This window comes from Anas platyrhynchos, chromosome 8 (assembly GCF_047663525.1).
Source record: "Anas platyrhynchos isolate ZD024472 breed Pekin duck chromosome 8, IASCAAS_PekinDuck_T2T, whole genome shotgun sequence".
Taxonomy (NCBI): domain Eukaryota; kingdom Metazoa; phylum Chordata; class Aves; order Anseriformes; family Anatidae; genus Anas; species Anas platyrhynchos.
This window is the reverse complement of record NC_092594.1, coordinates 2,472,622-2,616,800: the sequence shown is the minus strand read 5'-3', so window position 1 is coordinate 2,616,800 and position 144,179 is coordinate 2,472,622. Positions and strand designations below refer to the sequence as shown.

General features: G+C 37.9%; 2 protein-coding genes and 1 long non-coding RNA gene across 5 annotated transcripts; 1 reads left to right on the top strand and 2 right to left on the bottom strand.

The window, feature by feature from the left end:
- Positions 1 to 28,476: 28,476 nt before the first annotated feature.
- Positions 28,477 to 58,838, bottom strand: LOC140003088 (uncharacterized). The gene is made up of 22 exons (XM_072041887.1): positions 58,815 to 58,838; positions 56,144 to 56,197; positions 55,166 to 55,219; positions 55,009 to 55,062; positions 51,848 to 51,901; positions 51,240 to 51,347; positions 50,992 to 51,045; positions 50,643 to 50,696; positions 49,357 to 49,410; positions 42,643 to 42,696; positions 42,118 to 42,225; positions 41,979 to 42,032; positions 37,660 to 37,713; positions 36,612 to 36,719; positions 36,005 to 36,058; positions 35,880 to 35,915; positions 35,719 to 35,772; positions 34,732 to 34,981; positions 32,532 to 32,644; positions 31,655 to 31,723; positions 30,757 to 30,990; positions 28,477 to 30,228 (listed from the first exon to the last, which is right to left on the bottom strand). Exons 1-22 carry the CDS (start codon positions 58,836 to 58,838, stop codon positions 30,082 to 30,084), a joined length of 1,845 nt encoding a protein of 614 aa, XP_071897988.1. The 3' UTR covers positions 28,477 to 30,081.
- On the bottom strand, positions 58,463 to 106,787 carry LOC140003097 (noelin-3-like). Of its 3 annotated transcripts, none has more exons than XM_072041902.1 (4): positions 71,032 to 71,380; positions 66,256 to 66,402; positions 63,279 to 63,434; positions 58,629 to 59,420 (listed from the first exon to the last, which is right to left on the bottom strand). In XM_072041902.1, the coding sequence occupies exons 1-4, from the start codon at positions 71,149 to 71,151 to the stop codon at positions 59,172 to 59,174; spliced, it is 672 nt and encodes a 223-aa protein (XP_071898003.1). In that variant the 5' UTR covers positions 71,152 to 71,380; the 3' UTR covers positions 58,629 to 59,171. The 3 variants fall into 3 exon arrangements, with proteins under 3 accessions (XP_071898005.1, XP_071898003.1, XP_071898004.1); XM_072041903.1 differs by lacking the exon at positions 71,032 to 71,380 and adding an exon at positions 106,556 to 106,787 and having other exon boundaries at positions 58,642 to 59,420; XM_072041904.1 differs by lacking the exon at positions 63,279 to 63,434 and having other exon boundaries at positions 58,463 to 59,420; positions 71,032 to 71,496.
- Positions 106,788 to 106,863: 76 nt separating this feature from the next.
- LOC140003098 (uncharacterized) lies at positions 106,864 to 112,310 on the top strand. Its single transcript, XR_011811080.1, has 3 exons — positions 106,864 to 106,996; positions 107,865 to 107,962; positions 111,249 to 112,310. It is a non-coding gene; the product is annotated as an uncharacterized lncRNA (long non-coding RNA).
- Positions 112,311 to 144,179: the final 31,869 nt, after the last annotated feature.

Genomic DNA, 144,179 nt, shown 5'->3' with positions numbered 1-144,179 from the left:
TCAATATCAGCTGGACAGAAGGACAGAGTTTAATTTCATTTATTTTCCCTAATTGTAAAATTAAGCATTACTTTTAAATGGTTTGACTTTGAAGATGGCCCCTGAATTTCAGCCTGCCTGCTCTCTGAGTTAAAATAACTGGATTTCAGCCAAATGAAACCAGGCAATTTTCCAGAGTTTCCTATGTCTCTAGAGTTTTATAGTGGTTGAATTTTGCTCTTGGAGGGAAATGCAGACAGATTTGAGTGAAGTGTAGTGAAATTTGTGAGGATATTCCTATATCTGTCTTTTAATGTCAGCTTCAATGTCTTTATTTTAGCCTTTACACAGAACTTTAGTTTTGCCCTTGAGCCATCATGGACAGGGAACCAAGAAGTCATCTTTCATTATTTTTCTCCAGTGCTTCAAAACCAGTGTGTTCGAAATATACAGAAATATTCACCAATAGTCTTTCTTTTTTTTTTTCCTCCTCCATGTAATAGGTGAGTGAGAAGAACTAGTAGAGATCAACAGTTTTATCACTTTCATCACTTGTGTTCAGAACTTTCCCTGTGTCTTTTCCTCTTTTTATTTTTATTTATTTATTTATTAATGTCTCTGAAGACATTACAATGACTATGTTTTGTGTGTGGTACCCCTCACCCCCACACACTGTTCTAAAAGTATGATGCAAAATTCTTAGATCAAAAATGCATTTTTTCCAACGATACAAATGCAACAGTCACCATTTTTAAGGTAATACCAGGCCGGAAATAAGAGCAAATACATTAAAACAGAGCCAAATATTTCACAACATGCCATTGCTGGTCCCTCTCGTGAAAGTCAGAGATTTAAATCTCCTGTTTCAAGGCAAAAATGCACACAACTGTTTTTTCAATATGAAGCCTATTTTCAAGTGTGACCATGCTACCATTCCTTGGAATTAGAAGGTAGTGTTATTTTCATGATTATTATATTTTTTTGGCTTTTCATTCTATCTGCTCCATAATATAATTAGGACCATATCTAATAGCAGCAAGATGAGTCTGCAAACCCTGTTGTGCCAAATATGCAGAACTGAGCACTGCGTGGGATATGTAATTGCTGAGCACTCTAAAGAGCATTCACTGCTTGACTCCAAACTGGGAGGGGCTGCAAGCAAATTGGAAGACTAGAGTTGAATTCATAATGATCTGGACAAGTAGGAAAACAAATCTGAAAAATACTGAAGGTAATTCAATGAAAACAAGCGCAAAACATCATGCTTTTTAAGATTGGAATAATTGACTGCACAAGTAGAAGATGGGGCATACCTGGCTTGGCAATAGTTTTGTAGAATCATAGAATGGCTTGGGTTGGCAGGGACCTTAAAGACCACCTGGTTCCAACCCCCCTGCCATGGGCAAGGATGCCACCCACTAGACCCGGTTGCCCAAAGCCCCATCCAGTCTGACCTCAAACACTTCCAGGGATGGGGCATCCACAGCTTCTCAGGGCAACTTGTTCCAGTGCTTCCCTCTGTGTGAAGAATTTCCTCCTAGTGTCTAATCTAAATATCCCCTCTTTTAGTTTAAAACTGTTTCCCCTTGTGCTATCATAATCTGCCCATGTAAAAAGTCACTCTCCATCTTTTTCATAAGCTCCCCTTAAGTACTGAAAGGCCATAAAAGTGGCCACAGAAGTATTGAAACTCCCTGGAGCTTTCTCTTCTCCAGGCTGAACAACCCTGTCAATCCATAGGAGAGGTGCTCCAGACCTTTGATCATCTGTCATTCTGTTGTAAAAAGGAAGAAAAAAGCAAACTATAATGGGTATCGTCTAGTAGTTAATATAGTTATATACTCTTTCGTACAATCTTTACAGAAGTTTCAGTGTTATCTTCAGGTGTGGGTACTAGACTGCGATAAAGAAAATAAATTTTTAAAGTTGGAGCAAGGAAAGAAGAAATTAGAGGAAAAGGGTAGATTAAAAAACAAGATCTTGGAGAAAAGATTAAAAACCCTAGGTTGTTTTGTTAAAAAAAAAATACAGCTGCTGTACTGCAGCCAATAGAACTATTTCCTGTCAGCTGCCTCTTGAAAATCATGAGATTGCACTTACACCTGCCCAGCTTGTAATACAAAATATCTATCTGAAGTCTTCTTTGTGGGGACCCAATGTATGTGGCTTAAAATGGCTTCATGTACTTTCCTTCACATCTACAGAGGGCAAAGAACAGGGGAGTTATACCAGGTGAGCAGATGGGTGGGATAAACACATTACCTGAGATAAATTTAGTATTTTTTTTGTTCAGTGGATGCACCTTGTGAAGAGACAGTAAGTTTTCAGACAAAGGTTTCTGCAGAGAATATGTTAATCTCCATATTCATTGTTATGTGTGGGAAAACAGGAAAGGGCTTCAACTACAGCATGAAAAAATGGTTAGACATTCTGAAAAGAATCTCCGTTCCAACCATAAGGATTGTTAAGTATTGAAGCAGATGTTTCTGGGAAGGCTGTATCATCTCCATCATATACATAGGATACTTAAGAGTACACTAGGGAAGAAGGGAATCTGTAAGGAATTGTTTAGGTGTAGCTGGTACATGAGTTTCTTTTTCTTATTTTTTCTTTTTCTTTTTCTTTTTCTTTTTCTTTTTCTTTTTCTTTTTCTTTTTCTTTTTCTTTTTCTTTTTCTTTTTCTTTTTCTCTTTTTCTTTCTCTTTCTCTCTCTCTCTCTCTTTCTCTCTCTCTCTCTCTCTCTTTCTCTCTCTTCTTTTTTTTTTTTTTTTTTTCTGAGCCATCTCTGTTACTAGGATTTCATTTAAAAGGAGCTATAGGATTGGATCCGCCAAAGGAAGTCTGCACTTGGAAAGAGCAACATGTTTCTTGTCTGCATATTCTCATGCACACATTAATTGTTTTAGATCAGTGAAAATGAAAAATGACACAGTAACATTTCTAAAACTTCATGGATATGTTCCAAGCCAGAAAATGGCTATGGGTGTCTGATCGCATGTGAATTCTTTTAAATTAAATGTACTCACAATAAAGCAGGACAGTTGCATACATTGTGATGCAAGCGGTCCCTATTTGTATAGCTCAAAGGTGGCTTTATTAAAAGCCTATAGGACTTTCTGAATTAACAATTTTATTCCTTTTTGCTTTTAAAAGCAACTTTACTCTTAATTACATGTAGAGTAATGCAAAACAAATGCCATAAAAAATTAGCCATTGATTACTATTTTCATATTGATACACTTTTCTACTATACCCTCAAAGGAAAAAAAAATCATGTTTAGTTTCTTATGTATTTTACCAGACTAACTTTAAAAAAGACATTTAGTCAATCAATCACTGGAGTATTCTGGCACACAGACATCTAAGTAACATAATATCAGATAATAAGAAACTGACATTTATCATACTGACTGATTTTTCGAAACATTCAACTATGCCAAAACTAAGTACTATCAATCTTTACCTGATATATAGATCTTCCTGGGAACATATCCTAACACAGTAATTTCAGATGGAATCTACTACTTTCTTTTTCCTACCACTCAAGTGCTTTTATTGCCATGACTACCAACAATTTCTAACTTCCTTCAGGGTTGAATGGGAAAAGACAATATTTTGAAACTGGGCAATGTACTTCCAAACAAACACGAAGGGGAGATTTTTCCATCTTTTTAACAGTGTATACATTCAGTACATAACTTTTAGCAATACTAGTTAATAAAAGAATGACTATCCACTGATTAAAGATATATGAGAATGAGTAATTATTAATGTAAATCTGTAGGTTTATTATGAGAGAGATTTACTCTACCACTGAAACATCTGTGTAGGGAGACTGAAGTAGAAATTAATGGCTCAGTCCTGCTTAAGCTGCTGGTACATGCAACTCAAAAAAGTGGAACATTTGGGCTGGTCTTAAGTCAAGTTGGGCTATAGGCAACTGATTTAGTTCATCAAAACTGTTAGCCCAGTAGCCATTAAGATCTTACAGTTACTCAAGTTCCTATACATGCATCTCTGGGCACGCAGTGAAAGTGGTACTTTGCTGCAACTGGGTGAAAAAAGCACCACTTACCTGTTTCTAAACCCAGGTATGTCTAGGTTTCCTTTTCTTGGGGTTAGCAGGGCTTGCAGGGTCCACAGGAGAAATGCAGAGAGCTTTCGCCTGCAAAAGGCTTGTATATGCCAGACCACCTACAGCAACTTTCCACTGAGTTCCCTCTACAGCTTCACTACAACCTTTACTGGGATCTGGGGTAAGGAAGGTCTCTGGAAACAAACACAATGTCCAAGACAATGGACAAACGGGGATATCTACTATGTTGGAAATATACTTAATTCAATTACCTACTTGAGTCTCAGCGGATATAAGAAAGAATTAGACTGTTCAATCTGTGTCAGGAAAAGTGGAAAGAAGCTGAAAAGGAAAAGAAAAAAGAGAAGAGTGGAATAAGAATGTTTAAGGATTTTTTTTGTTTGTTTTTGAGAAGATTCAAGTTTATTGTCTCCTGGACAAGTATATTAAATCCCTTGATGTTAACTCGAGTGGCTTGTGAAGGGTCAAAATGTGATTTAGAGGTGAACTTTTCCCTTTATTCAGGGTAAAGGGTGAAATTTCTGTGAGCTTGGTTTGATCAAGTCACAGATTAATATTATCAAAGATGTATCTCTGCTTCCTCTGCTTTAATTAAACTTTTGCCTTTCATGTTACAGGTGTATCAACTGTCATTAGAAGGTCATGGAAGAAGTTGGTGACAAGAAGCAATACCTACAGTTATCTGCTCTTGGGACAGAGATTTTCAGGCTAACAGGGAGTCAGCTGTGGACAAATGATTTCTCCAGAGAAATTACAGTGAGGTGCTAGATAGTTTTTGATTGGTTTTGTAGAGCAGGGTTTTGTAGAAGTGGGATAGAGTAATTCTCACTGTTTGATTAGGTTCACCTCTTTGTATTTGAAAATATTGCCTTCTGCCTGAGCATCATCCCATTCTGCTAGCAACTTATGTAGACTAAGTAAGAAGAATAGGGTTTCTGATGCCTTTTCTTTTATTGTGAAAGAATCCTGTTTATGTAGGTTTGGATCTTGTTTTGCAGTCAGCATGCTATAGGGCATACTGAGATTTAACTGCACCCCATAAATAGGACAATAAAATGCATACAAACTAGACAATTTAGGGAAAGATATAGCAAACTTATTTATGCATCCTGGCATGTCATTTCATGTGCTTCATCTCTTTGGAGCCTTCCTAGATTTACTTTTCTTTTAATGTATTACTCATTCTGGAAGTGCTATTTTTTGTGCCTTGCTTGCAGTTAATTTTAAAGGCCTATTTTTAACTTGTATGGATTGGAAAGAGAAACGAATGGGGGAACAAGGATATAAGCTCCTTTTACTCCAAGGTGAGATCTTTGAAATCCCACTAGCCATTTCTAATAAACAGCAAAAAGAAGTAATGGCAGATTTTGTCAGGATCAGCATGCAAAACACTCTTATATTTGCTTGCTGCAGATAAAAAACAGGCTAGTGAATTCAAACCAATGAAGTAATGGAAGGACAGTTGCTAAATGAAGAAATACATGAGAAGTATAACAGACTGCCAAAATGAAGATAAATGTATTTGAAGGCTGAAAGAATAGAGACTAATTTCTAATTTTAAATTAGAAATGCAAATATTCATTTATGTCTAAACTATAGATTACCATTTCCAGTTACTTAGATAAATAACACAATTCATACAGCTATTTAACAGCATCCTAGGGTGAATTGGTGATGAGTGAAGAGTGAGAGGTTCAGCTCAGCTTGCCTACCGTTTTAGAGTTTCTTCAATAAGCTTTACACAACCAGTCTGAAACTGAGAATCAGACTCTTACAGGAAAATGAAGACATCAAAAATCATTAGGCTCAACATGTAGTCTACCAGTCACTAATTGTCAGAAAAGATAGCTCTATATTCATAATGACATTAATTATTCTATAACATGAACAGAAATCTTATTCAAATGAAGATGTAGAAAAATACATTCTATGGCAAGAGATGGATTGAGTAGGAAGCCACAGCCCTGGAAGTGGAGGAATACAGTACTTGAATTGAAAGAGCAATGGCTTGAAAGAAATGTTGAGGGCTGATTCAGAGGCGTATTTTTGCCAAATAAGATAATTTCCAATCCTGTACTTTGGATATTGTCAACTCTATTATTGATTTGTAAGGAAAGAAGATAAAACTGAATAAAAAGTTTTGTTTGATAAAATCTCTCTGAGGAGTATTAAAGTACAATCAAAGTGGTTTTGCTCTAGACCTACCTCTGATTTTAGTTGTTATATACAGCAAATAGACAGAAGGAATAAAACAGCAGTTTTTCAGGAGAAATGTCTGTTTTAATAGACTTTGTATACTTAGCTGTATTTTTACTGTTTTGAACTTAGAAAGGACAGACTTTTGAGGATATTTCTAAAGTTTTAATTTCAATGAATTATTATTATTTTGATGATTTTTTTTTTTTTTTTTTTTGGTAAGAACCAGTTACATTAACTGGATCATAAACTCATTTCTTGGAAGGGGTGATTTTTCAGACTATGCTTTTGGTAGCAAAAAATTGAGCAGTTAAAAACATCCACAGTAACCAGGTAATATATAATACTAAACCAAATGAACAAAATCTAAAAGCTGGTTTATACACTGAAATAATTAGAATAGTTCAGTAAGAGGTAAAGCAGAATAAAATTCCTAACAGTAGCAGTAGTTGCAAATTGCCTATCTAAACTTTAATAGAATAAATCATGGTAACTGAATATTTTCTCAATTAACTTTACCCCCTTTTCCCAAATTGTAAGAGAAGGGGGAAAATGCTTACTGAAAGCCTAGCAAAGTACCATGTGAAATTAAGCAAAAGGTGAGAAAAGAAACTGAGAAATAGTGAATCTGTCTTATAATATGTTCCACAAACCATGATCCTGGGACAGTAAGAGTCTGGGTTTCAGGCCTAATTTTCAGTTTCTGTGGAGGACATGAGAACTCAACATATGGCTTTTCTTTCTCAAAGCCCCATGAAACTTTTAAAATTAGAAGGGAAAATTAGTCATTTTGAAGGACAACGATAAATTAGAGACTGTTCGTCTTTTTTCTAGCTGTAGCTGACAAGCAGTGGTGAGAGTTACAAAAGATCTCTTTGTACAGTCAGTCTTGCTTCCTGGATGCACAAATTCTTTAGACTCCTTAACACTAGGAATACAAGTATGGACTTTTTTGTAGGAACTGGTAGATACAAGTAGATATAAAGGGCAGGGGGATGGTAGATACAGACCAAAATTTTTTAGGGAATTGGAGTCAGCTACACAAAGTTAAAATTCTGCAAAATGTTGGTGATATTTTGGTGAATTTTGGTTACTGTTGTCCAAAATGCCTTTCAGTCTCTCTCTTCTGTCCTTTGACTATTGTACTTGTATTAAACTGTAATATCTCCATCCTTAATAAAAGGTTATTTGTAGAAGTAATATGTGGTTGAATTTTTTTAATGACTTGGGTGCCACCTGGATTAATTACAACATGAAGGAATATTCTGGATCAGAAGGTCTTATACAGAAATCAGAAATCTAATCTGATAGTAACTTGTTTGTTCCTTGGGTTCATAATTTTATGTTTTCTGATTTTAATAGTAACATGCACTAGTACTAGAAATCACTATCACTTATCCCAATGGCAATGGATCGATGGAAAATGTGACCACAATATCATTCAGTATGAAAACCAAACTGTGAGTATTCGATTGTTATGCAAGAAAAGAGAAGAAATGAAATGAGGGAGTAAAAAACTAAAACTTGAAAAGGGAAGAAATGAAATGCTAAAACTTGCAGAAGGAGGCTGGTGTAACGTGTCAGGGAAAGAAGATGCCTTTCTCATCTTTTTTTAGCCTGCTGAGGCTTGTTCATGATCTGGCCTACTAGAATTGAGTGTTATTTGTGCAAGCTAAGTAATAAATCTGTCAGTAGAATTTTTCTTTAATAAAGGTAATTTACCATGTGTTTGAAACATAAACACAGAAGAAAGTATAAGACATAAAAGGATAGAAATCTGAATTAGAGCTTGATCTGAAGTGTATTAGATATACCTGCTGAATTCAGAAAATTAGGGACTAGACCCATATGCTAACCTGAATAGACTCTGAATTCACTTGAACAGAGTTCTGTTGTGAAAGAAGTGACCCCATCAACATGATACATGTATATGCCAGGCTGCAGAGCTTATACATTAGGATGAAATTCAGTGATGTTTTTTCAGAGATGCAGCTCATTACTCACACCCATGGAGTGGCCCTTGGGATAGTTCTGAACACCCCTAGGAGCTTTATAAATTAGTGCACTCTGTCTCTGCCTACAGGCCAGCACCACTGCCCAGATCTCTGTAGAGCTACCTGCTACGGTCTTGTTTTTGAAAAACTGTCCCATTCTGTCTCATCTCAGGCATATTCCTTTACACAGGGCTTGTGAGGGAGTTCTTAGAGAACCACTATCATCTGTCTATCTCATCAGTACTTTATGCCAAACCAATAATTTTAGTTAGTTGAAAATTATGAACAAAAGCCTCATCCCAGGAGAACAGTTTTGATGCCTTCACATATAAGGAGAAAAACTGAATGATACTGGTGTATTCGTACAGCAAAGAATAATTGTTTCTGAATAACTTATCAAATAAGATATAAATACTTAAAATACAGTTGTGTAGCAGATAGTAGAATGGTTCGTGTTGCAAGACTAGAAACCTTGACACTTCGAGTTTAAGCTCTTGAAGAACTTGTATGTGAATGATCTGGTGAGATCATACAAACTGCAAACAGATCTAGGTCTCATATAGCCACAGTTGAATAGTAACATTAACACTGCTGTGGAGTGCTGGTCTCAAAATTCTCTGCACCTCTTGGAAGAGAAAGCAATCATTGTAAGAGACTTTGAGCTGTAGACTCGACTGGGGTCTTGTTAAATATTTATTTCCCAGGCTATCATGATAGATACTATCAATACCTTTTGGAAAGATTTTCTGTTTATTGTGTGATATGAACATCATGGACTTGTCAAATCAGGCTGCAAATAACATGATGGTAACAAATATCCAGTGCCTCCACAACAGATTTCATTTCCCCATTTCCTTTCTATTTACTTTTGAGAAAAAATAATAACAATATATATATATATATATATATATATTATATATATATATATATATATATATATATATTATATATATATATATATTATATATATATATAATAACAATATATATATACAGAGAGAGAGAGAGAGAGAGAGAGAACAGGCAAGTTATTCCTTCACAGGAATTTCAGTTCACAAATTCTGTAATTCCTGCTAACGGCTGTGAGATAGTAGGAGAGAAGAATCAATATTTAAAAGAATATATCATTCAGAACTGCTAAATACTTCCTGTCTGTATATTTTTCCTCCCTGACAAAAATTTGCTTTCTACAGTTTAAAAACATTGTTCTGAAATTTTCTTAGAAAACCTATGGACTCTAGGAGATTGAGAAATGTATGGGAAAAGCAACTATTACAGGCTTCTCTTTGGGGCTCAGACATTCAAATTGATCTTATCAGCAACTATGAAATACTACTTGAGAGTATCTTGAGGTAGCATAGTATTGTGTCTTCATAGTGTTGGAAGAAAATACCCAGATCACAGATTATCTCAATTAGTCCTGAGACATAAACGCTAAGTATGATCATTGAGAGAGAAGTACTGAACATCTGGTATCTTGTCATAATGGTATCATTAGCTATGAAAATTACATGAGGATATTATGAAGTATATAGCACCAAAAATATTGAATGTTTAAAAGACAAACTTTGAAGGAATGGATGGAAGAGACTGATTAGAACAACCTGCTGTTTATTGTGGAATGTTAGAGATGCTTATGAAATAGGGAGAAAAGAAATCACATTTATTTCAATAAAAATAAGGATAAAAATTTTATCTGATGTGGCTAGAAAGAAATATAGGAATAGTTAAAAATGATAAAATTAAGTATGTAAAAGGTGCAGAGTATCTCGTACATAGCAAGGTAGGACAGAACATTAAAAAACTGCAAAGATGGAAAAATAGTAATGTATTACTACTCTATTTTATCATCACAAAGTAGCTTTATCATAAATGTTTTTCTCCTAAAAATAATCTAGCAAGATAATAAAAATATTATAATACTTTTTTGTTTTTTCAAAGAGTGAAGAAACAAGAGAAAAAACAATAAAGATTAGTTCACACTCAATGAACAGATAGTTGTCAAAAATAACTTCCAAATTGGCATGAACATCTATTTATCTCTTTATATCTAGAGTGAAATATTTGGAAATGGTAATACAGAAATTATGGAGGTCCTGCAGTGCTATTGCTGGTAATTGAAATCTGGTAATTTTTATAACCCAACCCTAAGAAATTGCAAAATGTTATATGTAAGGGCACCCTTTGTAATATTCTTTGAGGGGACTTGAAACAAAAATGAGAAATCCATTAGTTTCAATGCAGCTGTGGGTTTTGTTAACTGATCTGGAGGTCATGGGATAAATAAAATGTTACATGTGAAGACAGAGAATTCTTTGGAGCTGAGCTGTAGATAGGAGAACTCAGGTTACATTTTAAAACCTATGTAAATCACTTAAAGACATTGGCACCAAAACAACACAATAATTAAGCAGCAGCCAATGGGAAAACATGAGACAACAATGTTGATTCTCAGTCCCAGAAGTGATTTGGGCCCTTTGGACTGTATTTTCCATAAAACAGGTGAAGTAAATTTTTTTTTTTTTTTTTGAAGAGTCTACTGACTTTCAGCAGAAGTTAGACACTTGAAATACATTTCAATACCATAGGTGAACCATTTAGAAGCAAAAATGGAATTTTAGCAATGTTTTCTTTACGAAGATGGCACTTAATTGCTTCTTTTTCCTTGGAAAGATATCATTCTCTTTGTGAAAGAAACTTATGCTTAAGGATGCTTCAGTGTATGTTTCCTTATAATCAATATATATATTCAGTATATATTTCCTGATAATCTGTATCTCAAAGGCAGATAGGGTATCAGAAAAGTTGTTTCATGGGAAAAATAATGCATAAAATGAGGGAAGGTGCAACATCATAATGAAGCAATTATTTTGTAAATACAATGTGTGTAAATGGGGAAAAGTGATATTGCAATGGTGGAGATGCTGAGCTCATTTTATCTATTTACTGGAAAGAACAAAATAAAAGTACAGTGAGCAAAATATTCATGTTTTCAAACTGGGTAACAGAACAAATAATGAGAAAAATCCTATCATATCTAGAGGGATTAAGATAATTTATCTTCTCTCTTTCCTTTATGCCAATAAATTATTCTGCTGTGTGTCCCGAGTACTAAAGGTGAAGTTTGGCGAGATTTCAAAAATTGATTTCTCTGTACTTCATCATGCTTTCAGATCTCTTTAATGACAACTTCTTAGATCAAAGTCAATTGGACTCTTCTGACTGTCTAAAATAAGATGGTAGCTGAAGTGTTTTACAGAGACATAACCAATGCTTTCAGTGAGTATGTCACTAGTTTGTCCTACTTTTTTACAAATTAAGATTTCTGATTAAAAGAATGACCACATTATTATCATTTCTGAAGTATGTTCTATATATACAAGAAATCAGCCAGTGTATGAAAACCTGTTATCATCAGAAAAAAATAAAATCATTTTTGCTAATTTCCTTTTTTAACACTAGGTACCTACCCTATGTATCAGTATAATTTTCTGATTTTTCAAGAAAGAGGATGAAATTTTTTTAATCTCTGAAGGTGGTGAAGGTGGTATTACATTACAAGGTTGGAAAAAAAAAAAAAAAGTCCTTCAAAAATTGCCCTCTGAAAAACAGCTGCATCACAACTAAAAAACTAAAAAAAAAAAAATAATCTTCCGTAAGGATGCTCACACTCTCAAATATTATTTCACATTACATTGGCTGTGCTAGAAACCTTTTCTTTACCAAAGGCATTTCCATGTTTTCGCTTTCTCATACATATCAGATAAAGATTTAATTACATTGTGATTTATGCTTTTTAGGAGAGTCTTGATTTAGAGGGGAAAAATAAAACCTCAGGCTATCATCGTTGCCAAAACCAGCGACAGTTCATATTCAGAGAAGTGCTGTCATCTGTACAGTCACTGAGTGCTTCTAGTCAGACTTATTTGCCAAAATGTACCTAACTGGCCTGAGATGTTGGGATCCAGGAATCTATTTCAACATTTGCAAACCTATTCAAAATTCTGACTGATTGGTTACAAGTAGGTGAAATTCTGTGTTTCACACCTGCATGTTATTAGAGCTTTCTCCACTGACACAGCAAGGGAAGTTAGGCAGGCTCATAGGCTAACATACTTCAAATGCAATGCAGTTCAAAACAGATCTGTGTGAGATGTAGGAGTTTTAAAGTATCGTTGGCAGTCTGGGCTTCGAATCCTTATTATTTGGCAATTTCTGTTCTATTATGTCGCTAGAGCCAGCCATGTCTGGCTTATTACATGAAAGCTGGCAGCTTTTAATGAGCGCTCCAATCAGAATGGCAGCTGCTACTCAGCAGTTGGGGCTCCAGTATTGTCCAGCTGGGTATATTACACATTTTTACGCTTTTCTATGTAGCATGTTTGCTGGAATGAATTTCCCTTGCTGCATTGCCCTGCCAGAACCCATTCTTATGACAAAATTTCTAGTACCTGGCATTACAGTTTCTCAGGAAATGTAAGCCTTAAAGCAAAATCTGAATATTTGATCATGGGAATACAAGACAGATAACCTACATAAGAGGGAATAAAGTGGTTGAAAGGAAAGGCTAATTCCATTCATGTGTGATCTTTATATAACTTCCCAAAACCAGCAACATGGTGAGAAGAAAATTGCTGAGTTGCTTGCTGAGAGGTAATTGCAATTCTAGATTTTTCATCACTTTTGGAAAAAGCCAAAATTATTTGCTAATAACTAGTACAGAAATAGTGTCTGAAAGGCATCAACATCAACAGATAATGCTGTCTCTTCTGGTACATAGTGAAAGTAAGATGTGGCATTCCAGGTACCTGTGCATTCTAGGGTTCACAGTCAAACTTCAGTTATTTAATTATCTTAAAACTATGAAATCTTCAGCTGGGTTCCCTTCTTTTTATACTACATTTCTTGTAGGTATACTGGAGATCATATGAACTGAGTTACAAAAAAACTGATTTTTTTGTAACTCAGGTGTACATGTGGGTTTTACCTGTCTTCTAGTGTAAGACTGAAAGCATGTTCCTAGGAAATGTTGAGATAATAACTCATCATGTTGTACTAGTGCGCTACTAAACAGCTGATATGTTTCTAAACAGAGGTGGCTACAGTGGTGAGGTAAAATCCATTGCTTTGGTGAAATGATCCCCAAAGTTTGATAATGTTATTGTAGCTTTGCATGATCTTTTGCTTTTCTTTGGGACAAAATGCTATACAGAGTTAAAAGGTTAGTACTATCTATTAACAAGGCACTTGTTTTTTAGCACTGAAATTGTCCCAAAGCAAAGCAGAAGTTAAGAGAGACAGTGAGATGCAGATGAATGAAGACTCTTTCCCCCGTCTCTCTTGTCATGGCTTCCTTTTCTGTTTCTCCTTTTCCTTTGGCGATAACACTTTATTTTCTTGGTCTGGGAATTTGTAAAGGAAAAGGGGAAACACAATGCAGGCTGGAAAAGTAATTAACTACATAAAAATGAACCAAACCCATCATCTCTATCATTGCTTCCGTTTTAGACAGTATTTATTTTAGGTAGAGACAGCATGATATGGAGAAAAAAAGAGCAAATATTAGCATAGTAAAATCAGTTCTAGGGGAAGATTAATAAAATCTCTGTATCTATCTCCAGACCTCACCTCTGTGACAGGATTAATTTAAACATTACAGCTTAGCAGTGCTATTTGCTTGATGACAACAATCACAGATGTCTCCAGGGCTAAATATAGTAGTAGAACTAGTTATTTTCATTTATTTACTGAAATCATAATAAAACTATGTTTTTATTAACTTTTTATTTATTTATTTATTTATTTTTCCTACAGGGAAGCTCACATAAGTTTCTCTAACCAGTTCTTGTATACAGGTGCTTTGGAATTCTTTGAAGGAACTTAACATAACAAAGCATATCTACTGTTGACATTGTTTCGTTTGGTTTGCTTACAGACATGAGACAGATAGCAGCATAAAAGCTAGCACATCTTTAATAATTAACTTGACTGCCCAATTAGGAAATCTCTTTCACAAGACTGCTACTAATACTTTGTATTGTACTATTTTAGAGACTAGAAATCACCCATTAGATTATATAGTTATACAAATTCTGTAATCTACCCAAAGTGCAGCTGGGTACCAGAGCCATAATGCATAGCTGCACACACAAAAGCCTTGAATTAATTCAATGTGTAGCATTTCAGCTCAATATATCCTAATGCAGATTTGAATTTTCAGGGAAATAAAACTTGATTTTCAAAGTAATGCCTGGCTGCTTGACATGTCGATACATTTTTTTTAAAAGTATTCATATTTAGAGTTTAGAGTGTATTTTAATTAACATTGCATCTGTATTCACTGCAGCTTTATTTTTCTCCAGGGTTTGCAATTGTTATTAAAAACAGCAACCACAACAACAAAAACACAAAAACGACAAGGTATTCTGACAAACCCATCTGCAAGAAGTCCTAAGGTGCAGGAGAAAGAACAGTTAGAAAAGCTCAGGTGCACAGTCTGCATTGTTTCTTGGCTTAGATGCATGAAGGACTTTACACATTTATGTAAAAAACACAGCATCATTATTGAACAGCTGTGAGACTATCACTAGAGACACAAATTTCAGCAAGGAATATCCTCCAAGATTACAAACATCCTTAGATTTTGTTCTTAGAAGAGAACAGTCATTCTGGGCACTTTTCTAACTGTGCATCTGAAATAAGGAGCCTAGTATTCCAAATAAAGAGTAGAAATGTACCTTTCCTCCTCTTTTTGAAAACAAAAACAAAAACAGAAACATAATTATTTTGTTTATGAATAATAAAGAAAAAAAATGTTTTTGAATATAAGAGAAATTTCCAAATCATATGGCAAATTCAAGGTTAGAATGGGATGATTAGAATGATGATGCCAGACAGATCATTGAGCTTTACTTTAAATTTTGAAAATATAATCTACTACACAGTAAATAAATTTAAGACCAAATGTACTAAGTAGATCTGGATAATTCATTGTTGAGAATATTCTGAGGTGGTGATATTTTGTAATTGCTTCTAAGGCATGTAATTAACTGTGCCAGTTACAAAATGGTACATTAATCAGTCCCCAGATACGAGGTCTGTGCCACCAGCCAGCAGAGCTACCATATGTTGATGAGATGGGCAGCCAAGCAGTAACTGGAAGACATAAATTAAAAATATGTGGATAAGGAGGAGATATGTGTATAAGGAGAAAGGATTTAAAGGCAACATGGAAGAAATAGGCACAGAAATAACATGAGATAATAGTATTGCTTATGGACACGTTTGTGCACATAGGGAATGGATATGGTCATTGAATTCTGAGTCTGGTTAATACAGATCCTGTTTTCTTGTTTTATAGTGAAATTGCCACAATTCAAGTATTCTTTCTGAGATTCCAGTCAACAAATATGGGAAAATCCCAATGCAAGGAAAGGATTATTGCTACATATGTGGTGCCTTTGATATTAACCAGTTAGACAAGCGGAACCATAAATCTCCAGATTTTAGAAATATGAACCATTACAGCCTGAGCCAATTCTTCTCACACCAAAAATGAGTCTTTTGCTGTAGTTGAAACTGCAGTGGACTCATGATTTATTTATTCATTAAAGAGGTAGAGCATTCTTCTAAGCTGGTTGCACATGTGCCTATGAGGGAAGAAAGCTGAATTTCATGCAAGGGTTCTCTCTACCAAGTCTGCATTAAGGTGTGCTCTCAGGTAGACAGAATTAAGTATCAGTTTCTTGGCCGCTGGCAGTACAACATTGACACAACTATTAGAGAAGAATTTAATAACTATTAAAATTTTACTTGCAGAACAGACGGGCTGTCCAACCAGTTACAAACCCTGTCAGCTTAAAAATTTTAATACAATGTCTTAATATAAAGGGTGCTGTAATGAGAGAAGTAAAAGAAATGTTCTTGTTATAATTTAAAGGATTGAAGTTGAAATTCTAGGGAGGAAAATCCCCAAAGGATAATATCTTTAAAAGAATTGTATTACATCAAATTACCACACAGATTATAAAATTACATTATTATTTTTGAAAAGGAAATTACAGTTGATGCAGGGAGCCTTTTTGAAATACTCAACCTTTGCGCAGAGTTTTGCTGTGATAAAGTAAATATATCCCACTTCTTTTAAGGTGACTTGTAAGGAAAAAAAGGTATGGGTCTCCTTTTTTTCCATTAAGTATGTATAATTCAATGGAAATGCTGAAATTGTAAAGAAGGTTGAGGATTGCATATGTTTTCTTACTTGAATCCACCCCCCCCCCCCCCCCCGTTTTTTTTCCGTTTTTGTTTGTTTGTTTTGTTTTATCCTGTATTTTGGGGGCTGTGCATTATTTACACCTTTTTATCAGCACCCTATAATCTATTTGGTTGGATGATTCTTGCTTAATTTCAGCAGTGCAGTAGGGGGTCACTGAATCACAGACTTGTAAGGAACCTCTGGGAATCATCAAGTCCAGGCCCCTCCTTGAGGTAGGATGGTAGAACTATTACTAGGTTGGTCAGGTTAACCCTGCTTTGTGTTGCTGAGAATACCTCCAGGTGAGCAACCTGTCCCTGTGTGGCATTACCTGCCTAGAAAAAAATTTCCAAGTAACTGTTCTCCAGCTTGTTTTTCTGCTTTCAATCTCATGTTAAGCTTGAGCTTTTGAAGGGGAAAAATTCTTGATGCTTAAATTTCAATTCTGTTGATCTGCTACCAAAAAGCCAACAAAATATTGTTTTGGTTTGGTTTTCTTTCAGTGAATATCACAATATAATCAAGGAAGAAAACATTATTCGTAATAACTCTGTTATTTTATACAGACCTCAAACATTATTTATTTATTTATTTATTTATTTATTTATTTAGGGAATAAATAAAGTGAGGTTTGGGGGTTGGGGAGAGGAAAATGAACAGATTTTCGGGATCCTTTAAACATTGAAAACAAGCTTTTGTTTCCTTATATGCAAGAGACATTCTTGATCAAATCTTTTATTTTATGTTTTCAAGTAATAGATGAGATAATTAAATAGTTGTTAAGAAAAACAAAACAAACAAACAAAAAACTTCCAAATTGGTATGAATATCTGTTTATCACTTTATATTTAGAGTGAAATAGCTGAAAATAGTAATACAGAAGTCCTATAATCTAGTACCAATTAGCTCTTTGGAATCTTTTTACATCTTCAAAGAGCAATGTATAAACTAATCCTAGCTGTATCCCATGGGTACAGTGTTCTTATGGGAACTAATTACTGGTGGCCTAAGGACTCCTGCTTGCAGTATGTGTTCTCTCCCCAAACTTAAGTACTTCAACAAAGGACTGTAGCTACCCGAGTTTTTTCATGACAATGAATGCAAGTGTATTAAGGCATCTGAATGACTTCAGAGACCCTCCCCCCCCCCCCTTACCTGTCTTCACAACAACCTAATCTCAATGATATTTATGGCTTTGTAGTACTCTGGGTTTAAATTAATTTCATATGTTAGAATCCCTACCATCTCAACATGGAGTTTAAGATAATTTCGTTTTACAAATTCTCAATCATTTTATATCCATAAAGACAAATCAAGAGAACCTTCTACTCAAGACTCAAATCTTTTAACACATTAGAACCAAGATGAGCTTCACCAAATGGTGGCAAGTCACTCAGGTGCTTGTTTTGCAGCTGAGTTAAGTCTCTGGCCAGGAGTTTCTGTCACTGGTTTAGTTTTCTTGAAGCTGAGACCCCCATATAATCTGAAATCTCCTGTGAGTTTCCCCCACAGAGAACCTAACGGTCAATCTGTAACTAATGTCAACTCTGAACATTCAACGAAACATGATAAACAGATGATTTCTACATATGAAGCCTGTAAATCCAAATAACTGTTTAAATGATTTAGTGACTGATATTTAAAAAAAAATCAGCTCCCTGTCTAATAACAAATGTGACTTTATTATGAATACTGTAGTGTACCTTTGAGCAATGAAATTATTACTCATGCAAACAGCTTGTAAACTTGCAGTTCTTTCAAAAAGAGAATTTTGAGAACAGGTACATTGGAAACTAGTTGCATGTATTTATTTTTCGTTGTTATCTGAGGGTTCTTATTTATAATAACAAGCAAATTCTATTTGACTGGTGAAACAGAATGAGAAATACAGGTCTGGATAATACATTCATCTAGTTTGTCAGGCTGAAGGCTGATATGAAGGTCAGTCATATGTGTTTTTTCATCTATAAAATTACTATTATTACTATAAAGTCTGTAATCTAATTTGGAAAGAAAAAGGGTTTTCAGATTTCTGGTTATAACTTAAAGGTTTTAAAATAAGTATGTGTTTTTGTTTGTTTGTTTGTTTTAAGTGATAGAAACAATGTTTTATATATTAGTGTCCTTGCACCATTTTTGATCAAAGTCATCAGAGCCAGCTCCATTTTTGCCTTCAGTGTAAATGCTGACAGAATCAGAGCATGCTGTCCTACATGAGCTTGTCCCTGGTTTGGAGAGATTACAAGGGTAGTGGGATAGAAATCTCACTATATCTGGTTGATGCTTTTATTCTCTCCACCGAGAATGGAATAGGCCAAGATAGTCAAGGCATGTAGATTCAATGCCAAAACTGGAATGAGTCATCAATAAAATTAATTGTTCAAGGAATCTAAAATAGCATGTATGTATATAGAAGAAGCAGATTAATTTAGCAGTTAGCAGTGTAGGAGATTAGGTCTGATTTATGTATTTTCATTTTGGGTTCAGAACTGTAAGTATAAATAGTTAACCTGGGAATATATTTCTTCAGAAGGGTGTGTGTAGGGGGGAAGCTCTCCAAAATGGTGTCTAGATTTATTTTATTTTATTTTATTTTATTTTATTTTATTTTATTTTGAGAGCTTCTTTTGGAGAAGGTCTCCAAAATGGTGTCTGGATGTTTTTCTGGATAAAACCAGGTTTTCATGGAAAATAGGTACAGGTTTTCAAGGAAATAGATACAGGTATATCATCCACTGGACAATGTTGCTTACTCACAAAAGCTCAGTTTGTGGTTGTTGTGGCTAGAACTAGTTGGGTGCTAGTTGGGTGCTATTTGTAATTTGATCCAGATGGTGGATTGAGGTATTCTGAGTCTGGGTAACATCAACTGTTATTTCCAGTTCTATGTCTGTGGTTGTCTCCCTGTACAGATATGTGACTACTATGCCAATAAGAAATTAATAATTTCTAGGCTACTAGTTCCTTATGCATTTTGTTGCAGAGTTCACTTTGAGCATTGTATTAACTCCTCTGTGGCTAATGCAGAAGAGAGTAAGGTATACAGAAAGGAAGGAGTGCATATAGGCATCCATCTTCAATGAAGATGTTTCTTGTTATGTGGACATTTTTAATCTTAAATGTATTTCAGTGAAAAATGAAAATGACAAATGTTTCTAAAACATGCCCACATCTGGTCTGATCTCAGCAAGTCCTTCGATTCCTCAAGTCCATCTGCTGCTGCATGGTGACGAAGCACTTTTTAGCTATGCACAGACCGCATGAGTTCTTATATACGTGAGCTGAGAAGCAAATCTGAGATACTGATAAAAGTTGGTTCTTTACTGAAGGGAGGAATATTTAGTCAAATTAGCATATTTCCTTAGGTGTGCATTTTTGAATTTATGAAGTTCAGTTCTGTAAAAAGCAAAACTATCTTCTTCCATTCATACCCTTAGGCCTCAGTAGTTACGTTATCTTCCATTATGAAAGGTTGGAAGCCAAGTATTCATAGTAAAAAATGCTGTAATGCCAAAAGAAGCAATGGATATGTTCACTATAATCAGTATTGGGGACAAATTTAATATATGGACTTTATAATGCTGAAGGGGATTAGGTTAGTCTAGGATCCTGACTCCTCAATGACTGACACGAGCTGCTTCAGAGTATAAAAACAGCGGCTGGTACTTCTGTGAGACAGTATCTTCAAGAAAAGTTTTCCTCTTTGATCACAGTGGCTAGACATTTTAAAGTTGCTTCCAGTGGCCTAGTGTTTAGATGTTTTGTTGCATCTTTCCAAGAACAGAATATCTTGAACATCTATGAGATATTCAGATACAATTCAAATGTGGTCTCAAAAAAGAATCTATGTTTTGTAAATATGGTCAACTTCTACAATAATCACTGAATACCAGTGCCAGTATTAATGAGAAAAACAGAAGGTGTCAAAATGATCTAGAAAGCTTTTAGGCCTACTAGTCTCTTTAGCAAATTAACAGTTTTAAAACAGAACCTTTTCTGATGCTCATGCAGTTAACACAGTATGTTATATGATGCTGGTCTTGTCAGAGAAATATAAGGATTTCATTATAACAGAACCACTTTTACTGAGAATATCTGATATTTTCTGATTGCTTAATAACTCAGATTTCTTCTGATTTTCAATCCTGTAACAAGAATTACAAGTGAAATGACATGTTTCTCATGTGTTATTTTTTTTTTTTCCTCTTTCTTTTGATTACTATGCAGCTGCTTCAGAAATTGTTTGTCTGCAATGGCACATTTGTTTTCCATCTGAGTGTTCCCTTAAATTGCATTTCATCCCTCATTTATATTTCTCATCTACATAATGTTAATGATAATGTTGCACACACTGATGCATTTTCTCTTGTTATCATCCACATGACTCTTTCTGATTTCATTTGACACTATATTAAGGTAGACCACAGTCTTGTTAACAGTAATAAGGACCAGAGATGGTTGAGTGCTGCTCTGAATGAAGACAAATGACCAGAGGGAAATGTAAGGAATATCTACACTGCAAAGCAAAAGGTCTGTCTTAATGGCCTGAAATCAACTTGTGAGGATAAGATGTTTTCACTAACATATCATTGAGATGGATTTGATTGATTCAGCCAATAGCTTGCTAAAGGTACTTGTTTATTGTAGAGAATATATTTAGGCATAACATTTGTCCCTTCAAAACTTTGAAATAAATAAAAAAAACCTACCAGCGCATCCTACGAGAACAGATAGACATAGAAACATAGAACATAGAAAGTGGGCAGTTCAGAGAATTGTTTACAGTGAAACTGGCTGTGAAATCACAATAAGATTTTCTCTAGTCTAATATTTATGTGTTGCATAACTTAAAATGTCATCTGCTAGATAGCACAATACACTTTCCAGTTGCAACAAGCATTTATACAAACACTATATTACACACAAAGAAAAAAAGAATGATAATGATTTTATCATGGTTAATGGAGCTATAGATTTCAGCATGATTGTTCAGCATTTCTGTACAGAGTTTTTTTTTTTAAGTTACTAAGACAGGTGATGATTTGGAAGGAATACTAGTAGCAAATAAATTTAATGCTTGAGAGATGGTTGGAAAAAATACTTTAAATCCAAGGCAGCATTAAAAAAGGTGGGAATTCTCAAATATTTATTTTATACTTCTGCTAAAATACAAAAGCATCACTGACTTTATATTTTCAAATATATTTTCCTTATTATATTATTACTATGTTGTGTGTTTAGCAAGTGATATCACTGTCTACATGGACAATTTCATCCAACATTTTTACACAGAAGACTCGAGAGAGGTGTAGCATTAATGTATCAAGTGTTTTTATTCTGTGCCTCAAGAACTTTCTTAAGAAAGTTGGGCCACATATTTTCCAAGAATTCAATGGCAACACAGGATATCATTGCTGTGACTCATTTTTGACAACTTGTATGTGTTGGCCAAGGATTGATACAACCAAGAAGCAGACTTAAAAAACAAAACAAAGCAAAACAACAACAAAACAGTTTGTTTAGTTTTGTGTTAACAGAAAGAAGATATACTGAAAATCTCTTTGTATATCTTTCAGGATGGGCAAATCACTTTAGGCAACAAAGTCTAGTTGGATGACTTCCTATGGCACACACACATTGACTGTACTTGCTATTAGATTAAATGGATTCTTGTATCATGTATAAGTGCAAATACCAGAAATTTTAAGACCCCACTACTGGAACTTCCTGTCAGTTTGAAAGTGAACAGGGAACTGATTCACATTCAGATGCTGAGAATGTCAGTAATTTAAAACAAATGGTGTTAAAGGTGGAACATCTACTCATGTTCAGCTCAGTCACAACATTACTTTCTAGGATTGCTATGGTAGTGTAGCACGATGAAGTGTATACACACTACTAGAGTTCAGGTTATCTGTGACTAGTGGTTATAAGACCCTATTGGTCCAAAGCAGCTTGTGTGTGCTATGTTATATGCAAAGAGACAACACACTAAAAAGAGAAGTGCAGTAAGGGATTGATAGTACTGAACAAGAAACTCTTGATTGATCTGAAAATAAAGACATTGTATAAAAAGTAGAAGCGCGCTTGAGAAGGAGCAGAGAGGAATGGCATAAATATGTGCAACAGACCCAGGAAATATGAAGTCACAAGTTTAATTGCATCTGGAACTTAAGGACAATGAGAATTTCTTAATAATTCCATTAAAAAGGAAAGAGGAAAAAAGAAAATATAAATCTGATGCTGAACAGAGAATGGGAGGAGTAGCAGATAACAGGGAGTAGACTCATGCATTTTTATGTCATTCCATATAAAAGTGAATTATGAAGTTCAGTTTTTCGTTTTATTTAACAGGGGAAAAGCAGACCAGAAGCAGAAAAGAACCTTTTGTTGTTGTTGCTGTTGATACTTTAGACAGTGGGGTGGGTTTGGCGTGAAGGCTGTAAAACAGAATTCAACAATAAGTGAAGTCCTACTCCTGGAAGAAGACATTCCCTGTGCAATACAGATAGTCTCATTGTCTGTGCGTTAGCAAGGCAGAAAAAGATCAGCACTTAAAATGAGTCATAAACTCAATATTGGCTCGGAATGAGAGGCTGTTTCAAGAAAGAGGTTGTCGTATATAAATCCTATGATATAATTATTCTCTGTTGTTACAGCTGAGATTTCAGCTGTCTAATTCTCTAATTCTAGCACCTCCTTTTTTTTTTTTTTTTTTTTTTTTTTTTTTTTTCTTCAAAAAGAGGTGTGGATTAACTGAAGAGATAACCAGAAAAAAAATAAAGAGAAACGTAACAAGATCAGGAACATTTCCTATAAGGAAATCACTTAAACATTGGTAGATATTCAAACCTCAGAAGAACCCAAAGTAATAGACACAAATGTTTTTGAGTATGGTGCAAGCAAATCTTTAAAAATACTTACATAAATTACATAAATTAAACTATTATGTTAGTTTCCATTGCAAAAATAAATAAATAAATAAATACAGGTCTCAATCCTAGTAGAAATCACCTAAATCTGACATGTTGACAGAAAAACAACCACAGATACAGACAGTACTGAGTGAACACTGCTCAGACTGTGAATAACAGATGAGCATGACAAGCTCAGGGACAACAAGGACTTCACAACAATTGTCACTCTGCTGCACAACATGGACAACAAACTTCATGGAGGCAGTTGGAAATGAGCTCGTGTTCCCACCCCAGCAAGTTTTTCACTGCTGTAGCACACGCTGTGTCTGCACACAGGCTGGCAGCGTGTCAGCTCCTGCCTTAGGATGAGAAGAAAAATCTCTGATTAAATGTAGAGATGCCAGGAAGCAGGCAATTCTCTGTCCATTCTGTCAGCACAGGTCTGCAATTTAATGACATAAATTCCTACCCTGCAAATTTTTGTTAAAAAGGTATTTAGAGAATCTTTGCTTTCCCACTCAACTATCTCCCCATTAACACTCTTTGCTCATGCCCAAATGTGTCCCTTTTGCAATCAGGCAGGACCCATTAAATGTGTGGAAAGAGGGAGAAAAGAAGGGCCCCTGCATGCCAAAATGGATCTGCTCAGGGAGAGGAAAGTCTCTAAAAACAGCATTTCTATGCCCCAAAATTCAGTCCCACCTGCCTCTTCAGAGAGACTTTGGACTTGGCCTGTCTTTATTTCTGACCCTCTCTGAAGTTAATTTCTTCAGGTTCCCCATTCCCATTCCCCTGTTATCCCCTGATTTTGAGGTATCACCTATGCTTTTTTCCATAAAAATGAGAAACATAAGCTTGTATAGATGATTTTTCCTTAAAAAAAAAAATAACAGAACTCACTATTTTATTTTTATTTTATTTTATTTTATTTTATTTTATTTTATTTTATTTTATTTTATTTTATTTTATTTTATTTTATTTTATTTTATTTTATTTTATTTTTCTATAAAATCAATCATAATGCTAGTCAGATCAGAAGCTCTGGAAACCTTCACAAGTTTTCCTGGCAGGTCATAACTCAAAATAATTTATATTAGCAACAATTTATGATGATTATTACAGAATCATAGAATGGTTTGGGTTGGAAGCTGAGGGAATGCTAGAGGTGAACTTAGAAAGGGAAGGAGAGGAAAGCAAGGGACAGACAGGGTCCTGCAGACATTTGTGACACCATGTTTCCCACAGAGGTCTGTGATGGTTGCTACTCCTTTTAGGTGTGGTTGTTATGTATCAGTTTTGCTGCTACCTCCTAACTAGGTGGCAGGTGCACCTTTCTGCTTCATAATGACTGCGAGAAGCAAACCTTGACCGCTGCTGTACACCAGAAATCACATAAGATGCTCCCAGATAGGGCCATGATTTCTCACCCTGTAACCCAGGTTTGAGGAGAGGAGGGAGCCAAGTCCTGCTAACATCATTCATTCTGTTGTACATGGAGAACTATTTTTGCTTGGTTTTGTTGTACCTTTTATATAGACCCTTATTTAACTGTCAATACTGTACTCCTGTCCCCTTGTGACAATATTTGAGAGAAGGAAGCTCTTATGTCAGTAAAAATAATTCTAAACCTTTCTACTTTTCATGCACTTACCTTAGCTGTTTTAATGAATGGTGCCTGCTACAGAAGTCATTCAAGTCAGTGCTAATGATCTGCGTGACTTCACTTGCCTTTCTGTATAAGATTCTGAGTAAAGTAACAAATAGTAAATCAGTATGTTGGTTTCAGAAACAGTAACTATTAGAATGGTGTCTGTGATCCTGAGCTCTGTTGACAATCTCAACGTTTAGTAAATATTTCCCAGTTAAAAACTCAGGTTTGTGGCTCTACTCTATATTTATTTTGCTCTGGGAGGTACAGAGTTTGGAGGCTGGGCCCCTGCAAGCCACGCACACAGCATCAGGGCCTAGTGCTGTTACAGAACTTGCTGTGCTGTGACTTGAGTATCTCTGTGTATGAAGTATTTTAGAGTGAGATGGGAACTGAACAGGAGTCTTTGGTGTTCTTACCTTGTCACTGGGATGGCCTTGGGGCTCTGGACAGCTTTGTTGTTCCAGCCCTGTGGACTTGGAAAGATTCTTTTAATTATCTGTTACCTCCTCACTACAGTGAAAACACAGCAGAAGATCTAGTTTAGAGAACTGAGACTAGAGCAAAAATGTTTTTCTTCTTGCAAAGAATTTTGCTGACCATCACATAAGGCACATAGCGAACACAGAATCAGTAGATGGCTTTGCATGCTGTAAAATAATTCTGACGAGTACTTACATTTTTCATCTTTGATGTATGCAGAGGGAGACATGATAAATGTTCCAGCAGCTATTCTGTTTACTGTATCATTTGAAGAGTGCTTAATTTCCCATTTTCTTGTTATCTGTTGAGGGCTTGTTGACAGTGTTTATGGCAGATATTTTTTGTTTCAGAATCATGGAGGAGGTTGAGTCTCCATGCTGAGTCTTCAGTTGCTCTGAAAATACGAGCTGAGTATGAGAAAAAGTGGTAACATTAGTCACTTGGGTGTATAAGGACTGAGAATCAGAAAATTGGAAGCTACTACCCTTATTAGATTGTAATATCTCATGAAATATATATTAGACGTTGAAAGGCAAAGAAGTGGTCAGCATTATCCACCATAATGCAAATTAACAAAAAGTGATGAAAGGAAATCTGATAACAGGATTGAGGTTTTTACTGGAGAATGAGCTCTGGTCTGAACAGAACAAATGGCATGAATAAATGATGGCATGGCACAACCAGGAGAGGGAAAACATACATTGACTGCTTATTTGCATACTTTATCATAACCAATTGACTGGTCCTTGATTTCTTGGTCATCTGCAATTTATAGAAATTATGTTTTAGTAGTGCATAATGTAATTGAGGCAAATTGGATCAACCAAATTTTAATTTTCATCTGTGGTTTAATCACTGGACTAGTTCGGTTTTGTTATGCTTCAGCAAGATTTAGCTATGATGTCATTGTGATGTTTTTGTTTAAAATAAATAAATAAATAAATCTTAGACCATACCAGGAATCAGTGAAGACAGTTAGATCCCAGTCCTGATGCTGAATCCTTAATCCTGTCTGTCTTACTGAAGTTAGCTGTGTTTTGATGAGGATAATGTCTCTCCACCTTTGGGAAACTGGAAACAAAGTCAGGGTCTGGCAAAAGTCTTGACAGAACCTAGACAAAATATGTCCATGGTAGTATTGTGGGCTTTGGTGGCAAAAGTCTTGACAGAACCTAGACAAAATATGTCCATGGTAGTATTGTGGGCTTTGGCTTCATCCTGTCATTAGAACAGAGCCTTCATTCTCATAGCTGAGAAGAAAAAAAAAGCCCAATTTTGGCTAAAGCAGCACATCTGCATGTCTATATGTTTGCAGCCTTCTTCACTGTAATAATCTTTGATGTCCTTACTGAAAAAAAAAAAAAAAAGGAAAAAGAAAGAGTGTATAGCTTTAGAGCAGCCTACTTCTTTGCAGTATTCTTGGCATTGCTTTTTACCAAATCAACAATGAGACTTTTTGATAATTTATATGCCTAGAAATGGAGCACAAATATTAATGGTTTGGGGTAAATATAGTAGATATGACATTCAATATCCTGTCTTTTTCATTTTCAAGTTATTTTTGGTGTCTCATATCATAGTGGATGTTCATTCACAAGAAAATGTGTGTGTATAATAGAAAATCAGTTGCTATCATGGCATCTCCTACTAGTCATTAGCACATGAAGCTCTATTTTGTAATTAACAAGGTTGTCTCTGGGGGGAGGAGTCTTAAGTAAATAATTGTGCTCGCTTTTTAAGAGAGATTATAGCTTTTTATTTCACAAGATGATTATTGGTCTTAGGCATAATGACTGCCTGTTTAGAGTGAAAAGATTAATTGAATTTTAGGAAGTTTTACAGGAGATGTGCTGATCATGATGAGTTGATATTTTCCTATTCTGGATAAGGAAGAAGAAAGAGAGAGAAAGAGAAGCAGCTTTACGTCTAAATACAGGACAGTTTATACTTCTACAGGCATGGCTTGTCTTTTAGATCTCCATCATGTGTCAATGTTATGCTGGACAGAACATTGCCCCCGTCCGTAATTTTGTTTGTTGGCTTGAGGGTGCTGTGTGTCTACTTGCTGCATTTCCATGCAACATTACAGTGACATACTTGTTTGCAGTGAGGAAAATGTATGCCGTCTCCACTATGGCTTTTCTCTGTTTAAAGAGAGGCTCAAAGCAGCCTAAAGCAATACGTTCCAGTCTGGTCTGCGGTAGCATGAAACCTCAAGATCACAGAACATCCAATTTCTGTTTAGTTAGCTTCTAGAGGTAAAGTCCAGCTGTCATGTATTTCTGTGATTAAACAGGTTTTTCACTTGAAGTGTGAAAAAAATTGATCCTTATTTTCTTATAGGCTTGCTTGAAAACGGAATTTAACTTGTGTAGTCCCAGGTGACATAAGTCATGTCTCTACCTTGGACTCCTCACCAGTTCTGCTTGAGCTAGCTAAAAGAAAGTACAGGAGATGTGTTGCAGTATGTTCTAGGTCATGGTCTAGTTCTTGTCTTCTGTTTCCCATCAATAAATAGGGTCATTGGTCTACCGTGTGGGAGCCTATAGGGATAAGAATAAGATGATGAAGCACTCAGACACTGTAGCTTGCAAGACAGTGTCTGGGTAAAGAAGTTCAGGATTCGGTCTTGCATAAGACTTTTGATAGTACTGCATGGATTTGTAGCTGCAGCGGTCAGCATTAAGTAAATGTGAAGTTAGATAGATCAGCCCCTGCTGTGTACTGCCAATAAATAGCAGGATCAGTATCTCCTCTGGTAACATTTCTTGTCCTAGCACTATTGCTCGGTACCTGGCAGGATATGCAGTAAGATTGTTTTTTTTGAGGCTGGATGGTCTGGAAGCAGAGTGAAGTTACAGTAACGAGAGTGGGTGAGGTCTGGACAATGAAAAGAAAAAGAATGGCCAATCCAGGTAGACAAGACTTGATTTTATTAATAAAATTTGTATTTTCCTCTTTGAGGTGACAGTTACAAACTTTGGTTCAAAAATAAAAGAAAATATGAACAGCAAGAAGTTGACCTTTGAAATCTCACTTTTACATGTATAAACGTGCATGAGAAAGAACCAGTTGGAAATGAGCCAGCAGAAGCTAGTACTATTTAATTTAACAATTTATAAGAAATAGAAACAAACATTTATTTTCAAGTCTTACATATATTATGAAAAATAATTACAAAAGGATTTGTGTTGCAAAGTTAAAATGTAATTTCTACTTACAGCTACCTGAATAAAATATTCAGAGGGAAGGCCAAACCAACTTTTTGGGTGAGATTTAAGAGCTAATGGTAGCAGTTCGGGTCAAAGACAGCTTTGTAGGAAGCAGTCCCCTATGTGTTGCTTAGCAACTATGTAGAATCACATGACCTAGACATATTGCATCCCTGGTCCTCAGTTGAAATAACAGGAAAAAATAATTCATATTAATGGGACAGGCAAATATTGTATAGGACCATTCTGTGGAACTTCTAGTATCCAGTTCAAGAAGCAAACATCCATTATTGCTTACATAAAAATCTAAGTAAACACTGCAAGAAATCCATAAATAACTGTTTTGAATCCAGTTTTAATACTTATGCAGACCAAATAAGCACAATGGAAACAAAATCAGATGAGAAACGTTAAGAAAAAAAAAAAAAAGAAAGCTATATGAATGATTTAATTCATACAGATTTTAACAGAAATTTTTTGTTTATTTTTTTTTCTTACTTGTTTCCCCTACCCAAAAATATAAACTTGTTTATTTTAGGTATATACAGGATTCTTATGAAATTCTGGAATTAGAAAAGAAAAAAACGTCTGAGGTATAGCACCATGGAACACAGCACCTTTGAGAGTGCTTTCATTATTGAAATTCATCATCACGGAGTAATATCAGCAGAAAAGGGATTTGAGTGTGCTGCTCAAGATCTTCCAGTTTTGCCACCTTAAGTTTTTTTGGCGACTTCAAATAACAAAGCTCTTCAACAAAAATATATACAAAGGGATTTTATTATTAATCAAAAATGGAATTGGCTTCACTGGCAATTACATCTTTATTTTTTCAGAATACATACACGGTATTGACAATGTAGTTTTGTAATTATAAAATAAGAGCCAGATGCAATTCAGAGACACATGCAAGTTTTGGAAATGGACAGAGAAATAACAGTATAGTACTGTACATAGAATAATTACAGTTTATTAAACACTTTCATAACACCTCTGTTGTAATCGAAGGAGCACCATGTCTTTTTTTTTTTTTTTTTTTTTTTTTTACAGCACCAAAAGAATTCAAAGGGTGGTGTTGATAAAGTGAGCTCTATGTTGTCTGTCTGTGCCACAGCATTCTTGCAAAGTTAGTTTAAGTCATGTGATTCTGGCCCTACGAGGGCAACAATAACTTTCTAGATGAGACACACATACACAGCAAGACATTTTCTATGCCATCCTTATTCAAAACTTGCATGTGGCAGGAAGTGGGTTGGTAGCACCAAAGTGCAACATTTTTGTTGATTTGATCTTTGTCTTAAGTTTAACCAAGGAAGCAGACAGGACCAACCTCAAATCCAAACTTTTGGTTCTGATCACCAAAGTCATTGATCATCACATCAACTATAGGCACTTGGTCTATTTTGGGTGTGTTGATTTCAATCACGGTCTTTCCATAGCCCTTTCTTGACTGTTAAAAAAAAAAGTAAAAAAAAAAAAAAAAGCAAATGGTTATATATCAGAGGAGTAAACATGCTGTAGCTCTCCACACTGTACCTCTGTAGTGTGGAATTAATAAACGATTACCTTTCATGCATCAGATGATACAAACTGTAAAGTTTATATTTTCATAGGATTTTATTTATAACGTAAATATATTTTCCTCATGGACTGCCCCCTCTTGTTATGCTAGTTTGCTTTTAATATTGTGGTCATACTAGCAAATAGTCTAGTTTCAGCACATTGGTGCTGACAGCCTGTATTCATGCCAGGTTTGTTCCATTTCTGTTGCTTGGCTTACAAAAATAATAATGACTTTTGTTCATATATAAAAATTGAATAAGTGAACTGCAATTAAAAACTACTAAAAGGTAGTCTATTAAAAATAAAGCCTTTAGAAAGCTTTTTGTCAGGGGAAAGCTGTAAAATAAATGAATGTTTGATTTCTATTTTAATCAAAAGGTTGGTTTTGTAAAGAATATTCTGAACGTCTACTTACTGCACAGCCATCATGAAGCGCTTTGATGTACGGATTGTTGTCGTAAGACATCTCTTCATCATTTGATCCTAAGAACCTTAGTGCTTTGTCATAGCTGTCAGAAGATGCATCATGCCAAGCTACGAACTGATGACAATTGTAAGTGAAATTTTGTCTGGCAGAGGCACTCAGTAGTTTAAGGAATGTCGTTTGGACCATATTAATGGAATTGCCTTCAACATCCAAATAGGAAAGCTGGAAAATAGAAGAATTCACATGAACATTTATTTGTTCCCTTTGTTAAAATGCAAAACAAAATTATTTTTGACAGAAGAACCACATAACTGTCCTTAATAAAAAGTAAACCGACACATATCATTTTATGGGGTTTTTAAGTTCAATGAAGCTATGACTCTGTAGTTCATGTCATAGCAATATATTTAGGACGAAGAACTATATATTTTAGCTTTGTTCTAATGGGCAAGACAGAGAACTACCCCTATATAGCGAAAAACAGCAGAATCTCTTTGGGAATCTGTTTTTAGTTAATTATAAAGTTATGTCAGCCTGCAGGCTCATTTTTGCATATTCAGTATATTTCCAGTTATTTAGACTGAAGCACGGGATTTGTGCTGCAGCTGCTTTACTTAGGTTCAGTGGTAATGTGTGGTCTGCCAGAAGCCAGATCACACTGTCAGCTGGGTGGGTGAGTACCGGGATTGTTGTGTGTTTGCTGCACAGTGGCAGGTGCCTGCTGTCCAGTGGCAAGAGGCCATGTAACTGCTACAATATCTAGGGCAAAAGAGCTGGAGCTGAGAAGTATTAAGTTTCTTATTGTTTATATTTGATCCTGCCATTGATTTTGAAGGATTTTTGATACTTGATTTGTGAAAAACTGGATGCTGTAATGGCCACTTACAAGTTTGCCCCGCTTAAATTCACTAAACCAAGATCCTGGATTCTCCTTTGGCCATGATGAAATTCTAACCTGTGTGGTAAAACAGTGGAAATATAGATATTTAGAACATATGTTAACAGATAAGTTTTTAAATTACCTGGGACAAATTTCACATAAGATAGTAAAGAATGGTTCTTTCTGAGTTCTCAGCCTCTGTAAAAACACTAAAATAGGATGTTTTTCTGGTATAGAATGCCTTCAGATTAGTGACTTTAAATGGAATCCAAGGTGATAGCTTATAAAGAGGGAGAATTCTGTTTAAAGGAGACACTGTTGTCATCTGATAAGATTCAGGTAAATTGTTAGTGTAAATTGTTCCTGTGAAGAGTGTCTACAGTAGAGTTTTCACTGGTGTTGATTCTGATAGATCTATCTCATTTGGATAAGCTTTTAGAAAGCCTTCCTCTATACCATATACCACTCAGGGGTAATTTATACCAATGACAGAGGACACTGTTTATATACAGCGTTCTACATATACTTATAAATGAATAGATATAAATGAACTCACAAAAGAAACATAGTAAGAGTTTAACTTTTATGTGACAAACTCTAGATTATGCATTTCAACCTGTCACCCAGCTAGGCTACATTATGTAATGCAGCGGAAGGTTAGCAAACAGGTGCACAAAAGCTCTATTTAAGCAAAAGAGTAGAAATGCTGTTTGTCAACTCAGTGTACCATTTTACTGCTTCATTCAAATTTATGCAAATTTAAATGTAATCAGAAAGACAGTTATATGAAAATGTGACAATGTAATTATCCTGTTTAGTTCAACATTGCAATAGTATAGTAGGATATGTCAACAGCCAACTGAAAACACAGATTGGTACTTACTCCTTCAGATTTCTTATCTGGGTAGATGCAAGTTTCCCCACCTGCTGTGAAATTGCAGTACACTTTGAAGGAGTCTCCAGAACAGCCCTGGTTAGGATCAATCCAGTATTCCCCTAAAACATAAAGAGAAGATTTGCCTTTGATCATAAAAATGGTATTTGGAAGATTGTAGTCAGATTTTACTACCTAATAGCCCTCCAGAGAATATGGTGAAGTTATCTGAATGATGTGAAAGCAACCTGTTCTTTTCAAAGAATCACAGAATGGTTGAAGTTCGAAGGGACCTTTGGAGGTCATCTGATCCAAACCCCTGTTCAAGCAGGCTGCCCAGGAACGCATCCAGGTGGCTTTATAATATCTCTAAGGAGGGACACTCCACAATCTTCCTGAGCAAGTCACCTTCAGTATTGGTCAGTCATCATCACAGGAAAGAAGTGCTTCGTGATTCTTTGATGGAACCTCCTACATTTGTGGTTTGTTGCTGCTGCTGTTTATGGAATATAACACCAGGATCAAAGTCTACTTTTATCTAACTCCTTTTGTTTCCTTCCTTCCCTTTCATTCCTTCTGTTCCCTTCCTTCTTTTCCCTTTCCTTCTCTCTCTCTGCTTCTCTCTTATTAACTGTTTTTGTCTCAAGCCACAGGTTTTCTAATTTTTGCCCTTTCAATTCTCATCTAGCCAGGTGGAAGGGGGCAGTGAGCAATCTGCTGTGTGGTTCATAGCTGCTTGCAAGGGTTAAACCACAACAGATTGGTATGATTGAGGATTCCGGCCCTAGAATGCTAGGGCAAGTAAAGGCTGGGGATGAAAGAGAGGTGCAGTCAATCTGAGGTCCATTTAAAATCAGCACATTTTAAAATCCACTATTCTAATTATAACGATGATTTCTGTGATGTGGATCCTTATCTCCAGATAGTTTCACAGCAGGAAAGCAAAGATTTTCTGACACTAATGTTCTAATCGACTTTCAGGCAAATAGTAGAGGTTTTGAAGAGGCATGACAAATCCTTTTACTGGTTCTGTATTCTGAATACAGAGCATAGAAAAATCATTTATCATATTTTTAAAATTCTATTTATTCAGGCTGTATTTATTGAAAACAGTCTTTCCTACATGCAAGCCTTGCCCATGCAGAATTTTGTATTTTAATGACTGCATTTACTTTTATTTTAACCAGAATAAAATTCCTTTGATTTGAAGAAAGCTCCAAACAATAAGCAAATACTGTTAAATGAAGAAGACAAACGTGTTTTATAAAAACCATTCATTATTACAGAGGTATTGAATTGTAAAATATGTACTTTTTATATAGCGCACACACTGCTTAACTACTCCTCAAGGCAACCATCTGTTTTTATCTATCTAGAGTGAAAACAACAGAGTATTATTAAGCTGTCAAAATCTATTTTTTCTCCCATTTAAAAACAGAAAAATATTGCTCTGAACTGGGAAAAAATATCCATTGCAATAGAAAAAAAGTATGAAAGCTTGAAAATTGTGTGAAGGTTGGCTTTCATTGAAAACTTTTCCAAAGGGGGTAAATTCAGTTATAAAAAAAAGAAAACAGAATATAATGAAAAACAGTCCTTCAGAGCACAGTGAATTCACACTATTGTGCATTTTTTTATGCTAGTGCTTAGTAGCATTAAACAGTACTAGAGAAACTTGAATGTCCATTTGCTGAATGACATGGAACTAACAGAGGCCATTCTGGACTGAATTATTGTTTCTAAGGATAAAAGAGTAGTAACTTCTTGAGAGTATAATATCTGTGCTGCTTCCTATATTATACTAAGCAGTTGCTAAAATAATTGTCATTTCTTTTAAAAACTAGAATCTATGCAGTATGTCAGTATGCTGACATTTGTGATTTTACTTTCATTGATCTAAATGGCATCAATCTTTTATTCCTCTCCCGTTTAGATAATTCTGGAAATGCAAGGCCTACCTTCCTGAACAATCTTTTTTTTTTTTTTTTCTGGTTTTGTATTTAAAGAATAACGGCTGTTACCAACAGAACATATCTATACTCACATTTTATAAACAGAACCCTTTTATACCTGCAAAAATGGATTTAGTGACACTGTATTTATTGAGCAACTATATTAACCATCTATCAATAATTAATAATTCTGCCAAAGTATCATAGCAGATCATAACTTCAGCCTTGTTTGCCTTCATCATGCAATATTAACATACCGTCTGGGAAGTCTGGGTGGCAGAGTTGCAAGTCTTTGCAAGTTCGGGCTGGGTTGTTCTGAGTGCCCATTGGATACTTCATGTGTTCAATGTCTTGTTTCAGTGAATTCAATGAACCAAATATCTCTTCCATGCCATCGGAATAATCCAGAATGTTATCACCAGCATCAGACACCATATAATCAGGAGATCTTCTAGTCTTTTTAGGTGACTGGATTGGCAGTGGCTGGATTACCTCACCTGGAGGACCCTGAATGGAAAACATATGTTTACCGTTTCTGTTGGTTTTCCAGATGTGTAAATACACAGAGGAAGACGAAAGAACATGACATGAAGATGCTTTGAACAGAGCTTCTACAATTTATTTATTTTACTTATTTCATTCATATTTATGCCAAAACAGATCGTGGCAGACCAAAACATTGTTTTGCTCTAAACTCATCCCACTCCATTGCTGTTTGGGGAAGAGTATGTTGCCCTCATGCAAGTGAAGAACTCATTTGTGATTGCCTTTTCATCCCCAGCAATTACCTGAAGCAGAGGCATAGCCTATAGCGAACAAAACTGTGGGTGTTCCCTATGATAAAATTTTAAAATTCCACTTGGGGTCTATAAAGCAGTACTTCATTTCAGAAAATTGAAACAATTCATTCAGATTTTGACTGTTTTCATTTTAGATTTTTATGCTATGGAGAAGAAGTAGTAGAAACAGGAGAGTATTAACAGCAGGAAACTGAAATCATTCTGTTTTCTGTGCTTCCATATGATACATTAAATCATCATTGCATTTTTTGTTATTTCTAATGGATTTTTTTCAGAGCAGACAATGTATTTATATGTGTGGTGGATTTCTGTTTCCTGACAAATTTATTTTCAAACAATCATTAATATGTTCCTTATCTGCAAGTTCACAAGTGTTGTTTTCAAAGCCTGTCAAAACAGGTCATGTCAGTACAATGTGCTTTTATGTCAAGTAAGAGTTCTTACTGGAGGACCAGGTGGACCAGGTAAACCACTGTCACCCTTTTGACCAGCAGGGCCCTATAAAGGAATGAAAGAAATGTAATATTAACCATATTACATAATGTTAAAAAATAACACATGGAAATTAAGTACAAAGACAGAAAATATGGAGGAGAATTACTCACACTGGATCCTTTGGAACCTTTTGGACCTTGAGGACCCTATGGGGAAGAACATAGGCACATAGTTGGAGTATCTTCCACACAACATGTGAGTGTTTTGAACAGGAGGACTGGATGAAGTAACTTACAGGTAAACCAGGAGGACCAGGGGGTCCAAGTGGACCAGCAGGACCAGAAATTCCCTAAGAAAGAATAAGAGAATAAGTCCAGAAATACATTTTACATAGTAGACTGGATTCAGAAATGCATATGTATCAAAAAGGTAGTCCTAGTAAGTGTCCAGCCCTGGTGAGTTTTAATTTAGGCTATTCGCTAGTGTCCAAAATAGTCTTTGAAATATGATCTGACAGTTTGAGTTGCATATATTTGTTCTCATGCTCCAACATTTATAGTCACAACTCTGTTCACGTTCAGATCATCTTTGAAGCCTCAATTTTTACATAGAGGCTTAAAACATGACTTTATAACTAGGAGAAGAGAGGCTATTCTGGGTAGTACATAACAAGATTGGTGCTGTTAGTGTTATCTCATCCCTAACTTAGGTGTATGTTTCCTCCTCCTGAAATGCTCTATGACCTGGTTTTAAGTTGTATAGCTTCACTGTGTTTGTCCATTGTCTAGGAAAGCTTTAACCTCTAGGAGGAAAGTCTGGTGTTAAGTGTTTATAGTAACTTTATATGTCTCTTTCAAAAAAGACATGCATATAACTTGAATGAAAGCACATGTTTTACTTACTGCGTCACCCTTGGCTCCAGGAGACCCCTGTGGGCCAGGAAGACCCCTATCACCCTTTTCACCCTGTTCTCCTGGAGGTCCAATCAGGCCAATCAAACCAGGATGTCCCTAAACAAGATAGAAGAAAGAGTGAGAACTCAATATATATAAAGTAGATGTGCTTTGCAAACACACAAATTAAAACTTTCAAATGACATCACAGTTGCTAGTTATCAATTAACTTGAAAAAATTACTCTGTGAGCATATTAAATGTTAGTTGGCTTTTTAAGATTATTTGCAAGCTGTGAATGCTTATTCAGTGAAAGAGATCAAAGTGCACCATAGTCCTTTCTGAAACGGATGCAGAAATAATAATACCTATAGATACAGATTACATACCACCTTTTATATTTTGATACTTATAAGCATATTACAGAGTTGCACATTGGATTCCACAGGTAATAGAGCTGTATAAACAGCTGACCTAACCATATAAACAAAAATCATAATTCACAAGATATATTCATATCCTTTTCTCTATACGGTTCTTCCCTGATGAACAAGCAATCAATAAATTGTTGGGACTCTATTAGAAAATGGTATTCCAGATCTCTCGATCCATTATTTCAAAAAGAAAATATAGCTGAAAAATATTTGCATTTTGTTGTTATAAAATTAAATTCTCTAATAATTTTAATTTCCATTTATTTATTTATTTATTGTGAAACCAAAGGTTCTCTTTACATCAGTTTTTGGAGTTTTCATTGAAAGGAAAAAAATTTGTATGGTCATTAGATTACCATACAGGCAGTAATGTTTTTCTTTCTACATATCTCCAGGATATCAGATGTTACTGAAAACTTCACAATTACCACGAAAGCTATGGAAAGCTGATCGATAGATAGCTAAGGTTGTCTTGCTTTCTGATACAAAACAACAACAAGTAAAACAACAAACAAACAAACAAAACACCACAGCATTTCTTTCTCCTAATTTTATAGTCCTTTAGACTGGGCCAAAACAACAAAGGTACAAACAATGAATAAAAATATAGACATTCTCATATACCTTCTCTCCTTTAGAACCTGGATCTCCTTTCAGGCCAGGTAAGCCAGGTGGACCCTAAATAAAACAAGGGAAGAAATGTAAAAGTAAGTTTTTACATACTGCACAAATCATGTTTTCTTGAAATATTTTAAAGGCAGAGTAATTCAAACTGTGGAGGCATTCAGTGGTTGATGGCTGTGATTTAGGGCTCAAGATAATATTGATGTGTATGTTTAAAAAGGCATAAAGATGCTGCTGTAGCATTTAAATTTCTCTATAATTAGAAATCTATAAAGAAGGAAAAGGTCAATTAAATTTTTGAACTGCACTGAAAGCATTCAGTAAGCTATATGATATTCAAACATTTCAACTGAATTTTTGTTGATTAGCTTAATTTTGCTTGTGTTTACATGATATGCTTTATTTTTACTTCCACCTTAGTTGATGTACCTATCCAGACAGTAGTATGTATCTTCTCCAGTTTCTTATTTTAGCCCTTTATATCATAAGACAGTATAAAATATCCCTTGTTTTCTACCAGTTTACTACAGCTCAAAAATATTATTGCAGAATAAAAATCAGATTGTTTATAGTAACTGCTCCTCAATATTTTTTTTTGTTGGAGAACTACTTCATAGTTTGATTCCATACTTAAGGTATGGAATCATACCTTAAGAGGCTGAGAGTCTGATTAACAGGAAAAAAAAAAAAAGATTAAAAGTGAGAGTAATCCAGTTGACATTGGTGGTTTTATTTCTTTCAGATTTACAAGGGTTTTGACTTAACTGGTCCTGAGAAGGTAGACATGCTGTGGAACTATCAACATACTTAAATTAATCAATGATAATGGATCTGTAGACTACAAACTCTTCTAAAACACATGCTTAAGTAGAGTTCATCTATTTCCCCAATCATATGAGAATATTCGGCTACATAGTATGCACTTGTAGGGTATCCTGAAAGGATAGAAATGAATAAAATATTCACAGAGCAGTATTTCAGTAGGCTTTCAGAAGTTCAGAATTTCTACCAGTCATTAGTTTGAATTAATGTTTTGAATATGATGTTCAGAATTGCAATCAGTATTTCTGAAGTTTTAGCCTCAGCTAACTTAAGGGGTCTTAATATTTTCCTGTCTCTAATAGCAATCCAACCTATGACCATATTAGATTTTTAATTCCTTGACACTGTTTAGGAATTTTAATTCAATATTCTAAAAACTTTTTATGTGGTGGAATATAAGAGAAACATTATGCCCTATTTTGCTACAACCATTTTCTAATTTTTAAAAAGTTAGACCCCTTGGAAGTTAGAAGATACCTAGAAAAAAATTAAAACTGATGACATAAAATTATAAGAGAATTATAAAATTTTATAAAATTTATAAAATTCACATAAAATTATAAGAGAATTTGATAGACAGTGTGTCATAAGCATGTACTTATATATATATATATATTTATAGATCTTATAAATGATACAATAATATTGAATTTTGAATATTCTTGAATTACTGCTATACAGACACCATTCCAAGATATTTTCTGAGGTTCATATGAATAGCAATGATAGCTTTCTACAATTTGAACAGAATGAGGTGAAAAATTCAGGCTATGCAACGTATATGCAAGTACCAAAAAGATATTCATTTCTCAGAGGCTATTAATCTCACACTGAACATGTATGCATTAGGAGCTGAGCTGCTAAACTAAGTCAGTATCTCATCACTATTAGTCTCCTGCTGGCAGTGGACATCTGTGAAGTTATGATATGGATAGCAGTAATAAGTGACCTTTTCAACCTGGCACAAACTCAAAAGTGCCATAACACTTCATGTACAAAATATTATTCAGTGTGTATCCTTTCCATCTCTACTTCAGAATATCATTAGATGCAAAAGCCCAGACAAATACATAATTCATGAATAAAAGGTGAAATTTTAAAGCCTCTGGAATACAGAATCAGGCATTCTCACCTGCAGTGTATTGTGCTCTACTGTAAATCTACTCTCATGCTCTTCTCCTGATAGCAAACTGCTGGGGAGGAAGGGAATGGAAGGAAGGAGACCTCATCTCAACAACATTTATGTTATAAATTTTACTTACTTAAAAAAAAAAAAAAAGTTTAAGTTGCAGCAGTACATCTAAAAAAGTTCTTGCTGAGCTGACAAGAAGCCAGTGCATTTGGGATAGATAATACGCTCAGCTTCATATTTGAATTGAATGTTAAAAGGGAGATTTTGATTTTGATGATGTATTTGGAGGCTTCTAGTGACTGACGTGAGAAATGGATGTTTCTTACTGCCGAATAATGTTTTATTGGACTCTAACTTCTTACTGGGGAATGCTCTCTGGAAAGATTTTCAGTTTGTGTATATGGCATAAGAGCAAAAACTTTCAGTGTTACTGCTACCCAAAGACCTGTATCCTCTTAAGGCCATACAGGAAAAGAAACATGGGATTTCCTTCACATTTCATACACACAACCTTTCCTTTTGCCTTTAAGAATCATATCATATCTGAAATAGAGGATAGGCCCTTAACACCTAGTATCCTAAGGTAATCTTATTATCCATGTTAGCATAGTTAATCTTCAAAATAACAAAGAGTATATTTTACTAAAATTTAGTAAAATTTAATGTGATAGCACTGCTCGCAGACTGTAAGATGTCTTCAGAGCGTAACTTTATTTTTTTTCCACCTAACTTTAACAGTTTATGTTTTGTTTTGAAGTTACTTATTCCCTGTGTGTCATTCAACTGTGATAATATAGGTAAATTCTACTTCAGTGAATTTGGAGAGAAAGAGAGATAAGAACTTTTCACTAAATTGGATCACCTTTGTTTGACCTGTGAAGAAATAAAATGCTGGCCATATAGTTTGGATCTGAATTTCTACACATAATGATATCAATATTTTGTAATTCAAAATATTTTTTGAATATCATCAATATTTTGTAATTTGTGCTCACAGTGCTTTTTTTTTTTTTAGTTTTGTAGAAAAATGTACTAAAATAGCAAGTGTAAATAGAAATAATGATATAATTTTATAGTATGTTATGTCATCTAAAAGCTTTCCTTGCTTTAATCATATTAATAACACATAGCAAAATATACTTGGCTAGTTTGCCATACAATGTTCAAGGCAACCTAACAAGAAGGTATTTTGTCCAAGTTTTACAGCAATTAGGTCAGTGCGTAGAAGTAATTTACAAAGCTACCAATAACTTGCCTTACAGTATAAACAGTTCTCTAAAAACATCTCAATATGCTTTTTAGGACTAACAGGTTGCTATCAAATTTATTAACCAGAAATCATATAAACTCAATTCTAGCTGAAATAACAGAAAAATTCCTCATGAAAGGTGACTTTGATTTTATCTAACAGCATGGTTAAAATTGGAGTTGCATTATTTTGCTCATAGGAACAGCCAATGCAGATAACTATTTTGTCTGATATCTTCCTATTTGATCTATACTGCTTATGTATCAGCAACGATATTTTATGAGTCTCACAGCTGCACCACTCAGTACCTTCTGCTACATTATAAAACAATGTTAATGTAAAGAGCATTAATATAAATGCTTGAGAGCATAAAGAAAACGAGAATGGCCAACAAAGTGTATGTCATTCTACTGGCATTGCTGTAAGCAAAGGGGGTTGAATCCAAGAGAAATGGGGTATCCAGCTCTAGCCAATGCTCTAGAAACCGGGAGCTTGGTTCATTCAGACTCTTTTAAATGCTTTGCTCATGAATTTTATTTCCTGGGTCTGCCACAATGAAAAACAGACTGGATGCTGCTGTTCATTTTTATAAAACTAGCATGTTTTCTTCTTAGGTAGAAGTATCTTTTTGGCCTTACTTCAGAATTAATCTTTTTCTTTCTCTAAAGAATAGATATGATCTAATCTTTTCCCTAGGAATAATGCTTTCATACACTGGCAGTCGTTAAAATCAATGGATGTATAGAATTTATCACTGTTAAGGAAACAAAATGATTTAATATATTAAGCTTTGCTGATGTGGACACTAAAGTAGATTTTTTTGATAGTAAGCTTCACTGGTTTTATTCTGAATTCTACTGCGGGGATTTCAGGAATTTGGTTTTATACTGCCTTATTTCACTCTTTAGCTGGTATAAATCAATATAGCTACCTACTGAAGTAGAGCACTAGAATGAAGGAAGTCATATGCATCAGTTTCTAACACGACAGAAGAATAGAAACTTTGTGCTAAGAACTGACTTATAAATTATTTTTTCTGTAATATACACAGACATCTTAATGATGTCCTTTAAAAGTTTCCTTTTCTGTTCTGATACTGAATGGAAAGGTACTCACCAGAGGCCCAGGAGGGCCATCCTGACCTGGTGCTCCAGGTAGACCTTGCTCTCCCTAGAGAGAACATAATATTTGTGTTACTGGAGAATATACGAGAAATACAACATTTAAAATATTATTATATGTTCAGTTTACTCACCACAGGGCCAGGAATACCTCGAAGACCTTCCGGGCCAGGTTTTCCTGCAGGTCCCTGAGGACCAACTGGACCCGTTTTTCCAGGAGCCCCTTCTGCACCAGGTTCACCCTAGAAAGAACATAAGCAAGAGGTCAGAAAGGAAAATTGGACTAAGATTGGCACAGTAGCTGCAAAGTGAGAACAAAGTTTCCTCAATCCATTTTTCAAAAGATATTCCAAAACAGTGTTCCAGAACATTTTTCTGAATGAAATTATGATAGCCTCATATAAGCAGGGGGGTTTCAGCAAAGCATGCTTATCCTTCTTTTCCACAGGGGTGAGCTAAGTTGGGCCTGTACTGGTCAGAGTCCACCATGGGCTCTGTTATGTACTGCTACTAATTCTGGATCCTAATTTGGATTTTACAGTTTACATATTATTACTTCAATAAGTTTCACACTCAGTGAATGATAAGCAACTTACTTTTCATTTATATATAATTTATATTTTCATGCTCCTACTAAAAAAATAAAATGTATGTGTTACCTTTGCACCTTTTTCACCTTGTCTGCCTTCAGCGCCAGTTGCTCCAGGAGGTCCCTGTGAAAGATAAAGACTGAGCTCATAATCTGTTTTCTAAGATATTTCTACAGTGAAAAAGGGCCATTTCCACTGTATTAATGAGTAATAAATGCTAAAAAATACCCACAAAATTATATTTCTTTCTAAAAGAATATGTATCACCTAATATCTCTGACAGGATAAGGTTAAAAACAAAGAAATATCTCGGAAAAAAATCAAAACAGGTTATAAAAGTAAAAGTATAAGAACAATGCTTCTTATACATATACAATGACAGTTTCAAATTTGCTTTGCATTGTATTATATCTATTCACTGTAATCTATCCACTGATTTCAAAAATCTTGCATTATACAATGCCCAGAATGGCACATACTTCTTTATTCTCAAAGTCAGTTATACGCCTTTTAAATGTGTTTGGAGAGCCAAAAGTTGATACATGCCTCAATATTATCCAGTAAATGTGAAAGAGAAAAAAATAAATCACATGACTAGTGGTTGTAAGGAATGAATAAAATACACAGCAAACAAGCAGTTCCTGGTAGTAGGTTTCCTGCTATTGCTCTACAAAAGCTCTATTTTACTAAGAAAGTAGAACTTGGTACTGAAGGAGGATGTAATAATGGGTTACATGTAAGTTTCAGGTGAAGGCCATAAGACAGGAGTTGCTGGACAGTAGTCCAGCAGCACTGTGTCTACCTATTGCTGATGTCACCCATCTTTAATTTTCTTAAGGTTTCAATGAAAAATAAAAAAGCATTTTTTTTTTCTGCCAGAACATCACAGTTTAATTTTCAGGTTGGGGAATTAATACTCATAGCCTCAATTACGAAAAGAGGCAGTATCTAGAATCTAATGTACTGTTCTTAAAATGGCTCTCTTACATATACTTAGTTTAGAAAGATGCACTCAAGGTTATGGACCAAATATTTTCCTACAAGGTTAATTTTTAGCCTGGGAAATGTTTTTACTACAAATAGTTATTTCTTGCCATCCAATGAACAGCTTAAAGCAAAGGGATAGAAAAGGGACCATAATCAAACACAAAGTGATTTTCTGAATTTATAAACTAACCCTCTAAGAATAATCTATTCATTAATTCAACAGTTTGTAATGTAGAAATATTAAAAAAATGTTCTAAGCTAAGCAACAGAAAAAAAGGAAAGCCAGCTATTTCCATTTACTTAGTCCTTTTAATTTCATAATAGACAAAAAAAAAAAAAAAAAAAGTGAACTCAAGGCTTTGGATCTCAGTTTGATCTAATAGCTTTATTTATTTATTTATTTATTTATTTTTGGCTCAATTTAGACCAAAGCTTTTATAACCTGTTATAAATCACTGCCCACTATTATTTCCACATACCTTGAACAACTCCACCAGTTTTTCTTTCTACACATATTTCTTCTTTTTACATACGTTATTCCAGAAGAAAAATTTGCATCAACATTGTTACAATAATAAGTCTCTGATGTGTAGGTTGTGATAGGTTGGGTGGATCACAATTTGCCGTGATAATTTGAAAAACGATTATCAGGTTATAAAAAAAAACACACAGGAATATTTTAGAAGTAGAGTGTATCTTTCTTACATGAATTAATTTACATGACCATTGTCTTTACTTCTAGGAAATTCCTTTAACTCAAGTTCACGTATCAGTTATAACCTATCTTGCCTAAGAAACTAAAAAAAAGTGTGATAGTTTGTACTTAAGAAACGTCTCTACATAATCTAGAAACGCAGCTGCAGCTTGAATTAACAGAGTTCAAAACACTGTGATCACTAAATTGCGAATACAATGAATCATGATAGCTAAACAAAGAGGGTACATTCATTATCAAACAGTGCCAGTGCTGCACCAAGCGCAAAGCAGCTAAATGAACTGCACTTTCTAACAGGCTGTGATTGCTGGCATGGCACAGATGGTGCTTCTACATTGAAACACTGCTAATTGTTATTTAATTTACCTTCCTACACTTGAGTTGTTGGAGTGTCTGGTAAATTTAAGGTGACAAAAGATCTCGATAGCAATAATTTACATCAATGCATGGCTCCCCAACCATGCCACCATGGTTGGGGAGCCATACATCAATGCATGGCTCTCCACCACCCAGCTACCATAGTGATTGTTACACTTTAGTTTGGATGTATTGCCTTATACAGAACTGAGAAGACAAAAGAATTTATATAAAAACAAACCTGTTCACAATTTTTGTTACTTGAACCTACTGGACATTTCTGTCTGTTCTTCCATATCTATGATTTTCATTAAAATAATTTCAACTTTTTTTTTTTTTTTTTTTTATAGCTATCTGTCCTCTAACCGAAACCATGATTTCCAACACAGAAAAACATGATCACATTTCATCAGTCTGCTAAGATAGCAACCTAGTCTGCCGTATTTTTAGGTATTTCATGTATTTTCAATCACAAAATGGCTTAATTTTTAAGTGGTGTGTGCATTCTGCTGAGAGAGTATGATATTATAGAACAAATATATGCAGAACTTCATAGAAATGCTTATTATTTTTTCTAAATTCTTCAACATAGTACATAAAGGGAACTAACCAAATAAGTTTCTAGTTCTCCAATTTTAGAAGTTGGTTATGGTGCAGTATTGACATCTGTTCCTTTATTGAAAGCAGGCAGTGCATGCTCCACATTAGAATAACGATGTATCTAAGACTTGAAATTCTTTAAATTCTAACTTCTTAGAGTAATATATGAACCTTAGGTGTATGTGATCTAGACATATAATTGAGTCTAATAAAATGGCCAAGCAGCTAATTACACAGCTGAATGGCCTAGCACACCGAAAGGCTGAGAGAAACGTAAGCAAAGCCTTCCTGTGTCGACTTTTATCAACTGGGTATGTTATTTGTTGTAAGAATGGATAAGAAAATGAATATTGTTTTATGGTGCCTTTTCCTCATGCTGTTTTTGTCATTTGTCAGATAGAAATCAAAGCATTCAAACTATGCTACCCATACTATGTTACCCAGTACTCTACAGCAAAACAAAAAAAGTGCGAAGAGTAGGTGCAAAGAATTAAGTTCCAGAAAAAAAAATAACAGCATCATGTTAACTGTAGAGTGATTTAGGTTTTGTGTCTACATTTCTAGACAAGCAGTCATTGGATCAGGAAATATAGACCTACGGAAGCCTTTTCAGATGTTCCACTTTTCAGAGATGAGAACTCACTTATCTCCCACATTGAAAGCAGAAACTGAAAAACATTCTACCTCTCCAGAAATTCAGTCTTCATACATTGTGCTGTTGGCCAATGCTGATGCTGTTATCAGCAACAAGAATACAGCAGAGAACTCTTACTGCAATTTGTGAATTCCTTGGCTGATTCAGATTGCTCCAGGAACACAGTTAACTTTAATGCAGTTTTTGCCTTCAGAGCACTTAACAACACTTTCAGAATTACCCCATCCTTCTGTGGGGCAAGTTTCAGTCTTCTTTTTTTGGCAGACAGAGAAATTCAGACAGCAATACTACAAATGCTTAACACACATAATCGGAAAACAGTTGGAAAAGGGGTTCCTAGTACCAAACCTATAATAGACTACTTGTCTGTTCAGCTTGGAAGGTAATATGCATATATGCAAATGCCTCGAGTTTTCTAGAGAATCTAGGCTGACTTCCATCAGTGGAGAACTTAAGAGATTTGATGGTGTGTCTGACTTCAATAATAATTATGGCATGCTTTTACTTCAACACTACTTTCATTCACATTCTGCAATCGGTATTCCAGTAGCTGACTATTTTTAACTAATAAAGATCAGTAAATGTTTCTGAGTACATCCCTTTTATTTTAGATCTATATCCTTTGAGGTTATATATATATATATACAAGACAACATTTTTAAACCAAAGAATATACATTTTCTCCAAATACTTCCAACATTTACTCCTGAACTTTCATTGTTAGAACTATCTCTTCTTAGAAGTTATAAACCAAGATAGAACCTACATAGAAGAAAACCTGTCTTGACTATCCAGTTAAAGCGAGGTGTGTATATATGTAGCTATATTTTTTTTCTTGTGCATTCAAAATATTGAGTAAAGCCTTTTGTTTCATTGACAAGATGCTCCTTAAAAGAATTACTATTTCGGAATTCTCCTATCATTACAGTTAATGGGAGTTTTATCGCTGAATTCAAAATCAGAGTTTAGTCAATACTAAAGTAGTTCCTGAAAGTCTGATCAAATTAAAATGTATTTTAAAATCTGTCACTATTTTGTTGCATTGATCCTCTCTTCTGTTGAACTGGAGAATATGGCCTTTTGGTTGTTAATGATAAAATCGATTTGGTTGAGTGTTTCCCTTGATGGATTTATGATCTAATTTTCTAAACAGTATGTGCACAAATCCATGGTAGATTTGCATGCACAATTGCTATAGTTACTTGCACCATAACTAGTTAGATGTATAAAACCTTCTGAACATGTATTTATCTGATTTGGTCATAGCACCTTCATTAAAATGGTGTGTCCTTCAAATCTGGATGAAAGGACACTGCCTGAGGTTTTTTTTGAAACTGATTCTACCATGCTGTTGTGAAATGAGTTCATCTGATTCGTGTCAATATGGAACAATGCTAGGGCCACAAGGTATGCTGGATGTGACCTTCTGTCTTACATACCCTTGTATAACCACAAGTCTAAGCAAAACAGAGTGGTTAATGTATACAGTTCTTGTATCTTGCAAAGGAATAGTCCAGCAATTTGTGTCAATAAGAGAACAAAGGGGTTTCAGAATAACTGCTAACTATTATGACTATTGCATGGAACATGATATCTGGCCAAGAGATTAAGGTGAAGGGGAAAGCTGAAGGATGACTAAAAGACAAAGCTTGCAGGGGACGCTGCACAAGTTTCTGACATCTGGCCAAGATGGACAAAGGAGAAGGACAAGAAAAAAAGCCTGGGAGGAAGACTACGAGCCTTCAGCACAAGAGACCCCCAGAGGGACCACCAGAGACTGATACGCATGCACCAGTAGGAGGGTTTGGATTCTGGGAACTAATTATAATAACCCTGCCTTTTCTAGAAGTAATAATGAATATGTAGTAGCCTAGGAGCATAAAAACCAGCTGCCTGATGTAACTTGTGTGTGTCTTGGTGGAGCAGAGACTCCCGGTGCACCCAGCGCTGTTTGCTTACCTCTATTCATTTAATAAATTGTAAACTTTGATTGCAATCCTATTTGGGACTTAGCCATTTATTACACTACTGATGAAAAATAATGAAGAACATTTTTTACTGTTCATTCTGCTAGCAAAGTATGAAGCCTTCAGTTATTCACTGTTTATCTCTAATATGACATCAATACCATACAGACTCTCTACAAGCTTGAAATGTTCGGGTAGTCAAGTAATGTAGAATGTGATTCTAAAAACTTCAGAATTTTCTTCAGAATACAGGAGTGAGATTACTTGGCAATATTTAGATGGAATCATAGAACAGTTTGGGTTGGAAGAGACCTCAAAGATCATATAATTCCAACCCCCCTGCCATGGGCAGGAACACCTACCACTATAGCAGGTATCTTACCGTACATTTTTCTTTTTTTTCTTCACAGTATTCATAAATTGGAATTGTGTCAAAGCCCAGGTGACAGATGCATTTGCATTTCTGAAGTGTTTTTTACCTAGCTAGAAATAGCAATATATCCTATCTACTAGGAATGAACTACTGCCTTCCATATAATAAAGTAGGAAGTTCTAATCTGATGTAGAACAAACATACTAATTGAATTATGGCTCAACTGAATATTAGCAGTTCTAGTGATAAGGTTGTTAATGCTACCAAAATAATTTATAATATTTTAAATGTTTTGCAAGCTTGTGGAGCAAATAGATTATTGTGTAAAATAGATAAAACTAATTAGGCATGTCAGTTCACTCAAGCCCATTAAATAGAGCAATTTAACACATTTTGTTAAATAGCTCTCAGCTTACATTTAATGATGCTCCCCCTATCTTTTTTTAAAGTGTAAAAACTGCATCTAATTGCTGCCTGAGAGAGATCTAAAGGTTGATACATCTACTACAGTTCTGTAAGTATAACATTATTTAGTGGTTTTGATTAACTGTATTTGTAAAGCCTGTGAAGCTTCAAAGATTTTAGAAATAATGAAATAGCTTCATAAGCTATAGAAATGTCTGCTTGTTAATTTTGCATGTGGAGGGGATGACATAGATTTGTGCAGAAGTTGTGTTCAAATTATTTTATTTCATAAGTGAAAGACACCAAAACAGGCACTTTCTTTCTGTTCTCTGCCAGCAGTCATATGTCTAAAGATGATGTCTAATATTACTCTCATTGTCACACTCCTATTAGCAAACCAGGAAAAATGCTAGTTTCTTACCCTTGCAGACACTGAATTCACTTGGGTGAAAAAAAACATGTTATTATAGACAAGTATAGACACTTCCCCATGTGTTTTTGTTCTGCTTGATGTTGGCAAATAAGGGCATTTGTGCTGATGGATATATACCTCTCGTGATTTGTCATGATCTAAATGCAGCTCTAAATGTAACAAAATTTACTTCTGACAATGCTTCTAGACCACCTTAAATTTACTTAATATTACAAGTAAACAAGTAGCTGAAGTACTCTAGAACATGTCTCAGAAAGGGAAATGTACAGGAGACAATGAGAAATGACTTACCCTCTTTCCAGGTGGACCAGGTGGGCCGGCTTCACCTGAAGGACCTGGTGGACCCTGCAGTGGAAAGTGGTAGGCTTAGTGGTAACGAAAGATAAAAGTTATAGTCCTTCTTAAATTCAACATACGTCTGCAATATGTTGATCCCCTTCAATAGACAGAAAGTCTGTTGAAGTTTATGTAGTCCATAAATATACATACAGAAATGATACTTGCTTAATCAGCAAATACTTTCTTAGGGTAGTTTTTGGAGATTTTAAAAGGTTTTGTTAGTGTACAAAATGCAACCACTCTTTTCTTTTCCTGCTTAAAACAAATCATTTCAGCCCAGAATGTGGCTGCACAGAAGTAGCATATGATCTTAGACTACTGCCTACCTCTATTAAGAAGTGTTTCTTGTGTTTTCAGGTGCTCAAGTTGCTACTTTTGCTACAGTTTTCACTAACATCTGTAAAATAAATGCCCCTATGTGGTCTTCTATTGAAAATCTTTTGTGCACTGATAAGCCATTTGCCTACTTCATTTAGGTTAACCTGTAATAATCTTTTAAATATTTTGGGGTTGCTGAACAGTTTTTTTTTCTTCATGAACACAACACTCTAAAAGTACTTATTCTTGAGTAAGACATACAGATGCTCATCCTGAAGTTTGCAGGTTAAACCCCAGTTTATAACTTAGTTGCAACCATATGTCCAATGTACTAACATTTTTCTTTCAAGCTGTACTGTATTGTACTGTATTTCCCTGATAACTAGAAATTCCAGAGCTGTTAAGAGACTTTCCAAAATGGAAGCCCTAGCTTTTTGCAACAGAAAATGAAATTCATAATGCTTTAACATAGAAATCTCCAGAAAGGTAAGAGCTTTTATGATTAATATGGGTATTACTCAGATAGCTTTAACATGAAATACAGCAGAAATTCCTAGATTTTGCTTCATTTCAACAAGTGGGCTAATGAAGACTATTTTGCTGCAGCATTACTTTCTTATGCTCAGAGTTGCTCTATTTTTAGTGCTTCTCAGCAGCTCCAGCACAAATTCTTAACACATCGTTTGTTTCTACTTCTAAAAGAAATTGACCTCTTGCTTTTGATTGTGTGCATTATATAGATACTTCTATCTCTACAAGGAAAGAATGAGATATTTTTTCAGTACGATACAAAAAAAGGAATCCATTTAGAAAATATTTTTTAAGAGCATGAATTTATAGAAACCACTGATTCAGCAAAAAGTACTTTCTTAGCGTAGGAGAGAACATGCAGCCAAAACAAAATGAATGAAACAACTCACAGGTTGACCAGGATCACCATCTTCACCCTTCTCTCCACCAACACCATCTTGACCCTACAGAAATCATGTGAAAATAAACAAAAGACAAAATTCAGACAAAATAAGTAATTTACTTTCATATATCAAGATAAGAATACAGTTTTTCTATAAGGAATTTTTCTAAGGACAGTCATTTTCAAAACTTTTTAAAGATTTCCAAACCTTTTGTTAGATTTAAGAAATATATGAACAGCCAGAACAACTGCTCTGACAAGAAAGACCTCATTCTCAAACAGAGAAGAGGTGAGAGTAACTAGAATTCAGTGAAAACTAAGACCAGGACCTAAAACTGTTCTTAAAATATACTTACAGCTGGACCAGGTTCCCCAGGGGGACCAGGATCTCCAGGAAAACCAACCGGACCCTAAATAAGTCAGGAAAAAAAAAACACACAGGAATATGTCATCCATTGAGAAGCAGACAGCAGTCAATAGAAATGTTTTGTGAAGAATATAATGAAGTTAATTCAAATGTAGAATTTAATTTGTAGCTCTGTATTTAGCAGAACTTCAGCAGTGCTTCACAATGCTTTCTGTTAAAATTATTAAGCTTACTTACTGGGTTACCCTTAGGGCCATCATCACCTGGAGGTCCTTTAGCACCTGGTGGTCCGGCTGCTCCGGGTGGACCAGCCTCACCTTTTTCTCCCCTTTCACCTTTTGGACCCTGTAGAAATCATGTGAACACAAAAAATATTGTCTAGGAATTGAATGCCTAAAAACACATTAGTGGCAAAACTGTTTTTCAGATCTGGACAATGTTATTCAATAAATGGTTTGCATGTGAATGGGAAATCAGGCCCTCAGCCTCAGATTGGAAAACCTGTGTATCTCAGGTCTGACTGCCAACATCTGCACCCAGATGCGAGTCTGAACCTATTCTGCATCAGTGAACTGTTTCCAGAGAGATAAATACGTATATAAAAGTTAATACTTTGGGAAGAACAAATAGGTACTCTTTTACGAAATCTTCACAGCTTTATTGTCTAATTGTTAGTACAAGATGTGGCTATAATTATAAGGATACAAACTGCATTTCAAGTTCTTCACTGAAAATTTAAAGACAACATACACAATTAATCTGATTAAATGCTTTCTAAAGCAAGCACTACCAGATACCTTTGTTAACCATGATACAGGTTAGTAAGACAAAAACAAAGTACTCACGGATGTTCCAGATTCTCCAGGAGGTCCAGGGTTACCAGCTTCTCCAGGTTCACCCTGTACATGTGTAAAGATAAATTAATGAGTCATCAGGTAGAATATTTCTATGAATTTATTCTGTTACTACATACTGTTGCATGCTTATTCATGTTAACAGCTTATAGGAACTGTCTTTTATTGAGACTACCTAAAGGCAGTTGTTACATGTGTTTTTGCAGAACTGGAATCTGAAATTTTTGAAAGAATCTGTCAAACTAAGCTTTTAGTGAGACAGGAAGACAAACTTTCCCTGTGGGCTTTGGAAGTTCTTCCCTTTTATTATCCCATACATTACAAATTTCCTGTTTGTCTTCTTCTTTTCTAGTCACAAAAAAGCCAAAGGAGTATATTGACTATGTATATATGTATATTTTCCCTTTAAGATATATTTTTGCCTGGAAGTAAGTCCCTACAAATAAGAAAATACTATTTGGAGATTAATTTCAATTGAGTAGAGACATTATTGCTGAAGCTACTGTTAAAATAAATAATTACATAAAGAAAATCTATTAGGATAAAGTAATAGCATAATCGTTAGTAAAACTTTTACCACAGGCCATAAAAGCATATGCTATGTAATTGCTAGTGATGGAAATTGTTTAGTAAACCAGATGGCTTTGAAAACACCATATGAGAACACCAATCCATACAAGTCAAAGATTATACACTATTAATTGAACATTAAAGTTAATTACGTCTTTTTTTTTTTTTTTTTTTTTTTGAGCCAATACAAAATATTATACATGTAAAAGATTCTTTGTCATGGTTCATTTTCAAATTTAGTTATGACTGATTATTTTCTAGCTCAGTGGACTGATAAATAAACCTTTATATAAACTACTCTGTTAGTAGAATGTTTAGCTAATAGTGTCACAGATACACAAATCTGTGAAAGGATAACAGAACTTGCTTTCCAATTGTCATGGAGTGCTGCGGTAACAAATAGATTTTTATTCCAGAGGATTTTTTTCAATTTGTGGTTGTTAATAGGGGATTTTTCCCCTCATTTTCTCATTAAACTTGTGTATCCTTCATATCCTGTATGACCTGCATGCCCCTGTGACAGTTCAATTAATGCAGTGTGCATCTTTCTCATTTCTATGCAATGGAAAAGTATAAATCATAAAACATGAAATTTAAACAAACCTCATACTGTAGATACCATTTTTTTTTTTCTTATAGAAGCTAACGTCAACGTGATGACCTCACTAGGACCAAAACTTGGCCAAATGTAAATATTAAGTTAGATAAATGAAATAAGATATGACTACCCAGGTGAATTCCAGAATAAGGTAATTAACAGATTATCAGAATTTTAGGGGCAATATTAACATACCCTTTAGAAAGGACACTTCTAAAGGGTAAAGTTGCCTTTAGAAACTGTGGTATGTTTAATTAGACACACTTAATTTTACAGTGATCTTAATGAATGATCCCTCTTAGTACTTAAAATTGTTTATGTGATAAAGCATATTTTAAAATATGTCTGGTGGATGGATACTTCAGGTCAATAAGCACTGAGTATTCTTTGTAAGAAAATTCATAATCTTCATTTCCTTATTATTTTCTGAACAGTAGTTTTGCTTTCAACTGACGTAAACATCCAAGGCCCAGCTTTGCAAAGTTTTGAGCAATTTACTGGATATTTAGAATATCTTTATGTTAGGCTTTTGATATCAAATTAGAGATCAGCGTGTGCTGGTACATTCTGTTTTTCCCCTTTTTCTTAATTATAAGCAGAACAAAGAGAATAATGGCTGGGCGGAAGCTGGTTTTAGGTGGTTCTGGTTGAGTGTAAGTCTCAAAACTTCTAGACTGCTCCATGGAGGATACAGGCATTAATAATGCAAGGCTACATGCATGTTTGTGCTTCAGATTTCTTTGAACATTTAAACCTTCGTGTGTACAGCAGGTGAACAAACAAGCTAGCTAAAAATACATGGCACTAAATGTGTCAAAAAGTGTTTATAATTTGACAGAAGGGGTCTTTGTATTAATGATAAAAGATCTTCTGCTACTCCTCAACAATGACAGGAAGGATGCCAAAATATTTTTCCAATCAGCACTGCATTATATTATCTACAGTATGATATATCTTCTGAGGGGGGGCACAGGCCAAAGTATGCCGACATAATAAATAATAACAACAACAATAATAATAATACATTGGGGGAAAAAAGTATGTGGGAAGAGGAGGAAAAGGGAAAAGGCTTTGGTTTTGTTTAAAAGCGTGAACAGTCCTCCTATTGCAGTAACACAATGTGATAAAAACAAAACTCCTCCTGACAAAAACAACTCTCCATTATTTCTCAGCTTGCAGAACTCATTAAATGGAACTGAAATTAAGAGGAAAGGAGTCTTAACTAGGAAAACAAACAGTCATATGCTACAACTCGAGAAGGAGGAAGGAAGTAATTAGAAGAAATAAAACCTCCAAAATAATATATGTGGAAGCTTCTCTGTATGAATGCAGACAACACAGGAAATAAGCAAGAGGAAATAAAAATGACAACTAGGGATACACAAATCTGAATGTCATGTTGAATTAAATTTAGTGGGATGATTGTTGGGATTCTAAATCTGTTTCCAGATTTTCAACTAGCTTAAATCATCTTCAAACCTTTAACTTTATTGGAACTATATCTATTTCTATGGGGAACAAACACATATTGATGTGACTTTTGCTTCACCTCACAGATATGTTTACCACAGTATCTTATATTCTTAACCTTCCAGGTAGAAGGCTACATGATATTCTAAGCCACAGCAGTATAAAATAATACTGTTGAAGCCAATTATGTTACTTTAAACTGTGTAACCAAGGAAATCACCATAGCCTTATACTTACTAATCATTCCAAAAACTACATCTTCTCCCCCAAAGCTCTTGCCTAATACTTAAATAATTTTGTGATGTAAAATGTGAAAGAAAAAAAAAAACAAACAACAAAACAAACAACAATAGTAAATCAGCCATTAGAAGTATTGGTTGATTACTATTAATAATTATTAATGAAAGATATTTTGGAACTGTAACATATCTGTATAGCACCAAAGAAGAATCAAAATATATATTCCTATTCCAACGTTTTCTCCTTCTAGGTATGACATAATCAACATTCTCACCTTTTCACCAACACCTCCAACAGAGCCAATTGAGCCTGGTGGGCCTTGGGGACCCTGCAATGATACAAGATGTTATTTCAAGTACAGTTACCCCAAATATATTGCTTATTACTGAATTTCAAAAGGAATTTAAAGAGAAAAATAGATTAATTCTTACATCAGCTCCATTAGGACCTTGGGGACCTCTTGGACCTGGAGGACCAGGTGGACCCTGTATCAAAGAGACAATTTGGTATATTTAAAATCATAGAATAAAAGTCCAGTGGGGCTTCTTTGGCCAACTATAAATCATATCTTCAATCTGTAAGAGACTTTTAATCTTCACAGTGCTACAACAACAGCAGGGCTAGATTGCAGCCCACTGCATGAGTTCACAAAAATATCCAAGATACATAGTACATGAGCTGAAAATGACATAATGATTGTGAATCATGAGGACTTGTTTCCCTGTGCATTACCTACATATCCCTTCCACTGCACAAAGACCTCAGAGTAGCTTATCTGTCTGGTAGCACCCATATGGCCGTAGTGTACCATGGTGACTACAGATGGGCAGTAAAAAAGCAGGCAGCCTTGGCATAAGGTGTTGGAGGCACACACAAAATGTAGATAGCTTGCAATTCTGTCAAGACCAGCACAGAAGGCATTGTGACAACAGCATAAACAGTTGAAGAATGTAGTCTCAAGATGACCCAGAGAAACAAAACCAAATAATGTTTACCATCTTTTGTCATACAATTACAGTCCAATGGAAAATGTGCCATTGATCCCTGATGCTATGGTACAATGCCCTGAAGTTCCTATTTCAGAAAAGCAGTTCCAAATTCTTCAGTGCAGTGGTGTCTTTTCTCTTTCTTTCCTGACCCTGCTTGCCACTATCCTGTCAGGCAAACTTGGTTGCTTTGCTACCTGCTTTTCAGAGTATTTTCTGAAGTTATATAAATCTTTATCTTAGAGTTAAGATGGATGAAGGAAAGCAAAATAAATCCCAGAGGCAGTTCAAAATGCACAAATGTTTCATGCTCAGGCAACAAATTCAGGAGTAAATTATCAAATTGTGAGCTACAGAGAAAATACAATAATATAAAGATGATACTCATTGCCCCCAGAGTGACCGATGGGGACAAAGTCTTACCATTGGGCCCACATCACCATTTTCACCTTTTTCACCTGGTGGGCCAGGCAGACCCTAAAACACAGGGAAGATATATGAAAACTATTAGTGGGTTATCTGGAATGATGAGATATAAATCAATATAAAACAATATATATATACATGTGAAACTTGGGCAGGGAAGGGGGAACAAAAGAAAACCAAACCAAAACAAACCTATTTGTAATAAATAAATAAAATTAATTTTTCATATTACAGCAAATGTATATGTAGTCCTGGGATGTATAAACAAGGTGAATCAGAAAATTAAAAAAAAAAAAATAATGGACACACATAAATGCTAGGGTGGCTGACTTGAAAAACAGTGTCATCATTATCCAAAACCCAAGTGGGCGTTTGGATAATTTGATTTATGCTATGATACATATATATGTCAACAAAACATGATCAATGCAGCACAGTGAAGTGGCATGCAAAGATGTCTAAGCTACCTCAGTATTGGAAGCCGTAAAACTGCTTTAGCAAGGTGTCCACTGGAGGTAATGAATCCTGCTGAGAGGCATTGCATTGCGTTATGCAAACATTCTTACAAGCAAAGTGTCCAAGTTTGTCTAGTAACAAACATCAAGAGAAGGAAACTGTAGATGATGCTAATACTGATACCTAGCATAATGTTCCCCCAGCTAGAAACACTATCACCACTAAGCTGGGCAATCCTAAATGTAGGTTACTTGGCTTCTGCATCAAGCCAAGGAGTCCAATAGCATTGTAGTGATTTACGTTATATTAAGGTCTGGTTTTAAGTTTCATCTCCAGTGTTCTGCTGCTTTCAAAGTATGTATCAAAATATTACCCACCAGATTGGAAAGGGCAACTTGTCATCTTAGCTACAAAGCTGTATAAAAATTAGGAAGTACGAACATAGCCAACACCATATCTATTTCTCAGCTGCCCTCCTACTTTGACACAATCTGAACAACAGAAAGACTTGTTAAAATTCAGAGGTATACCTTTTCTAAAAATGATGTATGTCTCTGTTGTCTATTACAGTGAAAACTTGGCTGACCTGTCAGTGCCTTGTGGTTGTTGTGAAAACTTATTTATTATTAAACATTCAACATGAAAAAGCCAATGTTAACTCATCAGATACTGCTGTTTTCTTGTTTGTTTGTTGTTTGTTTATCTATCTATCTATATGTATGTAGGTATATCCATTGCTTGTTTTAAAAGTTGCAATCTCAGGTACTGATTCTTCTAATTGTTTCTGTAAATATTAAATTTAAAGCACATTTTACACTGCTTGCAGAGGCCATATTTATGAAACCTCAAAGGCAATTAAACATTCAATTGATATTTATGTCTTTGAAAATATTATCAAAAGCCATTCGATGAACACTTAATTGTAACACTGAAAATTTCCTACTGATTTCACTGAATTGCTATTTCATTCATTATTGGACATGGCATTTTGGGAGTCTTTTCAGTTCCTTTTGGCAAGATGTTGTTGAGGTGCTTGCTATTTTTATATTTCAATATTTAAGTAAAATTGCCATAAACTGTGAGGTAACTTAAATATGTTAGTAGAGTTTTTCAGATTTTCTTGATTTTCTACTCCTTTTGTCAGAAATACCCTTCTTTAAAAATACTATAAAATATATTTTGAACAGCAACGAAATTCATAATTAAGGTAATAAATATTCAAAATAACACATTTTCACTTTTATGAACAAAAATACTTTTCCTTAATGACCAATTTAAGTATTATCACTAGAATTTAATTGAAATAAGTGTAATAGAATTACCATGGAATATTATATATAAGAAAGAAAAAATTACTCCTCGATAGTTCATTATTACCATGAGAACTGCATTACTTGATAAAAGAAATTCCTAATTTCTCAGTGATACTTCATACAATTAGCATTTTGGTCCACATACATAAAAGACAATCAGAATCAGAAAAATAATTCCTCTCTTTAAGCTAATTTATTTTTATCAGGTTTCTCAAAGTCAGTGCGTGCATTCTGAGGGCAGACTTTGCATCATGGCTGCAAAGTGGGTGGGTACCAATTACCCTGCTTGCATAATGGAAGTTAAGGTTGACACTTAACGATACTTCAGACTTTTAGTTTTGGTAGCTAATACTGAGCTAGTGCTGATTTTTGGAGATGCTGAACATCAACTTTTTCTAACAAAAGCCAGCAACATGAGCAATAAAGATGGAGGCTGCCTGATGTAAATCTAGTGCAGTGCTCATGATGGATTTTTGCTGTGTTTTCAAAAAAAAAAATCATGCTTCACTCCACTAAATTAGATATAATGCTAATTTTGTTGTGTTCCAGATGGGAAAGTGGCATATCTGTCTTAATGCTGGTATTACAGGTCTAAAGACAGTGCAGTTGGAGTGGGCTCTCAGGTGTCATAGCAAGATTTGTATCATGGACAGTGCCAAACTGATTCCAGTCTACTTCTGACTATTGTTTTTTTCACACTGATTAACCAAAAATGACTTAAATAGAAAAGCCCGTCTGAACTTTTTAGAAAGAACCTTTGTATCTCCCCAATGAGTTGTAAGTCTCTTAGATTTAAAGTTGCTATCTTTTATAATTTTCCATCTCAGTTCCTTTTGTATAAAGTAGGGTAGGTAATTATCTAAAATACGTTGGCGCAAATTTTGAGGGGTATGACTAACCTTAAGAGGAGTTACTCTTGACATTTTTTAGGGTAGCACAGATCAGAGTATGGAATTAGAGAGTCATTGAGATTGGAAAAGCCCTCTAAGATCATCTAGTCTAACCTTTTACCTAGCACTACCAAGTCCACCGTTAAACCATGCCAGTAAGCACCACATCTACACATTTTTTGAATACCTTCAGGGATGGTGACTCAACTACTACCCTGGCCAGCATGTTCCAATGCTTCACAACCCTTTTGGTGAAGAATTTTTTCCTAAATGTTTTCTTAATTTTCCTGAATATAGCTCAGACTTTCATCAAAAAAGAAAACTTCATCCTGCTATAGAGAAAACCAAAAATGTACAGCTGTGGGATCAAATCTGACAAGAAACAGTAAACTTACTGAGCTTTTTCATGCAGTCTCGAAGCCTGGTTTCTAAACTGAGCACCCGCTGGTGTAGTTCCTCATAGTCATAAGCACCAATCTCTTCTTGAATCCCAGTGAGTACAGTAGACAGATTCCTAATTTCTTCCTTGAACTGGGTGATTAGTTTGGCATCAGTTTTGTATTGTTCCAGAACTGGGATCAGTGGCAGGAGCTCATCCATCTTTTCTTTCAACTCCTGTTAAAGGTAATCAAATGCGTATTAGAGCAGTTTAAAGGAATTAAATCCTCTTATTCCCTGTTATGTAATATTTATGCCTGATTATTAAAATGACTCAAAAATGACTATTGATTTTAGTTAGAGCTATTATTTCAGTGTACTGTGAAAGTCTTAGAAATCTCAGAATTAATGGCAGTAAGCAGTAGACAAAATGTGTGAGATGATAGTTTATTTCTACTGAGGTATATGATTACCTTCCAGTGATCTGAACCAGACCTGTTGAGGGTCTGACTTTCCATCCAGAGGATATAAACCCCCATGGACTGTATCTTCCTGAGAAAAGGCGATTAGACCTGAACACCTGGTGACAGTCAAAAACATCACACCTGATCTATAGTGGGTAAGCTGTTCATTTTTATTTCACTCCTTAGAAATACTGAGTTCATTTTTTCCTAAATATCTGTTGGACCCTGTTTAGTTCTGATCTGGACACAGTGATATATACCTCTTTCTTCTGAAGTGAAAAATCCATGGTTCTTAAACTGTTTTGTACTTGTGGTACTTCTACATCACTAGGTGCCTTTGAACTTCCTCAGGCGTTCTTTGTTCTGGACTGTAGCAAATCATTTTATTGCTATGTGCAATTGGTATTTTGTCACCACTCCTGTTCCTAAATATCAATTAAGGAAAGCAAGGCTCCACTTGGGAATTCTTGGTTGCCCCTTTCTCAGACTTTTGTCATGTACATTGAGAATTTCTCTTTGTAACTTATAATGACTGCTTATATTTTGTTTTTGTAATAATTCTTTTAAATGCAGTAAACTTAATCTTTACTAAATTAGTCTAGATTGAGGTTATTTTTTTCTTTCTTTTTATTTTTATTTTATTATTATTTTTTTTCTGTAGATAACCTCAATAATCCTTGCAATCAAAAGGTTTTGCTTTATGAAAAGCTTGTAGGTTTGCCCTTGATTTGCATATCTGTTTATATTTTGAGAAAACAGCAGGACTTCTGTGAGCAAATGCCAGAGGCATGAGGAGATGCAAGCCTGGACAAAACAAGAAAAAGGGTGGAAATAGAGACTTGTTAGGCACTAATATTAGGTGATAATAGAGACTGAGAATGGATGAGGACACACAGGGAGAGGCTATTGAAGAGATTAGAAAATGGAGTCCTGAAGGAATAGATGGAATAGTCAGCAGATTAAAAGGGAAAGCAGAAGAGAACTAAATGGATGCCCAAGCACAAAGAAGAGGTGCAGAAGCAAATGTGGTCATTAGTTAGTATAGTCAATGAGATGCACGGAGATACGTACAGTTTGTTACATCACTCGTATAAATGGATGCAATAAGCATGGTAAAACATTTTCAAAATAAATAACATAATGTCAAACAGAATGCTTTTCTACTGAGGAGATGTGAAAGAAGCTGATAGTCAGGGTTGGCATTAGATTTGCTTGAAGATCTGCCTCTGAGTTTTTACCTCTCAAACGTGTTCTAGAACAGCTTGAGAGTTTTACGTCTCTTCAGTGCTCAGCTCATCCATGCAGTTTTAACAATGGTTTTCATATTGGAATTATTATTTGCTCAAAATAAAGGCCTATATGTGGAGTTGGAAAGAATAGTTTGCATGCAGGTTATCTTAATATCTAGGAAGTGGCATTTTAAATTACAAAGAGATATGTTGTTATAAATGGATTAGAAACCATCAGAAGTTTTCTTTGTATCTTTGGCTCTGTTCTCAAAGGGTCTTCCAATTATAGAATATTAGCAGAATTATTGAGGTGGACAGGAAGAAATGAAGAGTTTTTGTCTACAGTTAAAACTATTTTTTATTTGACTATCCTTATTAAAAATTCATCTTGAGCCTAATATATCTGTAAAAAACAAACAGTTGTGTCTTTCTTGATAACGAGACTAGGTTTTGTGATGTGGAATGCACAAAAAGCCAAAAGTTTATATTTGATTTTGAAATGATGAACTTAGGCTTTGGTTCTAGGGGCAGTAAGCAGTCAAAAATCATGGGTAAATCATGGATGGAAAAACAAAACTCAGCAAGATGATGAGTTTAGGAGAATTAGTGGAGGTAACTTATTCCTGACAGAATTTATGTCAGATGAGGTATCATTTGAGCAAACTGCTGTAACTTTTTTGGGGGGGACCAAATACCTTTTGCCTGGCATGAATGCTGATTTGACAGAAATATGACCATATTCTCAAGTGTGACCTGGATCAAATTTGTTCTATTTGGCTCTCAGAAACATGGAACCATAGCATAAAACATCCCGCTTCAGTAAATGATATAAAGATGTTTTTGGCGTTTTCATGAAAAACAAAACAAAACCAAAACCATAGTGTTTGCTGACGTTCCTAACTTGTTGCTGTGATCCGTGGCACAGGAACTAAATTGTACTGCAAAATGAATGGGTGGTAGGCATATTCTGGTGCTTTGCACCTGCTGGTGTGAGGGGTTTTGTTATATCAAGAAGTTCCTGTGTCTCAGGTAAGATAAAGCACTGGAATGTTAGTAGGCTGAATTTCAGAAAGCCAGCAGCATGTTGTGTGATGTTGACCTTCTAAATTCCTCTATCATTTGATTGGCTGGAAATCTGCTTTATGCTCCTGGCAAACTATCAAACTGAGGTTAAATGTCTGACCAATATAAATGCTGAATATTTAAAAGGTTAGAATACTGCAGGAGTCTGCTACCTTTGACATCACATATCAGACAGTCAAATTTTGATATTTTGTTCAAGAAAAACTATTATGAGGATAAAGAATATATAATGGCATTATAGAAATGTGTTGTAGCAATGAGTGATAAAAGGAAAAATTGCAGAGCTTTACTACCTGAAAATTACTAGAAGAATGTGTTCAGCCTCCTATATGAAGAGTGATGACAAAGAATAATGTTTGGTAGTCAGATCATTAAAGTATTTAATTCCTGATGCTATTAAGTCCAGAATATTCAGTGTCTCTGGAAAATAAATTAGCTATGTAATTGTTTAGGTATGTAACTTTAATGCTGATTAGAAAAGTATGTCCATTTTGTGTTTCATGAAGGGTTTAAATATAAATTTTGTTAATGTAAGCTTTGTAATATATTTTTTAGATTCTACCTTGCTGTCTTGCAACCTGAAATACTGTTTATCAGACTTGATATTTGAAGAACTTAACTATGTTTTTGTAAATTTTTCTCCTTAAAAGTACTTCAAATAGGTGTTTTGTTTTTTTTTTTTTTTTCCTCTCAGAATACACAAAGCTGTTTTGTAATCTTTGCAACTCTCCTTCCTCACAAAAAGATTGGCTTGTGTTTTTTTCTTGTCATTAAAATTCCTTAGAAGTCTTTTTTTAATCATACAGATGCGACTGGGAATGATTGCCCTCCTCCCCTATCCCAAACTCAGAATAGCAAACCTTCAGACACGAAATTAGATCTTAATTCTACTGGATAAAAATTACAACAACCTGATTTATTATAGGCTTTCTTCCCTTCAACTGCAGTGAATGTCAGGCAGCAGTAAAAGTGCAGAACTCTCTAGTTACTTGCTATTAATTCCATTGGATCTGCCCATTTATCACTGGAGCTTGAATGAATATAAATTTCTCAGTATGACATGCACAATGATACAGGAAAAACAGGAATCTGTTTCTAGTGACATATCTCCAATATCTTAATAATTAATGGTTACTTCCTAGTACAATTAAATTGAACAGAGCAAAAGATTATTATCATAAAGGAAATCTTATTACGCTTTTCATTTTAATGTTGCTCTTGTATGAACATTTCAAGCTGAGATCTTAGCAGTCCATGCATTGCTGCTTAGTACATCGCTTCCAGCAGGCTTTCAAAGTTATTGTTAAAATAAAACCTACTTGAAAATGCTTTGTCATTAATGTCTTCCGATCATCTTCAATTTGCCGAAACTTGGCCTTCAGCCCTTTCATTTGTGTTTCCATTTTTAAAACATACTGGAAATCCCTCTGAGTCCGTAGATTTAAAACTTCAATAGATTGGGACATATTCTGAACCTGTTAAAGAAGAACACTCTCTAAATGCACTTTTTGTTGCTTTACTTTTTTTTTTTTTTTTTTTTCCCTGCTCAGATAGTTAAATGTCAGGCAATAAAATGTACTTATGTCAAGGCTTTAGCTGTGAGCCATTTATACCACAGTATAGGTTTTAAATTCCATAACTGCATGACAGTACAAAAATTGGGGAACAGCGCTAACAGAGGGCTAGCGGGACTGAGATCTTAGAGCCACAGAGTATTTGGATAGTTTCTTTGAGGTAGAGAGGGGGATCCTTTCAGCACCATTTTCAATGGGCTGGAAAAATGCTGTTAATTGTTAGAGGCTACTTTGTCTTTTGTAGTAGATGCTGCCTGTTCTTCAGGATGCTCCATGCACCATGTGTTTCCTCCTCCACTTGAGGAACAGGACTAAGATTAGGAGAAAATTTCTGGGCTGTTACGAAGAGTGTGATTTTCATACCTAGTAGGCATTGGTATAATAATTCACTATAAGGAATACATGAGACTGTCCAGAGATAAGCTGGGATGGGGCCATCATTAAATTGGGATTTGCTTGTGGTTTTACAAGTATAAAATTAGAAACTTCAGCCAATTGTTTTAATAGTAGAAAATCATTTTTTATAGATAAGTGACTGTTCAGGAAACTGTAGTACTGCAAGTGACCTCATTTAGCACTTTCACTAAAATGAGGCAAGGACTTTTCATCTGGAGTTAATTATATATCTATATAATATATATGGATATATATATCTATATATAGATAATTATAATTATCTAGCAGTGCCTATTATAAAAGCAATGTTTTTCCCAGTCATAAACATGACACATTTTGCAAATGCAGTTATTATTTGACAGTAAGTGTTCCGTCCACTAAAACGGGAAAAAAGTGGACTATGAAAAAAAAAAAAAAGAATATTAAGTGCTGTATTGAAGTTTTGTCTCAAAAAAAAAAATTGACCTTCCTAATAAACCACAAAAGTAGCAGTACTCCTGTTGTCTGCAAGAGCATGTAAAATTTAAACTAATATTTGTATTTGAAATTAATATGTTGTAACCTACAGACTGCGGGGATTCAGAAAAATATATACTTAAAATAGTACAAATCAGCTTTTGGACGGTTACCATTGGCAGTTCCTAGAAGTATTTTTAAGTGAAAAAGTAACGTTTTTATTTCTTCTTTGCTTTCCAACTGTTGAGCAAGCAAGTAGTTCTTCGGTTTTGTGGTGACACACATGGTCCACAGGTCTGTAGGTATTTTTGTTGACACACAAAGCCACAGGTTTTTCTCTGTGACTTCATTTTGTACCTGTTCTCAAGCTGCATCTGCTGAGTACCATGAAATCTGTAGGAATGGTGAGTAAGAGGGCAGGCTTGTTGTTAAAGATGAAAAACATTAATTAGGCTTAAAAATTACTGGCTGTTTGGCGGTCATAGCTAACACGTTTACTGAATTAGGTCTTATCCTGAATTTTGATCGTTCCTACCTCCTGTCATAGATGGTAAGTGGAAAGCCAACTAATTGAGTTTGGCTGGGATTTTTATCAGTTTTGGAACAATATGAAGGTGGTGTGAACCCCATTCTAGGAGACTCTACCCTCACCAACGTATTTAGCTTGGAAAAATTCTGATGTTTTATTTCCTTGGGACCCTGAGATGGAAAAATAGCTCATTAAAACCTGTTAATATATTCTGTGGAGGAGAGGGCAAGGAGAAATAACTGAAGATGGGTATCAGGAGCAAACATGACTGCCTGTCCTCCCATCTCCTTTACATTTCTACTTTCTACATTTCTACTTTTCTCCTTTACATTTTACATAAGTTGAAAAACTTTCTTCTGAGAAAGGGATTGTTTTTGGGAAGTTTCTAAAACTACTTAGTTACATGTCATGCTATGGACTCTGTCAAAAACTGAAATTAAGTCCCTCCTGAAGTTCATGGAGGTTTATGAAGGGAACATCTGCTGGATTTAGCATTGGAGTGATTTTTCTATAGCTGAAAAAATACTGAAAATTGTATGCTGAAAAATGCATTTTTTTGGGGGGGGTCTACATTTTATGTTGCTTTCTGCTGTTGCTGTTCAAATGCTCTGTCTCAGTCCCTCAGGGTATGAACTACTAGCTGTTACACAGTAACTATAAACTTGGTTACCTACACAGGGAATGCAGAATAATAGTTTGTGTTTTCATGGTTGCAGTATTTTTTTCGGTTCATACAAAATAACAGTTTACCAATTTTAATATATAAACAAGAGTGGATAATAGTGGGAATAAGAATTGGGTTGTTTAGACAAAATTTGCACCACCGGAGAATGAAATAAATAGTATTAACTGAGGAAATAAGAAATAAAAATAACTTAGAATTGTTTCTCATCTGTACGGTCTGCTTTGATGGTGCTGTCATGTCTGTATCTCATTATTTGCTGATAAGAGACAAGGAATGACCTTCAAGAGACTTACATGTTTGAAGCAGGAGCTGTAGTTTAAATCCCACAACAACGAGGAAGTTTAAGGTGGGATTTGTAACTGTTTTGACACAGGGAAAGTCAGTCCTGTATGTGTGTAAGAAAGGGTTTGGGGAATGAGCAAGAGAAAACGCAACTTCAGTTTGCTAGATAAGTGGCTTGGGTTGACAGAGGTGTGCTATGAGGGAAACAGACAAATTACGATAAGTGGTGAAAACACAGGTAGGGGATATACCCTGAAGGAATGTTTTTATAGATAACGCTTCAGGGCACCATTATATATTAAACTTAGAGAGGCAGGAGTGGATTTCCAGGGAAGTTCAGTGATCAAAAGGAGAAATTCATTGGGAAGACTTACCTTCTCTAGCAGCTGTCTAAGTTGTCTGCTCTTGGCATCTCTTGAACATAGGTTTTGTTCAGGTGCAACAACAGTACAAATGCAACGGCCATCAGGATCCTGGGCTGAACTATAAACTTGCCACCCTTCCTTGGGGCTAATCTGAGTCTGTAACACAACAACAACAATAAAAATAAAGGGAACAGAATAGATTTAATTGCTGTTTGAAAACACCACCTATTTTTCTTTATTGTTTGCATTATATATTTGCAGTGAGGTTCCTCCTAGTCATCACTCATTATCCTCTTAACTAATTAGGCTGGTGATTTTGCACAGTTTTGCCATGTTGCACATCTGCAGCAGAGTCTCTGAGCATTGTTTCCAGTGTGGGTGAGAGCAGTTTCCTGTTAGTGATTCAGCACAAGTGGTTGATGTAATTCTTTGCAGAGGGACGGTAAGGCTTTTCATTAACAGAGAACAAATATGTCCTTTCAGCTTGAATGACTTTTACTTTAGACTAATGGAAACAACAAAGACAGAAAAGAACAAATACAAAATCCCAAAGAGAAAGCACAGTCTGTGTGACTCACGCAATAGGGAATTGGCTGGGAAGCGGTTCTGGAGGTGTGTTAGCAGGTTTGCAGCACAGAAAACTCTTCTTGGTTGACTTCAGCTACACGTACACCAAAGGGAAGACAGGGGCAGTACTGAAAAGTACTAGGTTAGTTTAGATGATCGGGGGTGATGGCAGGCATGGCACAGGGCAGGAAAGGCATCACACTGTCCTTTACTGGCACAGAATTTTAGGAATTCCGAACCTGTTCTTTTTCAGCAACCACCACCACAAACAAGAGCAAAGTAAAAAACTGTATTTCAGAGCAGGCCAACACTACACTGCCTTTAAAACTCATGTGATACCTTGCAAGAGTAGGTAACTGTCTGCTTAATGGGATTTATAGAAATGCACAGCATCAGAACGAGACAAAGCACCATAATCAGATGATCGAACAAATTCAGGTGAGGGAATGAAAACTAATTGGCACCAGAAATATTTTGACTGTTTTCAGGCTGTAATTTCAAGCTAATATTCTGCATTATTCTTTTCTAATAATACTATATTGGCTGCTGAATTTTACAGTGCAGTTGCTAATGGATGACACTGAAATATTTTTGGTCTGGATAAAGTTGGAATAAATTAATTTTATTCTGAAATTCTACTCGGTGTCAGCACAAAGAGTGATTGTTAAAATTGGCAAGCTTTGATATTGATGCTTAGTGAGGAGTAAGTTGCATAGTTCCGTGCCTCAGAAAAGGTGCAGTATCTCTGTAGACTGAGGTCAGACGGGAAGGTAGCAATATTTTTCTGAGTATCAGCGCAATGTTAGAGAAGAGCATAGACTTTTTGTCCCCCACAGTGTCTATTTTGAAGAAGTCATTGAAGACAGCAGTGACCTCTTTTACTGTGGAGTTAACTAAAACAATTCAGAACTGTATTGTTCCCTTGTTTTGGAAGGAAGAATAAGGTATCATAGCGTAGATGACTAAACAGAGGACAGTCAAACCTGGGTTTGACAGAAAGGCATATCCAAAGGTCAGTGCTAAATTGTTGTGCTCTTGCAGCCTTAATTTTTAGGGCACAGGTGATCTAGTTTAACACATGGAGAAGAATAAAATCTAACCAAACTTATAACTGGAGAGATAATTTAAATTAGATTTGAGCAGCTACTAAAATGGCAAGCTAGAACAATTGAAACCTTATAGCTGGTGACCCTTTGAAGTGTAAGCTCTGTTCACAAGTTTCCATGCTGCTCTGTAGAAAGGCTGCCCAGTGTGCCCATACAAGAGCAACCTCTTGTTGAAGTTCAGGAGCCTAAAGCTTGCAATTATAATTCCTACAGAACAGAAATACTCCGTATAGTTTATGAATAAACTGTGATATTTGCGATACCTGCTATTTTTGGTTGATAGCAACAGATTTTACTGCATTCAAGTGAATAGAGTTCTCTGCAGTTGAGAATGGATGCGATAGCAGGATTGTGCATGGTCTGTAGTAAAGCAATTACAGTCCACGCTGTGTTGTCAAAGGTATTTGTATATGCTAACAATATGTATTGGTGTGTTTTGTCTGAGAAAATAATGTTTATTGATTAATTTGGCTGATATTTTCTTATGGCACTTAACGTATATCTTGATTTAAAAAAAAATAAAAAATGCAGTAGCTATTTGGGAAAATATTTTTCACAGTGAAAGACCTTCAGGCATAATATGAATGCGTTGTGATGGGCTGCCCATGCAGAAATGAGTGCTGAGACAGCAGCTCCAGTGTGGGCTACATTTTTTTTTCTGGTATTCTTTGTTACCTGTGTGCATGCTATTGGGGTACCTTTGTTAACTAGGATGGGTAATACGAATAATTACAGAGAAAAATAAGCATGTGCAGGTAGGTGCACTTAGCTTTTTTTTTCTCTCTCTCTCTTTTTTTTTTTTTTTTAATTTTCTTTGTCATTTAATGCCTATCTCAAGCAGAAACTGCTGTGCCACATGGAAAGAGCTAGAATGCATCAAAACCTTTTGAAAGCTGCTGAATCTAGTCTCCAAACGCAGGCTTACTGCTGACAGGCCTTAGTCAACAAACGAGAAAAGAAATAACGAGTGGTGAACAGCAGCAATGAAGACAAATCATTCTAGTTCTTGGAAATCTGGGGAAAACAGAAGAGTCTCTACAAAGAGCCATATTAATCTGCCTTGGCAGGCTGCTGAGTTACAGTCACTTTACTTACCTTACAAAGATTAATTTTTTTCACTTGCACTCACATTCTGATAAAGCTGCTATAGCTGCCTCCATTGTTACTAGTAATTGGGCAAATGGAAACACGTATACTCAGTATCAGTGCTTAAATAGAACAATACTTGTCAGTCGTAGGATTTTGGTCCTGGGAGTGAAACGTTGCTGAAGAGGGGGGTCTTTCCCCTGACCCTACATTTCTTCCAGCAAGGGGAGGAGAAAATGTTAATAAAGATGGGGAGGTTTTGCTCTTTTTTCCTGGTGCAAGATGTGCAATTTTTGAGCTGTGTATAGGAGAGAACTTCTGGAGAACCGCTTGCGCAGCACTGTTCACTAGAGAAGCTGCCAGGGGATGACACTAACTTGACAGCTAACTTTAATTGACTGCTGCCAATTAAAAAACAGGTAGTGATGACCACAGCATCGCTGAGCACCTGGGCCATAAAGTCTCAGCTAGAAGCTGAAGTTTAGAAAAAGGCAGCAGAGTTGTGGTGCTAGTTCTATAACAACACGCCACCTGATTGAAGATGGTATTTTTTCCACTTGGCAGATGTTGCCAAGCTCAGATAATCGGGTTTTTGTGCTTGTGTCCCCAGCTCTCCAGGCACTCCTGCTAGCCCTCTTGAAACCCAAAATGTGCATATAACTCCAATGTTTGAGTTTGAAGAGCATTACTAAAATAATACTCAGGAGGCATTTGTAACATCAGTGTTCCGATGAAGCCAAGGGAGGCATGGCAGTTTACACTACCTGGAATTTGAAAATGACAATATATATAATCATATATTAGTGTGTAAATATACATATGCCTACATGTTGCAACAACAAGTGTGCACCTCTTTGCCACTCAATTGCAACCTTAAACTTGGATTTAAATTAGATAGGGAACCTTATTTCTTATAATATCACATTGCCACAAGAACTAGCAAACTGTATTGTAGGTCAGTGGGCATAAACTCCATTTATAGAAAACAAACTGGAGCTTTTCCTTGTCTTTTCACCTTGATGCTCTAAAACTTATAAGAATTGTTTCTTACAATATAATTAAATTTAAAGTAGTGGTATTTAAAGTCTAAACGAAGTGACTTTCTGCAGTAATGCTTTTCCTGTGTGCATATATTCAATTAATTAAATGTTGATTAGTTAATGCATTTTTATTTACAACTGAAAAATTAAGTTCTGTATATTGTGCTCTACTGTACAAACAGTTAACTATATCTTTTACATAACACACTATCATACAAACATCTGACTGCAGTTATAATAAAATTGTTTTACTAACCATCTAGAAAAAATGTGTTCTAGTTTAACTTACAGATAACTTATAACTAGGATAGTGTTCCTAGCTAAACTATTACTTTAATTTTTACACTTTTCATTAATAGCTAATCACAGCTTTTCTGTAGGTCTTAATTAACAGAGGCTGTTGGATATGAGCATCAAACATACAAGCTGATATTTGTTATTTGTACAATTACCTTTCTAAAGTTCTGATACCCAGCTTCCTAGTACCAATTTTATTTTATCAGCTATTTATTTGCTTAACCATGCTCCAATAAAGGAAAAAATAAGAAAGGATCAGGCTCCTTGAATATTGTAGTCAATAGCTTATGTATAGCACTAATCAGACAAAAATTAAAAAGAAATCTTCTGATACCTGTTTTCCTTAATAATGCAGTACATTTTTTTTTTTTCTGGAGCAGTAAACAGGCAAAATATCGAAGCAAAAGAAATGGCATTGCTGTGCTATTTTTAGCATTTCACCCTCAAGATGAAGGCATTTGTTCTTAAATATTTAAGGATGCTATTTTAAAATCTTTTCTTTCATAGTAAGACCACAACATGCTCACCAATGTGCAGATTTATGATGCCCAAAAAGAAGCATGCATTAAGTGATGATAGGAAGATTAGTACTCTAAAAAGATTCATAGAGAGGCAACAGAGTAAAGCTTTTGCTGGCACTTATATTTGCTCAGCATTCAGATGGATTGCAACACATCACAGCTACTTACTGAAGTGGGTAGTCTGGTGGTATTTAGTCCTACCAGAGATGGGAGAGTTTGGGACATCCAGTTAGAGATCATTGCCACGGTACTAAGAACAGCACCAAGCTTCAGCAGTGGAGGGCTCATTGCTGTGGAGCTAATGAGTTTTCATAGTGACTGATTATCATCCCAGTGCAGGCTGGCGCTGAGAGGCGTGACTGCAGCACACGACAGCCTCAGCGGGGAAGGAGAGCAAGGTACCCAGATTGAATCATCTGTTAAGAACACTCTTATCTTTATTTGGTCTCTTTCTTTGCTCTTACTAACAATGCTTATCAGTATTTATTTGCTATTTATGACTGTAACACTTATTATAGGACTTGGCAGTCCTTTACATGCTAATAGCCATTGCAGTTTACAGTGGGAGATGGGATGAGTGAATTACCTCTTTATAGGTGCTGGAAAGTTAATTAGCACTTCATTAGTTTAGTCCTTGCAGAATGGACTAAAACAGTACATTTAGTCATCCTGTCTGAAATTCAAAAGCACAATCACAAAACTGAAACAAAGAAAACAAAACAACAAACAAAAAACTCCCTACTCCCCATCGCTGTTTTGGTAGAAATATGCTCAGGTATACTTCAAAAGATGATACAGGAACTATACTTGTCCCGGGGGACAGGGGAAGGGTGAGAGCTGTAAGCATGCCCATGAAAAGACAAAGGCAGGCATTCCCAGAAACCTCCCCAAATACCCCTTGATTTGTTGATCTCACATAAACTACAAACATCGGCAACTTTATAATTTGCAAGGCATGTTAAGATACATGTTAAGATAGTATTTAGTGTTTTGTTTTTATTTTTTTTTACTGTGCATGTTTTACACTGAAAATTTTTGCATTACAGGGCTGGCAGACTCAGTGTGTATTCACTGTTGTTAGGAATAGAAAATAAGTTGTGGGTTGCTCATATAGCATTTGGAGGCTTCTCTTGGCTCTAATCTGCTGTTAAATCTGATGTTCTCTAGTGCTGTAGACTGATCTCCAGGTTCAGTAGCAATTAATCTTTTTCAGAAACTTAGTAACTGTGGGGGAAAAAAGTATATAAATCATTGTGTTGAGGTAGCTTTCCTTTTCTTTCTTTTTTTTTTTTTTTTTTTAAAGAGTTATTTTAAAAAGAAGAAATGCTGAGCAGGGATTTCTAATGGCAATTATTTTAGAAAGAACTTGCTTAAAAATTTGCAGAGATGGACTACTGTGTGTGCTTCCTGAGGCAATTATGGATTTAGTTTGTTTCTGAAGTTGTGTCCAAAGGAGTATATTTTTCTTAAAGAACTTTTAAAGTTTGTATGAAGGAAACCTGTAATAAAATGGAAAGGGTTGCATTTTAGAGCAGTGTGCCATCACAAATGCAAACTTCCTATACTTACTGTAAGTATAAACTTATAGTTTACGTGTAAACTTAAACTTGTAGTATCAGTCCTGCAAACAATATTTCAGATTCTTAGGTCTTGTACACCGAAGTCAGGCTAAATTTTCTCTTCCAACATTCATTTGGGATGATTTCAATCTCTTGTTTAACAAAGACACACGGAAAACTAGTTTTTAAAAAAGAAACAGAAAACCACGTGGAGGGCTATTATCTAATCTTACAAGGGGTCTTCAGGCACAAGGATTCAGCAATGGAATGAATTCACAGAGAAATTCCTCGCATCCCAACGTTATATATTTTCTGGGAGTCACACAGTAAGGTGAGCTGCAAAATGTTTCAGGTACTCAAAACAAAAACACGCTGAATTCACTGAAGAGGTGCACTTGAAAACTGAAAGAATGAGTTTATTTGTTTATATGCAGATTCTACACAGAAAAATAAGCTCTTTGCTAATTTCCATATACATATATAGACATGAAAGTAAAAGATCTATCTGAAAAGGATAAGTTAAAGTGTTAAACCTGTTGTAGTTTTAATTATCTGATGCATGTTGAATGCACACACTTGTGTGCATTTTGACTTATTTCACATATTTTGGCAAAACTTTTGGGACAAAATAATGTACAAGGGCCATTTTCTCCAAAGAATTCAAATTGCTTTCAGATTATGAGTCAATAGCAAATAATTCTGATGTTTGAATAAGAAAGCGTTGTGATTCTTTTGTTCAGTTTGAAATAAACAAAATCCCAGGGAAAAAAAAAAAAAAGAAAAGAGTTGCACTGGATCAGTCTCCTTGATTCATTTAGTTCCTTTTTTTAGCAACAGCCAGCAGCAGATGCTTAATAGAGGAGCGTAAGAGAGCAAACATACTGCAATACTTTTCTTGCTGTAGCCTTCCAGCAAAGTGTGGTGCTTACAAGGCCTGAGGTTGTAACTGTGTTCAGTGGCCTTTCCAGGAAGCTTTCCTCCGTGAATTTCTCATCACTTTTTAACTCATCGGTAACTTGGGGTGGCACATCATCTACTGATATGGAGTTCTGCGGTTTAATTATGTCCTTTGTGAAAAGTATACTTACCAAAAGTTGTGATTAGACTGCAATTTTAAGAAATGCTGTGTTTAATTCCAGTCTGCTATTTTCCAATGAAAAATGCATTTTTGGTAAGCATAACCTTGATCTAATAGCCAGAACATCTTTTGGTTACTTAGTAGAAACGAAAAAAAAATCATCAATGAGACTGAAAGGCTGGTCAGGCGTTACCTCAGCAGAAGGGCAGAGTGAGTGGAGGTGTTTGAGTGTCCAAAATAGAGTTCCTGTACCTATGGAGATACTTTGTGGCTCAAAGTTGGGTTTTGTCCTGTGGAGCAGATGGGCTTGTGTTCAGGCTCCGTTTTTCCCCTCTGAGCATGAGGTTGCTGTGCAAAGTAGTATGGCAGAAGTACAAATAAGATCTTTTTAACATGACTTGAAGGATCAAGCATAACATTTTCTTAGAGCAGCAAGAGACAGAAAATGTAATGGAACATCACTGAATTCAACCTTCAGCATTGACTTTTTTTTTTTCTCTTTCCCATTTTAGGGTGTAGTTACATAAAATGTAAATCACAAATACAGAAAACTAAGGCTATAGAGCAGATATGTGAGTGCCATGTCATCAGAATGTTGAAGACCAGAACAGCAGCGATGTTGGACCTTTAACACCTCTAAAGTTCTACGTAAGATTAGAAGGGAGTGAATTTCAGTCAAGTGCAATTGCCCAGGGCCATGATTTCAGTCAGCCTACAACATAGCATACAATGTAGTATCATGAAGAAATGTAGACAGAAACATAATAATCATTTTTTCTCTAATATGATTATAGGTGCAGAATTCAGATTACAATATCCAGGCCCTAAAAACGGAGAGAAAACATCTGAGACAGTTTTCTTCAACAAGAAAACTTAATGGTCCATGAGAAATCATTAAGACTACTGGATGAAGGAACAAGAAAGATCTGCTCTCAAGAGGCCCCTGCATTGTGTAAAGGTATTTACAAACTTTGCAGTGTTAAAACTGTTAGAGCAGCTTGTCAGAGGCTGGGCATTGAGCAGACGGTAGGACACACATTCTAAATGCCTGATAATCCAAGATATGTGTACCAAGTGCATAAGAGAAAAGTAGAGTAAAGCCCTTATGGTATATTAACATGTGCACACCATAGTTATGTAGACATATTATCATGTCCCTATACTTATACATACAATTTATATTTATTCAATAATTTCAATGGTTACTTTTATCTCTGAAATAATGAATGTCCTATAAATTTCTTCCCCTTTCCTGTATCCCCATTTGTTCTGAATGACATCGAGAGTCAGTCTCTTTGCTGAATTCTTGCAATTACTTGCCAGCCTGACAATTTCACAAGTAATTATTTTATTTTATTATTATTTTTTTAATTCAGAGCTGAATTATCATTTCTCCATGTTGTATAATTTTCTCATATAGGTTCTTCTGAAGCACTTCAGCATTCTCTCTAGATCTGACTAACCGCAAAAGATTCTGCTGTTCACCAGTTTTATCACCTTTTTTGTTCCCGTGTTCTTTAGAGGTTTAATATGCACACGAATACCCCCAGTTCCAACACATTTCCTAGAACAGTCATGCTACATTTATACCACATTGAGCTGCAGCTGTTTATAGTTTTGTTTTTCTTTTAAACATTTTCTGATCCACAAAAGACCATAGTCTGTCCCTTCCTGACTTAAACCTTTGACGAACTACATTGCAAAGACAGTAACTTTTCTGAAGTTCAGATGAGTAATTACTGCTAATTATCCTTAATCCCATGTATTGTCAGCTCCCACAAAGAATGCTGTTTGTTTGGGGGCACATGATTTTTTCTACAGATGATATGCTGCTTGGCTTTTGTGTATATTCATTATATTCATTACATACAGAATATTCATTAACATATTTTAGAATTTTATTTTCTTCCAACTAGTCTGCCTGCTGAAGTGAAAACCTGCTGATGTGTGGTTCACAGTATTGCTGCTAGATATGTCTTTAAAGGTAGCATACCAGGAGATTCTCCTCTAGTATTCTTTCTGGTTCTATAATTGCAAATTACCATGCAGGTGATATCTGGATTCCCCACGGTGCTGAAGTTAGATCTGCTGTAAGTGCATAAGGGCTTTAAAGCACATTTGCACTGCGGTGCAGTGACGTGATTGCAGATTGTAGAGAGATACGAGTCTCCTAAAGCAACCCTAGCCCAGGGATTGATGGTAGTGTAGCTTACACTGGAAAGCTGCAAAAATGCTTTTCTAGGACCTTAAGTATTTAGAAGCTGTGTCCTATGCTGCTGCTAGACTTTTTTTTTTTTTACATAGGCTACACCTTTCCCCTAAACATGGACTTGACTTGTGCAGCATCAGCATAGGCAATATTTCTTATGCCATGCACCCATTTGTCAAATAGCTACTCCAGAGTGGTATGCAAAGGAACCCATCCATGGGAACAATTAAAATATCATTTTTCCTAAACAGTGGAAGTGCTCACTGGAACTACATTTTATTTGTGTTCTTATTAGAACTGGAGGAATGCTTTAAAAAACCTTTCTGTTAAAGAACAGAAACTTTGAAATAATTTTAGCTTTATTTTGCCATAAACGTTTGGGGAAATTAAAAAATGGCAAGCAAATAGAAAATTTTCATGAGAAACATACTTGCAATCATATATACAAAGACCTTTTCAGAAACCATAGAAAAACTGAAGGGTTGTTCTCATCTAGTTAGATCATAAGTTTTTGTTTTATTTCCTATGTTTCACGGAAGCTCTGTTTTAAAGAAAAAAAAGTGCAATTTCACATTTCCAGTTCTTGATATGCTACTAAGAAATAGTCTTATGAACAAGAGCTAGAAAGCAATAATGCTTCTAAAATCTAAGCACTATTCTTTTAAAACAAGTTACTGGGATTTATTATTATTATTTTACTGGCATAGTAATTTTCTCTTTTTGGAGCCAAATTATCTTAGAGTGAAAGCTAAATTATTTATACAGAATGACTGCACGTGCCATATTTTTATCTTATATGGAACTGTCTAAATCTAACAATTTCAGTGTTGTCAGCTGAGATACTTGTATGCCAGCTTGGTACTATTCATTTATAAATTATTTGCAGTGTAAAAGGTATTACTAAGGATAGCATATGAATGCCCCAATTTATTGCTATTAAATAAGAGGTATAAGGCTTTTCTAGTCTATGATATTCAATTTACTTTGAGTTCCTGTTAGATTTTCATATGGTTTAAACAGGGTCTAATATAAATGAGAATACAGCCCTACTTTATGTTGTCACGTTGAAGTATGATAAACTCTGTATAATAAAAGTAATTAACATCAGTATTAGGAATATTAACAAAGTAAATGTTCTGAGAGTCATAAATATGGGAACACACACACAAATGCATAAAAATGTCTAATTATATCCTGGATGGAGGAAGAGGAATAGTGACTGTAAGAAAGAGGAAATAGCTAATTCAGTAGCAGTCACTTAACCCTCATATCATCTTATAAATGTGTGTGAAAAAATATGTTAGCCTCCCAAACAGTTCTTAGAATTGAAAGCTGTATTCATGGGTAAATGCTACAAAAAAAAAGTTTTATTTGGTATGAAAATATATGACTTCTGTATAAAAGCTTCGCCTAAAACTGCATTTTATGTAGACAGAGATCAAAGTGATTGCACAGTCACGTCTCAGATTTCTTAAATAGTTTCCTTTGAAGCAGAGCAAAGTCAGGAAACTTAAGCCACTCTAAGTTAGTACTTTGACAGGTTAGGTTTAGGAATTAAGCTCATGCATGGAAGTCACAGCTTCCCATGGTACCGTGGTGTTGTTCTGTAGCGTGTACTTTCTTTTTCTTCATGTAATGTATTCTGGTGGTGGCTCAGCAATATGTGGATTTAAAAAAAAAAAGTGCATTAGTCATGTTCCTGAGCACTGGTAATTATTCAAGTGAGGCTAATGTGTGTATAAACCCAAATTCTCAAAATTTGAATAGCAATTACAGTTCTTAGTCCACCTTCAGCTCAGTGAAAGCACATCTTTGCCCTTTCAGTTCAATTCTAGTTCTCTGAATTTAGAAACCCGGGGGAATCCCGAGCTGCTTCATCTAACTCCATTTATGTTCAACAAAAACCTCTGGCTCGGCAGTGTGACTTGTAAGTAGTAATGTCCAGGCTCTTTGCAAGAGTGGATCGAGAGGCGTGTGGCCTTTCTGGAGAACATTCTTACACCAGCCTTGTCTTTGCCTACATACATGGTAGTTACTCTGGTCAGGCATCTCCACTGACGGGAGGAGTATGAGGGGAGGGCTTATGAGAAGTCTGTTCTATCCTTATCCTTATACTGGTGCTCGAGGTGACATTCTTTTTAAAGTAAGTGGCCTTTGTTATCTGTTTGTTTATTTTTCAGGATGCTCTTAGTCCCTTTGAATGAAGGGACATTGTTCTTGGAGAGCATTTTCATTTTCTTTCTCACCTATTCCCTTGTGTTGTGCAGTTAGCAACCCCCAAGTGCACAGAGTAACGAAGCAGTGCGTCTGCAGGGGGCTTAGTGGGTGGTGTGAATTGCTAGAAGTGAGGACTAACATCTACCTAGTCGAGAATGATGAAAGATTGTGCAGAGTCCTTTCCCCCCAGCAAAGGCTGAGAATCTGCATGCTTTGGAAAACCTTGAGGTCCCTCCTCTTGTCGTGAGCGACAGGACACAGGACAACTGGGTGCGATGTGATATGCTCCTGGACCTGGCGTTGCTTGGGCTCAACACAGTACTGCAGTTTAATTCTTTTGAAAACCGCTATGGCTGCATATAAGGATTTATGCATAATCCCTCCTGCGGTAATCCTCTTGCTTAAGGCTTTTAACCACTTGTAATTTTTCCCGTTCTCAAAATACGTGTTATTCTGCTGGGGAGTGAACAAAGCCTCAGTGATGTTGGCAGCTGAGGAAGCTGGCTTTCACAGAAGGTAAATTTAAAAAGGAACTTGGCTCTTCTCAGATATTCAAAGGCTGAAATTCGCTGTGCAGGTAGATCATATAATTCTGGAGTAGGGCTTGTGCCATGAAAATGAGTGAATTTGTTATAATTTAGTAAATTCAGTGTTTTAGATGGTTCTGAATTCACCTGCATGTCAGAAAACAGAGGGAAGGTATTTTCTAAGAACAGCAGTCCATCCCTGTGAAAGTGGCTGGTATAACTGAACCTTCTTCAGGTCGATGTGTGCTTGCAGTGTTTGGCAGTCGGTGATTACAGGGAGCTGGCACTGTTTGCTCAAAGGCAGGAGTGTGGTGGCTAGGGGATCAAAATGGCAAATGTTTAAAGCTTCTATAATCCTATGTACTACAGGATTACAAACATTCGGACTATGAAAATAGTTTAACTGCAAAGAAGGATGGATACAAAGAGGGAATAGATATTTATACTCTATTTTAAGGGAACTCAAAAACCCTGTGTACATTGCAATTTGTGGGTAAGGCACTCTTCCAGTAAAGAGGTCTGACTTGCCATTCTGCAGTTTAATAAGCATAATGTAGAAATGATTGCAACTATACCGTTCTTTTCTGTATTTTACAATAGTCTGTCCTGGCCAAGCAAAAATTCTGTTCTGAGCTTTTGCCTTGCGTTACTACATTCCAAGCCAAGGTTTACGTTTTCTGGCATTGAATACATCACCATATACAGAATAATTTTGTAAAGGCACCAAGAGGTTAAACAATAAATGTAAAGACTATTAAAATGAAACTGGAAAAAAAAATGCTATGTCTTAGCCAATTTGTCAAAGTGCTGGTGCTGTTAAAGCAATTAAATAGCAATAAGAAAGCAGTCATGTCCATCATTGTTAGTTCTGGAAATCACTTTTAGATTTATAACTATAATAAAATGATTTAAAATCTCTATAAAAAGAGTTGGTTTGACAGAAATAGGAAGAAGCTGAAGAAAATATTGCAGTGGTTGAGTGGGAAGTGGGAACCTGAAGAAACTACATTTCACAGATGCTTCTTTTCTTACTGACTTTTCACTTTTGATGGACTAGCAAATTATTGTTCATTGGTTTTCTTATGAATATAACCCATAGTCAGTCTGTCACAAATAAGGACAGATGGAGGCCACCTCAGCTAGTGCTTTGGGATGATGATGTTCATCATTTTCACACTAGATGAATGTCATTGGACCATTTGCAAGAAGTAGGGTTTTTTCTTTAATGAAACATAATGTAGGGGGGGAAAAAAGATGAAAGTACTTTCTCCAACTTGAAAACATGTTTGCTCTAGGAAAACTTTTGCTGCCTGTGTACTTCTCATAAGGTTTCTTGCAGTTAGGGGAAGAAAAGAGTAAAAGGAGCAAGGAAAGTAGAAATATTAATACATTACTTAAGTGATCAGTCAGTAATAACAAGAAAAGTTGCATGATGCATAGACAGTACGTAATTTTAAAGAAATTTGCTCTGTGAATAGTAATAAAATAAACAAATACTTAGCTGTTGCAGTTTCTCTATGTTAGATTATTTAGCAAACAAAGTTCTGCAGACTTTAAATTTGCAGTGGGCAATTTTTTTTTCAGGCTGAAGGCTGTTATTAATATTTTAATGAATTATCTCCATCAAGAGCTCTGTTTCTTTTACTACAACATGCATGTTTTACAGATAATAAAAGTCATTTCCTGAAAAGCACTTCAGCAAAACCCAGCTTGAATTTATGCCAGGTTTTCATGGAAGAATTTAAATGGAGTTTTAAAATGTGCTAAATTTTAGCTCTGGAGTAACTTAATTAAATGACAGTCACTTTGCAAATAGCTTTTGCTCATTATAGTCAAATAATCACAGTCAGTTTAAAGGAAAAGCGTGACTTGCATGATTTGCACAAGAGATACATGACAGTTCTTTTGGCTTGGATGAATTACTTAATTACTTTTTTAAGCTGTGCCTCTGGACACTGAGATCTTTGATTTGTTGTTCAGTGTGCTCAGGATGCAGATGACTTATCGCATGAAATGAGTTAAAGGGAAACTCAGTAGATAAAGTTAGCAACATGCACATTTTTTCATTTATAGTATGATGAATTAAAAATATTTTGGATTGGTACAGCCCAAAGCTGTTCAGCTCTGTAAGCTGTTGAATGGCTATAATACTATCTGCTGGAGGTGGACAAACATCAGCATCATAAATGTAACATGGAGTTCCTGAGCCTTCCCAAAAGGTAAAAAGAGCTTTGGGTGGCCTGAGCTATATTAGTAATAGCTCAGTAATAGTTTATTAATTAGCAGTAGCTCATTAGTAATGTTGGTGCTGAAATTCTCCTGAATGAAGTAGTAGCTACCTTTGATGATGTATCTGTATTTAAACATATGAAGTGTAATGTTGTTCTTAGTTTCTGAAAATCTCAGGGAAAAAAAAGAAAAAAAGATTGAACAACCTTTTTTTAAAAAAGCTATTATATCTAAACTATTGGATGTTTAAAATGTTTAACTTCTGTTTTTTTTTGTTTTTTTTTTTTTTTTTTTTTTTTGCATTTAACCAAATAATTTTTCAGAATATTGAATAACTCAGAATTGCACAAGGTCATTCAAATAACTGTTGTGACTTTCAAGTTGTTTTGGTGAGAATAATTTTGAGGAATCCAAGTAGGTGGTATGTAGAGGCTTAGATTAAGTGCTGGTAACATTCATTAGAAAATTATTATGTTCTTTATTAGACGAACTGATACAATTAGGAGAAGCAGTCAAGTTTGTTTTTTTTTTTCTTTTTTTGTTTTTTTTTTAGGCGAGTAGCTGAAGCAGTAGCAGAAGTTGTCTCAGAAGCAAGAGCAATCTTCAAACTTCTCAACTGTTTTTAATTTTTGGAGTGGTTCTTGCTACTTTGGACTGGAAACTGAGCTTGTGTTCCCAAGAACTCCTTGAACACTTTTTTTTTTTTTTTTTTTTCTTAGTGAAATAGTTACTTTGCAAAGACTACAGAAACATTAGAGCACATAGAAGGACAAAGCTCAGCCATTTGAAAATGCATTGAAACAGAAGTGCGCTTTATTGGGACTGGGTAAATGATTTCTATTATCAAAGAGTGGGAACACCAGATTTCCTCACAAAGTCTGTCATGCTTATTATGCTGTGATGGCTACAGCAACAGTACTGCTACAACATGGAAGCCAGAGTGGTGCTCGCTGCTGTTCCTTACTCATGACTTTGGTGGGCTTCAAGTACTTTCTCTGAAGTCACAAAATGCAAGTGACTTTAAATAGTGATATTTGGAAAATAGGCTGCTTTGAAATTACAGTACATGTTTACAAAGGAATCATCAGCTTAATATTTTAAGGCAGAATCAGAAGGAAGACTGTTACTTCCATGACCCTGTGATGAATATTGCTTCTTAATAGAAGAGACTGAGAAGTTGAGATCCCCTACTATAGAACATCGAGTAGCTTTGCTCACCAAGTTTAGCACAAGTAAAAATATCGTATTTCTTTATGCTGTCTGAAGGATTAAACAGAATTCTTCAGAGAACTGTCACCCAGTGTAACACCCAGCAGAATTTCATAGTGATTAGAGGTTAAAAAATAAAAATTCTGATCTTAAAAACACATATATGGCAGCCTATAAAGTCCTGGAGCAGTGTGTTTAGTTAACATAAATCAGGTGCTGTTCTCTAAATACCATATGTATCAACCGTACCAACTTGTAAGAGTTGCTTTAGGAAAAGGATAATCGCTACATGGTCACTATGTGCATCTATACTTTATAAAGAATAGCTAAAACTATACCACAATGGTATAGCCACCGTGGTGCCACCTCTGTGCTTTTACTTAAACCATTCCATCATTTCTCTCCAGCAATGCGAAGTTAGAAAAAAAAAAATCTCATCAGGTAATAGTTACTTTGCAAAGACTACAGAAGCATTAGAGCACACAGAAGCACAAAGCTCAGCCATTTGAAAATGCACTGAAACAGAAGTGCACTTTATTGGGACTGGGTAAATGATTTCTATTATGCAAATAGAGATAGTAATTAAATAAGGACTGTATATCAAATTAATAGAGGAGCACAGAAAAAATGGAATTTCAGGAGCAGTATAAATATAATTTGCAAAGATACACAGATCATTTAAAAAATATGTAAAAACAAATCTCTTATGGATCACTAAACAAGAAAAGCTGTGTTATCATGGTGACACAAAAGCAAATCTGTTCTACTTGATTTTTTTCCAGGCAAGGGGAACTGCAAGAATAAAGTGACGCGGGCAAATGCCACATGCATAGATGTGAAAATGGATGATGAGTTACAGTTATTAGAATACAAAACAAAAAAAAGAGCAACAAGAGGAGAAAAACTAGTGGAGATGGTCAAAAACTAGTAGGGTGAAATACCAGATTGTGTGGCAAATATTCAAGTGATAGCTGGTCACATGGAATGTGGCATTAGGTTTATTCAAAACAATCAGTGAAGATCTTGTTAAACAAGTTTGATATAAAAACAAACATTTTGGAATGCTACCTTTGAATTAATTGCTAATACATTAAAGAAGCCAGTCCCTAGGTTACAAATGGCAATGATCTGGGGAAGGCTTTCAAATCAGGTCATTACACATACATTTAATGGTTTATTAATAATATGAATAGATATTTTGGGCTGAAAAACTTTCTCATTTCAAAGGGATGAGAATAAATATCAGTTTAGACACTTCTGTTCTTTTGACAAATAGGTAGAGACTTGAAAAATTCTTTGGTCATTGTACAACAGGATACTGGATATAGCCACACTATAAACACAAAAGTGAGTCTATGGGAATGGGTTAGTGCCTGGGAAAGCAGACCACAAACACACACTTACTGGTGACACTCAAGCAATCTTGTTTTATCCTGAAATCTAACTGAATGTTTTGCTGCTGGCAGTCTTTCATGTTTGCTTATTGTTAAAATACATGCTTGAGCTGCATAGAAGCTGATTGCAGTATGCGTGCTTCTTGATTCTTCAGAACTTGTGGTTATGGTTTCCTAAGCAATATAAGTTGCCAGATTTTTTTCCCTTAGCAAATTGTTTTATCCAACTCTATCAGTTAGTTTAATGAATTATATGACTTTTTGTTCGTTTTTTGCTTGGCTCATTTACATGCTCCTGTAACATGGATTAATTTTCTGTGCTGCAGTTTGCTTTGTGCTTAGAACAATTGATTTCGGAATCAGATTCCCAGGTCTAGATCTCTTTTCACATGACTCTCCAATTTCAAATCTGTCTCCAGATTTCCCAACTTTCCTAGCAAAATCCAATATGTTAATAAGGTGTTGTAGCTTGAGGATACCCGTATTAAGAAAGCATAGACTTAGATTTCCTAAAGCCCAAGCCTTCCTTATGTGGACTTCCCTAGTAGTTCCTTGAGGGTATGATTAATTACCTAAAAATGATTCTTGGACTGTGCAGTATGTTTAGAATAACAAAACATAAAGCAGAATCCCAAGCAGTGTGCCTTGATGACTTTCATTCCTGCTACAAATTTCCAGATGTTTACAGGAAAATGTCATGGCTCTAAATCCCTTGAGATGATTGTCAGTCCTAGAAGGAAATAAAACATGTAGAATTTGTAAGTATTTATTCTGAAATACAATAAGATATTGTATTTTAATGGAGCTCATGTGTTTGATGCTATCCCTTCTCAATGCGTATAGTTAACTTGAAACTTTTAGGAAATGAAATGTTAGTAAAAGTAAGGCTGAGGTAAACTGCTTTTAGTGGGCTGAAATAACAATGACTTGATTATGAGTATAGAAGAAAGTATGTCTGACTCCTGCAGCCTTAAATGGAGTATTTTCCTGAGCCTGAATTGTGGGATCACAGGCAATTCTATACCTGAAAATATCAGAGCAAGGAGGTAGAGTGGAGGAGGTAGAAAAGGACTGGTTTATACAGAAGATGAGAGGAACTTCAGCACCATTTCTCTCCGTTCTGTTCTACTTTAGGGATAAAGTTGTAAAGCCAGAGTTACAAATATAAATATAAAGGTTACAAATACTGTCTAGCTACAAAAGCCAGTTATTGTTTTTGTTCTTTCTTTTTGTACTTTGTGCCTTTGAGGAATTAGCGTTTAATTCAGAAGACTTTGTTCCTGTGTTGCTGCAAGTTTATGTTGTCCTGGACTTGGTAAGCAGGCCAGAGCCAAACGACACCAATACAGGAGTGAATGCTGGGAATCAGGAGATCAAATAGATTCGTCACAGGAATGGCTGGATCTCTTGATTTGACTTAGAAGTGAGGTATTAGAAGTCAGATGCATTAAGTATGCATTTAAGAGGGAATGAATGGAGTCTCTAGTGCAGCTCGCTTGGCAGTCACAAGAATGTAATTATAATGGCTTTTTAGTAGGGTGGAAATATCCAATTTCCCCAAAGACCAATCTGTCTTAGCAATGCAGACTTTCTGACCTCACAGTCTAATGCTTACTTCACAAGATGCCTCATTTCTCCTTATGTAATGAATTGGAAATAACATTGTTTCAGAGCACAAAATGCAAGTACTGCTTCATTAGACAAAACAATTCTTCAGGAGCTTGCTAAACAGAAGAAGAGAGAAAACTGGCCCTGCAGTCTACCCATGGACTTAAAATTTTAAGTATTAGATAATTGTAGAGAAGATAATTAAACATATTACCCAGCACTGAGATAATCCGGAGAAAATTGGCTAAAATGACCACACAGACCCTTTACAAATGAAATAGAAACTGAAAGGATTGACAGTGGCAAATATCAGTGTTTTGGAAAAGAAAAGCATCCCTGAAGGAGAATATGGCTTATCAGATGTTGAAGGACAGATGATAAACCCCATATTACTTACAGCCATTAGTTATGCCAAAGGCATATGAACTGCAATGCAACTGTAACACGGTTTGCTGTTTCATGCATTGTGCATGTAGCTATTAGGATAAAAGCCTTCCAGCATTCTGTATGGACAGTTACATTAATGCACAAAGTCAGTCTTCAGTAATTTTGAAGAAACTAAGAAAATTCACAGGCTGTATTTGTACTTCAGTTTTAGCCTTCTGGGTCTGGGACACAGTCTGCCATCTATTGTAAAAGGGGAAAAAATATACTACGTAGGCAAAGACTTACAAGATTACATGAAAAATAGGGAAGAAGGAAAACAGAGCTATCCCAATAAAATAGCAAATTAAAATGGAAGGAGATGTATGCAGTAATAGAATAACCTGAGATTTAATGGATAATTCCCTCTTTTCAGCTAGAGGCAGTCAGGGTAAAGAAACAAGAGAGGCAGTAGGTGTATGGGCTTAGAGCAATTGGTGGAATGTAATTATGGAAAGCCAAATGAGGTAATATTCTTTATTCGTTATTATAGTGACCCTTTTTAATAAGATTTTTCCTCAGTCTGGCATAATATTCCCACTAGGTAATATATTAACAATCTACGAAAAGAAAACTACTTGTCCTGGTTTCAGTTAGCACAGAATTAATTTTCTTCCTAGTAGCTGGTGGAATGCTGTGTTTTGGCTTAGGATGAGAAGAGTGCTGATAACACCCCGATGCTTTAATTGTTGCAGAGCAGTGCTTATACTAAGCCAAGGACATCTCAGCCTTTTGCTCTGTCCTGCCAACGGGCAGGCTGGGGGTGCAGTAAGAGCTGGGAGGGGACAGACCCAGGACAGGTGACCCAAACTAGCCAAAGGGGTATTCCATACCATCTGACGTCATGCTAAACAATATATAGGGGTGGCTAGCTGGGGGGGAAGGGGCCGGACTGCTCGGGGTTAGGCTGGGCATCGGTCAGCGAGTGGTGAGCAATTGCATTGTGCATCACTTGTTTGTACATACTATTATTACTTTCCTATTATCATCATTGTATTATTATTGTTATTATTTTTATTATTATTTTGTTATTATTATTTTCCTGTCTTATTAAACTGTCTTTATCTCAACTCACGGGCTTCACTTTCCATTTCTCTCCCCCGTCCCGGAGAGGGAGGGGGGAGGGTGAGCGAACGGCTGCGTGGTGTTTAGCTGCCGGCCGGGTTAAACCACAACACTACTGTAGCTGAAAATTGAACCCTTTCACATTGAGGCAGAATGAAACAGAAGAGTAAGAACTGGGGCTGACATAATTCAAGAAACAGACACCTTCTGGTTTGTTTGGATGCTTTGGGACTCTCAGGCTGTCCTGAGCCGGCTGAGGAAGGATGTCTCTGCATGAAGAGGTCTCTAGGCTATAATAATGTGACTCTTTTGCTCACTGTTTTCCTGGACCTCTAAGATGATCATTTGTTGGTGTTGTGTGCTTCAGTCAGCTCTGATTTATGTTATGACAAGCAGGTTCTCCTGGCAACACCAAGACTTCAGTAGTGCAAGTGATTTATTATTATGTTAGTCCTCCTCCTCTGGTCTTTTATTGGATATGTGTCAATGGTTCGTGAAAAAGCTGTAATCTTTAGGAAACTGCAGCGCAAATGCCAGGTTCTAGTGCTAAAATACAGTTTAGAAGGAAAAGGAACAGTGTTACCATTTCTTCTGAGTTCCTTATCAATAGTAAAGGAGTGTGCATGTGTCACTAAAAAGTCTTGTGTATAGTGTTGTTTTTTGATGTTTTTTATTCCATGCATAAAACAAACAACCCAAGTTAGATTTAGTTTTACTGAAGCATAAATTTAAATGTGAATAACATTTCCTACAACCAGTACCCAGTGAAACCTCTTTCACTCCTACGAAAAACTGGGGAGAGTTTCCTGCTACAAGTTGACTGTATTTCAAGAATCAAATTATGGCAGAAAACCTCTTATTTCACCATACAGAGCCATGACTATTATTGCTTTTTTTTTTTTTTTTCCCTGCTTGTGATACAGTCTTTGATATCTTCTAATTAACAGAATATGCTCCAGAATGTGAAATACAAATTCTGCCTCTGCTCATAAACATAAATTATGGGTTACTCACAGGAACTGAAAAGAATACTTAGAATTGAGGAAACTGTGTATGGAACTTCCTAAAGCATTTTGTAAAACACAATATGAATTTCTAAAAATATAGGACATTATTATCATCACTCAATATATTGGTATTTCAATGTCACATGATCAAATAACATTGGTTTCAAAGATGTGTACTTGTGTTTAGTGAAACAGAAGCACTGAGGTAGACCTTTCCAGGCACATGTGTTTCCTGTGCTGTGCAGGTGAGAAGAGCACTTCCAGAGGGCAGCAACACCCCAGCTTCTTGCCCTAGACCTTCCACGGTGCCGTAAGAGGGAGGATGCATCTGTGAGAGTGGCTGAGGTTGTTTTAATACAAGTAGCTTCATATCAATTGAAATATAAGTGCTCTAAGAAACTGTTGTGGGAAACAAATGGAGAGTCACTACTGTATTTAAAATAGAGTCATAGGATAAAGTATAACTATAAATATGGTATATCTTCTTTTATAATTCAGGCAACACTAATGAAGAAAATAATGAACTGGAAGTAACTTAAAGCCTAAAGGGAGCACAGGGTGTGCCAGCTGTGTGTTCAGAATAAAGTTTGTGAACTTCAGGCCACACACAATTTACAGCACTGACTGCATGACTGTTTTTCCTCTCTCTTCCATAGCACCAGCTTTTAGATCTGCTCATTCCCAGTGGCACATTCCATCACATACCCCAGTGCATAGTTACAAGTTGCAAGTGACAACTCTGTAACTCGTAGATGATAAATTCCATCAGGTGATTTCAGAGACTTCAGAGCAAAAGGAAAGATCTGCATGGCCTGAAGTCTTTGTTAGTTTGAGGCAGATTTGCTCATTTCCAATTTAAGGAAAAAGGTCTTATGACAGCCTCTGTCAGCATAAAGCACTCAAAGATAATTCAGTTCAGTTGTATTTCTAGGATGATGCAGGGCTCAGAGTTTAAGAGAAAATGTACCTGAAAAAGTCAAATAGAAAGACTGTGTTATCTTAGTATATGTAAGTTAGCCATGCCTCTTAGCTTCTCGTCAAACCAGTTGTTACATTTTTATCCCTTTAAGACTTTCTGGTTTGTGTTCATCTTTTCTTTGTGTTTGCATGTGTGCTCAGGCTATGAGCTGCAGAGATGGCATAATGAAGGTTAATGGAGCTCTCAGATTCATGTAACTCATATGAATTAGAAATAACTACTAAAACAGAGAAGGCTCAACAAAATCAATTCTAAAAATACTTCATGCAGAGCTCATAATGGACTAAATAACACTTCTAAACAGCTGCATTGTGATTTTGCCAAACTGAGATAAAATAAATGCCAAAGAAGTGTCAGAGTGAACAAAGGAAGGATTCCTCCTGTTTCCCTTTACAAATATTTTTTCCACATTACTCCTTTAGTTGTCAGAGATGGAGTAAGAATAGAAACAGGAAGAAACACTCAAATCCAAGCAGCTCTGGATGATTCCCTCCTTCCTCCAGTTGATAAAGGAATATATATTCCTGAAAACTCTCATCTGAAATCAAACAGTATTCTCTTCCTTATTTTGTTAAACACTGCAAGCATTAAAAACTCAGCCTTATATTATGAAATCAGCTATGTGCCTGCTGAAGGAAATAAGGAAGAATGAGTCCTGTTCTTCCCACAGAGAGCTATACAGAATTACAGAGCAGGGAGGGATTCAAGAACAGATATAGCTTTGCCTTTTCTCTCCCCAAGATACCTGCCCTTGCAGATGAGCCAGTGTGACAAGAATAATAAATTTTCTTATCACTAATAGCTATAATTAATGCCATTGAAAGGAAAGGGGGAAACAATTATTTCTTTGTGCTGTTCATGTAATAGTAAAACAACGTAATGCTCATTAAGAACTGCATCCTGACAGTGTAATTTAGATATAGATGACCTATATAGTTTCCAAAGGCTTAATCTTATAATGACAGGAAGAGTGCTCTTAGATCATCCGGAAATGAATTGTGCCCTACACACTAGAAAAGCTTGAAGGGTTTGGAACACAAATTTCATTAAGGATAAGGGATCAATTTGTGCCACTTGGAAAATAATTCTACTGCACTTTCAACTTCTCAGGTTCAGTCAGTAAAGAGCAGACTAATTTTACAGTAGGATTTCATGATAGGCATGCTGTGGGAACTCCAGGGAGGTGGAAGCTGGCCCAGCAGCCCAGTTAATGAGCCAACCTCCCCAGTACCATGGGATTTCCTCAAAGGGACTCCACAGAGCTACCGCATATGGGTTACTTGTAGGTTATCCAATCTCAGGTTCTTTGTTCAGCGAAATTTTAATTCACAGAAAGACATTAAGCATTTAAGTCCAGAATAAGTTGGACTGAACTCTTACCATTTCATTGACTTTCACTTACAAATTACTCCTTAATTTCTCTTTGGTAGTAACAATAATTTTAATTTAAATATCAACTTTAACCTAAGGATGTCATAGTATTTCAAAATGGTCAGTCCAGCCAACCCCCCCCCCTCCGCCCTTCCCCCCCCAAAAAAAAGCAGTTCTAAAAGCCTCCAATATGACATGAACATTGTGACAATGTGTTCTTGTCATGGGGATGGAGCTACAGTTAAATTCCTGAAGCATGGGAGTGACTGCAATAGTGATAGAACTAAATGTCAAGTTTGTTGGTTGTACTGGAGTACTCCTGTGATGAAATCTAGCCCATAAGCTGTAGGTTTGGGATAGAAGGAGTGCCCTAAACATGATAAAAATGTATGCTCTGTGTGACTCTCAGCATGTCTATACACTACTTCATAGTGTATGAAGAATATATGGGCATGTGTGAGACATCACCTAAATGCGCTTTGTTTCTAAATTATGCAAATACTAGTCACTAATGACACCATTACCTTATTAAATGTGGTAAAGGCAGTCAGATATTAATAATGTGAAACAATTGTTATGGAGAGCTAAATCTCTAAACTCTTATTCAGTTAAGGATTGAGGATTTTGCTCCATATTGTCTCTCACTAAATGTACTTTCTTGACTGCAAGTGTGCCTGGTAGGAGAAATGGTGTTGCCTGTCACTGTGTAGAGAGACAAAAGATCCCATTCCATTTTTCTCATCCTGCTATTGCACTGTTCTCCAAATAGTCTTTGAAAATTGAGATTCAAAACCACCATATTTGTATTTCATGGATTTTCAGTCCTAGTGTTAGCAGATAGGGAAACAGTGCCTGCATGATAACTGACAGGAAAAAAGGAAGAGCAAAATCTTCAGTATCAACGAGCCTAGCATTGTAGGCTTTTCTGTGTATGAAACACAACTCTGAGCTTACCTTAAGGTGATCATCAGTGGTGCCTCTGAGTATTAAATGAATGCAGATTATGTAAGTTCATCTGTCTTTAAAAACAGAGCCCTGCTGTGTCTTTAGCTATTTGGGAGCAAACCTGAGAGCTGTCATCAGAATACTGCCTTGTTTACACACCCGTTTATGGGATGTTAGAATTTTGTTCTCTTGGACATTGCTTTTGCTTGTTGGCTCACCAGATACACAGAATGAAAACACTCTGGGTGATTTATCCCTTCCAAAGCATAACAATTCTGTTTACTGTCTAGGGGAAGAAAATCTTTATACATGTCTGGTCAGCTCAGAGCAACCTGTAATAATGGACAACTGTTTGTCACAAATGGTAGCATTGTTTTCTTTGTTAAAAATCTTTCAAGCAGAAGAGAAAAGATGATCAAGAATTTTGCCGCACATGAAACAGTCAGACTGCTCTTTAGTGCTAGAATGGGTGACAGAAATGCCTCCCAGAACATCGTTTTATTTCAGTGTAGTATTACTTTACTGAGGAGAAGGGAATGTGGGCTGGGAGGTTAAATGGTGGCCTGATTCTGTACCATTCCCTGAGCTTTTTAGTGATGGGTAGGTGTCATTCCACGTATAACCAGTAATTACTGGCTTGGGGATGGCAGGATCACCTTAGGACTTGGTAGCACCACAAAATTATGGCAGAGGTTGGTTAGGGTCAGACCCTCAACTGGTACAATTCTGCCTGCCTGACTGCTAACAGGGCTTTTGGGCTGGAGCACCTTCCAGCTAGAAGCAGAGGCCGGAGAGAAGAGAAGATGATTTTATGTTATTCTCTTGTACCACATACAACCTGAACGGCCAAAGCAAAAGGGCTTATCAGAAGGGTTACAGCTTCTGGCATCCTTAGTAAAATTCTGGTCTGTTCTTGGAAATATCCAAAGTCACAGAATGATTCAAGCAGTATGCTGTCTGCATTGATCTGCTGTGCCTGGCTTCTTCCCTTTGGGCACAGTCACTTCATCTGGTGTTAATGAAGGAATTAATTTCCATTCTCCCTTTCCTGCAGCACTCATATGTTGGCTTTTACAGTTCTCAGTGTAAGAGGGCTTCCCCGTCAGTCCCCCTTTTGAATCTTCAGAAATCCCAGAGCAAAAGTAACTAAGCAATCTGAAGTTTGAGAAACTTTCAAAAAGTTTTATTTTTTCAGGCACTAAAAGAAAAAGAGCTCTGAAATAGGAAAATAAAATCATTCTTTCCCCCAAGGACTTGCTTTGGAGTGCAGTGTGATTGTATTTTTCTGATACAATGTCTTTATAACTTTCCAGCATAAATAAATAAAAGCTGTAAAACAGCTCAGGCCTTTGCCTCCCTTGGGTAAACAGAACTTTTAGAATCAGATGCCTGTCTGATGTTCTGTGGTCATAAGTCAATCCCTGGTCTTTGCCTCTATTTGCCTGCTGCAGTGCAGATACTGTTTGCAACTATCGATCCTCAAGCAGAAACATTGGCCTAGGTGTTCTAATGCTTTTCAACTGTACCTCAGACTAACTTAACTCCAACGCACGCCTTTTGTAGCTACAGCATAAGGAAACTTATGACTTTGAAATTGTGCTATATGCATCCCCCATGGATCCCAAAATAGCAGTCTTCTTTACACTTTCTCATATGGAAGTTATCTGTAGTTTATTCTGCCTACTGTAGGATTTCCTCAGGAGGAAAAAAAAATTGGACAGACACAGAAGAGGATGGGTTAGCATCTCCCAGGAACATGATTAAAGATTTGGTTCAAGTTCTTTTAGCTTAAAGATTGAGTTCAAGACAAATCTACACACCGTATCCATTCATAATTATATATTCACTTACATATCCCATATAATAGTTATATAATAATATTACATATAATAATAATACATAAATATATGTTATATAGTAAGTCCATGGTATGGTATTTGTTTCCTAGATGGATGAGAAAACATAGAAGTTGCCTTCTTGCTTTTCTGCGAGTACTGAAGCTCACAACTTTGAAATTGTATGTATACATATTTTAGTGAAAATCTAATAGAAAAATGGTCTTGAAATAAACAAAATGAGTAAGATATAAAATAAGTAAGAATTTTATATATATATATATTATATATATATAAATTATATATATTAAATATTAATATTAATATTAATATTAATATTAAATTATATATATATAAAAAAATTATATATATATATATTATATATATTTTGTAAATATTGGTGGTATTAAGGTATTACCTTAATGTTTGCTTAAGTCAGTGCAATGTGAGAGAATACTAAGACTTAGAAATGCTATTTCATGTCTTGGTAGCAGCAAAGAAAATGCCATTTCATCTTAAAGTAGTGTTTTCATTTATGACAACACCTAATGAGACTTTTTTCCTTCTGTTCATGAATATCCAGCTATCTATCCGTATAGACACTTCTTTCAAAGATCTATATAATTACAGAAGAAAAAAATAAGCAAATAAAAGTGAAAAAAAAATAAATTTAAGCAGCTAATTATTTCCACTTATCCTTGTAAACGTATTTATGTAATTGTGCACATTATTTAAAGGTTTGAATAAATGACTTCAAAGTCTATTGTGGCATGAAAGTAGAAAAGTAGCAGGAAAGAACATTTTTTTCCTTGTTGCAAGGTACTTTAAAGTGATGGCTAAAGAGAATGATAAAAACTTGGGAGCAGCTGTAAATCATACTGTGTAAGATTCTATTTCAAATAGATTGTAGCTTGTTCCTTGCTTTGTTTGTTTTTTGACACACTTCTCAGATATATTTTGAAGAAAAAGCAGTTACCCCTTACTCGTTCACTCTTCCCTGCCACTGAATAGTACTTGATATTTTCCTGCAAGGTTTCAGTGACTGTACCTTTTCTATCCCTTTTTATCCTTGAGTCTACGCAATGAGTCAGAGACCCCTTGCCTATTTTCTCTGCTGTCTTCCATAATGGTATGGAAATACTTTTTAGCAAGAACTTTAGGAGAATACATTTCCCTTCCCAGCAGTGAGTAAAAACAGATATTGCTTTGTAAGTGTTACTTAAGTGATACTTACAGGTTCTGATTTTGAAACGTTAGATAGTGGAATGAGAGAGAGGTAATTGTTTCCACATAAACTTTGGGTGGTTCTGCTACAAACAGTAGTAGGGAATATTGAGTATTTATACTCAATACCTGAGTATGAATAACTGGGAAATAAAAATTGCAGTAGTAGAAGTGTTGTTGTATCATAGGCTTCTAAGAAGTGCTGAGAAACACACTGCCAGCAGAGTTAAAAATAGACTGCACTATATACTCAAAATAAATATAAAGATACTGTGATCTAAACAATTTAACAAAATTAGCTTCCTTTTTAACTAGAGTCAGTCTAAACATAGAGTACTATTTTCAGCAACATTTCCATAAATAGTTCCTGATGTGTAGCTTCTATGAATAATTCACAAATCTGAATACTAAAGTTTGAGTTACTCTGGGTTGATAAGCCATAAAATGTATTGATATTTCTTTAATGAGCAGGCAAAACTGTACATATGCAAGTACAAATTATAAACTCGTTGTCAAAAATATTTTACAATATTCACATAACGTTCTCCTCTGTCATTAATTTTGCTTGCTAAAAAAGGAGCACAAATATTTTTAAGCTATGCTTGTTTAAAACTGGAATGAGTATTTGTGGAAGATTTTATTTCTGGTTTTCTTCCTATCTACTGTGGACACTGCATTAGGAAAGGAAAACATTGAATCACTTCATCTTGTTCATCCTCATTTTCTTTTATAGGCATCTTGCACTGATGTGCTCGTCCAGTAGGAGATCATCTTTGATGGGCATGGGCTGGCTGACTAGTAATAGACACAGTAACATATTCTAACTCAGGATTGATTGATCTGGAAGTGAGAAGTGAACCTAGCTTTGCTACTGTGGCTATTTGCTGGCCAAACAGTAACGTATTTTTAAATTAAATAAATCCCAGTTCCAATTTACTTTGGTACTGTATAGACCTATTTTTAATATGCTCTTTTATTAATAGATGAGTACCTTTATGAAAGACAAAACAGTCCTGAAGATACGTTTTTTCAGATACTTAAAATTTCAGTGTTTCCAGCAGAATTATTTACTTTAATCTCACACTATGTCATTTGGCAGGACTATTCTTTCCACTGTTCAGTGTACTTAGTGCCTTTTTCACAGTGTGCCCACTGTTCAGAACAGTGTGCTAACTTATACCTGCCATCCTTCTTCCCATCACCAGCTATCACTGCATCACAGCCTGCTATTTAAGATTGATCTTGTAGTCTGCCCTATAGGATAGTCAGATATCTCATATATTTGGCATTTATAATGCAGGCATTGTTCCAACAACATGCTTCAGAAGAAAAAATTTCTATGTGCCATGTGACAACTGAAGTAGCAAAGAAGTGTTTGAATGCATTTTTCTGCTAAACTGACTTCCTAAGCTTGGGTTTTTGAGAGTGCTTGCAAGCTGTGAGCCTTGGGTATGTGCTATGGCTACAATGCCACATTGGACCAGTTACGGGCATTTCATCAGGCTGCCCTTGGACCTTGGTTTCAGTGGGTGACAAACCTGAGGGGAGCTGCAAAGATGTCTCACTGCTCACAGGCCAGGTCGTCTCTGACTGATCAATGAGCAAGTCAATCCTTTGGTGGAACCCTAAGCACTATTTAAAATAATCAAGGAGATTATTTAAGACATTTGTTAAGCTCGTGTTTAAACGGGTGGTGGTAGGTATGCTGATCATAAGTTCCTCCTCCTACGGTCACTGCTATTTTAAGCAGGCTTGTGTTAAAGCATGGCCTCCTCACAGCAACAAATATATATATTGGGGGCAGCGATACCCCGCCTGTCATGAGACATTTTAGTTTAACTGATATTAATTGGAGTAACAGTTTCAGAGTTTGGATACATGCCCTTGCAAGGATAGCTGAATGTCCTTCCAGTCCAAGGAACAAGTTATCAGATCAGTCTGTTTTGTCCTTTTTAAGTAAAATTAGACAAGTATGGTGCATGAACCAGAATCAACATGAATTCTTGACATCTTGGGATGTCTTTCTTAGCTGCACTTACATGTAGCTCAGAAGATTTGGTTTTAATTTTTATTAAAATAAATTTATTAAATAAATTAAGCACATTAAGTGACTTGGAGACAACTGGAGGAATTTGTCAAAACAAAATGCTTAGGGGTCTCCTAAAACTGAAAAAGATCAAAAAGATTCCTAGAAAATGAGGCCATTCTTTGAAGGCAACTGAATATAGCAGAAGCAAATGCTTAGCAGCTAAAAGGGCTTATAAGGAACACAGCTGGTCAGAAAACATCCCGATTGCAAACAAGGAGTATAACAGCATTCTGAAAGGTGAAGAAAGGAGAAAACTAAGGGCTTTGGTATGAAATTAACTAATAATAGCATATTTTGCACAGAAGAAGAAGAAAAAAAAAAGATAGAAAAGAAGGATATCACTTGTAGTAGTAGTTTATATTCCTAAAAACTATGAATGTTTGGGAAACCAAAGATGAGATGATATGGCAAGTCTTCAGAACCTGAACTGAAATACACGACAGTGGATAAGAAAACAATGATATTTTAACAAGAAAAATATTGCCTAAGAGACTAATTTCTGGAGAGAGCGAAAATAATTAGCAAGTGAAAAGATAACATTAGTGCTTAAGAGTTAGGGTCAATTAAAACAGTCAAATCACACAGTGCAAATGTTTTATGTCCAAGAATACTAATGAGAAGGAGAAAGTAAGCATTAGACAATACTTAATTGCATGTGCTTCAGGAAAATCCCCAAAGAGAAAAAACATGACTGTTTCTATTTAACAGAAGAATTGGGCAGTTAGGTCATATCAGGATTTTATCTTATTTATTATTATTATTATTATTATTATTATTATTATTATTATTATTATTATTATTATTATTATTAAATTTTAATTTATTTTTATTTTTTATTATCTACCACTATTGTTACATTCATTTGGAAACCGATTTGTGGAAGCATTTGAGAAAACATTAACTGGTTGTTCATTTCCACTGTATGGAGATGAACTCAGTAACTTAACCTGCTTAACCTTATGTCTTCATTTCTGCAGCATCCAGCCTCTCATAGGAACATGGTCAGCTAGAGCAGGTTGCTCAGGGCTCTGTCCAGTCAGGATGGACATCTTCAAGGATGGTGACTCCACAGCCTTCCTGGACAGCCTGTTCCAGTATTTGATCACCCTCACAAATAAAAAGGAAATATTTTTTTGATGGAGCACCAGATTGAATTTAAAGTGTAGCTGCTGAAAGGCATGTTAAACATCATACCCGTGGGTATTAAAAAGGAACAGGGTTTATCCCTCAGATACTAGCCAGGAGATGGATTCCAAGTCTTAATACTGATTTCCTACTTCTGGTGTGTGTCAGAATTATCTTCTATTGAATGAGTCAGAATGTTCAGTAAGAAATCTAAGATCTTTTTTTTAGCTCAAGATTTTATAGGAATGTTAGTAAAAAAAGGGAGTTTTCAAAGTTGAATGAATCATTCAAAATTGTTTAGAAATAAACATATAGAGATATAGCTTCAACTGCATACTCCTAAATAAATCTCATTTCTAAATGGAAGAGAGCTATAAGCAAGAGCAATTTATTCTATTTTTGACAGTCACCTGTGGATATAATCTGAATACCAGTAGCATCTGGTAATTTTTTTCTTCTGTATACACAACAGAGGTGAACCTTACCATTAGCGTAGCTTTCTGACTTGTCAAATCTAAAGCTTAGCAAATCCGAATACTACAGCTACTGCCAGTATTACATCAAGATCCTTCTTTCATTTCCCCCAAAATTTCAAGGCTCTCACTATTGCCTAGTCGCTTCTTGTACAGTGGTTGTATCAGAGACTTCTGCAGGGGTTTCTTTTTGCCCGGTGCAGAATTCCACGAACTATTTCCCGGTGACACCCACAAAAGCAAAGTTACTGGTCTGAAAGCACGTTGAGTAACTGCTGTTCAATATAAATCAGTTACCAGAATAGCAACGATGCCCAAACTGAATAAAGTGAATATAACGTTGTAACTGACACTTTGAACAAGGTTTTTTGTGTATCTGAATAATAGACACTGATTTAAAAAGTAAATCAATGTGTGTATTAGGAAGGGTAATTCAAAAGAAAAGTATGTCGAATGATGCTGATTCCATAGGACATGTAATTTTACCTAGAAGCCAACAACCACAATTTTGAACATTCTTTGAACAATGAAACTTATATTTTAAAATAATTCCTTGGCTAAGCTGAGGTGTCAGACTCAACTCTATTTTGCAGAAATCTTTTCTCCGAATAAGGTGTTTCCAACAAGCTCTCCATTTGTTGTCAGTTTGAGGACTATTTGTGCAGGGAGTGTTGTAAATAATGCACAAGGTCACAGTTCTCCAGGAATGTCAAAGCTTAGCAGTTCTGATTTTGTTGACTTTTTTTTTTTTTTTTTGCCATTCATTTCTGCAGTAATCTTAATGATAGACTAATGTGATTATTACTTAATAACATTTTTTTCTTTATTAATTTAGTTGAAGCTTTTTGTCATGTCTGAGCTTATGTGACTTTTGTAATAGGATACCAGACTTAATTGGTTGTTGATTTCTCCTGATCTGAATTACCTATTAGATATGAAAAGTTCCCTACTTTATGCTTGGGAAGGATCTTGTTCGTTACTCTGCCTGATATGCATCTCAGGCATAAATACCTGCGATGACAGCAAATAATATTGATCTGAAATCTCATTATAAAGGCAAACCAGTCACCTGAATTTTTCATACCATCATCTATATGATAATTCATATCACACTCAAAAGTTAAGATACTTACCTTCAGGGCACAGAGCTGAAAGGACCTTTACTGTAAAAACTAGAGGACAGCAGGATCTGTGGTCATGTTTAGTACAAGTACTATATATGTACTCTTGCAGTGGCAAGGTTGAAGAATTAGCCAGCTCTTGCTAATATGCAAGAAAAGAAGAAAAGCAAAGAACAAAACAAAAAAAAAAAAGGAAAAAAACACCCTCCAGCATTACATGGCTTAGTAAATTATGATATGTAAGAGAGATCTTGCCTTTAAGACAATTTCTTTGTAATTTTTCTGCCAAGCTCACATGCCATAGCCTCTGGAAATTTTATGACCATGCAAACAGAATGAATGTCATAAGTACGATCCTGTGTATCTTTAGAATTATTAAAAAGTTGAGAATAGTGCAGAATAGTGAAAAAGAAGACCATATCTCCCTTCTAAAAAGGGCAGTGCTGTGTAGATTTAGTGCCTTAAAATGGACAGTGAAAGGTCTAATGAGTTTGGTGAAGCAGAGGTGGAACAGGGATGGGTCAGGAGGTGATGCTGGGCCTGGGGCAATTTGCAGTGTGGTGTTGCTGGGGAACTTCAGCTCTTAAGAACTTGGATTCAATGATGTTAACAATAGATAATTTGAAAATAATGATCTGCCACTAAGCTACAACTAATGGGCTGTCTTTACCTCTACAAAATCAGAACGATGAAATGCCTATTCAGTTCAGGGGGTTCACTTCAGCTCTGGTTCACTTAGACCCAGAGCAGCCAAAAATGAAAGCAAATTACTGATAGCTCACATTGAAAAGCAGGTAAGTTTCACTACAAAATTACATCTAATCTGAGAAAGCTAATGCAGTTGTTGGAATCGCAGTCTGTACTCCATGTATTGTTTGTTTCTTGGTAAAGTATCTTGGTGTTACAGCTACACTGTTTACTTCATATTTTCTTGGAGAAGTCTCAATACCGTATATTGAAAATGCTCAGAATCTTATTAGAAGGTGGATTTGTTAGAATACTGTGTAAAAGGCTATATGAAAAAATGAATAAGAAAAAAATAATTGCAGTACTGAGGCTAGGACTTGCACAGAACAGTTTAATTTGAGTAAATAATGATGTAGTAATATATTCTAAATACATTGAAGTTTGTATATCTATAAAACCAATTTTAAGACTAATGGCCAAACTCAAATAGCATTTACAATTTCGGATGTGGAAAATGATTTAAATGCTTAGTTATCACCTTGAAAGCAATACACTGAAACACATTTTATAGTATTTTCCTAAAGCAAGAGTTCTAAACAAACAAACAAACAAACAAAGAAGCAATGGGTTCATTAAAATATCTTTAAACTGCATTTTTTAATAACATGCACCAATAGTTTAACATTATTTACAATGTAGTGATAGGCACTTAATTGTAGAGCTCACGAAGATGCAGTCCTCTGAACAGAATCTTTTCCACTTGTTCTACCTGTTCCCCTTCCCTTATGAGTTACTTAACAGCTGCAGGAGGATGTTAACAGTATTTCCCCAAACCACAGGAGTGAAGTGGGTTACTTGCTTCCAGCATTTGCTTAAGCTATTGTTCTGCTGATGAACATACGTTTTTCAGTGAAATAATAAATAGAAGGAATAAAAAGATTAAATCTGCATTCCACAGTTGCAAGGATTTGTTTGTTTAGATGGCAGTGCAGCAGGCAGATGACTTTGTTCTTGAAGGAACTGAAGGATGAAAAAATTACATTTGTGTTATTTGGGGCTGCTTGAAGTGGTTTAATTTAAGTGAGAAAGGCTCAGAAGGGGGTCAGAATATTAAAATTATTTTATTTTTTTTCTTGAGGAAGAAGTTTTAATAAATACTGGATGTTTTGTGAATAATTTCATATTACATTTTTATTTTCTGTGGGGAAAAAAAAAAGTACATAAAGTGCATACAGAAGCAGCTAGGTAAGAGTTTACAAAATTCCTACCTGCAGGCCTGGTATTTCCTATGCAGCCTCCTTTTGGCTATAACTGAAGTTCCAAGTTATGATTGTTTAGTGAGTTATGACAAATATGCCTGGCTGTTTCTTTTGCTTTTGTGATAGGTCAGCTTCTGTCATGAAATTGAAGAGGGTATAGGATGGTATGGAAAAGCATATAGTACGTGTGATACCACAATGAAACTTCAAGGAATCAAATTGCTGGGTATACCCTATATACCTATACCCTATACATCATTAACAGAGTTCTGTCCTTAATGTTAACTGCTTATACCACCAACATTTTGTGTTCACTGTCACCTCCTCTAAGTATGGAAGTTGCGTGGTATGTTGAGTTCATTAATATGAATCACTCGTATTGTGAGAAAAAATATTAGGAAACTATTTCTAGAAGGTGGTCAGTAAAAATGAAGGCCACGGGTCATTTAGTTTTAGTCTACACAGAGCTAGCTAGACAAATGGTAACGATTTCCTTTGTCCGGTACACACAACACACGGTATTTCCCTGTTAATAAAAAATCTTTTAGAACTGCTCCCAACAGGGATAAAATAATCTGTGTTACTGTAAACAAGGTTACATGCCTCTTTTATTTGCATATTAAACAAGTTATCTGCTGGCCAGTAGTCCAGTTTGCCACAAAACAAGTTTAAAAATACTGAGAAGTGAGTAATAAAAGCAGGACACAGTAACAAAGGGCCTTATAATTTAGTATTCTGGTGTCCTTTCAGGCAGAGACATGAATTCTCTAATTTCAGATAAACCAAGGTTAGACCTTAAACACCTTTAATGACAGGAATAAAACAAAGACACTAAAAACAGTAACATTTTGGAAATAGTTTCAAGTGTTCTGATAAATTATGCTGCTGATAGGAGTGCAATTACCTTTAAGATTGGAACCACTTAATGAAAATAACTGAAGCTGCAGTCCATGCTCGGAGTGAAGTGTCTCTGATTTCTCTATGCTCCGACATAACAGGTAACATCTGAGTTCACTCCTTTTTTTCTGAGATACATCTCTCAACACTGTGCTCAACTTTAAGAAACAATCTAAGAATTGTCCTAGGCTTCACCATCACCCAGACATTGTAATGTGAATTTTAAATTCCCAGAGGCAAATGCTCCCTTAACTTGTCATGCTGAATTCCTTCATTTTGAATTAATTTTATCTCAGCCTGTGAAAGGTATAAAGTGGCCATCAGTGGTGGATCAGTGTCCTTCAGATAAATAATGTGTCATAATCAGAATTGTTAAAGTTGCAACTTTTTATCAATTTCTGAATAAGAGTTCTCCGCAAAGTTGTACACCTTTGCACTTTTGTTTTACTAATATTCTTACTTCTTGGGTAAGATGTGCCATTCTTTGCAGTTAATAGGCAGTGTGTCCCAGAGCAAATATGATGAACAGAAGAATCGACTTTCTGAATGGCTGGTAAAGATAATTTAGTACTGAAGTAAGAGGAGTTATGTCCTCTAGAAAACGTATTTCTTTCTAGTATTAGGAAAAATTCCCAGTTGACTGAATAAAGGAATGGCTAAGATATTTATCATCCATTTTTTCTTCTTAGCAAACTCACCAAAAACATCATTAATGCCAAGACTAAGTATATGAAGATTGATGTTGTGCACTTCAAGGGTTCTTAAGAGATCCCCTTGTGAACACATTAAGATCGTTACCTCTTAGAAAAATAAAAAGTCAGTAAAAAAAAGCTGAAGGAGGCAGATTCGGAGCTGTCATATTTTGAAAAAGATTTTTTTGAAAAATGACGGTCAGATCGATCAGGTGAACAGCAAATTGTTCTGTTCTGCAGGTGCACCAAGTGCACATTTATTAGCTGACCATGTGGAAAGTAGTACACATGACCTCATTATGCTAAACAAGTACAACATAAGCTCTTTGATCTTCTTTGGGCATTCTTGAAGTACATAAAAACATCTAACTCTTGAATGTTTTTCTATCTGTAAAGCTATCTGTGTGTTCCTGCATGCTGGCATTCTCCTTTGTGGAAAGAGTTCTGTATTTATACCCAGGCATACAAAGTCCTCACTTCTCTCAATTTCATCTTAGACAAGAAATCTACTGCCCTGTGAAGTGAAGCAGTACAATAGATTGACGTTTTGGTGAAAGATGGTCTTCAAAATACTATTGCTGCAAAGATTTACACAAGGATTTTTAAATTTTACTTGGTTTTCAGTGAAGATCCAGTAAGAACGCTGAAGTGATGCCCTGAAGCATTTGTGTCATACTAAAGTATTGAAAAAGGGTATTTCAGTGCCCAAAGTAAACTGGGGCTTCTCTGAGGATTTCCTGTTCATTTCTTAATAGGTCTCTTACGAATTGCAAGGATTTGAACTGGAAATTTATAATTGCTCAATCTGTAGGCAACTAGAAACACATTTTTAGAGTTATAGCTGGGTGTTGTTTCGACAGCTATTAAACTGCATTTCTGCAAACTGTTACCCATTGACTGAAGTTACTGGACTGAGAGTAACGTATCTGGGAGAAGACACGGGACACAGACAGCTCTGGACTGCTCTTCACTGGGTTTTGAATCACATTGCTCAGAAATGTTAAGGCAAGAGTTGACCATATATATTCAGCAATTCTTTATTTAGAGCATTCTTAAATCCTGTAGGTTAAATAATTCTATACGATTTTCATATTGACTAATGACTAATACTGTGGAAAACAGTGTCAATTAATTTCCAAAAAGATAATGAGATTTCCACACAATTTTGTGCTGTATTATAGTACTATGACTCAGTATTTCCAACAAAAATTGTGTATTACGGTAACCCTTGTTTGTACATAATATCCTTGTTATACACTCTCACAGTAGAGATGAATTAAATTATACTCTGAAGCAGTGTTAAAGTAATGCACTCTTCCTACAAACAAGTTCTGTTGGTCTCTGGGAAAAAGAAGGATTTTAGCAGCTAGTTGCGTAGTCTGCTGATGTGTGAAAATTGTGGATTTTTGAAATCTAGAAACATGGCTGTTCCAAAGATCAAACTGCAGAAGGTACGAATGCACTCAAAAACAGTTAACTTTTCAAATTTGCTTTTTTTTTTTTTTTTTATGTTAATGCTCCCAAAGATCCTATTATCGCAAGCAATGAACATAGACAACAGATGCTTTTTGCAACTGTCCTTAATGATACTACACATAGCTCCTGTTTGGGACTGGACCCACCAGTCTTCCTTTGAAACACTTCTTTTGGCAAAGTTCAAAGAATAGAAACCCACCAGGTGTAGGATATACAACCATTATAAAAATTAAAGACATAAATTTTATTGACTGCATTGAAAAATACCTATTTTCAGATCTGTTTAAATCTTCAAAAATCAAACTTAAAAAACAGCATCTAGACCTGCTGAGCTTGTTCCCTGTCTGGTGCAGCATTACATTACTCTAAAATGCTCACTTGGTTATACTGCTGTGGTTATTTGGATATAGCGATCAAATGATGGCCACCAAAATAACACTTACAAAAGAAATCCACTTTGTATACTACGAAGGTCATTTCAGAAAACTCCAGGCTTGCAGAAAAGCAGCACAGAGATGCCATCTAGCAGTAACTCTTAGAAATTTCCTAGTACTTAATAGATCATTCTTTCAAGATACTGCTTTTGCATGTAGGAGAAAGGAAAGATTTTATATTCCAAGTCTTTTTATATAGTTGGCTTCCTGCTGAATATCTAATCATCCTGCTGGAAATAAAACTTTACTGAAACACATTATAATGAATAGTTTCCTTGTATTTTTCAGTATAAATACAGAGCAAAATTAGAATCAAATTAACAGATGTGACATTTTAATAAGTGTCTTAAAATTGATATTCTACAATTAGCATTAAGAGTATTTAAAATTAATCATTAGTGAGCTGTCTTCCATTTGTTAAAGGCTAATTTCCAGAGCAGGTCAATATTCTACATCAAGCTTAGCAGAAAAAAAGACATAAAAATACAACATGGGCAATAAGTTACTGCAATTGAAATAAAATTTTAATGTGCCAGAAATTTAAGAATAAACTATACATATTTTTAGCATATATTATCATAAGATGGCAATACTTAAATACTTTACAATGAGTAGATAACACAGTAAGTTTAGCATAAAACCCCTGTCATAGTAAGAGTGCCTGTGGACAACAGTCTTTAAAGTCAGTGATAGCTAGTTCTAAATCAAAGCTTTTTTTTTCTTATTTTTTTTCTTGGAAATATTTAAAAGTAATAGATGAGTTACAGAAATTATTTCTTTATTACTTAGATATTATGCAGAACATTAATAGGAATGTACTGTGGCATGCTTTGAAACATCTGTCATGATTTATTTTCATTTGTGTGTGTCAAGGGCATCTAAAAAGTTGTGTCTAGTCATGAGCATGTTGCACAATTATTTGTAAAAGAAGGAAATAATCACCTCATTGTTTCCTAATACTAATTTCACGTAATATATTTGCTTCCAAACCTGCAGGGCAGAACACTGTTATTCCATTTAGCATAAAGTAAGCTAAATACCTGAGGATTGCTTCCATTTTTAAAGTGATTTCAATCATAACTTGTATTTATTTGCTGAAAACAAACAAACAAAACCAAACCCACAGACCTTGTAGTCATTTTGCATACATCATTTTTCACAGAAATACATCAACAAAACTCAACTATCATCTGTCATCTATATGTGGCACCTTTTCATATGCTTAAAGTGGAGCAGTATCTTAATCAAGGATCTGAATAACCATTTGTTCTCCTGTTTTAATTTCTGAAAACCCAATTTATCTCTGATAAAAAGCAGACTTGGATTAAGGGGCTCTTGTTTTTACATATTCTTAAGGACTTTAGAGCTTCTGGCTCATGACCTCTTCACGGAGTTAAAAGGGCCTGCAATGAACATTTTAATATCCCTGAAAATGTCACACACAGCAATGACTAAAAGGCCATTTTTCTGCCCTCTGCACAGTGTGCCACAGCACAAAGGACTAGAAGCAAAGTTTCAGAGATAATTTATGCAGTTCCATTCCAGTGGTGCATCCTGCTTTTCAGTGCTCGATGGTAACAGACACCTATGATGGAACATTTCTTCCCAGTGTTGTTATGGGGCATATCTCTGACACCTAAACTAAGCAAAATTCTGCCAGCTGAAGGTCATCCACTTCATTAGTGGTTTTACTCTTCTGTGGATAGACAGTGATACAAATTGTGTTTATCCTGTCTTCAGGCAGCCTCTTTGCCTGCAACAGATCTAAGTGTACCAGAAGACAGAGCAATGACTGGAAACCTGTGATTGCGATGTGGCCATGTGCTCGGGCTCACACAGCTGAGGAACTCCTGTTCCCCGCCTGATACGAGTCTCTGCAGAACACAGCGATAGCGATGCTGTCAAATAGCTGCTATTTAATATCAGATGGCTATAATTCATTATTAGCTAATGTTATTAATCATATATCATCTCCTTTTATGTTGTCACCGTATCTTATGATTACTGCAGCTGTAAATCTGTTTTTCACCGAATTGCTTATTAAGTTCTGTCTTTATATTTTCGTAGGAGGAATACCCTTTTCACGCTGTTGGAAATTCCGTGCGTATTTTATACGACTATGTCAATTATTTAAAAGGGAAAAGCAAACTGTCAGAAGAGCCAAATCCTGTCTCGCGGGGCTGCCTGGCACCCGAGCGGTGCCGCGGGGGGGACATTCACCCGCACAGCGGAGCGGGCTGCTGGGGGGCTGCCCGCAGTGCCCCGCGATCCTCTCCCTCTCCTCACTTTGCCGGGTAGGAGGCGGCACGGCACCAGGAGGCGGCTGGCAAGGTGTGAGCTCCCGCAGCGCCGCAGGCCCGCCGGGTTCAGCCCACCGCGGCGATTTCAGCGGCGCAGCGCGGTGCTGCTCCTCAGCCACCTCCTCCAGACCCGCACCGCCGCGGCTTCGGCACCTGCCCCGGGGGAGCCCCGGGGGAGCCCGGGGCCGCTCCTGCTGCCGCGATCCCCCCCGCCCCGGCCCGCCGAGCCCCGTCGGCCGCGGCACCCGGCCGGCTCCTACCTGGGCAGGGTGCAGGGCGGCCAGCAGGGACAGCAGCAGGAGCCTGGGGACGCTGCCGGGCGCCCGCATCCTGGCGCCGGGGCCGCCTCGCCTCGCCTCTCGCCTCGCCTCACGCCGCTCCCCCCGCGGGCACCGCGCCTCCCGCCGCAGCCCGAGTGGAAGCGGCGGCGGCAGCGGCAGCCGCCCGGGGGCCGCTCATTCCGCGGGCGAGCGAGGACGGCGCTGCCCGTGGTGCCGGAGCGGCTCCGCTGCCCTGCCCCGGCCCGCCTCCGGCCCGCCCCGGCCCGCCCCTCCGCCAAACTTCGGGCCCGGGAGGCGGTGGCAAGGATGCGACATCATGGCTGCCGCCCGTCCGCTGCCCGCCCGCCCTCAGGCGCCCCCTCGCGGGGCAGCTCCTGCGCGGAGGAGCTTGTGGCGGCTCCGTCCTGTAACAAAGCGCTGGTAAAATGGGTTACGGCTTTAATTAGTTGCCCTTACAGCGCTCGAGTTCACGACCCATAGTCAGCATAACCTTAGGTTTCATGCGTTAGTGGTTCTCAGACGGGCTGGGGCACGCCTGAGGTGCAGCTGGAGAGCAGCCGCCCGAGCCCGCGCTCCGCTTCACCCGGGGGCTGCCTGAGGTGGCTGCCAGAGCCCCAAGGGGCTGCAGAGCCCCGGTACCAAGCGGCCCCAGCGGGGTGCCCAGAGGCCTTGGGGTGTCCCCTTCCGTGCTTTCTCAAGGGCTTCTCTCCTACAACTGTTACTGGTATTCGTTAATTTTAAATACCTGTTTTATATGCATACAATACTGAGTTCCTTTTTTTTTTTTTTTTTTTTTTTTAATCTGATAATCTGATTTGGCCAGAGAACTTAAGCCTAGCTGGTCATCAGAAAAAGCGAGTCTTCCTGCTCGCTTCATCCTAGTAGTTGATGACCAGGAAACATTTCTTCATTCTCTCCGCACAGCTCTATCCTATAGCAGCAATTCTAAATGCTGTTGTGAACTTAACAGTATTTGCTGTTCTGTTTGAAAGAGCCCCGGGTCCTGGATGCGGTGTAAGATTTACTAGCTTTTATTAAAACACATACAGCAGTTCCAGTATTCAGTGGTAGCAGACATCCTTCTCTTCACCAAAACCAACCTGAGGGTAATTTAAGTACTCACAGAGAGGAAATAAACTTGGAACTGATGAAAAGATGTCATCTCATGAAAAGATGTCATCTTTTCTGAGGGATTGGCACATTTTTACTACTTGGGGCTGATTGAAAAGGAAAAGTTTCCATATTTTCCTATTACAGTGTGATTGGAGCACCATTCCTCTCTCTTTAGGAACCTGCAGGAGGCTTCCTTTTCATCTTCCCATGAAAGTAGAGGAAGAAACAGCTGCTAACTGGGGACTGAGCTCCTGTGTGCAGGCAGTAGAAACAGTAAGTAGGTAGAGGATTATTTGTCTGCGTCCCCATTGTTTTGGTTTGATTTGGTTTTATGGGTTGGGGTCGTAGGAAGTGAAACGAAAAGAAGCTCCTTTTGTATCAGGCTTGGTATTAGGATTAAAGAGGAGAGAAGGGAATTGATTCAGGGAAACTAATAAGACAGACCAGTCGCTTCTGTTGTGAGATACAAATAAGTTTTCCAGTTTTGCATGGCAAAATGTATCAGCTTTACTGTTGGCATGTGTTTGTTGTTTTTGGTTGGTTGGTTGGTTTGGTTTGGTTTTGGTCTTGATTAGATGTTAACTTTTCTGGGGTCTACATTTTCCCTTTGTACTTTTTCAGCAGCTACCACAGAAAAGCTAATGCTGTCATGGATTTTCAGGTGCTGTGTAATCTTAACAAAGAAAATAGGATCAAAAATATTCTTAAAGAAAGAAGAAAAACATCACAATAAAAAACAAAATAGCAGTGCAAAATATTATTTAAGGATGTTTTTAGGTACAGTATGTTGGTGAGTTCTCAAGCCCAGGAGAGTGTTTTGGTTAAGTGCTCATTAGAATGAGTATGAAAATGGCACTGTTTTCTAACCTGTTTCCAAATCTACAAGATTGGTGTCTTATGTCTTCAGGAGTTCTGCTGAAAGATACATGTAACAGAATCTGTTCTGCCCACATGCTATCTGAAAGGATTGTATATCAGTGGCATAATAATTGGATCAAGGATGCCAGTTTTCCCTACAGTGATTTATTATCTTTCTGCGTTCTGAATTTTTTACAGGATAAAAATAATCAGGTTTGCTTTTGTGAGTGAATCAAAATGTATGTTTTATGGTAAGATGACTTAGAGAAGACTTCTTTCAGTCATAATTGTCTTTTTCAAAGATATGGTCTTAAATTTCTATGTAAGGTAGATCTGCAAAGTGTGGATCAAAATAATAATAAACTGCAGAATTTATGAATGAGTTTCTATTGAAATTCTATGAATTTACAATGGAAAGAGAATACCCTCTGATACATACCCTATTTTAGAGTTTCCATCTATAAAGAAAGTACAAAAAGATACAGAAAGGAGACTGGTTTCAGCCATTTCTATTCTCTATGAAATCAGGATAAGAGCCGATCAAGGGGATAGCTGCGTATATGTGGCTTCAAGCAAAGGTAAAGTAACAGTACCAAAACACCAAAACTCTGACAGTTCTCCAAAGGATGAAGTGAATGGTGTTTTCAAAATAGCCCATTTCTTACAAAAACAAAACAAAACAAAGAAAAAACACACATAGATTCTAAAACCACAAAGGTAGATATAAAGGTATTTAGAATTTTACTAGAATATGTCAGTGACTAGTTCTTTAATTTTCCCTTCTCTTTCTTCCTCTACACTTTATCACTTTACACTCTTCTTTTCCTTCCTTCCTTCCTCCCTTCCTTCTTTTTTTTTTTTTTTTTTTTTTCCCCCTAGTTTATTGTAGATGAAATTGGCAAAACGTATGAACTATTAATCATGGCATGCAAACTTTCTGAGGAGCTTCAGAAAAGCTCTATGTTTGCCCACTTCCTCATGCTGCTTGGAACATCTGTCTATGAAATCAGTAAAATATTGAAGAGTACAAGTTAAAAATAAAACAAAAGCTTCCCAAGGCCCCCGAAAAAAAGTGAGACATCAGATCTCCTGAACTCTTCAGATACTTTTCACCTGTTATAGAAACTAATTTGTTTGGTACATGCAAAAGCACCAAAATGTGTTTTAAAAGAATACATAAGGATGACATAAAGAGACCCCATTCTATTCTGTTTGATTTTAATGGTTCATTACAGAGAAAAAGAAACTACCTAATAGACTAACTCGTCCATCCTCCTGCAACCTGACAAGTAATTTCTGAGTCAGAAAAGACTGCAATCAGACTAATGAAAATTACTGACAATTGCTACCTGTAATTGAGTAATAATTGAGTTTGTTAAAACATATCTGAAAAATTAAACAAAATTCAAGCTAATATGAGAAGGTTTTGTTTTTGCTGTGTCTCCTATAGTGGCAAGGGAATACCTCATTCTGAGCATTTCCTTCTAACAAAGCTTTTACTCATATCCTTAAAACCTATCAAATTCTATCTGTATGGCATTTCTTCTTGAATTCTTTGTATGGAGACAGTTGGCAGTCAGGGTAAAATACTCAGTCTTGAGAAAGAAGAAAAAGAGATATCAAAAGCTTTCCTGCAGGCATCAATGACGGCGTATTAGCAAAATGGTGGCAAGCTGAATACAGCTTGTCTAGACAGTGAAGGATATTCTCAGTGTGTGGCTAGAGTTATAACAACTTCTTTTTGACACCGTATTGCAAGAAGCATTGCTAGCACTTGGAATAAAGACAGATACTTGTTCACTTGGGTACACTGGAAACTGAAGTTGATAAATTGGAGGTAGGTACTGAATTATATATAAATATGTTCCAAGTTCTGCAATCTGAATTTGACAGCTCAAAAGTACTGACTGGAACTATGATAAAAGACGGCATATATACACATACCTAGAAAGATACTACTAAAATTATTTATGGCAGGTCATGTCTGAAAGCTGGTTTTAATTGCAGTGCTATCAAAGGTTTTTCTAGAAAAGAAAATATTTTATAAAATCTGTCTATCTTACACTCTCACTGATTATTTTGTGGGTGTTGAATATTCCACCAGTTCAGGAAGGTAGTCCAAAATTGGAATTTGAGGCATTCTCTATGTTTATGATAAGGATGAAGAATTTAGGAAATTGGGAAGAGAGGGGTTAAATACTGACCCTGTTGACTTTAATGAAGGTGAAATGTCCTTGGAGAGCATTATTACATCTCACATTAAAGAAAAGATTTTGATTCGAAGAGCTGAAAATGAGATAAAAATGAAAACAAAAACTACTATCGATGCAGAAGCTGAACTTCTGTGATAGGTGACTACATTTGTAATAAACATTAGAGACACAGATTGCTTAAAGTGTTGTAAACTTGGGTGAGTAGAGGATTCAGTAAAGCACTAATTCATTGAGTTTAGTGAAGAGTACATAGATGTTAAATGAAATAGAGAGACATTGTAGGTCTCTGGACAGAATTCTGGACTACTGTAAATCATTAAATTTGCCTGTGTAGATTTTACCATCATATATATATATGTATGTATGTATTATGTATTGACCAGCTCATAATTATTTAAAAGCACACATACTTAGAAGAAATATTCAGTCATAATTATAAATTATAATGCAAACATTCAGATGAATTTTGTGTTCTGATCTGTTTTCAGGTTATGTGTGTTATCTTCATACCTGTTATATTTCCCCCAAAAGAAGAGTCAGTGCATCTAGTGTCCTATGTATCTCTTCAGTGCAGAGATTTCTGCTGGACTGGAGAAAGAATAGTTTGAACAGGACTTGCCACAAAGACAAATGAGCTTAAGATTTTTTTTTTTTTTTTTTCTGTAAGACAGTAAGCCATTGCTTTGATTTTTAATCAGTTTCTGTTTTAAAAAGAATATAGCAGTACAGAACTCTCTGCGGTACTATTGCAGTATTTGTGGTTCTGTCCCATATAGCCAAGGATGCTTGTTATAGCTGATGACATAAACTCAGGTACTGTAAGGTACTCTAATGATAATTTTTTAGTTGACATGTATTAGATATTTTAATTCCAGCTGAATGCTAGAATGTAACTGATCTAGAAAAAAATCATTGTGTAAGCTGATGCTTAACAGGCATTCCCCTGGTGCTTCTGTAGAGCTTGATTTTGAATACTGATGTAGGAAAGGTATATATTGGTGTTCTTTTTGAGATCAGTTTAAGAAGGAAGACAGCTTTTTAAAGATAAATGTGAGGAAAAGAATTAAGAGAAATATTTAAAAAAAGGTCTTTCAGTTTACTTCGTACAACATTTGTCAGGTTCTAGTGCAAGTCTCTCTGTAAAGTGAGTTGATATGTCTCCTGGCAGTTATCAAATGGTATCTACTATTCTTCATCTGTGAGGTTATCCAGGTGATACACTTTGTTGTGAATGAAGACATCTGCAAACTGGTGCCAGGCAAGTCTCAAGGCAGTGTTTGCTGTGCTCACTGACAGATGTACTGGGTTGTCTGAACAGCTCAGCAAATTCAGCGTCCCACAATGTACGGTGTTATTTGTTTTCTGTTTTCTTATTACAATACAAAATTTAGGAAACCATAACTTTTACTTTTTTGTTTGTTTGTTTGTTTGTTTCATTCATCCAGTGTTACCCCAAATACATCTTTACTGTTGGCTCTAGTTTTGTTTTGATTTTACTCCTACCCAGTTTCACAGCAGGAACAGAGGAACAAATTAAATGATTCTATTCATTTCAATGAATATATTCTGAGTATATTTTTATGGATCAATATAATATGTGCTATATAGCTTTAAACAGTTTTACCTACATACAGTTTTATGTATAAATAGTTTGGGGCCATTTTGAGGTATAATATTATTTACAGGAATAGTAGGGTACAAATCACTCAGTTTTCTAATCTGATGTGGTTTTGTTGAAAATCAAAAAGAAAAAAGATTATGGAAATAAAAAAAAAAATGGTGATAAGAGATATCTAATTTTTTTCTTGAAAAAATGGTAGCCTGTAAAAATGGTAACAAGTTTTCTCATAATTACTTTTTTTTTTTAAGTCAAGCCAGAGGACAGCTTTTTAAATCAGGGTGACACTGAAGCTTGACAAGTGAGGTGTATAAACTATGAACCCCTTATGAACATCTGCACTGCATGAGTGTTCCCGTAAATCTCATGAGCTTTTTGAATATACCCTAGCTCTTGCTGTTAAGCTGTGGGCTCAAAACCAAAGTTTTAATGAATACTCTAAGATAGTTTCCTTTTCCATTTTAAACATGTAGGTCAAAAAATCCTAAGATACTACCAGTTCTCTTTCAGAACCAGAAGACTGTCTTTATTTGACTTGTTAAATAAGCTGTGAATGAGGGGTTTGGTAGCATATTTCTTGGAAGGCTCTACACTACTTGTCTTCCAGAGTAGTACAAATCCCTGGCTGTCATATTCAGCAGATGGCAGCATGCATGTTAGTCGGCTGGGTATCTGCTCGTATCTTTAAGCTGCCATGCCATATTGACTAGCAAAGTAATTAATTTGTCAGTGTCTTTGAGGTCAATCGCACTGGAAGCTTCCTGTCTGTTAATGTAAAAATATCATCTTTACCCTGAGGGGGCACTGTCACAGCAGGTAGGAATTAATTGTGGAATTACATCAGTTTATTCCTAGGGTAGAACTGTACTGGGAGAAGGAAAACATATCAAACCACAGGAGTGCAATTCAGGACTGCAGCATTTAAAACATTAAAACAAGGGTTTCATGTTTGCACTTGTGCATATCAGAATCAGGGCCTGAGGATTATGCAAAGCTCATGCAAAGCCATGCAAAATACATATGTCGTGACCAAACAAATGTCTGTGTGGGACTTTTTAAGAGCAATGCCTGTGTGCTTTGAATTCGGCCAGGTTTTTTGTGTCCTGCCAGATCAAGTGTGGTGTAGTTGCCATACTGTCAACCCCTGAATAAGATCAACGAAAGCATATGATAACTGTTTAAGACAAACTGCCAGGTAAAACAAACAAACAAACTTGTCTTTCTGATACAGACAGGGCATTGAGAGGCTTTGCATATTAGTGTTCATAGCCTTGCAGAGACAGGAATAATGAGATACTGAACAGAAAATCTGGAACAACATGTGAATTTTTCAGCTACAGTGAATTTTGGACAGTGGCCAGTGCAATGTGGGCATTTTATCACTTAAATATCCTTTTTGTAAATAGCACCATTTCTAGCCTCAGTATTTGCAATCATTATTAAAAATGAATCTTAGAAATGGGAGACATAATGTTGTTTTTTTGTTTTTTTTTTTTTAACATAAATTTTTCATCTGTCAGTAACCTCATAGAAGTTTTGTGAAGAAAAGGCAATGGGGAGTTATGAATCTCTCTCTGTAAGTTACTGCATTGCAGCTATTGCTATAGAATAAATATTTACATTTAAAGAGAACAAGCTGAAACTTGGAATTTCAATTTCATAGGGAATTGACATTTGTTTCTTCCTGAAATAATCAAAATATATACAAAACATTTCATTCAAAAGTACATTTCAACAAACAGGTACAATTTTGTACTATTACTGAGTTTGGGAAGTTGTTTTACAAGTAGCTCTTATGGACTTTCTATTACTATGCACTTCCTTTTAATTCCTTAAATTTTTAATGAAGTTTTTAATTCTAATAATGCTTTTCATATATATATTACATATTATTTTCCCAGCCAATTGATTTCTGTAGTTAATATGGAGCGTGAGCTTAGCTGAATTTTCTGTAAAAGTCAAGAGCAAACTATTATGGTATCTTTGACAGCATTTAGTTTATACAAGGGAAAAATCAGTGTTCCTGTTTTTATACAAGTGTAATAGTTTCTTAACCAATTAAAGAATACTGGAGGGGAAGGAAAGCTTTATTTAAATAATAGCTTCAATTTTCCTTATACTTAAAAGCAAATATTTGCTTTCTCATGTTTGAGCCTGTTACAAAATAAATGCTACAGTTCAGAATATTAATGTAGCATTAGAAGAATAACATGAAGAAAAAAAAAACAACAAACAACAATTGCCTATAGACTAGGAATTGCTTAAGTCTGTTCACAGTTTTGGTTAAATCATTTGGCTAAAAAAAAAACCCACAACAAAACAAACAACAGTGTGGACCACTGCAAGCTTTCAGTTAGATTCTGTTAATACCTGTCCCTCAGAAATGCTGAGATGCTTACAATCAATAGGTTCTTGGCACTGATCAGTATTACTGAATATTTTGCTTATAAACCCCATTGTAATGGAAATTCTGTTTACATTATACAAATGGTTAAAACTGTCCTAATTCTTATAGTCAGTTTTTGTGCATAGACATTTGATACTTATACGCAATTAAGCTTAATAGGGAAAGAGGAAAAATTCCTGATTGGGCAGAACTGTGAGTTGAGTCAGGAAGAGAATGATAAAAGGCTATAAATTTATAATGTCCTAAAATTCTGTAAGTGAATTAGTTATTTGGAAAGTTACTGAAGTACCTGATGTGTTAATAGAATATTTTCTATGTGTATATATTATTTATTAAATATCTCAGTGCTATATATTACAGAGGAGACACACAATGGTTACAGAGAAATAAACTTCTAATAAGTATGACAAAGGTTAAGATAACCCTGAATCTTTAGTTGAGAAGATGCTGTTCCCATCTGCCAAGGAACATAGGACTTATGCTATTAAGGTATAAGGCTTATGCTTAATAGAACACAAAATACTTATAAATTATTGTCCAGAGAAAAAGTGATGCTTTTTAAAGAAAAAATTTATAACTATATAAGTATTCTAACTATATTAGAATGTAGTATTCAGTTGCATTTAAACACTTTTGAATTATGATTCAGATAGTGGAGTAACAGTACTTTTGAAACAGTAGCCTGACTGGGCTAGAACATATTTTTTTTTTCTTAGTTAGATGCTGTAAGAATGTGGTTAGGTATATTCTGAAACATAATTTCACAAAAAAAAAGTCTTCACCTAGATGAAATTGGTGGGCATTCTACGTATTTTAATTGTTTGAAAACAATGAAGTAGAGGCTCTTGATTTTATTATTCAGTCTTCTAAACTGAGAAGATGTTTTGTCTACATAGATTTAGAAAATTAATTATTTGAAACATTATTCTAAAAACTAAAACTACTTGAGACTACCCTCTTTCAATAAAAGCTCTGCAGATATCATGCTAAAAGTTTTATAATAGTCTTTCTTTTTTTCCCAAAGTGTTAAATTGTAGCTTTTGAAAACATACTCAGGATTTTAATGCAGCTTGAATATTAAGTTCATTGAGACTTGACTAAAACAAGAAGGTCAAAACAGGATCAAAGACACATATAAGATAAAAATCAGGTATAAGCAGTGTAGGTGCTTTCTCAAGAAGTTCTGCATAGGACAACAAAGATTAGTAAAGATGTCATAGCTATCCAGGCTAGCAAGGGGAGATATTAGAAGCACTTATGTAACATTTTGCTGTTAATATTTCAGTAGACTTCAGATTATAGACTCGGGCTGATTGAACACTTTCTATAAAAATTATTGTTTTGTGTGTATATATATGTATAACTTATGTACACACATAAAAGACCAAATGAAACAGTTTTCATAGTTTTGGTAAAGGACTTTCAACCTTTGTTAGGAAAAATATTGTTTGTTTGGTAATTAAGAGCACATCACATAGAAGGAAATTTTTCCTGATATTTTCTGACCTGGTCACTTAAAGATATTTTTTTTTCTTTAAAAAAAAAAAAAAAACAAAAAAACACACCTTTGAATAGAAATGTAGAAGATGTTTACACTGCAGATACTTATTAATTTTATATGTAGCAGTGGTAGTAGCAGTATTTATATGTGTAGTGTTAGACATTGGAACGGGCTGCCCAGGGAAGTGGTGGAGTCACCATCCGTGGAGGTCTTTAAAAGACGTTTAGATGTAGAGCTTGGTGATATGGTTTAGTGGAGGACTTGTTAGTGTTAGGTCAGAGGCTGGACTCGATGATCTTGAGATCTCTTCCAACCTAGAAATTCTGTGATTCTGGAAGTAGAATTAAGGTACGAGAAGGGGTGGGACTGTGAATGGTATAAAAAGAGGGAATGTGACTGAAGCAAAAGGTTTGAGTGATAAAAAAAAATCTGAGCCATAGTCAGAATAGTGTAAAGAATTGTGTACTGTTAGGGTACAAAAGCTGTTCAAGATGTCTTGGAGAAAGAAGCAGTTGCTCTGCATGAACACACATCCCCTGTATTACTATCGTAAAATAGCCTCAGAAAATACATGCAAGCTAAACTGTCAAAGATGTAGCCTCAGGTGTAGGTTTACTTAAATCTTGCTTTTTACCTGTGGTGCCAAGCTGATAAGTGCATAAGCCTCCCCATTTTTAATTGGTTTACATAATAGCTAATGCACTCTTGTCTTCTGGATTCTTTCCTAGGCTAACAGGCTCAGACTAACAGTTATAAAGTTAGTAAATTGGGAACAATGGGACTGAGTCTAACCATTTGCAAGAAGTTGAGGATAGTTTTTAGCAAGTGAGAAACAGTGCTATGCACAGATCCTGGGCATTATTACTATTATTATTGCTGTTGTTTTCCTATTCATTTCAGAGGGATAATTGCTGGAAAAATGTTCATTTCCTATCAGTCTTGCAATGAGCTGTCCATACTGTGTACTGTCCATTCACAGTTCAGATGTGTGCAAGGTCAGGCACGATCTAGTTGTAGTGGTCTCTGCACTCTTCTTCCAATTGTATATGTTGGTGGTGGTTTGGTACTCCTTCAAATCACAGTGGTCTAGATCACTGCAAATTAAATAAAAGATTAAATGAGAGCTCCTTATTTGTATTTGCTCTGCTCTCTAAGTGTGTCATGTTGACTTGTACAGACTAGGTAGTAATTTTTATGTCAGATTAAATACCCTAAATACAGACAGTATATGAAAACTAATCTAAAAGAGGCTTATAATCACTAGCAAAATGGAAAGCACAAAAGGTACTCATAAGCCTAAGTATATATCATTAGGACCTTTGCATTAGCAGACATGAGAATTCATATACTTGCTCTTTTATAGATGTTTAATGGCCCTAAGGGAGCCAAATTTTACCTTCCAAATTTGCTTGCAACTATGAAGTTCAGATTTCTTGCCTTTTCCAGCTGTGTTGTATATGAATCACCACAGGGCTATGTTAGTGTGGGATTTGCTAAATATCATGAATTCCTACGGGGAAAAAAATTAGGAGAAGGTGGTGATTTCATCAGCCCCACCTTTGACTATCTATAGCCTGCTCTTGTTGGGAGGGTGCTGGGGTCCTTTGGAAGGCATGTCCTCTCTTGCTTGGGAACCTGCCCAGGGGCTTTTGTGATTTCAGATCTACAAAGACGTGGCATGCACTTGCAGGGTTAGGAAGAAGAAATAAAAGTCATTGATCTAAGGGGTAGATAAGGAACATTCCTTCCACTTTTTTTCCTCTGAGTTGTCTGAGTGAGGAAGCAGATTAACGGGTTGCTAATATAGGGAGTAAGTTTCTGCACACAAGGTGGAGTATGTACAAAGCTTGTTTCTCCATCTTGAGAGAAGGGTGTAGCTTCCACCCTTACACCTTGTGATTTAGAGGTTGGCTGTTTTTTGTTTTTTTTTTTTTTGTCAGCTGTGTTGTGTTGGACTCTTTGGGGAACAGGAAGCTTATACCCTCATGTCCAGTTTCGTGCAGGTTGGCCACTTTGCACCACCTTGTCTGGTAGGAAGATAGTTCAAAATGTCTGTTTATCAGGCTGTCCCAGCTCGGCCAGAAGGGATCCAGAGCATTAATAAGCTATAGAACATGGCGTTAAAGAAGAGAAGTAGAGTTATCACACTGTAGTCAGAGGACTGTGCAGTCTTAGCAGTGGGTAAAGGGACCAATGACAATTCTTTAGCCAAGGGAAACAATCGAATAATAATCCACAACCTTTGCTGTATGAGGCAGTGATGAGTAGTTCCCTGATGAATTAACAATGTTTCTGCTTAGTTAACCATATCCCTTGCATGTTGTCTTTCTTTCCTCCTGTTTGGCCAACAATTTAACCCTAACTACCTTTTCTTGAAACTAGTGCTTATAGAAGAGGAAAAATTTTCAGCTACAAAAATAGCCATGGAATAAATGTAAATGTAATTTGAATTTTGGAGGAATACTTCAGGAGCTCTATCAAACATTTCAGACAAAAGTACCAGAGTCAAGGCCCACACCAAAATATGATAGAAATGGGTTCTTCATAATTTAACAAGAATACTTTTGTCTTTATTGTTATTTATACATAGGTTTGAGTGTATGTGAATGCACGAGTACAGGAATATCCAGGAATTTATTTCTGCTAAATGTAAATATTATAAACAATTATTTTGTACTCTTAAGTGAACATGGTAGTATAGTAAATCAAAACATAGACTTTAGTTCTGAAGGCATGCGATGAAGTGCAGTTCAGTTCATGAGTTGAATGTGTTGGATAAACTAGGATTCCTCAGTCCATTACTGAGCTGAGAGATCCAAGTTTTAGTATTATGTAGGACAGTACCTGATAAATTTTCTGATCCTGTACTATGCACATTAGCATTTTAATTCTAAACAGAAAATTGTAATTTAAATTGATTTTTTTTTCTGATGCTCAATGGACCAAACATTTCCACCATTGCTTGTACGTGGAAAAAAAATCTCAGTCTTTCAGCTTAGAGACGGTGGCAACAATGATGAAAAGACTGTATATATTCCAGCAAAAGCATTTACATGTTTAAATCTGGTAAATATTTTTTTATGATGAAATCGAGTTAAAAATTAAAGTAGAGAAACACTAAAAGGGGGTATAAAATGTTTCCTCTCTGAAAACAGTGAAGTGTGTGCCACTGAAGAAAATTCAGTGGTTTTGATCTATAATTCAATTGTTGCTGCGTCATTGTTTCATGTGCATTTGTAAAAATAAACCAAAAGTCTTACAAATCAACTCAGAACTAAAATCTCATTGTTTAGATATACATGACAATGCCCACTATCTAATTGCTGTATATTCAAAAGGATGGTGGGGCCATGGAGAGAGAGAGAAACAAAACAACTTCATTATTTAGTGAAAACAATAACCTATAAGCAAGTCTGGTTTTTGTTTATTGACCGTCCATCTTAACAGCTACATAGCCACAAAGGAAATATCTTTCATTTAAGGCACTATAGAGAGAGTTCTGTTTGAACAGGGCTTATTGCTTACTATCCTTCATGAAAAAATGTGGCTTTTAATGAAATATGCATAAAAGTCATTTCTGATATATAACCTACATAATTATACCTGTCCTGAGAGGCTAGGTTCAAAAATTATTCTATTCAGAATAATTAAACTCCCCCTTTGTATTATTTCTCATTAATTCAATATTCTTCTGAAAAATAAAGCTCCCACAACAGTTTTAGTAATCAGCCTTTCAGATTTATGAGCTATTTTTATGCTGGTATTGTTCTATAAGACAAGGCTCCTTGATCAATTGCTAGGTAACTGTTTCAGTCTTTTCCCAACACCCTGCTAATCCAACACATTGACTTGTTTTTAATTGAGTAACTTCAATATGCAGAAAATCCCCTTTGTCATAATTCCAGAAACATGAACGGTATTTTATAAAAACAATTATATAAACTTAATAATTTTGCACCTCTTAGTCCCCAACTTTTTCCTGTGCAGGAAAAAAAAAAGTCCAAAACATAGAAGGGAAAAATTAAAGCTTATGGTCATTAAAACTATTGACCGAAGTGCAAGAGTAATTTTAATCAGAGGTCCACAAATCGGAAAGCTGTGAGATAACTTTTTGAGAAACCTAAAAGTGATTCCAGTATATTCTTATGAAAACATAAAAATACAGATGTTTTTCTCATCTGCAAGGAAGTGTTACGTCTGAAAGATCATAAATGCACATACAATGTGAATGTAATAATAATAGCTAAAGAGAAGTGATTCAGGCAGTAACATTTTCAGGTTGAAATATGGAAGAGACTGCAATATATCTTACGTATAATTTAAATATTGACTTAAAAGTGCTCTCTAATCTGTCAGGTTTGAATGCAGCTAAAAATGTATGGAAATGTAAGTAATTTTGCAAGAAAAGAGAACTATTTCACATTCTGCCTCTGTTAACTAAAGTACTGTTACACTTATTTCACTAATACTGAAATGAATCTGACACTTGTTTACCCTTTCATCCAGTTAGTCTAAGGAGGACTGTAGATACCTCTGAAAATTTACTATTCATTACTGTCAATTTTTGCAGGAATTTCTTATGTTGTGTTTTTGTGTGTATGTGAAAGAGAGAGAGCGTAGCCTTTATTAATGAATTCTGGATCCCTTTCCACTCTTGTTTATATTATCTGGCATATTTGTATTTCTTTTAAAGTGAGAAAAAATTCATAGATGCTTAGAATATTAATCTTCCATAATCAGCTGAGAAATTTCATATTCTATACTGTTAGCTGTGTGTTGAGAGATGATGAACAGCTGCAGATAAAAGGCTTTACCTTTTTTAAGTGTAATATTCTTCCAGGCCTATAAATTAAGATTATTATTCATAAAAAGTAGTTCTCAATCTGTTCTTTTTTCAGCTGGCAGGCTTGGTGTATGCCCATACTTAATAGGTCTTAGCAGCTGTCTGTATCTGTGTAACAAGCTTAAATTCCCTACACATAACACCACTTACATGGTAATCCATGTAATGAATCCAGTTATTTATAACTATTTTTTTCTAAATCAAGCTTTTTTTTTTTTTTTTTTTTTTTTTTTTTAAGCATGATAAACAGAAACATTTCAGACCTGGACAAGACAAGATGTATTCTTTGGTTGACGTTTTCTTCAGTGTATGTATCAAAGCTTTAAATGTTTTGCCTGTTGCTCAGTTTTAAATGAAAGCTTGTCTTAGATGCAATGCCTATTAAAGTGGATGTTTTAGTGCATCCTGATTTTTTCCATGCTTTCCCCAAAACTGCAACATTTCCCATATACACAGTGTAGTATGGCTTCCTGTGCTGTTGTTAAGTTGAAACTACTCCCTCTTCCAAGTACAGTTTCTATCTAGTATGTTTGGCATTCTTGTCACATGCTACTCATCTTTCCTGAATGATGTTGAGGTGGTATTAGGTGATTTTGTGTTTGCTGTATGTTACCATATGTTGCATTTTATTTTGAAAAGACCGGCAGATTAGTAGGAATGAAGTCTTCTGATTATTTTTTAATGGATGGATACTGTATTCTATGTCAGTTGGAATGCTTTGGAGGGAACAGAATGCATTTCCCTTGATGCTACTGATATCTCAGCTGGGAAACTTTTTGAGGTGTAAATTGTTTCAAAGTTCTCCTTTTCTCCCATCATCATTGACAATTATTAAAAGAATTGTTGATCATCGAAAGGAAGAAGTAAAGTAAGAAATATAGCAGAAAACAAACAATAAAAGAAGATGGGGATAAAATCATATGTCATTTCTTTGTACTTAGTGGGAAAATAGGAACTAGAAGGAGCATCAAGTCCAGTGCCCACAGATGTAGGCATAGGCACAGTCTGAAGGCCTGGTTGGAAGATTCACAAAATACTTATGCTGCAGGCTCTAAACCAGCTCCCTGTAACAATGACAGTGCTGTGGTAGAGATGAAAGAATGTAACTCTAGTGTGCTACGAGTAGAGAATGTGAAGACTAAGTGAGCTTTGTAATTTTCTGAAAATACAGTAAATACCCTAAAAAGCTGTCAGATATGCTCATGCCCCATTTTGTGGAGGATGATGAAAAAAATTACTATTCTGATATGGAGACGGAAAAAAAAAACAACAACCTTTGACTGTAGCTGGCAAAAAGAATGCAAATGGGTATTCTATAGGATGTTATTGAAAGTAGTGATTAAGGAGGTATTGGGGAGGCAAGGACAAGGGGACACTGTGTAAGCTTTTGACATGCTGCCAAGGAGTACAAAGGGGAAGGACAAGAAAAAAAAAAACAAACTGAGAGGAAGACAATGTGCCTTCAGCATGAAAGACCCCCAGAGACCGCCAGGGGGGACCACTGGAGACTGATACGCATGCTCCAGTAGGAGGGTTTGGATCCCAGAAGTTAATTATAATAACCCGTTTTTTTTAGAAGTAGTAATGAATATGTATTAGCCTAGGAGCATAAAAATCAGCTACTGGATGTAACTGGTGTGCGTCCTGGTGGAACGGAGACTCCCGGCGCACCCAGCGCTGTTTGCTTACCTCTATTCCTTTAATAAATTGTAAACTTTGATTAGAATCCTACTTTGAAGACTGAGCCATTTATAACACCCCCACTCTTATATGACCCCCTTTCCCCTCACCAGTTCAACTCCTGTGTGCCCGCCAGACCCCCACTGTCACTCACATGTGCCCCCCAATGTGCAGCCCCATGTCCCCCACCCCAAGCTGCTCCCCCCACGTCTCCCCCACAGTTTGCAGAATCACAGAGTTGTAGGGGTTGGAAGGGACCTCGAGAGCTCATTGGGACCAACCCCCCTGCCAAAGCAGTTCCCTACAGCAGGATGCCCAGGTAGGCCTCCAGACGGGCCTTGAATATCTCCAGAGAAGGAGACCCCACAGCCTCCCTGGGCAGCCTGTCCCAGCACTCCGGCACCCTCTCTGTGAAGAATTTCTTTTGCCTGTTGGTGTGGAGCTGCCTGGGCTCCATTTTGTGGCCGTTGCCTCTTGTCCTGTCCCCACAGACCTCTGAAAAGAGGTTGGCCAAATCCCTGTCTCCCACGCTTCACATATTTAAGCACATTGATGAGATCCCCCCTCAGTCTTCTCTTCCCAAGGCTGAACAGCCCCAGGTCTCTCAGCCTCTCCTCCTAGGGAAGATGCTCGAGGCCCCGTATCACCTTTGTGGTCTCCGCCGGACCCTTTCCAGGAGATCCCGGTCTGTTTTGTACTGGGGAGCCCAGAGCTGGACCCAGAACTCACGAACTGGATTCAGTCCTCAGCACTGGATACAGTACAGTTCTCCCTGACTGTGTGCTCCAGGTGCCCCCAGCCCCATGTGTCCCCTTAGCTCTGTGGTGTTCCTCCCCCAGAACCCCTACATCATGCCCCCAGCACAGAACCTTCCAGAGTGGCCCTGCCCACCCAGCCCGGCCCTGCCTCAGCTCTTCCTCGCACCTGAGGGTGATGAAGGCTCTGCACCCCCACAAAGGGAGGAAGGCTTGTAGCTCCCGGGCCTTCCTTTTTCCCTTTTTAAAAATGGGGGCTATATTTTCCCTCCTGCAGTCAGTGGGAACTCCTTAAATGCACTTCCACAACTTCTCAGGTATGAGGGACAGTGGCTTAGCAAGTCCACCGGTTCCCTCAGGACCCGTGGATGTACGTTGAAGACATGATCGTGTGGGGCAACACAGGAGAGGATGCTTTTGAGAAAGGGGAGAAAATAATAAAAATGGGATGGGTGCCTTTTTCACATCAAACAGAGTAAGGCGAAAGGATGTGCACTGGAAATGCATTGTTTTAGGAATAAATTGGCAAGATGGAGGTCATCAGCTCCCTACGGATGTGATCAGTAAAGGAGCAGCTATGCCCATGCCCGAAGCCTCGCAGACAGGTTCTCGTTGCGCACCTGCGTGGGGGCTGCCACCCCCTCACCTCCCTCCTCTGCACCCCTTGTGCTGAGGCTGTCGGGGCGTATTTGGGGCCAGCACATGCCATATAAGGGCATGTGACGTCATCCCCCCTTTATGACGTCACAACCAGGCACAGTATATAAGGCCGCGCTCGCGCCCGCAGAGTTTGCAGAGTTTGCTGCTGTGCGGTGCTGGTGTTTGCTGAGGGCTCAGAGCCTGCTGTCCCTCTCAGGCCCAGGCCGTGCGATTGCCGGTAGCTTTTGCTGGCAGTGTTTGGTGACTGTTCGCCAATTTGTAATTCTTTCAACGATGTCCCGGGGTGGTGTTGGCCAGGGACCCATGGTGTCTGGTCACTCCTCATCCCGTCGGGGCCCAGCGCGACGCCCCAGCAGCCCTGTGCAGCAGAAGGAGCACGGGCAGGAGCTGGAGGAACTGCGGGCCCAGCTGGAGGCCGAGCGTCTCCAGACCCAGGAGCTGCAGCGCCGCTTTGCTGATGAAGCCCGTGACATAAAGAAGCGGGCAGAGCAGGAGCGGCAGCTCCTGGCTGACAAGCTACGCTCCAAATGGGAGCAGGAGCGGGTGCGCGAGCTGCAGCGGCTCAAGGAGCAGAGGTACGAGGACCTGAAAGTGCGTCTAGCAGAGATGACAAATGAAAATGCCAGACGTGCAGAAGAAAATTCTCAGCTCCGCGGGCAGAAGGATCGGATAGAGGAGGTCCAATCTGAAAACGCTGCTCTGAAGGCGAAACTTGTGCAAGTGACAGAGCAGCGAAATGCTGCCATTGGAGAGGTCAAACGTCTTCAAACACAACTGAAAGATGTGGGTTGTGAACTGAATGCCATGCGGCAACTGGCAGAAAAAAGGCAACAAGAGGAGAAAGACCTTGAGGAAACAAAGCGACTGCTGCACAACAAAGCAGAGGAAGTTGAGCATTTCCAGAGGGCTTGGGCAGAGCAAAGAAGGACACATGAGGAAGACATGCAAGTGGCTCAGGCGCAGCTGAGAGAATTCGAGAAGCAGTATCAGCAGCAAAGTCAACAATGTGAGCTGCTCTCTCAGCAACTTGAGCAAGAAAAAAGAAAAAAATCCAACCTTATCACCTCAGAACTGCTCCAGGTGACATCTCCTGCCACAGCACAGGCCTCTGCAGAGCAGTCCCATGACCTTTGCAACCATGAAGACTGCTATGATACTTCTGAGAAGGCAGCCGAAGTGTTGGCATCCCACACAAGTACCTCAACATCGGATGCTGCACACAACAGTCCTGGTTGCAGCCTTCTTTCAGACGAGGGCCCTGTGGATGAGACCAGAGACTCAGGAGTGGAGCATGTGTCCTTCGAACTCCCGTCCCTGGGACAAGGACTGCTAAAACTTCGAAGATTTTTAGCTCGCTTTAGCTACAATCCTTTTGAGGGTCCTAATGAGCACCCCGAAGCAGAGCTTCCTCTGACTGCAGGAGAATACGTTTATGTACTTGGAGACATGGATGAGGACGGCTGGTTTGTGGGAGAGCTGACGGATGGCAAACGAGGATTTATCCCCTCTAATTTTGTAGAAGAAGTTTCAGACGACGAGCCAGTGACAAACGTGCCTCCAGAGCTACGTGATCTCCTGCAGGATAGCGACGATGAAGAGAGGTTCTGCAGCAGAAGTAGAAGGAAGAAACGAAACAAAAATAAAGAGTCTTAACCAAGGAGTCTGTGTCTCTTTTGTCTCCCCCCTTCTCCCTCCCCTTCCACAGCTTTTATTGCTGAGTGTGACGTCGCCGTATGCACTATCCCTTTGGTCTTTTGGGGTCAGCTGTCCCGGCAACGCCCCCTCCCCACCTCCTGCCCACGGCCAGCCGACTGGATTTGGGGCTTGGGGGGTGGCAGAGGGAGGGCGCTGTGGGAGTCCTGGTGCTGTGCTCAGCAGCAGACAAAACACATGGGTGCAGTATCAAGTCAGTTCTAGCTACAAGTACAGAGCACAGTGCTGTATGGGCTGCTGTGGAGAAGGTTGAGTCCATCCCAGGCAGACCCAGAACACCAAACCCACCATGGTGGGGATGGGATGAGCAGGCAGGGTCTAGAGGGGTGGTTGGATCCCAACCAAAACAGTCGCCAGGGGGGCTGGGAATGCTGGGGAAGGTGCTGGATGCTGTGGTGGGAGCTCCTACGCTCACCCACCGAGGAGCTCAGAGGGACGGCGGTGTCAGGGGGAGCCCAGACAAGTCCCTGCCGGGCTCCTGCCAGGCCCATCGCAGGGGCCATCTGCCCAGCAAAGGCCCATCCACCCAAGTCCAGGGGGGCACAGGAAGGCACCATGGCAGCGGGAACCCAAACCAAGGACTCCAGCGGAACGGGCACCTTGTCCCGGTCCCTCCCGGGGCTATCCCAGCAGAGCCACCAGCCCCACTGCCAGGAACCCATCGCCGTGGGCCCTTGGGTCACCCTTCCGACTGGGGGGTGTAGTACACAATAAGTGTTTGTTCACTGTCTTTTGTATTATAAAAACAAGGAGTTCCCTTTGAGGAGCTGGAGTTGCGAAAGCTCCCTGCTGAAGTAAGGAGCTGTATAATGCTTGGCTAGACACTATGAAAATTCTTTTGCTTAATGTAACAAAAAAGAGAACCCCCTCCCCTTCTCTCCTTCTGCATCTCAGTTGCCTCTTTTGTTCAAAGACCCTGCTGCAAAGCTCATGTAACCATCTCCTGATAAGTTGCTAACCTAGTGTATCAACATCCTGCCTTCCTGTCTCACACTGGGCCAACATGACCAAATAAAAAAAGAAGTTGAACCACAAAGCCGAGGAAGACTACGGCCTTCATCTTCACGACCACCAGAGGGACAGAGACGACCCCCTAGCAACAGTGCGCGCAGTCGCAGAGTATACCAGGATGTGCTGCGTAATCCCGGAATTACCAAGATATAAGAAGGGACCCTGGTGGGGGTGAGATGCGCGCCGTTGGCGGAGCCAAGACTCCCCGGCTGCCCATCGCATTTCTCCTCCTTGGGAGGTTGTAGAAAGCAATGAGGTGGCCTCTTGGCCTTCTCTTCTCCAGCCTCGACAACGCAGGTGCCCTCAGCCTCTCCTCACAGGACATGGCCTCCAGCCCTTTCACCAGCTTTGTTGAAGCCCGTGACATAAAGAAGCGGGCAGAGCAGGAGCGGCAGCTCCTGGCTGACAAGCTACGCTCCAAATGGGAGCAGGAGCGGGTGCGCGAGCTGCAGCGGCTCAAGGAGCATAGGTACGAGGACCTGAAAGTGCGTCTAGCAGAGATGACAAATGAAAATGCCAGACGTGCAGAAGAAAATTCTCAGCTCCGCGGGCAGAAGGATCGGATAGAGGAGGTCCAATCTGAAAACGCTGCTCTGAAGGCGAAACTTGTGCAAGTGACAGAGCAGCGAAATGCTGCCATTGGAGAGGTCAAACGTCTTCAAACACAACTGAAAGATGTGGGTTGTGAACTGAATGCCATGCGGCAACTGGCAGAAAAGAGGCAACAAGAGGAGAAAGACCTTGAGGAAACAAAGCGACTGCTGCACAACAAAGCAGAGGAAGTTGAGCATTTCCAGAGGGCTTGGGCAGAGCAAAGAAGGACACATGAGGAAGACATGCAAGTGGCTCAGGCGCAGCTGAGAGAATTCGAGAAGCAGTATCAGCAGCAAAGTCAACAATGTGAGCTGCTCTCTCAGCAACTTGAGCAAGAAAAAAGAAAAAAATCCAACCTTATCACCTCAGAACTGCTCCAGGTGACATCTCCTGCCACAGCACAGGCCTCTGCAGAGCAGTCCCATGACCTTTGCAACCATGAAGACTGCTATGATACTTCTGAGAAGGCAGCCGAAGTGTTGGCATCCCACACAAGTACCTCAACATCGGATGCTGCACACAACAGTCCTGGTTGCAGCCTTCTTTCAGATGAGGGCCCTGTGGATGAGACCAGAGACTCAGGAGTGGAGCATGTGTCCTTCGAACTCCCGTCCCTGGGACAAGGACTGCTAAAACTTCGAAGATTTTTAGCTCGCTTTAGCTACAATCCTTTTGAGGGTCCTAATGAGCACCCCGAAGCAGAGCTTCCTCTGACTGCAGGAGAATACGTTTATGTACTTGGAGACATGGATGAGGACGGCTGGTTTGTGGGAGAGCTGACGGATGGCAAACGAGGATTTATCCCCTCTAATTTTGTAGAAGAAGTTTCAGACGACGAGCCAGTGACAAACGTGCCTCCAGAGCTACGTGATCTCCTGCAGGATAGCGACGATGAAGAGAGGTTCTGCAGCAGAAGTAGAAGGAAGAAACGAAACAAAAATAAAGAGTCTTAACCAAGGAGTCTGTGTCTCTTTTGTCTCCCCCCTTCTCCCTCCCCTTCCACAGCTTTTATTGCTGAGTGTGACGTCGCCGTATGCACTATCCCTTTGGTCTTTTGGGGTCAGCTGTCCCGGCAACGCCCCCTCCCCACCTCCTGCCCACGGCCAGCTGACTGGATTTGGGGCTTGGGGGGTGGCAGAGGGAGGGCGCTGTGGGAGTCCTGGTGCTGTGCTCAGCAGCAGACAAAACACATGGGTGCAGTATCAAGTCAGTTCTAGCTACAAGTACAGAGCACAGTGCTGTATGGGCTGCTGTGGAGAAGGTTGAGTCCATCCCAGGCAGACCCAGAACACCAAACCCACCATGGTGGGGATGGGATGAGCAGGCAGGGTCTAGAGGGGTGGTTGGATCCCAACCAAAACAGTCGCCAGGGGGGCTGGGAATGCTGGGGAAGGTGCTGGATGCTGTGGTGGGAGCTCCTACGCTCACCCACCGAGGAGCTCAGAGGGACGGCGGTGTCAGGGGGAGCCCAGACAAGTCCCTGCCGGGCTCCTGCCAGGCCCATCGCAGGGGCCATCTGCCCAGCAAAGGCCCATCCACCCAAGTCCAGGGGGGCACAGGAAGGCACCATGGCAGCGGGAACCCAAACCAAGGACTCCAGCGGAACGGGCACCTTGTCCCGGTCCCTCCCGGGGCTATCCCAGCAGAGCCACCAGCCCCACTGCCAGGAACCCATCGCCGTGGGCCCTTGGGTCACCCTTCCGACTGGGGGGTGTAGTACACAATAAGTGTTTGTTCACTGTCTTTTGTATTATAAAAACAAGGAGTTCCCTTTGAGGAGCTGGAGTTGCGAAAGCTCCCTGCTGAAGTAAGGAGCTGTATAATGCTTGGCTAGACACTATAAAAATTCTTTTGCTTAATGTAACAAAAAAGAGAACCCCCTCCCCTTCTCTCCTTCTGCATCTCAGTTGCCTCTTTTGTTCAAAGACCCTGCTGCAAAGCTCATGTAACCATCTCCTGATAAGTTGCTAACCTAGTGTATCAACATCCTGCCTTCCTGTCTCACACTGGGCCAACATGACCAAATAAAAAAAGAAGTTGAACCACAAAGCTGAGGAAGACTACGGCCTTCATCTTCACGACCACCAGAGGGACAGAGACGACCCCCTAGCAACAGTGCGCGCAGTCGCAGAATATACCAGGATGTGCTGCGTAATCCCGGAATTACCAAGATATAAGAAGGGACCCTGGTGGGGGTGAGATGCGCGCCGTTGGCGGAGCCAAGACTCCCCGGCTGCCCATCGCATTTCTCCTCCTTGGGAGGTTGTAGAAAGCAATGAGGTGGCCTCTTGGCCTTCTCTTCTCCAGCCTCGACAATGCAGGTGCCCTCAGCCTCTCCTCACAGGACATGGCCTCCAGCCCTTTCACCAGCTTTGTTGCCCTCCTCTGGATGCTTTCAAAGACGTTCACATCCCTTTTATATCGTGGAGCCCAGAAGTGCACACAACACTCAAGGTGAGGCTGCACACATAGTAAATACCACAAGATAATTAGTTATTAATTAATTAGTTAATATAATTAAATGCAGCAAGATAATTAACAGCTGGCTTTACTGGGTTGAATGCACTCCAGAGCAACGTGAGGGACAAGGAAGGGGGATGCTGGGGACAGTGGCGTGGTGTGACAAGGGAGATCCTGGGGTCTGGGGGCTCTCCCGTGCTGAGTTTTCACCTCCTTCCCAGCCACACAGTTTGGGCAGGTCCTTGTGCACATGGACACCACACAGCAGGAGATAGCTGGTGCTCTCAAGGACAACACCGTGCTGCTGGCAGAGGTGAGTCTCAGCAGCATGTGCTAGGGTGGGAGGGGTCCCCATCCTGTCCCCCCTGCTCACTCCTTTCCCCACTGACCCCCCTGCAGGTCCAGAAGACGATGAAGGAGAACCTGGCCATTGCAGAGGACAACCTTGCTGACATAGAAGCCCGCATCAAGCGGCTGCAAAAGTGAGAGCACCCTGGAGCACCTCCCTGAGCATCTGCATCCCCCCCCAGCATCGTGGTCCCCTGCCTGCAAGTAGCTGTCCCTGTTTGTGTGTACCTGGCAGTGCTCCCCTGCACAGAACGGGGCTGTGGAGGGGCCCTTCCCAGCCCTCCATTAGCACCCAGGGGTGGGTCACTGCCCCCATAGCTGTGGTCACACTGAGGTCTGTTTGATGCCCTTTGCTAGCCCCACACACTGGTAAGCTGCCAAGCAGACATTCAGCCGGCGTATTTGGCTTTGCTCCATCACTGTTTTCAGCAATAAATATATTGCTGCTTCTCTCTTACAAGGAAAGTGCACGATTCCTTTTGCAACACACAGAGAAGCACAGATTTCTGAGCTGGGATTCTTGTTGTTGTCTGATATTGCTCACTGTGGGGTGCATCAAACACCCAGCAGGCCACCAACTGCTCGGCAGCATCATGCAGTCAGCACTGGCCATGCAGAATGTCTGCCCTTCCCTTCCCCACTAATAAAAGACCGCGGATTATTGGTAGGGTTATTGATAAAGGGCTGCAGTTTATTGGTAGGGTTAGAAGAGAAAGGGTCGTGGTGGATGGCTTCCAAGGGCAGATGCCAGCCCTGGAGGAAGGACCCAGTGGAGGATGTCCCTCTTCAGCAGGACCAGGATGAGGAAGGCGAGCTGCAGGCCGGCAAAGGACAGCAGAAATCTCCTGCAGAACAGAAGGTTCAGACAGAGCCAGCGAAAAATTTGTCCCAGCTCTTTCCAACCATCCTCTTTAAGCCCTGCCATGGGACCCTGTGCCGTGCTGGGAGCAACAGATGCTGCTCAGGAGTGGGGTGAGGAACCTGCCTATCCCTCTTGGCTCTGTGGTACTTTGAGGGCCAGGGGAGGCTGAAATCCACACCCCACCTGCTTCCCCGACCCAGGAAACAAAGAAATGCTGAAGCAGTTCATCTTGGAGAAGTCAAAAGCTGCCTAATGCCTTGGGAGCCACAACCTCCAAGAGCAACTCACCGCAGCCAAGTAGTGATTCTGTGCCTCCTTGATGCCAACTGTTCATCCTACAGGACAAGGCAAAGCAGGGCCACGTGTTGGGGCACGCAAAACTGGGAAGGCACTGGGGGCACTCAGACCCCCTCCCTCGTTCCCATTGAGATGAATGGCCCCATGTCCTCTGGGGCCGAGTCCAGACCGTCCCCCCCAGCCCCACAGCAGTGGTATCTCTCCTACCAGCTGCACAGCCACAATCTCCTGCATGCAAGTCTTGGGCAGCTTGGCTGCCTGCATCCTCTTCCCCCTGTTACAGACACCACAGAGTTTCTGGGCTGCGATAAGTGACCTCAGCCAGCATTAGGACTTCCCCCTTGACTAAGGTGGCCAGGAGGGGCACAGGGTGCTGCCCAGCCTCTGCTGGAGCAGGGACGAGACATCTCATTGTCCCAGCACCGCTAACAGAGGATGCACTGCATCCTCTGCTTCCTCCCTGCCCCAGGCCTTGGGGGTGGGGGGGCTCTGACAAGAGGCTGGGAGCTGCTCACAGTTGTGCAGCATTGCTAAAAGGAGTCAAGAGTTGCTCTGAGATGCTTGGAGCTGCTTAGGAGAAGGCAAAAGGCTCTCCAAAGCAGGTGTGAAGAGCTGAAAGGAGCCCTCAAACTGTGACACAGGTGCCTGGATGCTGTGCAGATCCTCCCCACTGTCTACCCCTGGTCGGGGTCAGGGCCCTGTCCTCACTCACGTGGCAGTTTGTGTTTCAACAACCTCCTTTCTCTCCTGGAGGTGCTTAATCTCCTCCCTCAGCGCCTGGAGAAACAAAGGACCAGGTTGTGAGTCCATCACCTGCTTAGAGGGGGCTTCCCCCCCCCCCAAACATGTTGATCTCCCCTCCCTCCTGCCCTCAGGACCTTGTTGATCCTGGCGCTTTCAGCAACAGCCTTTTCCAGCTCTGCATGCGTCCGTTTGCACTGCAAAGCAACCGGGACACATGGCATGGAGTCAGGGTGGGAAAGGGCATCCCCAGCCTATCCCCAGGGCTCTGCAAGGCCAGGCCAGAACCAGGGTGGCAAGCGCTAAGGCATTCAGGGGCTCGCAGCACTCCCCAGCAGCTCTGCCATGCCCCTGTTGGATTTCTGCCTTTGGGTTACAGACCTTGAAGAACTCCTCCAGCGCTGTTTCCAGATCGGCCCTTGCCTGAGCGACCTGTGCCAACACCTCTGCCATGTTCTGGCTGCAGTGCAGAGAACCCTTCACACCCTCTGCCTCCATGGCTTCTTCACCTGCACGTCACAAGCCAGCACAGCATGAGGAACATGGCCATGGGCTCAGACTGAAGCACCAGCAGCTCCCTATCCTTCGAGTCCTGCATCTCCGTCAGCTCTTAATTGCGGGCCTACATGTGCTCCAAGACACCTTCATGAACCCCGGACCCTGCACCTGCACAGCGTGCACAGGGCTGCTCGACCCGTGGGCCTCCCTGAGGCCACCTCCAGTGTCCGCATCCCACCCTGTGATGTTACCAGTGCCCACAGCCCCTGGGACCCCTTTCCTTTGCCCCCCTGCCAGCCTCAGCTGCCCCACACGGCCCTCCCTTGTGGCCCCAAGACAGCTGGGGGGGCTCCTGCCCGCCCCTCACTGCTTGCAGCCTCACACACAGCCCTGTTCACCCCCTTGCCCGCCTGCGGGCTGTGCGGGCTCCGGGGAGGTCACTCTGCCCTCACCCTCTTCTCCCAGTTTGGCGGCCTCACCCTGCGTGGCAGACACTGTATGGCTTGTCAGAAGCACTCCCACAACCCAGACGCAGCAGATAACCTCACCAAGCAGCCCTCCCTCTGTGGGAATAGAAATGTTGTTTTTGCAGAGTTACATTGTTTAGAAGGAGGGAATGTGGTACTGAGATATGCTTACAGTGATAAGAAAGTTTAGCAGGCGACCTAGTAAAATGCAGACAACCAGTCTCCTTAGGACAATTAGGTGAAAATCACGGTGTCAAGTCAAGTCAGATAAGTGAAGAAACATTACCACTTCAAGCAGTAAAAATGTCAAAAGAAATTTGAAATTTAACAGGCCGGCAACTGAAGACTATGCATTGTTTGTGAAGCATCAGATAGATTGTGAACCTGGATTACCCACTCAGTGGGGAAACAGGGGAGGGTCCTGCCATCAAAAGGTATATAAACTGTGTTTTGGAACTAGTAGATGCTCTCTCTCCTGATTGTGGGGCGCCCGCCATTGCAATCGCGAATAAATTACTACTTCACTGAGATCCTCGCCTGAGCCTAAGTTATTGGCTACGGAGTGTTTCTCACACCTCTACCCTTGGAGGCCGCTGTTTCACAATGACACACCATGGTGACACCATGGTGACATGGCCACTGCTGCCCACTGGGACATGGCTGGCACTGAGGCCATGGGGGACAATGGGACATGGCTGTCACAGAGATCGTGGGGGACAGTGCAAGTGCTTTGCACAAGTCCATGAAGATGATGTCCGTTGCTCTTTCCCTACTCACCAAAGCTGTAACCCCATCATAGAAGGCCACCAGATTTGTCAGGTACGATCTGCCCCAAGTGAAGCCATGTTGTCTGTCACCATCCACCTCCTGATTTCCTATGGGCCTTACCAACAACTTCTCAGGTATGACGGCCAGTGGGTGGTGAAGGCTCTGCACCCCCACAGAGGGAGGAAGGCCATGGGGGGAGCTTTGTTCCCCTTTAACAGGGAGGAGGAGAAGTCCTCCATTTTCACTCGTGTGTGCCCCTGTGATATATGTTCATCTGATTCGTGTCAGCATGGAACAGTGTTAGGGCCGCATGGTATGATGAATGTGACCTTCTGTCTTACATACCCTTGTATAACCACAAGTCTAAGAAAAACAGAATGGTTAATGTATATAGTTCTTGTACCTTGCAAAGGAATATTTTAACAATTCGTGTCACTAGAGAGCAGTTCTGTCTGTCTCTGGGTCCTGCACTGGCAATTTAATTCTTCCACAGATGTAGTTTCTTCCCTTTCCTCCCAGTGTCCCAGTCTCCCCCTCATTATAGTCAAATGATCAAATCTTCAGAAATATTCCTCAAATCCATGAGCCTATTTGCTTTTGTTATTCCGAACTCTTATTTCTAACAGTTACAGCCTTTTTTGTCTTCTTTGTGGTTTATTTAGTACTGCTATAGGTGTGACTGTCCCATTGAATGGCCTGTGAGGAATGTTTTAATTACTCGTGAAGTGTCAATAAGAGAACTATTTGTGTTTGTATGTTCTTTCTTTGAAGTCTCTGATGTCTGGGGGTTTCAGAACAACTGCTAACAACTAGTGACTGTTATGGCTTCTGAATGGGACACTATGCAAGCCCCTGATATCTGGCCAGGTGGCCAGGAGATTAAGGAGAAGAAAAAAGAAGCTGAAGGACAGCTAGGAGACAAAACTTGCAGGGGACGCTGTGTGAGCTTTTGACATGCTGCCAAGGAGTACAAAGGGGAAGGACAAGAAAAAAAAAAAAAAACAAACTGAGAGGAAGACTATGAGCCTTCAGCATGAAAGACCCCCAGAGACCGCCAGAGGGACCACCGGAGACTGATACGCATACTCCAGTAGGAGGGTTTGGATCCCAGAAGTTAATTATAATGACCCATTTTTTTTAGAAGTAGTAATGAATATGTATTGGCCTAGGAGCATAAAAATCAGCTACTGGATGTAACTGGTGTGCGTCCTGGTGGAGCGGAGGCTCCTGGCGCACCCAGCGCTGTTTGCTTACCTCTATTCCTTTAATAAATTGTAAACTTTGATTAGAATCCTACTTTGAAGACTGAGCCATTTATAACACCCCCACTCCTATATGACCCCCTTTCCCCTCACCAGTTCAACTCCTGTGTGCCCGCCAGACCCCCACTGTCACTCACATGTGCCCCCCAATGTGCAGCCCCATGTCCCCCACCCCAAGCTGCTCCCCCCACGTCTCCCCCACAGTTTGCAGAATCACAGAGTTGTAGGGGTTGGAAGGGACCTCGAGAGCTCATTGGGACCAACCCCCCTGCCAAAGCAGTTCCCTACAGCAGGATGCCCAGGTAGGCCTCCAGACGGGCCTTGAATATCTCCAGAGAAGGAGACCCCACAGCCTCCCTGGGCAGCCTGTCCCAGCACTCCGGCACCCTCTCTGTGAAGAATTTCTTTTGCCTGTTGGTGTGGAGCTGCCTGGGCTCCATTTTGTGGCCGTTGCCTCTTGTCCTGTCCCCACAGACCTCTGAAAAGAGGTTGGCCAAATCCCTGTCTCCCACGCTTCACATATTTAAGCACATTGATGAGATCCCCCCTCAGTCTTCTCTTCCCAAGGCTGAACAGCCCCAGGTCTCTCAGCCTCTCCTCCTAGGGAAGATGCTCGAGGCCCCGTATCACCTTTGTGGTCTCCGCCGGACCCTTTCCAGGAGATCCCGGTCTGTTTTGTACTGGGGAGCCCAGAGCTGGACCCAGAACTCACGAACTGGATTCAGTCCTCAGCACTGGATACAGTACAGTTCTCCCTGACTGTGTGCTCCAGGTGCCCCCAGCCCCATGTGTCCCCTTAGCTCTGTGGTGTTCCTCCCCCAGAACCCCTACATCATGCCCCCAGCACAGAACCTTCCAGAGTGGCCCTGCCCACCCAGCCCGGCCCTGCCTCAGCTCTTCCTCGCACCTGAGGGTGATGAAGGCTCTGCACCCCCACAAAGGGAGGAAGGCTTGTAGCTCCCGGGCCTTCCTTTTTCCCTTTTTAAAAATGGGGGCTATATTTTCCCTCCTGCAGTCAGTGGGAACTCCTTAAATGCACTTCCACAACTTCTCAGGTATGAGGGACAGTGGCTTAGCAAGTCCACCGGTTCCCTCAGGACCCGTGGATGTACGTTGAAGACATGATCGTGTGGGGCAACACAGGAGAGGATGCTTTTGAGAAAGGGGAGAAAATAATAAAAATGGGATGGGTGCCTTTTTCACATCAAACAGAGTAAGGCGAAAGGATGTGCACTGGAAATGCATTGTTTTAGGAATAAATTGGCAAGATGGAGGTCATCAGCTCCCTACGGATGTGATCAGTAAAGGAGCAGCTATGCCCATGCCCGAAGCCTCGCAGACAGGTTCTCGTTGCGCACCTGCGTGGGGGCTGCCACCCCCTCACCTCCCTCCTCTGCACCCCTTGTGCTGAGGCTGTCGGGGCGTATTTGGGGCCAGCACATGCCATATAAGGGCATGTGACGTCATCCCCCCTTTATGACGTCACAACCAGGCACAGTATATAAGGCCGCGCTCGCGCCCGCAGAGTTTGCAGAGTTTGCTGCTGTGCGGTGCTGGTGTTTGCTGAGGGCTCAGAGCCTGCTGTCCCTCTCAGGCCCAGGCCGTGCGATTGCCGGTAGCTTTTGCTGGCAGTGTTTGGTGACTGTTCGCCAATTTGTAATTCTTTCAACGATGTCCCGGGGTGGTGTTGGCCAGGGACCCATGGTGTCTGGTCACTCCTCATCCCGTCGGGGCCCAGCGCGACGCCCCAGCAGCCCTGTGCAGCAGAAGGAGCACGGGCAGGAGCTGGAGGAACTGCGGGCCCAGCTGGAGGCCGAGCGTCTCCAGACCCAGGAGCTGCAGCGCCGCTTTGCTGATGAAGCCCGTGACATAAAGAAGCGGGCAGAGCAGGAGCGGCAGCTCCTGGCTGACAAGCTACGCTCCAAATGGGAGCAGGAGCGGGTGCGCGAGCTGCAGCGGCTCAAGGAGCAGAGGTACGAGGACCTGAAAGTGCGTCTAGCAGAGATGACAAATGAAAATGCCAGACGTGCAGAAGAAAATTCTCAGCTCCGCGGGCAGAAGGATCGGATAGAGGAGGTCCAATCTGAAAACGCTGCTCTGAAGGCGAAACTTGTGCAAGTGACAGAGCAGCGAAATGCTGCCATTGGAGAGGTCAAACGTCTTCAAACACAACTGAAAGATGTGGGTTGTGAACTGAATGCCATGCGGCAACTGGCAGAAAAAAGGCAACAAGAGGAGAAAGACCTTGAGGAAACAAAGCGACTGCTGCACAACAAAGCAGAGGAAGTTGAGCATTTCCAGAGGGCTTGGGCAGAGCAAAGAAGGACACATGAGGAAGACATGCAAGTGGCTCAGGCGCAGCTGAGAGAATTCGAGAAGCAGTATCAGCAGCAAAGTCAACAATGTGAGCTGCTCTCTCAGCAACTTGAGCAAGAAAAAAGAAAAAAATCCAACCTTATCACCTCAGAACTGCTCCAGGTGACATCTCCTGCCACAGCACAGGCCTCTGCAGAGCAGTCCCATGACCTTTGCAACCATGAAGACTGCTATGATACTTCTGAGAAGGCAGCCGAAGTGTTGGCATCCCACACAAGTACCTCAACATCGGATGCTGCACACAACAGTCCTGGTTGCAGCCTTCTTTCAGACGAGGGCCCTGTGGATGAGACCAGAGACTCAGGAGTGGAGCATGTGTCCTTCGAACTCCCGTCCCTGGGACAAGGACTGCTAAAACTTCGAAGATTTTTAGCTCGCTTTAGCTACAATCCTTTTGAGGGTCCTAATGAGCACCCCGAAGCAGAGCTTCCTCTGACTGCAGGAGAATACGTTTATGTACTTGGAGACATGGATGAGGACGGCTGGTTTGTGGGAGAGCTGACGGATGGCAAACGAGGATTTATCCCCTCTAATTTTGTAGAAGAAGTTTCAGACGACGAGCCAGTGACAAACGTGCCTCCAGAGCTACGTGATCTCCTGCAGGATAGCGACGATGAAGAGAGGTTCTGCAGCAGAAGTAGAAGGAAGAAACGAAACAAAAATAAAGAGTCTTAACCAAGGAGTCTGTGTCTCTTTTGTCTCCCCCCTTCTCCCTCCCCTTCCACAGCTTTTATTGCTGAGTGTGACGTCGCCGTATGCACTATCCCTTTGGTCTTTTGGGGTCAGCTGTCCCGGCAACGCCCCCTCCCCACCTCCTGCCCACGGCCAGCCGACTGGATTTGGGGCTTGGGGGGTGGCAGAGGGAGGGCGCTGTGGGAGTCCTGGTGCTGTGCTCAGCAGCAGACAAAACACATGGGTGCAGTATCAAGTCAGTTCTAGCTACAAGTACAGAGCACAGTGCTGTATGGGCTGCTGTGGAGAAGGTTGAGTCCATCCCAGGCAGACCCAGAACACCAAACCCACCATGGTGGGGATGGGATGAGCAGGCAGGGTCTAGAGGGGTGGTTGGATCCCAACCAAAACAGTCGCCAGGGGGGCTGGGAATGCTGGGGAAGGTGCTGGATGCTGTGGTGGGAGCTCCTACGCTCACCCACCGAGGAGCTCAGAGGGACGGCGGTGTCAGGGGGAGCCCAGACAAGTCCCTGCCGGGCTCCTGCCAGGCCCATCGCAGGGGCCATCTGCCCAGCAAAGGCCCATCCACCCAAGTCCAGGGGGGCACAGGAAGGCACCATGGCAGCGGGAACCCAAACCAAGGACTCCAGCGGAACGGGCACCTTGTCCCGGTCCCTCCCGGGGCTATCCCAGCAGAGCCACCAGCCCCACTGCCAGGAACCCATCGCCGTGGGCCCTTGGGTCACCCTTCCGACTGGGGGGTGTAGTACACAATAAATGTTTGTTTTTTGTTTTGGAAGACATTTGGAAGACAAAATGTTTTGTCTTCCTCCCAAAGACCCCTGCCCACGTCCCAAAGACCCCTGCCCACAATTCTTGGGAGGCTCTACGCAGGTGCAAGGTGCCAAAAGGCTAATTAGCATGAGAAGCGAGGGAAGGCAGGGATAGGTAATGAATATGTATAGGCGCTTGTAGAATATTGATAGATTGATTGTATAAATTCAAGACTGCTTTCTGCTTTGGGTATGCACGATAGGTGGAGAGATCCCTTGTGCATCCAGCGCTGCAATAAAGAATATACCTCTTAAAGGAATTTCGGCTTCGATCTTTGAATCAGTAGGAATGAGGCACTTTTTTTTGCCTTCCTAGGGAACTAGTGCCAACATCCTGTGCTTCAACTCAGAGGACTTGAGTGAAAAGTTAGATGTAGACCCAAATAATAAAAATCTTCAACGTTTCTTGCTATTGTTTATTCAATTCCTGCTTTTCTGGCAAATTGGGTTGTATTGGTACTGATATGAATCCAGTGCTTTCACGTTTTGTGGTTTACCAAAGTGGGATTGGAATACTTAGAAATTAGGGATTATGAAAAAGATAAAAAGCTAAATTTGGATTTGACCTTGCATTTGAATATCCTGGGATGATTACCATTAGCTAGTTGTTAAGCCTTTGAATCTTTCTGCTCAGTGAAGCAATTTTATTCCTCCCCTTATGTGCCTTTTCGAAGAATGTATAGTAGGATTTTGTGTACAGCAAGACTATACTTTCATTTACAATATTGACTTATAGTAAATTGGACTAGAACCAACTCTGAATACAGGTCTTTTTTCATACTCTCCTATTACCATTTATAAAATAAAATTAGATTATGGGGAAATGCAATTTTTGACCTTTTGGTCTTTTTTGGAGATAGGAATTGTGTTAAATTGTCATCTCTAAGTATCTCTTCTCTTACATACACTTCTCTTGATGTACAAACATGTACATGCATACTTGTAGTAGAGGAATAAGACTTCCCTGTTCCTACCTAAGTGTCTCTTTAAAAAAAAAAAGAAATATTTTATTATTATTTTCTATTTGCAGATAGTAGAACTGTGTTAATCCATTTGGCCCAGGGCATGATGGTTTTTGCAGCTGATTATTCATCATGAACCACAAATGCTTTCCAAAGTCCCTGCTTTCCAGAATAAGTACTTTCTCTTATCCAGGTGACATTTATTCTGTCCTTTCAAGATGTAGAACCTTTTCTGTGTGATGCAGATGATTCTATATTGATGACTTCATTACTTACAGTTTTTGTGATGATTGTCATCATCCAAGTTTCACAGTGATTATTTTGCATTTCATTTTGGATTATGTATATATATGTAAGTAGCTATATATCTTAAAGCATTATGTTCCAAATAGGGCACAGTACGCCAGTTCAGACCCAGGATAAATGGATACTTGGTAAATACCTTCATTTTGACAGCAAACTGAAAGTGCTTTGCCTATGGTTTCCTGACAGTTGTTGCCCACATTTAGAAGTTCTGTATTACCACTATTTCCCAGCCTTTATTGTGAGGATGTCATTTTAACCAAACAGTACTTGAAGGCCCCACTGTATTTTTAAGACATGGTTCCTTCCATTCTTATCCTTTAACTTTGTTGAGGAATGAAGGAGTTGAATGAGTTTAGGATAAATAATGTGACATTTAAAGTTCTGCTAAAACAGATACATTTAGCCACTCCTACTTTCCCATATGTTTCCAAATAAATTGTTTCTAGAAGCTAGCAATTTCTAGAAATTATTTGTAGAAGTTTACATTACTTCTCTTAGAATGATTTTCAGTTGGAATACACAAGAAAAATCAGGTATATTTCATTTATATTAGAGACTTTTCATTGCTACAGAAAAGTCTCTTAAAACTTACGTCTTGTAGCTGCGTGAGCATTTGAGAGTTAAATAGCATAGTCAATCTTTTTCCCTTGCCATTGCCTACCATTTTTATCTCTGGCTTAGCCCCACTGATGTTGCTGAGCAAATGTAGCAGCTGTGATAAATTTGAGAGAAGGGAATACCTGCTAAAGATGAGGTCATTTTCTTTAAAAGTCTATTTGGAAGAAATAGTCTACAGTCTGATAAGAGGTAAAACTCAGTTATTAAACAACTGAGTTATTTAATGTTCCACAACCTAGTTCAAATTTAATTAGAGGACTGTTAAAATTTAATTTTCATGTGGCATCATCACTAGAAAGGACAACTGAAAAAAGTTCCTAGCACACCTGCAAGAACATAAAGTGTGGCTCACAAATGCTTCTGTAGCCGTGAAAAGAGAAAAGGAACAGCTTCATTATGAATTTCAGGACCAGATTAAAAAAAGAACAAGCTTTGAGATATTGTTACATTTTGTAAAGTGCTGTATTCTTCATATTGAAAGGCTGATTTTATAATTCAGTGATTAAAGAACAATTGTTTTGTTCTTTCTAGGGCTTTTAAAGAAAGTTTTCAAAGTAACAGATCTGTCCTTACAGAGGAATTGAATTTTCTCCCTTCAAGCATTGGTTTTGATACGTATTTCACCCCAGCATTCTACCACATCATTTCAAAGTTGATCACAGGTCTCGAAGCAATGTGTCTGCCTATATTTTAATGCAAAGGATATCAGCTAAAATTATTGTGTTTAAAAGGGGTAAAATTCATTATCACACAATAAAGCCATTCTTTTCGTCTTTTCTCCCATCTTCTCTTCTCTCCTGCCTGATTTCCTCTTTCATTAACAAAGACTGAACTGAGTATCAAAGGTAGTTCTTCATTTCTTCTGTTTCCATTCTAAATTGTGTTCATATGCAAATGAAATGTATTTTAGATTTAAAAAAAAATCCTATCAATTTATATCGATGTGTTTATTTATAGTAGTGTAATAGTATTCTTCATCAGTTATACAGGCTTTATTAAGATTTAGTTTTGTATTTCATCATATATTTATGGATGTAATAAGTTATTTTCAAACTCTCTTTTCCATTTGTAAAGTATAGTTTCTCACTATAAACATTTATTTCTTTTTCTTCTTGTACATAGGGTTTGAAAAGCTTGCAAGGTATCATTTATAGATGAAGTTCTCCCTCTGGTAGTGGACCTATATAATTCCCAAATAAGAAGGGCTAGATGTAGCAGGACAAAAATGATTTTAACACTTCTGGGTCTAAATCCATACTAAAAGAGCATGGGAGCTGATAATTAGCTGTTGAAGCAAAGTGTTGAGTATTGTAGGGTTTAGGTTATAATTCTGTCTAGTGCATATACTTTCCCTAGTCACTAATACTTAGTTTGCTCCTAAAGTCTCCTCTTTGCTTTCTGAGACTGGAATTAATGGGTGTTGGGTAGTAAGGTCAGTGAGGAAGAGGAAGAAAAGATCACCATTTCCTGCTGTTGACACTGGAATGATGGTTAAAGAAACCATTAGGCTTAGAGTATGACAACAGCAAGATTATGCCCTCTAGAATACCCTTTTTGCTTAAATACCTGCTTTTGCTTCTCATGATGTCGACTTCTGGCTTCCTGAAACTTTTCACTTTCTGGAGAGTCTAGCAATAATGCAATTGTCATGCTAAGGATGAAGTCTTTTGGTAATTTACTAAACTAGTTAAGATACTTCAGAATGTCATAACTTAGGAGGAGATAACTTAGTAAGTGATCCTTAAATTCTATATATGTGTCTTTGAAATAATTTGTGCTACCTCCAGCTTTCTAGTATTAGCTATAGGGAGTATTGAAAAGAGCTACTTGGTAAGGATTTTATTAAAGACCTTATGTAACTTCACAGCTTGTATAATCAAAGATCACAGCAGCTAGGAATAGAAAAATGTGCTATTATAAATAAATACTCCATGATGAATATTCAACATACCTCTAAAGCCTAATTTAAGTACATTTGGTTGTTTGTTTCATTTCTTCTTCCCTCAACTGATTTTCACCTGGATGACTCTATTTTAAACAGGGACAATAAAGAAATTAGTAATGACTGAATGTTACCTTGGCTCAGCTTAAAATCAGTGCCAAAAAGTAATCAAATGTTAATGTAGGTCAGCATCATCCCACTAGTCAGCATAGATGTGCAGCACTTGATATTTTTATTTGTTCAAGGTCAGCATCAAGTACTTTCTATTAGTACTGTACACAGTATTCAGTAGCCCCTGTATTTGTGGCATAATTTTTCTTTTGATAGCATGCGCAGACCAAGAGACTTCTGAGCTGGAGTGTCATTTCATTCAAATACATGGTTTACCATTTGCAACTTCAATAAAAAACATTTTATAATACAGCTCCTCTCAGGAGCTGTAGAAGACAAATGAAACATAGCCTTCATTTCTGCAAGGTACTTTCCTTGCACAAAGGAAGCCATTTTAAATTTATTTAAAAAATGTTGGTATTAGTGCATCTTTTGAATCTGTTTCAGTTAACTCTATGCTCTAATTAGAAATAAAACATGGTTCTGTTGGATAGTCTTGTTTTTAAACACCCAGTCAAATAGCAGATACATACAGATCTCAAAGACAAGGTATTTAATAGAAAATGTTATAACCTTCTCCTCATTCTTTTTAATGTTTTACACAGATGAAAGTACTTTTCATCTGAAGAGTTCAAAGTAGGTTTGTCTTTTTTCTGCCATTTTACAGCCTGGAAATAGAAGATTTTGATTCAATTTTAAAATGCATCTTGATGCTTATTATTTTCTCAGAAAGTGTTTGGGAGATAGAAGGCAACAAAGCATCACACAAGATAGCAAAGAAGTCCAGAAGTACATAGATTTATTGAAGTGTTCTTCATAAAACCTTTGTCTCACTCTGTGGTGATTCCCTTACTGTACTCAATATACAAAATAGTTTAACATTCCACAGTTCTAAGGAATTATCTAGCTACATGTATATTTTAAGGCTCATATTGAACATGTTTTATTATATGATTAGCAAAAACTTAAATAGAGATCTGTTAAAAAATCTGTTGCTTGCATTCTTCCCCTGATCTTTGAATTAAACGCCAAATGTTGAAAATATCTGTAACATCAAACATAAAGAATCACACTGAATTACTTCTGAGAAGTCATTGTGAAGACAGAAGCACCG

Coding starts and splice junctions, on each gene's coding strand:
- LOC140003088 (XM_072041887.1), bottom strand. CDS start 58,838: ATGTCAAGAGTAACTCCTCTTAAG. Junction 36,059..36,611: donor CTGGAGCCAAGGGTGACGCA/GTAAGTAAAACA, acceptor ATTCTTTCTTAG/GGAATTTCTGGTCCTGCTGG. Junction 30,991..31,654: donor AATTTAAGCGGGGCAAACTT/GTAAGTGGCCAT, acceptor TCTATTTTCCAG/CTTTCCTATTTGGATGTTGA.
- LOC140003097 (XM_072041902.1), bottom strand. CDS start 71,151: ATGAGCCCTCCACTGCTGAAGCTTGGTGCTGTTCTTAGTACCGTGGCA. Junction 66,403..71,031: donor CCACCAGACTACCCACTTCA/GTAAGTAGCTGT, acceptor GTTGTGTTACAG/ACTCAGATTAGCCCCAAGGA. Junction 59,421..63,278: donor TAATGACAAAGCATTTTCAA/GTAGGTTTTATT, acceptor TACCTTTAACAG/GAGTTGAAAGAAAAGATGGA.